The 127,167-nt window shown below is 46.2% G+C and overlaps 2 protein-coding genes across 2 annotated transcripts; both read left to right on the top strand.

The window, feature by feature from the left end:
* The first annotated feature begins 7,949 nt into the window (after positions 1-7,949).
* Positions 7,950-65,207, top strand: LPGAT1 (lysophosphatidylglycerol acyltransferase 1). Its single transcript, XM_075267165.1, has 8 exons — positions 7,950-8,041; positions 15,541-15,805; positions 44,916-45,034; positions 48,638-48,733; positions 51,724-51,997; positions 60,390-60,516; positions 60,820-60,926; positions 64,400-65,207. Exons 2-8 carry the CDS (start codon positions 15,568-15,570, stop codon positions 64,549-64,551), a joined length of 1,113 nt encoding a protein of 370 aa, XP_075123266.1. The 5' UTR covers positions 7,950-8,041; positions 15,541-15,567; the 3' UTR covers positions 64,552-65,207.
* Positions 65,208-87,822: 22,615 nt separating this feature from the next.
* On the top strand, positions 87,823-98,091 carry NEK2 (NIMA related kinase 2). Its single transcript, XM_075266489.1, has 9 exons — positions 87,823-87,919; positions 89,471-89,688; positions 89,878-90,118; positions 92,465-92,547; positions 92,859-92,985; positions 94,120-94,339; positions 94,677-94,731; positions 96,340-96,416; positions 97,860-98,091. Exons 1-9 carry the CDS (start codon positions 87,824-87,826, stop codon positions 98,075-98,077), a joined length of 1,335 nt encoding a protein of 444 aa, XP_075122590.1. The 5' UTR covers position 87,823; the 3' UTR covers positions 98,078-98,091.
* The last annotated feature ends 29,076 nt before the right edge of the window (positions 98,092-127,167 follow it).

Below are 127,167 nucleotides of genomic sequence, written 5' to 3'. Positions count from 1 at the left end.
CCGTACAGTTATACAGTAGACCGCCACTTATTGGATTATTCCAACAGGTAATGGCTTATATTTTACTCACTGATCCCGGTTCCTGTCCTGACCCGCCTCCCCTTTGGCTCCCTTGGCCGTGCTGCATACTACATGCTGAATAACCTCAGGGTGCTATGTCTGGACATTGTTCAGCATTGAGGCAGTATGTATTGTATTGCAGTCCTACAAGTCCCGGCACACTGAGACTTGTAGTTCTGCCACAGCTGGAGGGCCATAGATTGGACCCCGCCGCCCGATGTAACATAAGTGTTATTAGCAGGCGTCTTCATCAATAATTCAGCTCATGAATCCAGTGTTTTATGATTTGATGCCATTGTAAATGCAGTTTTTACGTTTCGCTCTTCCATTATACCCCCTGCAAAACCGCAGTAAATAACGGAATGTGTTCTTTCTATTCTTCTGTACATTTCTGCACGGTGTGTTATGTTAATAATGCATGCACATACAATCCGGCACAATGACATTACATCTCATAAAAGACTGGCAGCACATGGCATAGGAGGAGGACGCCATCCAAAGTATACAGCGCACGGCTAGATGACTTGTCACTTCACTGCCAGGGAGCAAAATGTAATATCATTACTGCCTGGAGAGGGTATAATAACAGCCAATAACTAAGAGAATACAGGCGGTAAGCTGGTGTGTTAACCCCTTATAGTCTGAGCCTATATTGCATTAAGGAGATATTTTTATATATTATTTTATAATTTTACAATTTTCCAACAGTTTGGAAGATTTCTGCTTTCTGTCAATCTCGCGTGCCCTGGCCCGTGTGATCCCATCTAGTACCAGGAATAACAATCCTGTACCGGGACTTTCTGCCCTGTGGTCGCCGCTCGCTGGCCGACGATGCGCTTAGTGAATCAGTGGCTGACCGCCATATCCAGGCAGAGAATGAATGGAGAAGTGGTCGCTCATGTGCACAGCTTTCTCCAGTCACTTCTAGGGGGTAATGGAAGCAGCCGAGTGCGCCTACACTTCTAGATCCCATAGAAGCACGTGGCCACCTCTACGTTTATTTCCTATCTAAATGCAACAGCAAGCAGCCTCCTGAGCTGTCAAGACAGGGTCAGGTGAACCCTGGAAATAGGTGTGGGTCTCAGAGGTAGGACCCATATGTCTGAGATATTCTTGGCATACCCTGTACAGGGGTGTAACTAGGAAAGATGGGACCTCATAGCAAGCTTTTTATTGGGGTCCCATGCATTATAACACCTTCACTGGCCCTCACACTGTATAATACTGCCTTTACTGATTTCCCCATACGGAATATTGTGACTTTATGGGCCCTCATACAATATATTGTCTACTTTATCACCATACAGTATACTGTCCCCCTTACAGGCCCCCATACAGTATACTGTCCCAGTTACAGGTCCCTATTCAGTATACTGTCCTCATTAAAGGCCCCCCATTCAGTGAGTGCCACCGTTACAGGCCCCCCTACAGTATACTGTTACCGTTACAGGCTCCCATATAATATATTGTCCCTGTTACAGGCCCCTAAAGAGAATACTGTCCTCCTTACAGTCCCCCAAACAGTATACTGTCCCCATTTCAGGCCCCCATACAGTATACTGTCCTCCTTACAGGCCCCCATACAGTATACTCTCTTCCTTACAGGCCACCATACAGTATACTGTCCCAGTTACAGGTCCCCATTCAGTATACTGTCCCCATTAAAGCCCCCAATTCAGTGAGTGCCACCGTTACAGGCCACCATACAATATACTGTCACAGTTACAGGTCCCATACAGTACACTCTCCTCCTTACAGGCCCCCATACAGTACACTCTCCTCCTTACAGGCCCCCATACAGTATACTGTCCCCATTACAGGCCCCCATACAGTATACTGTCCCCATTACAGGCCCCCATACAGTATACTGTCCCCATTACAGTATACTGTCCTCCTTACAGGCCCCCATACAGTATACTGTCCCCATTACAGGCCCCCATACAGTATACTGTCCCCATTACAGGCCCCCATACAGTATACTGTCCCCATTACAGGCCCCCATACATTATACTGTCCTTCTTACAGGGCCCCATACAGTATACTGTCCTCCTTACAGGCCCCCATACAGTATACTGTCCTTCTTACAGGCCCCCATACAGTATACTCTCTTCCTTACAGGCCACCATACAGTATACTGTCCCAGTTACAGGTCCCCCTTCAGTATACTGTCCCCATTAAAGCCCCCCATTCAGTGAGTGGCACCGTTACAGACCCCCATACAGTATACTGTCCCCGTTACAGGCCCCATCCAGTAAGTGCCCATGTTACAGCCCTCCATACAGTAAAGGATGTGTTCAATTTCATTAAAATGATGCGTTAAAAAAAAATAGATTCCCATTGTTCTTAAAACGGACATTAAATAAAACGTCCTTTACAGATCCATTTTCCAGGTTCATGCCATGCGGCCTAACACTCATGAGGTTAATTTCTCCGTAACAGGGTCCTTCCTACTGTCTTTAACTCTTCCTGGCAGCCAATTATTCCTACTTTAGACAGTGCCTGGTGTAAGGCTAGGACTACACACGGTGACTTTGGGCTACTCCTACTGTGCCACCAAAGATTGCCACGTCGCCCTGCAATTCCTTCACTAACCTAAGGACCCTGAGGATGCTGCGACTGTGACTTCTTGTACTCTAGTTGAGTCGTGCTCCATTTTTTTGCAACTAGAAAGTTGCATTTGTAGCGCCCATGGGGTGGCAATTCACATACATTAGAGAAGGAGATGACACCGAGAACTTCGGTCACAAGAAAGGAATTGCGGCCATAGTCACCACGTGGTCCTAGTCAGAAGGTTTGTCTTCTGACAATGTAAATCTCCAATCTCTGTGCAGACATGAATAAAGCAAAGTAAGTAACAACAGCTCTGAAGCTTGCGGAATTGTTAATGCAGCACTGAAGTAGAATACAGGCTGTAACACACGACCGGTACCAAAAAAAATACCGTAATGTACTTATAAGGTTACTCAACTTTTCAGATCCAAATGTCTAATTTTCTACATCTGGACATAAAATGTTATAGTCTGTAACGCCCAATCCCAAATCTATAACAGTGCTCCGCTTACAGAACCATGCAGCATTTATAATATCGGTCTTTTGTTCTTCTGGGCACTACGGCTATGTCTGCACCCCCGTACAGCTACGAGTATAGGCTTACCAATGAGAATTTACATTGTAATAAGAGGAACTCTGATTTTCCTGAATTATTTAACTAGACAAGATGATGTAAGCGACACCCCGCTCTGCTGTATTCAATGCTTAGATCTGCATTGATGGAAGGTAACACTATATAGTTCCTGGAAAAACTGGGTAACCTGACATGTCCAGGATCACCTGCTGTAAGTAATACTAGATAACCAGTGTAAAGTCCTCCTGCCGTGGAAAGTCTGAGCGGCGTAACACTATGCACAGTGATCAGGAGCATCACCTGCAAGATTAACATCTTTACATGTGTCCGACATCTCGGTTATAAGAAGGATGAAATAGTAAGACAGGTAACCCGTCATGTTGATAATGCAGGTGATACGTTATAGAGCAGGAGGAGCCGAGCAGATTGTGGTGCAACTTGTCATTCATTGATCTATTGCAGTTCTCATTTTGGGCTCAGGAGTCCAGTGGGCGGTCCTATCAGTGATCAAAGGGTACGTCCACACAGCGAAAAATGAAGAGGAATTCCTCTTCATTTTCCGCCACCAATATTTTCGCCGTTGCGGCATCCCGCTCCTGATTAGGCCTGTATGAATGGGCCTAATCAGGAAGGAGTCTCGAGCTTTAGCCCCCGTAGACAGAATCCCCAGCAAGACGCTTCTTTTTTCCGCTTTCTGCTGCGACCTCTGCCTCCGATTGTTTTCAATGGGAAATGGATTCCAGGAGGAATCTGCTCTAGATTCGGGGACGTAATCCACCCCCAAATCCACGGCAAATTCCTCCGAGTGAACACACCCTACGGGCCGGAAATGCAGCGGTAAAGCGCTGTGGGAATAACCGCAGCATGAATGCATCGCGGTTCTTCCCGCAGCGCTTTGAACAGAAAGTTCACAGAGTTTTCCTCCGCTGACTTTCTGTTTCAATTATATCTATGGGGAAGCCGCCGGCATCTCCGTAGATATAACTGACATGCTGTGATTTTCAAAACTGCGATGTTTTTGGAAATTGCAGCATGTTCGTGCTGCGATTTTTTCTACAAAGTGGAGATGGGATTTGCATGAATCCTATCCACTTTGCAAGTACTGTAAAAATGCTGCGATTTTTCCACCATGGGCAAATCGCTACGTTTCCGACCCGTGGGGCCACGGCCTAAAAGAGAAAGCTGCTCTGGAGTGGTCGCCCCTAGATGCAATATCCATTGCTAGGCATCAGTTCAGCAGAAGACAACAATATAATGTTTCTGAAATTCTACCTGCAGTTTTATTTGGATTGTCCATGTCAGAATCAGAACTTCTATTAATTTATACTGAGACCTCTTCAGAACCTAGAGTATAATGATCAGTGGCCCAGAAGAGGTGAGTAAATATGAAATACAGTGTTACTCACCTCTCCTGAGATCCAATGTGACTCCCTGTTGTCTTCAGATCTTCTGACAGGCCTCAGTGGATCATGTGGCGTCATGATGCACAGCCAAAAGCATCACAACACTACGTAACCTATGTGACCGCTGAGGCCTAATCACTGGCCACAGCGTTCCCTGATATCAGTCAGAAGACCCAAAGACAGTGGGGAGTCACGCCAGAGCACAGGAGAGGTGAGTAACATTATTTTTATGTTTGATGATCTCCCCTTGGCCTCCGATCATTATCATAATCGCCCAGCCCTACTTCTAGGCCTCGGGCAGAACCGACTGCGCATGCCCACGGCCACAAGAAAATGGCCGCTTACACAGCTTTCTAAGTAAGTGGCCATTTTTCTTGTGGCCGCGGGCAGTCTGCTCTGCCTGAGGCCTAGAAGATTGAAACCCAGCTCCAGAAGAAGACGCGCAGAGAGGCCGTTCCTGAAGAAGATGGAGGCGGCACTGGAGATTTATCTTGCAGCATTGGGGACGCCTCCAGTGCTGTTTGAGCGCTGAGGACCGCCCCCAGTGCTGCGAGAGAACCCGTTTGCATACCAAAGAAAACCTGGAGCGGCGCGGAGAAGACATCTAAAGGTAGGAGAAGAATAGCCTTTCTTAAGGCTATTCCTACGTGTGATCGAGAAAAAAAATGTGATTATAATGATAAGATCCCTTTAAGCAAAAGGGGGACATCTAAGAACTTCCTATATATTCCCCATTCCTTTTGTAGCCATTCTTGGCTTTGGCTCAAAAAAACGTAACAAAATCTGTAACAAAAAAAAGCTGCGTTTCTGCAACCGTGGGGCCTTAAAGGCAATCCAGAGTTAATGATGGTGTGTATATGTGTGTATGGGGATGTCAGCTGAGATCCTCATCTCATGGCCAAAGAGCATCTCCTTCTCAAGACTGTCCTGTCCTACATGACACAGATACCCTACTAGTGAAAATGTCCCTTGTGGTGGCGCTACAGTAACAATTCACACCCCTGTAATGTTTAGTAAAGGTGCAGTATTTGCACAATTACCGACATGAGTCAGATGTGCACATGTGGACATTGCAACCGTTTCTCCATTCTTCTTTGTGAAACTGTTCCGGCTCAGCCAAGATATACGGTATGGTGAATGAACTAATAGCCCCATGCTGCTTGGTGCTCGGATGCTGTAGATTAAGGCTACGGCGCCATGTTGCGGAAATGCGGAAGAAAAAGATGCGTCCATTCTACCTATGGAAACGCTTGCATGTCCCTATAGGTTTAATAAGGGGATAAAAAACGCAACAGAAACACAAATGGAAAACGTTGAGTATTCTTACTGCCACCCCATTCAGAATCAAAGATCACCGCTAAACTTAGGTTCCAGTGGTCGGACACCCATGAAAAGTCGTAACTGTGATCACTAGGGGCTGCCGCGGTCTTAGGATCCCTCCTGATCATGGAAACTGGGGTACACAAATTTTATGTGTATGCACCCCACACCATCAATAGAGATAGCCACAGTGCTCCGTCAGTCCCATCGTAGTAATTCCCGTTGCTCCCAGAGCTGTGGAGTAGCCCAAGCCACCAACTCAGACTCCTGTATTTTTCCACAGCCTGACTACGACTCCTTCATACATAGCAGACAGCCAGGGTCAGTCAGAAACTATAAAGACCCTCGAATTTATTAACAACTTACTGACTCCCTATGAAAGTAAATATGTAAAAAAATTATACAGTCAGTAACGATTATTCCCAACGGCAACCAACTGGCCGTGACTGATCCATTCACATTGGGGTGCCCAGTACTCACAGTGAGTGGGTGGCCCAAGCAGAAAGACCCTCACCACTCAGACAGTTACCCCCTATCCTATTGATCAGGGGTAGGGAACCTTCGGCTCTCCAGATGCTGTGAAACTACAACTCCCAACATGCTCCATTTACTTCCATGGGAGTGCCAAGAACAGAAGAACATGTATGCATGCTGGGAGTTGTAGTCTTGCAACAGCTGGAGAGCCGTACGTTCCCTACCCCTGCTATAGATCATTGATGGGAGAGCACTGGTCCTATCCTTGCATTGTTATCCTGAGCACTACTGGAACTATAGTTGCAGATCATGAAAGGGATCAGCCAATCATACAGAAGAACAGCCAGTGCTACATGGATGCCCCAAGCAGAACTTATGAGAGTGCACACTGGGAGTTGTAGTTTTGCATCCACTGGAGTGCTGCAGGTTACTGATCCCTGCCCTACAGGCTGCAGCATGCTGGGAGTTGTAGTTTTGCATCCGCTGGAGTGTTGCAGGTTACTGATCCCTGCCCTATAGGCTGCAGCACGCTGGGAGTTGTAGTTTTGCATCCGCCGAAGTGCTGCAGGTTACTGATCCCTACCCTATAGGCTGCAGCATGCTGGGAGTTGTAGTTTTGCATTTGCCGGAGTGCTGCAGGTTACTGATCCCTGCCCTATAGGCTGCAGCATGCTGGGAGTTGTAGTTTTGCATTTGCCGGAGTGCTGCAGGTTACTGATCCCTGCCCTATAGGCTGCAGCATGCTGGGAGTTGTAGTTTTGCATTTGCCGCAGTGCTGCAGGTTACTGATCCCTGCCCTATAGGCTGCAGCATGCTGGGAGTTGTAGTTTTGCATTTGCCGGAGTGCTGCAGGTTACTGATCCCTGCCCTATAGGCTGCAGCATGCTGGGAGTTGTAGTTTTGCATTCGTTGGAGTGTTGCAGGTTACTGATCCCTGACCTATAGGCTGCAGCATGCTGGGAGTTGTAGTTTTGCATCCGCCGAAGTGCTGCAGGTTACTGATCCCTGACCTATAGGCTGCAGCATGCTGGGAGTTGTAGTTTTGCATCTGCCGGAGTGCTGCAGGTTACTGATCCCTGCCCTACAGGCTGCAGCATGCTGGGAGTTGTAGTTTTCCAATAGCTGCAGAGCCACAGGTCTGGCCCTGACCCTGAAGAGCAGGCGCCCCCCCTGCAGAGCTGTCCATAGGCTCAGGGCTCGTGTGCCTAATGAAAAATGGAGACCAGCTAACACTGTACATCCTATAGTACAAGCCCTGAGCTCACCCTCCACACTGTGACACCCCTGAGGAGCCCCTCATACCCCGTGGCCCTATCCCCCAGGCCCCGTGGCCCTTCACTTAACCCCTTCCTCCCCTCCGCTCCTCCGCATCCCCGACCACCCCGCTCTTCTCGTAAGCCGCCATTGCCCCGCCCTTCCTCCCCTCTGACGTCAGAGGCGTGGCCTTCGGCGCGCGAAGCGATTGGTCGATCCCCCGTTGCTTTCGGCCAATCAGCGAGGCGGCCTGTGATAGTGCGAATAGCGCTGGAGGGGGATCTCAGTCAGTCAGTCAGTCAGTGCTGCTGGGAGGAGGAGGAGGAGGTGGAGGAGGAGGAAGGCTTCTCCCACCGCCAGCTCCTCCAACCGACACGGTCATACACCGGGCTCCGGGGCCCCGCAGGTGAGCTGGGCAGAGGATGCTTGGGCTAGGCGCTGGGGGCAGAACCGGGATGTAGTCTTTAGAGGAGCCGTTACATGGGGGAGCGATGTGCGCAAGCGCAGTAGTGCCAGCCTGTGTCCATCCATCCGTGTGTCTGTGTGTCCTGTGGCCATGTCCATCCACGTCACGTGACCCCCTGTGTCCCATGTGTCCCTGTCCTCTGTGTGTATCCTGGTGCCGTCCCCGCTCTGTAATCTCCATCTAATCTCTATAATCTATAGGACACTATGTATGTGGATGACATCGCCGTACGTTCTACCTCCATGACTATACACGTATACGTTTTCCACGTTCGCGGTGATTGTGGCGTCCGACTCGATCGGATTGGGATCACTAGGAACCCTTACGGTCATGGCGATGAGTTATCGGATTACCTGTAAGAATAATATTGGTAAACGTATTGGGTGATCCAGTGAGAATGGCGAACGATCCATCGCCGTGAACTTAGCGGTCGCGGATTTGGTCTAGATGACCATTCAAGTACGGTATTGGTCACGTGATTTGGAGATGAGATTTACATGTGATCTGTTCTTTGTATACTGTCATGTATCTATAGGGGATCTGCCATTAAAGGGGAGTAGATTGGTCATAGTCATGTGACATTGGTACGTCACCAGTGGTCCGGCGTCGTGTTGTCACATGACTATGACCAATGCCGTGTTGATTGGCCGTCCTAGTCCCGTGACTTCATTCTGGATGGTGCCATTGTGTTCAGATCTAAACAAAGGACCGGCCGGGGGCCAATTGAGACCGTAGTGGGGCCTGGAGCGGAACGTCAGCGGTAAGTATATTAGAAGAGTGGTCATTTTTATTTTTTCAATATGGATCTTTAAAGGAGTCTTCCATTTTTGATCACCTATTGATAGTTCAACTATTGGGACCCTCGTTGATCATTAAAACTTGGGTTTCCGACCCCCCTTTGCCTCCATTCACTCCTATGTTAAGCGCCATAGACACCGTTGCACCCCCTCCATATATAGCGGACCCCTGTTCTTGTGACCACCAGGTGTGCAGCATCAGCGATCACGTAGATGTGTCAGTTATGTTATGTGAAAACCCCTTTAAGAGGTTGTTTATTCTTGGAGACCCCTTTAACTAGAACCTTTCATCACATTCTCCATCTTTGGTTCTTTGCTGCCTCTAATCGGTGCTATTCTATTGAATCTGATGCAGTTGGAGTTTTTTCTCTAGCCCTGACCATTCCTGAGCAATCAATGCTGTTAGATTTAGCACCCAATATTCTAATTAGGCTCTCAACTGTCAGGTGGGAGGTCCTGGACTACAGCAGATAGACTGGGACTGCCCACCTGACAATAGAGGGCATCATTAGCGTATCGGGGGCTTAAAATTACAGAAGTAATTGTTCGGAAACAGTGAGGGGCTAGTGAAAAAATTCCAGAGTGTCTATACTGTCCTCTGCAGCTCCTCTTCCGGCCCCTGACTTCAGGATTTAGTGGTCGGGCTGTTTAATGCTACTTGTGATTGAACTAGTTATGAGTGACGTTTTGTGATGGGGTTGTTGCTTTTCTGAGAGTGGGTGTGGGTGGGATTTCCTTCTGCACCATATTTGTTTCCATTTATACCATAGAAGTTACATTAGAATCTACTGTAGGCCTTGGAGGTTACGGTTAGAATCTGCGGCACCGAGGGGGGAGCACCTCCATATTCATTGCCTTAAAGGGATTCTATCATTAAAATGCAATTTTTTTTTCTGGATACCACATCGGTATAGCCATAAGAAAGTCTATTCTTCTCGTACCTTTAGATGTCTTCTCCGCGCCGCCGTTCGGTAGAAATCTCTTTTTTTGCCGGTATGCAAATGAGTTTTCTCGCAGCACTGGGGGCGTCCCCAATGCTGTGAGAGAACTCTCCAGCGCCGCCTCCATCTTCTTCAGGAACGGCCTCTCTTCGCTTCTTCTTCCAGCACTGGCTTCAAACTTCTAGGCCTCTTGTGTCCGGCGGGTACTTTTCCCGAGGCCTAGAAGTTTGAAGCCGGCACCGGAAGAAGACGCGCAGAGAGGCCATTCCTGAAGAAGAAGGAGGCGGCGCTGGAGAGTTCTCTAGCAGCATTGGGGACGCCCCCAGTACTGTAAGAGAACTCATTTGCATACCGGCGAAAACCGGGATTTCTATCGTACGGCGGCGCGGAGAAGACATCTGAAGGTAGGAGACAAATAGACTTTCTTAAGGCTATTCCGACATGGTACCCAGAAAAAATTGCATCTTAATGATAGAATCCCTTTAAAGGACATCTCCACCTTTTGCCTGTGTTCCATCGTGTGTATTTAAAGAGAATCTATCTTTATTATTCCTTTTCTTACCAGTAGGGGGCATATCCCTGCACCCTCCGATACTGTTCTCACAGAGCTCCCAGGGTAAGGTAACACCCAGTTGTCGGTTTATTCCTACATTTCCAGGAGTAATAACAGAGGTGTGATGCAACACAGAGTTGTAAGAAAACGGGCTCCAGGATTGTCGTTTTACGGGGTCTTTCTTTAAATGGCTGCACCAGATGTCGTGCACCTGTCAGCGTTTCCCATGGCTTAGAGGACAGACCCCTAAACTCGGCTTCTGACATGCCGTATACTCTTGTCCTGAGGCTAAGATTAGACGTCCCGGGCCTGGGTGGAGAATCTGAATGAATGTCCTCAGCTGTGACAAGGACATGTGGTATCTCTGCTCTTGTATTCGGCAGAAGGGCATTCAGGCCTCACCGGCTCGGGCGACACAAGAAGATGACATTGGTAGGACCTGAAGGGTATGGCCAGTCCGGGCCCCTAACCCATCAGCAATGGTTAGGAATTCTCCAGTGCTAGGCCTAACAAAAGTGGACGTGTCCTTTAAGCAGCCCAGAGGATCTTAGGTTTCGGGCTCATGTTATACAGTAGATGGATCAGTTACCTGTACGAGACTTTCTTGCTGTCCGTCCAATTCACTTTACGCACGTGGCGACCCCTTACCCCGGCTGCTCTCCATCTATGGGTGTTGGGTAAGGCTCCATGTGCACCACTGCGGGTCAAGTATGGACTCATTCATTTCTATGGGCCTGTGCGCCTGGGCCGAAGTGAAAAGCAGATCCGATACCCGGCCATTTGTTATATAGGTCACACACTGGTACCAATCCGTGTGTCATCCAAGACGTATTTACTAACTCGCAGACTGCACATGATCGTGTGCATGAAAGGTAAAAGATAATCCAGAATATTTGGTAATCCAGCAGAGATTAGATCCCAATAATGGAGGATGAAGTGGATTTGGCTGTACTAGATCCGATGCCCTTTGGCCTGTCATAGTGATTCCCATCCGCGCCCTTAGGGTGTGTTCACATCTGCATCTTTTAGTCCGTTGTTCTGGTCTGTCAGATTAAACAGGCTGAGTTCACACGGAGTATTTTGGTCAGGATTTTGAGGCCGTATCCGCCCGTAAAAAAAAACGGACATGCTCTTTCTTCAGGCGGAGTCGCCTTGCGAATCCACCTGAAGACACTCCCTCCTCCGAACTAGGCCCATTCATTTGGGCCTAATCCGGAGCGGAGTGGGCGACTGGATCCTGGTGCAGTGCATCGGCATCCAGTCACGGATACGGCTACCCCGTGTGAACCCGGCCCAAAGACGTCTGTCTAATAACAGACAACTAATTTCCGAAGGACCCTGTTTTCTTTAAAGGAGTCCATCAGGTTTCTGTTATTTTATCACTGACCGGAGAAAGTCGGCCTTGCAGTTCTTTTTCTGCAAATTCAGATGGACAGACCTTAGGATAGATCATCAATGGGGTCCGACACCCGGCCCCCCTGCAGATCGCGATTCACAGACCATGTGACATTACATACATCAGTTGCATTGCTTGATTGCAGCTGAGTCCCATTCAAGTGAAAGGGACTGAGCTGTGGCACCAAGCACAGGCGCTGCACCAATGTATGGAGCTGTACTCAGTAGGTATGAAGAGGCTGCAGCCCTCGCCTAAAATCTGCCACCTCTACAAACAGCTGGTTGGCTCATCCTTAATCGACAACCTATCCTAGACCATCATCAAAAAAAGTCCAGCAAAAAAACGCTGCGGGAAAAACTGCGGCGGCAACGCATTACGATTTTTTTTTTGCAGCGCTTTTCCATTATACTTATAGGGTAACCATATCAGCGTTTCCATAGGCATAATTGTCATGCTGGGATTCCCAAAATTGTAATGGTTCTGCTGTGCGTATTTTTCCACAATGTGGGTATGGGATTCGCTAGAAACTCATCCATATTGCTGCGATTGTAGGCGTAGGCTAAGGTCCCGTGTAGCAAAATGCATAAAAAAAAACTGCTGAAAAAACGTGACGGAAACGTTACTCTACAGGTATAATTCACAAGCTGCGATCAGCTTTTTTGCAACGTGGGGCCCAGCCTTAAGGACTATACAGACCAGGTAATGGTTATAGGGTGCAGAGGCAGCAGTCGCCTGTGGTCCAGGTACCATGCAAGGGAAGAGGGTGCAGGTGTGGCACTGTTTTGGAAGAAAGTTACGTCCTACTATAAATATCCTGGCTAACTCAGATTTTCCAAGTGTCCAGTGGGCGGTCCTTGTCCGTTCTCAGTGCAGTCAGCATAGGACCGTCTACTGGACTCCCCAGCAAAGAGTCCACAGGCCAAACCTTCTGTGTTATATACCGTAACCATCTAATAACCCCGGAACGTTCCATTATCCCGCAGTGTATTTGTAGCCTGAGCTCTTCTCCTCGCTGATTCGCTGCTGACACTCTCGCAGTATTTGGTTTAGTCACTTGATGTTTCGCTCTTTGCAGATGGTCGTGGCATGTAAATCATTATGTACCAGGCTGTACGCTATTAATACCACAGGATGCCAAAGTCAAGTGCGATTTACATCATTTACATGGCAAGGCGACAGTCTGTGTCCTACATCATTTACAGGGGAAAGTTGGATTATCCGTGCCCCCACTTTAAGGCTGAGGTCACACATTGCAGAAACGCTGCCTTTTTTTTTTGCAGATTTTGCTGCAGTTTTTTGTTTTTTTTTTTGCTTTTTTTAGACCAAACCTAGGAGTGGATTGAGTAGAAGGCCGACCTTCTAGATAGATTTATCTTTCCTTTTGTAGACTCTACTGGGTTTTGCTTAGAAAAAAGCAGCAAAACAAAAAAAAAAGCAGCTTTTCTGCAATGTGGGCCTTAGCCTAAGTGGGTATTTACACCCTCCATGTTTTGCATGAAATCGGGGCATAACAAACAGCCAGGCTACACAACACTGTGACTGTGAAAGGCAGTACTATCTGTGCCTACATCATTCATAGAGAGGCAGTACTATCTGTGCCTACATCATTCATAGAGAGGCAGTACTATCTGTGCCTACATCATTCATAGAGAGGCAGTACTATCTGTGCCTACATCATTCATAGAGAGGCAGTACTATCTGTGCCTACATCATTCATAGAGAGGCAGTACTATCTGTGCCTACATCATTCATAGAGAGGCAGTACTATCTGTGCCTACATCATTCATAGAGAGAGGCAGTACTATCTGTGCCTACATCATTCATAGAGAGGCAGTACTATCTGTGCCTACATCATTCATAGAGAGAGGCAGTACTATCTGTGCCTACATCATTCATAGAGAGAGGCAGTACTATCTGTGCCTACATCATTCATAGAGAGAGGCAGTACTATCTGTGCCTACATCATTCATAGAGAGAGGCAGTACTATCTGTGTCTACATCATTCATAGAGAGGCAGTACTATCTGTGTCTACATCATTCATAGAGAGGCAGTACTATCTGTGTCTACATCATTCATAGAAAGGCAGTACTGTCTGTGCCTACATCATTCATTTACAGAGAGAGGCAGTACTATCTGTGCCTACATCATTGAGAGAGAGAGAGAGGCAGTACTGTCTGTGCCTACATCATTGAGAGGCAGTACTATCTGTGCCTACATCATTCATAGAGAGACAGTACTATCTGTGCCTACATCATTCATAGAGAAAGGCAGTACTATATGTGCCTACATCATTTATAGAGAGAGGCAGTACTGTCTGCCTACATCATTCATAGAGAGAGGCAGTACTATCTGTGCCTACATCATTCATTTACAGGGAGAGGCAGTACTATCTGTGCCTACATCATTCATAGAGAGACAGTACTATCTGTGCCTACATCATTCATAGAGAAAGGCAGTACTATATGTGCCTACATCATTTATAGAGAGAGGCAGTACTGTCTGCCTACATCATTCATAGAGAGAGGCAGTACTATCTGTGCCTACATCATTCATTTACAGGGAGAGGCAGTACTATCTGTGCCTACATCATTCATAGAGAGACAGTACTATCTGTGCCTACATCATTCATAGAGAAAGGCAGTACTATATGTGCCTACATCATTTATAGAGAGAGGCAGTACTGTCTGCCTACATCATTCATAGAGAGAGGCAGTACTATCTGTGCCTACATCATTCATAGAGAAAGGCAGTACTATATGTGCCTACATCATTTATAGAGAGAGGCAGTACTGTCTGCCTACATCATTCATAGAGAGAGGCAGTACTATCTGTGCCTACATCATTCATTTACAGGGAGAGGCAGTACTATCTGTGCCTACATCATTGTGGGGGAATAAATTGGTATTTCTAAGGTGATGAAATCTGCTGCCTAAAGTTTCCTATGTATCTGGATATATCTTAACCTGAAAGATTTTGGTAAAAACCTCAGCAGTCCTATGGAACGGTACGGATATTAAAGGGAGTGTCAGCGGACCCCCAAATGGTTAAAGCTGGTTACATTAGCTATGTCTTGTTCGCTTTTGGACCGCCGTCTAGGGGGAATGGGGGTCTCCCGACTACCCCGATTGCCGAAATTGAGAGAGTTACAGGCATTTGGGGTCCTGGCAGTGACTTTCTCCCCTCTCTCTGTTCTACGTACATTCATTGCTTGGCCAAGTCGAGTGTGCACGTGTGCGGGGTTGTGCCCGTCCCTTCCCCTGCTTGGGATTGACATGTCGTGTACACTGTGGTCTTGAGGCTCCTCCATACAGCCTGTATACATATGTATTATACTAGACATACATGTCGCACACACGCGCAGTAGCAATGTCACCCTGCTCTGTGATGTGACCTTGTTAGGAGGGGATGTCATTCTCACAGTGAGTTTTTCTCGGGGTTGTCTGTGGCGGCCGCAGGGAGGGGGGGGGGGGGGGGGGAGTGTTAGAAGATGGATGTCACAGCTCCGCGATACCACCAGCTCGTCCCTCTTAGCAAAGAGGAAGTTTTGGCAGCGAGGACGCGGCTATCTGACACGCGGTAACTCTTATCAAGATTTGCATGTCAACGCTGAGCTCACCTCTGTAACCAAGCGTGCACCCCCCCCTCCCCGAAACGTGACCTATAAGTCCTTGCGTTGTCCCCTTCTGCCACTATCCACTGCTTCTTTCTTTATATTCCCTCTTGTAACCTCACTTTTTGTCGTTTCTCTTAGGCACTGGTTCAGCTCTGCGTGGGCAAGATGGCCGTCACCCTGGAGACGATCAAGACGATGGGATTACTTATTTGCAGGATGGTTTTACGGTTCGCCTTCATGGTGGTCAACAACGCAGTCGCCATTCCGTCCTATGTATTATATTTAATAGCGCTGCAGCCGCTCAGACTTATAGACAGTAAACTCTTCTGGTATATAGAGGGGGTCATGTTTAAATGGCTCCTGGCTATGGTGGCGTCCTGGGGCTGGACAGCGGGGTACACAGGTAAGGTCACATGACCTGCTCTTCGCAGGAAGATATTTTTGGATTATGTGATTGCGGTTTTATTCATGGCTACTTTATCATGCATCGTTATACCGCCTGTTCTACATATTATGTAAATGTGCCGCCGTACGGATTCTGATTACTGGAGATGGGAGCGGCACGTTCGGAAATTTTACCCTTCAGGATACAGAATAAGTATTTATAGAGCGTTTACCTCCCCAGGACAGATTGGCGGGGTTTTAATCTGCTGTAGGATCCACGGTTGCATTCTGCTGTTACTGCTTTGCCAGTGTGTCAGTCTTTAATGCAGTTCTAGCATTCTATTCATGTATTCGGTTGAACACTGCTGGGGCTGCCTTGCATATAGCACTTGGACAAGGGAATGTCAATGGCGTGATGGATATGTTTTTTAATGGATATGTTTTTTGGAAAGGCATTTACCATCAGAAACAAAAGCTGCAGTTTTTGGGTCCTCCAGATTGGCCCAAAAGAGAAACTGAGTACACCCCCTGTCTATGGTTCTAGTTAGGACCTTCATATATCATAGATGGGGGGTCTCTATTTTAACAGAAGAGGGGGTTCTGGCTTTAGGGGAGACGTGACACAACCATACAGTACAATACTACACTGTGTGGACATGGCGCTTTAACCCCTTGATGGGTTTGCAGACTATGGATACCAGTTATCCTGGGTAGAGAGGCCCTTTAATGGGATCCTATCATTAGAATCCCTTTTTTTCTGACTAACACGTAGGAATAGCCTTAAGAAAGTCTATTCTTCTCCTACCTTTAGATGTCTTCTCCACGCCGCCGTTCGGTAGAAATCTGGGGGGTTTTTTCGGTATGCAAATGAGTTCTTTCGCAGCACTGGGGACGGTCCCAATGCTATGAGAGAACTCTCCAGCGCCCCATCCGTCTTCTTAAGGAACGGGCTCTCCCTGTGTCTTCTTCTGTCCTGGCTTTCAATGTTCTAGGCCTCAGGCAGAGCCGACTGTGCATGCTCGGGCCACAAGAAAATGGCTGCTTACACAGTAAGCTGGTGTAAGCGGCCATTTTCTTGTGGCCTGGACATGTGCAGTCTGCTCTCCCTGAGGCCTAGAAGATTGAAACCCTCAACGGAAGAAGACACAGAAAGAGGGCGTTCCAGAAGAAGATGGAGGCGGCGCTGGAGACTTCTCTCATAGCATTGGGACCGCCCCCAGTGCTGTGAGAGAACTCATTTGCATCTGTGTTTTCTTCGGTATTTCTACCGAACGGCAGTGCAGAGAAGACATCTAAAGGTAGGAGAAGAATAGACTTTCTCAAGACTATTCCTACGTGTTAGTCAGAAAAAAAGGGATTCTAATGATAGGATCCCTTTAAGGAGTACACATCCAGTTTATAATGTATATTTTGGCTAGTAGATGTGACCCTGGTATCCTTGTGGCTTGTACCGTCCCTCCTGATGATGATGATGATGATGATGTTCGCACCTCCATGTCATCCAGTCTCTATTGATTTTGCGCCAGCCCTTTGTTTTCCCGTCCATCGATTATTCCTGAAATCTGGTGTGACTGTGCAGCCCTGCGGTCAGAGCTGTTGTAGTGACCCGCTTGTCGTAAAGTGGTTCAGTTACACGAGCCGCCCCCGCCTGACAGCGAAGGTAGATCGTCGTCTTCTCCACTCACATCCAAAGCAGTGGCCGTAATCCTGCTGATCGCTGATAGGAGTAATCGTCTTCAGTCTCGTATATTCTGCAGCCGGAACTTGTAAATCTCCCGTCCTACACCGCACACCGCGCAGGAATCAGCGGAATAGTGAATGCAGCTTTGGGTGTGAATGGAGAAGTAATGGTGCCAGGTAAGTTACATAGGCTACATTTATGTACATTTCTGTTGTGTGACAGGTTGCAGGTTTTGCAGAGTTCTCCTATAAGTGTGAGAAGCCTGTGCTGCCCTGGATGTATACGGTATATACCCGGCTATACAGGTTTGGCTATTTTTGGTTTGGAGTTTTTTTCCTACCTCGTTGCGATGACAGATCAGATTTCTGTGTTGTTTGTCGGCATTTTTTTCAGCACTGAAAGCGTTCCTCGTAGCTAGGTTTGCTTAGACTGTGTGACTTTCCACTTGCTGTTCTCTTAAAGGCACAGTCACCTTTAAATATTATGTTTCAGCCTGTGTGCAGATAGCGTTCAGCTGTTTCCATAGACTTGAGTAAGTCACCTGCCAGGTCACAGCTGGCTTGGGAGACCCCTGACTTTCTGACAGATGGGACCACCTATGACATGTTATATTTGACTGTACATCATGTTTTATATATGGAAAAGGATCCCATCATTGGATCCCCTTTTTTTCTCACTAACACGTAGGAATAACCTTAAGAAAGGCTATTCTTCTCCTACCTTTAGATGTTTTCTCTGCGCCGCCGTTCGGCAGAAATCCTGGTTTTCTTCGGTATGCAAATGAGTTCTCTCGCAGCACTGGGGGCGGCCCCAGCGCTCAAACAGCACTAGGGGCGTCCCCAATACTGCGAGAGAATTCTCTAGCGCAGCCTTCATCTTCTTCAGCAACTGCCTCTTCATGTGTCTTCTTCTGGCGCAGGCGGTGAAACTTCTAGGCCTGGGGCAGAGCCGACTACGCATGCCCACAGGCCACAAGAAAATAGCCGCTTACTGAAGAGGCCGTTCCTGAAGAAGATGTAGGCGGCACTGGAGAGTTCTCTCGCAGCATTGGCGACGCCCCCGTTGCTTTTTGAGTGCTGGGGCCCGCCCCCAGTGCTGCGAGAGAACTCATTTGCATATAAACGGTAAAAGGAATTTTAACCGAATGGCGGGGCGAAGAAGACATCTAAAGGTAGCACAGGAATAGCCTTTCTTAAGGCTATTCCGACGTGTCAACGACAAAAAAAAGTTTGTAATGGTAGAATCCCTTTAAGGCTCTTCCTGCGCCCTCTTCCCATTTGGAGTTTTGCCTATGCAGGTTTTCTGCCTCTCCATCCATGCATGGACACCGATCCATTCAGGCAGGGGTACAAGGGTCTCCTTTCCTCGTGATCAGACCTAACCGCTTATCCCATACATAGAGGATGAGCGTTCTATACGGGGTAATCCTTTTCGCCGCATAAAACACTTGAGGATAAATTTACAGGATATATCATAAAGTGACTTGCTGGAAATTCTACCGCGTGTTTATGCTTTATGGGCCCAGGCCTGGAGGGGCTTTTGGTATGGCAGACGAGATTCATCTCTGTAGTATGTGGTTCATATAAAATAGTCATCTTGTAATACTCTCATTCTCCTGTAGTGGCCGCTGCAGGGAAAATGTGCTGCTGGGAAAACCTTCCTTGATGATTACTGATCGATTGGGGTTCCAAAAACTAATCCTCATGGCAACTTTTTTACAGCAGGCATTGCCTTGGTCTGACAACCCCTTTAACTTAATAAGGTTTCCAAAATAAACAATGCCGTCCCTTTAAAGGGGTTTTCCATGACCTATCCTAGAAATAGATAATCAACTGAAGGTCAGTGTGTGCCATACATTTGTATAGTGGCTGAGCTTGGTATTGCAGCTCAGCACATTCACGTGCGTTGCGAGCAGGCCATGTGACTAATGAATGTGACATTACCTGCTCTATGAATTGGAAGGGGCACCCAGGGTATAACTGGCATGCTGCATGTCCACTGTGTCTACTTTTGTGCAATGTGTGGATGGGATTCTCTTGAAATTGTAAAACGCTGCAACGTTTGTCACGTGGGGCCCCGGCCTTAGAGTAAGGCCCCACATTGTGGAAATGCAGAGCCTAAGTCAGGAATGGATTTAAAAGGATCCTATCAATCAGACACAATTTTTTTTTTTCTAGGTACCACGTCAGAATAGCCTTAAGAAAGGCTATTCATCTCCTACCTTTCGTCGTCTTCTCCGCGCCGCCGTTCACCTACAATCCCGGTTCTTGTCGGTATGCAAATTAACTCTCTTGCAGCACTGGGGGCGGGCCCAATGCTGCGAGAGAACTCTCTCCAGCGCAGCCTCCATCTTTGTTAGGAGTGTCCTCTTCAGCCTCTTCTTACGGCAGTAGCTTATAACTTCTAGGCCTCGGGCCTTGGGCAGAGCAGACTGCGCATGTGCACAGGCCACGAGAAAATGGCAGCTTACAATACTGTGCAAGTCGCCATTTTCTCGTGGCCTGTGGCACAGTCTGCCCGAGGCCTAGAAGTTACAAGCCACCGCCGGAAAAAGAGGCTGAAGAGGACGCTGCTGATGAAGATGGAGGCGGCGCTGGAGAGAGTTCTCTCACAGCATTGGGGACGCCTCCAGTGCTGTTTGAGCCCTGGGGACCGCCCCCAGTGCTGCGAGAGAGCTAATTTGCATACCGACAAGAACCAGGATTGTAGGCGAACAGTGACACTGAGAAAGATGACGAAAGGTAGGAGAAGAATAACCTTTCTTAAGGCTATTCCAACGTGATACCTAGAAAAAATTGTCTGACTGGTGGGATCCCTTTAACAGAAAGGAAATATCTTAAGTGTTCCCTTTTATATTTCCCATCCCTTTTGTCACTCCTAACTTTGGCTAAAAAAAACCTGCAGCAAAATCTGCAATAATTCTGCAATGTGGGGCCTCAACCTTAAAAAAGGAAACCTTGTAATGCTCAAAAAACTTGCAAAAAAACATGAAGCCAAAAAAATCCCTGTGGGTTTCGCACATGCCGCGGCCACACACATCCTTGCTCCACATTATACTTCTGATCCTTTCTTACACGATTCCTACTGAAGTCTGTAATTCAAGACAAGTAGTAATTACAGATTATAGTAAGCCCACAAATGCCATGGCGGTCCCTCGGGGGGCGCTGTGTTACCTCCCAGGGCTTGGGGAAAGAGCAGCGTGAAATGAATGCCTTCACACCAGCGCTGTACATAGGATTAGACTCTGGTAGTGCTTTTATATGTTCCGGCCCGCATCAAAACCTGCCAACTATACAGTCCCATTCATGTCAGTGGAAAGCGGTGCCATGTGTACGAATGGCGAGGTATTCTTGTGTCGAAGCGCGGAAACAAGTAGCGACTGCGCAGAAACCGCATCAAGAGGCCACATGAAGAGGAGTCCCACTCATTGAGGCTCGGTCTGCACGGCCGATAGTCAAACTCAGATCTATACCGGTGACTTAGAAAAGCAAAAATATAAAATACCGTAGTGTAATAAAATACAAACCATCCAGTGAGTTATAAGAAGACGTTAGAGGAACTCTGCACAAAAACAACCTCCCAAAAGAACTGGATTGTAACCTTTAATCCCTCTTTTTTATCTTCAAAGCGGCCGGAAGTTTAGAAGGCCTGAGGTCAGGGGCGCAGCGTCCCCTCCTAATACACAGAGGAGAAAGAACAGTCACAGCGGGGACCACAAACCCAACTTCTACAGCTTAGTTATACACTAGATTGGGTTTATTTTATTCTTTTATTTTTAGTTTTTTTTTCCTTCTCGATAAAACATATGGGGTTTTGTATTTTTTTTGTAATAAAATGTAACCGTTTTTATTTTATACATGTGATTTGTCTATCAATGTGTCATTATCTATCCACCTATCCTTCTATCTATCCTTCTATCTATCTATCCTTCTATCTATCTATCCTTCTATCTATCTATCTATCTATCTATCTATCCTTCTATCTATCTATCTATCTATCTATCTATCCTTCTATCTATCTATCTATCTATCATTCTATCTATCTATCTATCCTTCTATCTATCTATCCTTCTATCTATCTATCCTTCTATCTATCCTTCTATCTATCCTTCTATCTATCCTTCTATCTATCCTTCTATCTATCCTTCTATCTATCCTTCTATCTATCCTTCTATCTATCCTTCTATCTATCTATCCTTCTATCTATCTATCTATCTATCTATCTATCTATCTATCCTTCTATCTATCCTTCTATCTATCTATCTATCCTTCTATCTATCTATCTATCCTTCTATCTATCTATCTATCCTTCTATCTATCTATCTATCTATCCTTCTATCTATCTATCTATCCTTCTATCTATCTATCTATCTATCCTTCTATCTATCCTTCTATCCTTCTATCTATCTATCTATCCGTCTATCCTTCTATCCTTCTATCCGTCTATCCGTCTATCCGTCCGTCCTATCCGTCTATCCGTCCGTCCTATCCGTCTATCCGTCCTATCCGTCCGTCCTATCCGTCCGTCCTATCCGTCCGTCCTATCCGTCCGTCCTATCCGTCCGTCCTATCCGTCCGTCCTATCCATCCGTCCATCTCCAATCAGACACACACACTTTGATATTTCATTATCTATAATTTATTTGTGTGTGTATTATACGCACATAATATATAACATTTCGGTAAACCACAAGTTTTCCTTGCAGCCCCTACCACACATTTAATGGCACCCTAAGGGCATTATGTGTTTCCAAAAAATGGTTTAGTGCATCCTTCCAAATAATAATATATAAAATTTAAAGAGAATATTAAAATTATATATATTAGAAAAAAATATAATATATATGTAGAGATAAATTATATAATGAAATATGTGTGTATGTATGTGTGTGTGTGTGTGTATATATATATATAATATATATAACAATCCAGTCTGCCAGCCACTTGTATGGATAGAAAATTTCCTTTTATTGGAAAATCCGTCCTCAAGAAAAAAAACAAAACAAAACATTGTTGTGAAAGATATGTCGGAAACAAATAGCAGGGCTCAGAGACAATAGTTTGTACATAGTCGGCGACAAGTAGGCCTAATGTTCTAGAACCTAAAAGTTTTCCTCCTGTATTTCCGTCGCCTTCTCTCGGCCACACGCTCCCGTGCGCCCAGCTTGTATTTGTTGTATTTTAGGCCCGGTCTACACAAAGGTCACGTTTGCCGCGTTCTCCGTGTCGCTGAATCTGTCACCTTGAGGAGATCACAGGCCCGTACGCTACACTTGTTATCCGATCCTGTATTTAATCTTCGCGCGGAGTCTGTCTGGGATTTTAATAATAGAACAATTTTTTCCTAGTTTTCCGTACTTAAGCGAATCGGCTCCCTGCTAGGAAAAGCGTCGTCCGCAGGGCTCGGTGGGGATGTGGATGGAGGAATCGGATTTAAAGGGACGCGGCGGATAATATCCTGCACATCTGTGTGTTGTGCATATCTGTAGAGGGTCTCAGTACAGGGCACGACTTAAAGGGATAGTCCACAGGGTATGGGGAAACTTGCTGATCAGTTGGGCTCTATCCACTGGGAACCCGACCGATCACTAGAACAAGCAACCGAGCAAGTCGAGCATGCATCATTTCAGAATCCGGGTCCAGTATGATCACTTGATCGCCCCCGTTCTCACTCGGGACACTCCTGGCAATTGACTGATTTTGCTGGGGAGAGCCGTATACAATGGGTTCAGCCTACATCTATATACTAGGTATGGCCACCTTTTGGAGGAGTTCTGACCTCACATCTCTGCAAAATACATAAGCCCCCATATTATTCTTGTCTGTACAGCTCAGCCCCATTCAAGTGATTTACACTATGCTGTAATACCATGTACAGCCACACTCTTATGGGGCGCCATCTGTTATTAGGACCCTGCATTTACCTTTCACCCCGCCTATCCTCTCTGTACATAACATTTCCTTTGTCTATAAACCACCGGCCTAATGGCAACCAATTTAGCTTTCACAGATCTCATTGGCTGCCAGGAATGGCGCTGAGTACCAGACACTACCAAGTAGCAAAAATGGCTTTTAATCATTCACATTCCCTTTAAGGCCCAGCAAATAGTTATGAATGTATATATAGAAGCTTGTGAGCCTAGGCTTATACGGGCCTACTACATGACAGGGCCAGGAAGAGTTGTCTTAGGGACACAATCTATTATATAATGAATGAATACCTTTGCACAGTATAATAGATGTACGATTTGTAGATTCCGGGTTGGCGGAGATCGTCGTGTCTCATCCTGTGTGATTTCCCTTGTAGTGAAGCCCCTCGTGTATAAACATACGTGCCTGAATTCCCGGGGCGCGGCGCTTCCTCCAAGGCCAAATTAATTAGTGTCGCGTTGGCGTCAGATGGCGCCCGATCTCCAGTGTATTCTTCTGTGTGACGATAATGCCATGACGGGTCTCTGTGCTTGTGTTCTCTCATTACCTCTCTGTCCGTCACCAGGGTAGCGCCTCATCACTAATCCGGAGCAGTGCCAATGTCTGTGCCAGTCTGATGCCACCATTACAAGACTGTCAGAGGAGAAGTAGCACCACTTAGAAGCTCTATATTGCCCGCCGCTGGCACGGCCTACTGTATCTCAGACGGGCATCGATGTCCGAGCAACTCAGGAACAATAAAGTCATTGCCCGTATACAGTGCCACTGTAAGGGTATGTTCACACGGTAGGATCTGGCGCTGGTTTTGAGTCAAAATTCGCCTCAAAATCAATTCCAGATTCTGCACCCAGTCGCAGGTAGCGCACGGGCAGAAAACAAAGAGGAATTTTCTGTTCATTTTCAGGCTCGTTCACACGGGGCAAGAGGGGGCGGATTCTGACGCCGAATCCACCTCAGAATCCCCCCCTCATATTAGAGGTCTATATAGACCGCTAGCTTCCTTTTTTTTCCGTGAGTGGTATGTTCCGGCTCACGGAAAAAAGAAGCGATCTGCCCTTTCTTCAGGTGGATTCCGCAGCTGAGTCAGCTCCCGGCGTCCGCCCCGTGACAGCACTCTCCGGACTAGGTCCATTCATTTGGGCCTACTCCAGAGCGGGAAGCCGGGACTGTCGGAAGTCGCGGCAGGCGCATTTTGGTCCTATTCTGACGTGGCTTCCCGCATCAGAATCAGGACCAAAATACGCGGTCCCGTGTGAACGAGCCCTTAGTGTCTTGTTCGTCTAGTAGGCCACGAGTCCGGGGATCACTCATGATAAATTCTTATCGGTCCATGGACGGTATTGATGGCACAAGGATATCCTACATGTGCCGTAGTGTTTATCCCATACCTGTGCCTGCGCAGAAGAGCAGCTCTGAAGCACAAAATGCTGCTCCAACAGGTGAAACGCAAAGCGAGCCGGAACGTTTGTGAGCAGCGTTTCTGTATTTCGGCCAGCGAAGTGTATCATTGTCTAATCTGATGGATTGTGGGGGGATATTGGAGGCCTCGGAGCAGAACTGCGCCCGTCTGTCCTCCAGATTGAGGATCTGTATATGGACAGTCTGACATGTTGGATGTGTATACGGTCTCCTCTTGTTATGTCTCGGACACCTATATCCCGTCACGTGATCCTGGCTCTTATCAGGCGGCCATTTAACCAGCACTACAGCTCTGCGGTGTCTTCTAAATCAATCATTATAAAAGGCTTTTACCCGGACGGACGGACGGCCTTCTGCTTTATATTCCTTGTGTAGACAGAAAGGAGGAGCTGGAGGGTCTCCTGACCAGTCACATTCGGGTACTTTTCACCATGTTCCCGCCATGCCGCCTTATTATCTGCGGACGTGCTGAGCTTCTGTAATAGACAGGCAAGAGTGGAAATAATATTAGATTATGCGTTTATGCAATGTTGTGCAACTTCTGCATCTGTGTCTAGTGTGCCACATGACATACACAGCTCTGCTACATCACACACTCTGAGTCACAAGGCGGTGTATGTAGTGAAACATAACAGAACATTGACTCAACTCGGAGCACCCGCTCCTCTACCCCCCCATGTCCGCCATTATGCATCTATTCACTACTAGTTATCCCCCTGCACAGTATATCCATGGGGAAAGCCTTAGGTAAGGACGGTATGTGCAGCCCCCTCCAAACTCAGGGACTGCACCAGCAGAATAGTGAGCACAGCTCTGGAGTATAATACAGGATAAGTAATGTAATGTATGTACACAGTGACTGTACCAGCAGAATAGTGAGTGCAGCTCTGGAGTATAATACAGGATAAGTAATGTAATGTATGTACACAGTGACTGTACCAGCAGAATAGTGAGCGCAGCTCTGGAGTATAATACAGGATAAGTAATGTAATGTATGTACACAGTGACTGAACCAGCAGAATAGTGAGCGCAGCTCTGGAGTATAATACAGGATAAGTAATGTAATATATGTACACAGTGACTGTACCAGCAGAATAGTGAGTGCAGCTCTGGAGTATAATACAGGATAAGTAATGTAATGTATGTACACAGTGACTGCACCAGCAGAATAGTGAGTGCAGCTCTGGAGTATAATACAGGATAAGTAATGTAATGTATGTACACAGTGACTGTGCCAGCAGAATAGTGAGCGCAGCTCTGGAGTATAATACAGGATAAGTAATGTAATGTATGTACACAGTGACTGTACCAGCAGAATAGTGAGTGCAGCTCTGGAGTATAATACAGGATAAGTAATGTAATGTATGTACACAGTGACTGTACCAGCAGAATAGTGAGTGCAGCTCTGGAGTATAATACAGGATGTAACTTGATGGGGCGGTGCATGGCAGTGGGATTCGTAGAATATGAAAGAGAGAATCCCTGTGTCATGTTTCGCCCCCACCATCCTCAGGCCCTGCATGATGTAAGTTTTTCCTGGAGTGCTCCTTTAACTCTTCAGTCCCCTTCTCCGGGCTGTGTATATATGATATTCCTATAATTCCACTGTGGCGCCTCTTTGGATGTGGATATAAATTATCTGCGCTTGAAGGATAAATTCGCATTTCAGATTGCATTAGTAAAAGCCTTATTCATCACTCAAGAGGTTCAGGGAAGAAGCGGCTTTCTGGAACTAGTGGGCCGCTCAGCCGAAATAGAAAATGACAAACCCAGGGACATTCTTCAAGATGGCAAAAGATGAATCAGCATCTGGGAATGTGATGCGATGAGCGGAGAGCCTTGGTAATAAGCGGCATCAGACGTATCGAACAAATGATCTGCTCCTACTCATGTTACACAGACCAGGACGGCGATGCAAGAAGCGAGATGTTATAGGAATTGATCATTTCACTGGCCAGAGCTGCACTGCCTGGAAATGGCATCTTAGGAGCTGTCGAAATTCTGCCAAAAAAGATCCTTGATGTTCTTGGCGCTAAAATGGAAAATTTTTCACTTTTGTTGCTGCTGCAAGTATCTAAAGGGATTGTCCTGCTAAAGCAGGGGCTGCATACTTGGCCAGGTAAACGGCCTGCACATTGATAACGTTGGACCCTACAGTAAAACGGCCCTCACCAGTTCGCAGTACCTTGGGTGGTGGCAACAGAGGCCGGGCCCCATCTCTGCCCTCATATAGAAGTGAATGTTAGCGGAGTACTGACCTCGCTGTTTCCCTGCTGCGTGTACACTGCTGTCACCTAGGGGGGCCAGGGAGCCCGTGGCTTGTAGGCCGCAGTCCTAATGTGAGCTGCAACCTACCATTTGAAAAGTGGTAGAGCAGGAAGCCTGTGGCTTCTTGCTCTACCACTTTGATAACTAGAGCTGGGGAATCCGTGGCTGAATCCGACACTGCATTCGCGGCAAGATTGAGCTTCTTCTTTTCAGCGTCCTGTTGCAATCTCCACAATAGGTGGTAGATTCTGGGCGGAGTCTGCCACTTAGCCAGGGGCAGAATTTGTCCGAAATCTGTAGCGACTTCCTCTGTGTGAACTTTCCCTTAAGAATGGAATCCTATAATAGAAAAAGTAATACTCCCTTTACCCATCTCAACCATGATGCTGCCCAATACCCGGCTGGTCTCTGAATCCCTGGTGTCATGTGATCACTGCAACCAATCACTAGCAACTGTAGTGATGTGTCAGCACCAGTGAGATCAATTGATTGGCCATGTCAGTCACACGTCTGTGCTGGGACATCCTCTCTGGAGGCCAGGTTACAGAGACTAGCAGGGGGTCAGAATCCATTGTGGCGGTTATTAACATTTTATTACATTTTGTCTTATTTTTTTTTATTTTCCTCCAATATATTTGGGGATTTGGGCCCCTTCTCCCTCCTTAGAAAAACATGGAGGCCTCTTTCAAAGAACAGCTCCACCTTTTGCCATCAGGTTATGAGTGGTATTGCAGCTTATCCCCATTCACTGAAATGAAGCCTGTAATACCAGGCACACCCTGTGAACATTTCTGGTGCTGTGTCTGTAAGAGAGTAGCCACTGAACAATCTCTTAAAGTGCTACTAACCTTCAGTCACTCAGCTATGTAGGTGGACGTGCACATTGATGTACACTTTGAAAGCCAAGTGGCGCCATACTATGTAAATAAATGTCAGAACCCCACTGGATCATTTTAAGGCAAGCGTTGGATGTTTTTATGATCTGTATAATGAATATACATGAGGCGGGTCCTGACACATATACTCATTGCGGCTTCAATGGTGCACCAGACATGCACTGGCAGGAGCTAGATGTTTGTCCACAACTTGGAGAATCTTTCACCACCCCCGTCGACTCTTGTTCTTCTTCAGTAGCTGCTTTCTTGCTGATTTTGGCGCATTTGGAATTTTTTCTCTAGCCCCCACCATTCCTGAACAATCAGTGCAGTTAGTTTTGGGGCCTGATATGCTAAAGAGACGGCCCACCTGACACTAGATAGTCTCTTTATCATGTCAGGCCCCAAAACTAATTGCACTGATTGCTTAGGGGAGGGTACGGGCTAGAGAATAAATTCAGACTATGGCAGAATCAGTAGAGCGGCGCCTATTTAAGGATGGAAACTACTAGAATTGGTGAAGGTTTTCTTTACATCTCTGACACTGCTCCACGTTTGGTTATGAAGTGTGTGGGGCCCTAAACCATAGCAGCATAAGGATACATGGCTGGTGTAGGGGTCCCAAACCTGGATTATGATATCCTCAGGGTTTCCGGATCATCTCCTACCTGCCCTGCGGTGTCTTCAATGGGTCCCTCCATGCGAAAATGTAGGCGCCTTGACCATATCAGGACCCCCTTGTTCTGGTGGACTAGAGAGCTCTTACAAACTGTGGAGGACTGGACATGACCATCTATTACATGGTCAGTCACTTGTGTGCCACCATGCAGTACCACATATCTCCTGGAGTGGCCGCTGTTGGACAACTTTGGTTACTTTCACAGTATTTTTGGTGATCGTTAATCTTTTGGGATTTCAGTTGCCCCGTCCGTTACGATCAACAAGTCCATAAGAGAAACGATCACCAAGATGATGTGTGCGGGGCCACACCATATACATTTTTTCCAAAAAGAGACTAGATAAGGCCACCAATTTCAAGGTTGATCCTTACTAGTGGACGATCGGTAGTTACTACTCCTTTGTTCATTAGATCCCTGGTTCCAATGCACAGTCAGTCTGATCTATTGGTTTTTCAAATAGGAGAAAAAGTTTAGCCAAATATGCCAGCTGTCCATGGCCCTACCCCGGGGAGATGCCCCGCCCATTGTGTGGGAGGAAGAAAACTTCAAGTGACCCTTCGAATAACTTTGGAAGCGGTGACTAATGGCAGGATTATAGGATGAAGCTCCTCCAGGACTGTCCCACCCTGCTCCAACCAGAAGTTTTACAACCCTTAAGTTACTTTTTAATTTTGGGCACACACCCGCCCGGTCATCTGCCCCCACGTACGATTACTCTTGATCCCCTGTGTTAAGGTGCGGCTCAGAGTTTATGTACCTTTGCACTACTCTGTGTGATGTATTCGCTCGGACATGTGACCCTGCGACGTGTACACGGACGGGTTCTTGGGCCGATGCTCCAATGTAATAAATATCAGATGTTACTTGCTGAGGCTGCAGGCATGTTAACCCTTTCACTGCCAAGAGGATTCTGGATGTTTTTGCTACTAAAATTAAAAGAATAATAAAAAAAAATTAATATGATACTCCCCAACCCGTATCATTTCTCGCACCTATCCGGTTTCTGACACCTGGCACGTTGTTAAAATGTCATCCGGCACTTTACACTAATGGGCGTCTTCATGCAGTTTTGCTGCTGAAATATAAAAATGGATATGATACTTTCATACCCATATCATTTCTGACAAATGCAGTATATGGTTTCCGACACTTGGCACATTGCTAAAATTCCATCCAACACTTTACACTGATCGGCGCCTTCATACGATTTTGCTGCTAAAAATGAAAAAAAAAATTTTTTTGCTGCCCTCCTGTCAGTATAGTTTCTGGCAGATGGCGTGTATCTGGTTTTAAACACCTAGCTTGTTGTTAAAATGCTGTCCAGTGTATTAACCTGAAATGTGCCTTCATGCCATTTTGCCAATAAATAAAATAATGATGTCTTTATACCCACGTTATCTCTGGGACAAACCCTTATCGTTTCTCAAACCTGATGCGTTGTTAAAAAGGCATTCAGTATTTTAGCGTAAAAGACACCTTCATGCAATTTTGCTACTAAAATAAAAAAAAATATTATACCTTCATACCCGTCTCTTTTATGACACCTATCCATTTCTGATACCTGCAGATTGTAAAAAGTCAGCACTTTGCACCACTGGCGCCTTCATGCAATCTTACTACTAACCATGAAGAGAAAAATGAATGATGCCCTCCTCTCCATGTAGATTTGGACACCTAGCTTGTTAGTCCAGGGGTGGGAAATTTAAATTTCCCATGGGGCCGCATGAGAAATTTAAACTTTTCTAGAGGGCGATGCGTGCGGCTGCAAATTTAGCTCCACCCACTTCTATGTTGACTCTGCTCATTCTCAGTCACCCTAACATTGTACACCCCTACATTATAACATTTCCCACCAAATGTCCCACAGTATTAAGTCCCTCTCCTGGTGCCCCAGTTTAAATTAGCAGAAACTAGAGGGGACATTAAACTGGGGCAGCTGGAGCTTTTCCCTAGATTTGCATGAATTAAACGGTACTGGGATCAAATTTATATAAATATGACAATTGTATTTTTTATTTTTTTTTGTAATGCGTACCCCCCCATCCCACTTCAGAACTTAAATAAAAGCTAAACAAATATTATATTTACTCCAAAATCATGCAAACTAAAAATAAGCCCTCATATGACCATGTGGACGGAATATGCAAATAACTTTTCCGTGATGGAAAAGGAAAATTTGCTCTAGTGCCACCTTTTGGATGTCAGCTCCCTATCAATCAATGTATTGTTTTTTAAACTTGATGGCATAATCTGGGAATTAAGCCATGCCAGAATAAGTCCATCATCCAAAAGGAAGAGAGTCTCTTCTGCAGACAACTGTTCGAGGTTACTGACCCTCATCAGTGCACAGAAAGGTACCCCTTCTGACCCATGTCACGGGCCTCTCCCATAGCCGCCAGCACCCTCTTCCTTTTTGAAGGTGTTATTTTGGCTTGGCTGTATTCCCAGATCATGCTTATGGGGTTTTAAGAGAAATCCAGTATTGATCTATAGGGTGCTCCTTCCAAAAGGTGGCGTTAGAGCATATTTTCCTTTTCTACCAAGGAGGACTTTTCTCCCCCCAGAATTCATAGCACGTCTTACATGTTCTAAAGAGTACCCATACTGTCAATTCCTAATACGGTCACCCACGTCGACAGAAACTTTTTAAATTTTTTTTAAACATTGCTAAGCCTTGGGTGCCCAAACTGGACTCCGTCCTTAAAGGGTTAATATACAACTACAGCGTGTCAGCCTTGAAATCACGTCTTTGTTCCTGTGAAATATTCTTCTGTGTTAGACCGGATGTTGTTCCAAGGGCAGTCAGCCATCCCGGCCATATCAAAGGCCTTGTACAAACATAATTACGTTAGCTAATGACCTGTATAATCTTCATTTAGTAGATGTGGATGGGCGGGTTATCTCCACAGAGCGCACTCTATAAACGCCACTACTACTTTTTTAAGATGGATTAAAGGGGTTTTGCCCAGTCGCGATGGTTCCACTGATGGGGCAAACAGATATCGCATCAAAGTCTACGGGACGGATGAGGATGGCCAAGTGTATGGTGGATGTTGAGTGACAGCTTGCATACGTGACCGCTACATAAAGGGTTTTCCCATAGATTGTAGGATAACCTACAGATTATTAGGGTCCAGACACCCCCGAATACAGCGAACATTTGTCCCCCATTCTAAATCAGGTGGAGGTTGGACCACTCCCTTCATTTCAATGAGCGCTCCAGAGATTGCTGAGCGCAGTAGTTCAGCTATCTCTTACATGAAAGTCCCCTGTTCTCCTGATCAGTGGGAGTCTGACCAATAGGACCCCACTGATCTGCAGGTTGTCCCCAATCCTATGCATTGGGTATAACTTCATTTCATGGCAGTCTATCACCTTCCCCAACTGTATTCAATTGCCACCACTGTGTTACGGAGCCCATTACAGTGATAAACTTTATACCTCTATGTGTCACTTTTGTAGATTTGGAGAAATACAACTTGCAAATGAAGGAGTTGGTGCACTGGAGGCGGGGCTTCAGCCATAGGGGCACTGCTTGCTTTTCATATAGCAGTCATGGCGAACCTTTTAGAGACCGAGTGCCCAAACTGCAACCCATAACCCACTAATTTATCACAGAGTGCCAACATGGTAATTTAACCTTAATAATGTGCGGATCCACAATTGCACACAATTACAGACCTGCAAAATATGGTCATATGAATGGGGCTTTATAGAGCTTTCTGCTCCACTCTGACCCTTACACAGTCCAATTTGCTTCACAGTGACCTCCACACAGTACAATCTGCTCCACAGTGGCTCCCACACAGTACAATCTGCTCCACAGTGGCCCCCACACAGTACAATCTGCTCCACCGTGGCCCCCACACAGTACAATCTGCTCCACAGTGGCCCCTTACACAGTACAATCTGCTCCACAGTGGTCCCCATACAGTACAATCTGCTCCACAGTGGCCCTTACACAGTATAGTCTGTTCCAGGTATGGGTGCCCAAAGAAAAGGCTCTGAGTGCCACCTCTGGCACCCATGCCATAGGTTCGGCGTCACGGTCATATAGGATGTGTGAAGTCGTAGCAGTGGGAGGATCCATTCACTGTACGGGGTGGTGCAGGCAGGAAATGGTAGCGGCCAAGAGTAGTGGTCCAAGGGATCGGTGCACTGACTGCCTTATTTGCATAAGACTTCAAAGTGCATTAGATGGTCAGTTTCCCTGCAGCACCACCACAGGAGAACTGATGCATTACATTGTGTCCATTCATATCAATGGGTGATGTGTGTAATGTAGGACAGGACAAGTCCTCCAGCGTAAGAGACACAAGGTGGCAGATCTGTAACAGCGAACCCCATTCTATTAACCCTTTGAAAGGGGTTTTGTACACAGGACACCCTCTAGGACTAGATCACTCCTTAGAATCCCAGGCCTCAGGTTATGGTTCTGAAAAATCCTCAGTAACAAGTCATACGGCTTTGACGCCGACAGCTGCAGCTATGGAGCTATTCACACATCACCTCTCTTCCATTACCGTTCCATTGTTTGGGGGCGATCACCTCCATCATGAGCGCTACTCGAGTGTGCGAGCTCCCACTTGTAGCTGATTGTCTGCCGCACATCAGATGACACTTTTTGTTTTTCGAGTGATGCGCATTACCTTCTCTATAGAGGTACGGCGGCAGAGAAGCGGTGCGCTCCGCTCAGAATACGAATCCTGGAGCGCACTTGTTTCCAAGGCTTTTGATTTTAATGGAGGAAGGTTTTTCAGCTGCCACGTTCCTAATTATAACACATTGTGACGAAACATTCCTCCTATAAAGAGCTCATGGAAAATCTGCTAAATGTCACATTAGTATGCAGATGTGGCTACAGGCCCAGGTAGGAGGCCGCCCTGTATATGTTCTTGGCGTATATAGTAGCAGGGATTGAAAAGATGTTAAAAAAAAAATAATTTTACCCGATTCTATGCTCTTTTGTTAATTCAGGACCTCCCCTTTTAAAGGGGTCCTCAGATAGTAATGACCTAGGACTTCCATATCCGATCCGACAGGGCACCCCCCACTAATCGGCTGATTGAAGAGATCACAGCATTTAGGGAATACCAAACACAGCGCCATACATTGCCTAGTGGCTGTGCTTGGTATTGCAACTCAGCCCCATTCACTTGAATTGGAATGAACTTCAAACAGGCTGTGGCCAATGAACGCAAGCGGACGCTGTGCTCACCGGACCGCTGCTAACGCTTTGTACAGCTGATCTGTGGGGGTACCCGGGTGTTGGACTCCAGCCAGTCCAATATGGATGACCATTTCTTAAGGATAAGTAAAACCCCTTTAACTGTATGGGGGAGATTTGGAGCTCTCGATCAGAAAAATGGCGTCCTAACAGATTGAGAAGGTGGAATCCCTTTAAGACTAATTTAGCTAATCTTGACATTGGTCTTTTTAGACTTCCTTAAAGGGGTATTCCAGGATTTGTATATCGTTGGCCTGTTCTTGGGCTAGGCCATCCATATCGGGTTGGTGGGAGTCTGACACCCGGCATTCCAACTGATCGGTGCCAGAGTTCTTGGGCGAGCGCTGCGGTCTCTTTGTTGGGGTGTGGTCCGGTTGTCGAACCTCAAATGAAAGGATACTGATCACCTGCCCTGTGAATAGGGTGTCTGTATCTATTATCTACAGGTCCTGGACAACCCCTTTAATTCATGAGGGTGTTGGGTACGTCTCTACTCCCTCGTGTAAGGGGCTCAAGATGGGCATGGGAGACGCCAGTCTTGATAGAAATCTCCTTCATGGTGTTGCGGCTGTGCCCGGGTATAGCAGCTCAGTCCCATTTTAATTTAATCATCATGTGGATGATGTATATGGCCTTTCAGTCAGCTGATCTGTGGAGGTGCTTGGGCCCAAAACCCAACCAATCTGATGTTAATGGCCTATCCTAAGGATAGGCCATATCCAGAAATGCCCCTTTAAGGTGGGCATCCCTATTTAATGAATGTTAGTTAGTTGTGGAACCAACCCTCTTATCTGTATGGCGATGCAAATGTCTGGAGCAAGGGAGATCAGACATGTTGGATTTCAACATGTCCAATCCTTTTGTTCTTAAAAGGATCGTCCACGATTTTTTTTTCGGTGGCCTACCTACTATTCAGGGACCTGATGCAACGGCTTCTGGCTCTGTCTTGGGTATAGTACAGGTGTCGTAAGTGCCCCCGTACTGCTGATCCATGCGGAGCCTCCCTGTTGGCCCCCATACAGATCAGATATTCATGGCCTGGTTTGGTGTACGGCCGGCTCTAGTTTCATCAAAACTTTATAGGTAAAACTTCATAAAAGTTCCGTGTTCTTTTCAGGTAACGCCGCGTCCTCTAGCTATACGGAGGTTATATTTTGCACTTGGCGGTCTCTTTCACGTTTTTGAAGCGCTTCGGGCTGTAAGGTGTGTGATTTGCATCTTCCTATTTGATCCTCATGTCTTGCGTCTGATTTCCTGATCATGAAGGTCTCGCTTTCATTAGAATTTCATTAGCCCCCCCCCCCCCTTCTCCTTTTATCTCTACCTGTGCCCGTGTACACAAGGGGAGCCCCAATGGAGATCTGCACCTGTCCTGCATGAGTGATGAGCTACGGAAGAATGGACTGAATAAATGTATTGACGATGTCCTCGTAAAATATCGCTTCATGGTACTAACCGTCCTCCGTAGGGTGAGGCCCTTTAGGTTGGAGATTTCCAACTGCAAAGAGCTGTGTTTGGGGTGGCAAATGTTGGCCAAACCCAATGATTTCGTAGCGACCAGCTGACCATGCGATGTGTATGGGGGTCCTCCAACTCTAGTATTAAGACGATAGGTATCTCTTGTACCAACCCAAGGCCCCTTTGCTTTGATGAAGAACAAAATCTAGTGCTTATGGCTTGGTTGATCTCCCATGTCGTGGTCCAAGACCCTTGGATGGGTCTGATATTGACTTACAGGGTGGCTGCCACTAAAGAGAGTTTTCTTGCAAATTTTCTTACTTTCCCAGGGAACATTGCAAGACTCTCCACACTAGCTGGGTCTCCCAAAGGAGAATAGGACCTTCCAATAGATGGTTGACCCTCCTCACCATCCCCGTGCTTGTCATACTAGGGTACTGCCCCGTCCTAAGGTGTTTTAGGTTGGATCACGAAAGTAGAAAACCTTCCTCCAGGGCTCATTGTAGCCCCATTATGGCTGTGGCATCTTCTAGATGGCTTTTATGATCCTTCAGATGCAGAATTTCCGAATTCCGAGGGCTGTCCACTTTGGACCATTCTACAGTTTGTATAAAGTTGGAAAACCCGATTTGAAGGGCACATATCCTTTTACAAAAAGTTTTGATTGATGGGGTCGAGGTGCTGAGTCCCTCACCGATCCCTAAAATGAAGGGCGATGTCTGTGTTTACCCCTCTGTTTTTGACTGGCCCGGCTGTCCTCCGGTGCGGAGCTAGTCGGTATGGGCTCCTACAGAGTCTGTGGCCGATCAAATTTTAAGGGGCACAGATTTCAAGGTTTTGGGTTTTTTTTGATCGGTGGGGGGTATCTACACTTGGATCCGCACTAATCAAAACTTCTGGAGTTTTCTAGGCTATCCTTAAAGGGATCCTATCATTAAAACTGAATTTTTTTTTCTGCCTACCACATAGGAATAGCCTTAAGAAAGGCTACTCGTCTCCTACCTTTAGATGTCTTCTCCGCGCCGCCGTTCGGTATATAATCCGGTTTTCGTCGGTATGCAAATAAGTTCTCTCACAGCACTGGGGGTGGACCCCAGCAGTCAAACAGCACTGGGGGCGTCCCCAATGCTGCAAGAGGACTCTCCAGCGCCACCTCCATCTTCTTCAGAAACGGGTCTTCTTCCAGCGGTGGCTTCAAACTTCTAGTCCTCAGGCCTAGGACAAAGCCAACTGCGCATGCCTGCTGGCCACAAGAAAATGGCCGCTTTCACACTATTGTACGTGGCCATTTTGTTGTGGTCGGCAGGCACGCGTAGTCGGCTGCCCGAGGCCTAGAAGTTTGAAGCCAGCACCGGAAGAAGACGTGAAAAAGACCCGTTCCTGAAGAAGATGGAGGCGGTGCTGGTGATGTCTCTTGCAGTATTGGGGACGCCCCCAGTGCTGTAAGAGAACTCATTTGCAAAATGACGAAAAACGGGATTTCTACCGAACAGCGGCCCGGAGAGGAGACATCTAAAGGTAGGAGAAGAATAGACTTTCTTAAGGCTATTCCTACGCGGTACCCGGGAAAAATTGCATTTTAATGATAGAATTCCTTTAAGATGGGTCATCACTTGAACGGGAGAGGTCCCACACCAAGACCCCTGGCCAGTCAGGGGTTTGAGGAGACCACGGTGTTCAGGTGATCGCTGCAGCCGTACATTGTATTGTAGCTAGGCTCATCCCATTCACTTGACTGATAAACAACACGTCACATGGCCTCAGGGAGCTGATCCGCCTGGGCACCAGGTGTCGGACATAGAGATGGGTTATCGATTTATAAATCCCTTTATTTCTATTTTCCCCTGTACTAGTCTATAGACTTCAACACCAGCATAAACCTACTGTACAGCGCCCCCTAGGTGTAAGAATATGAGAACGGAACGTCATCTAGATTTTCTTTTCTAGCTGTATACTATTCATTGGTCTGTGATCAATGGCGCCCTCCAGGGGCGACGGACACATTCTATGGATTCCTCGCTACATAGCTAGGAAACCTCCGTGTCGTTACGCCCGACAACAAAGACTTCTTAGTCCCGGCATTGATAGGCCTCGTCTAGTTTACAGTTGTCTATGGCCTCGGGAGGATATAGGGAACGGCTGATATGGCAGTCCTGTCACGGATGAAAGGCTAATGGCGTCCAGTCAACTTACACACGTCCCATCTCGCCCCTTCCCAGGAGACTCTTCATCTCTGATATCTACGAATGTCAGATAGACAATCACATGGCAGCCATTCCCGGCGTGCCTTAAAGGGTTACGTAGACTAGTCGTGCATTGCAAGGATATGGCGACCCATCCTGATGCGATAGCGACGTGCAAGTGGTGGGAATTTATCTAATGATCGATCCCGGGAGGGATGGAAGTTACAGAAAATGTCATTTATTTTATTTTTTTCCCCTCCGTCTTTCATGCCATAATTGGAATATTTGATATAATTGAATGGACAGGAATGGTTACGATCGGACGGGAGATTACAGCTCCGGGGGACGGGCAAAAGCATCAGGGAACATGATTGGGCTTCCTATTTGGTCATTGTATCAAGTAGCAGATTCTCGGCACGTGTGGGTTTCCTATATCGCTGCTTCGTTCCCCTGATGGGGCCGCGTAATAACGAATATAATGTTAAAGGAGGTGTCGGAACGATTAAAAAAAAAAAAAAAATGACGTCATGGTCACCTTAGTAAAGATGTTCCAGTATTGTGATATCACAGGGAATACATTTACTTTCCGGAGGGATAACGGGACCTCCTTAAAGGGGTAGCCATGTGGTGGGGGCTTCCGGCACTCTATAGGTTGGGCAGTAGGATACACAGTTTATGCCTCGGGCCCAGCTCTCATGACATATGTTGTGTCTTAAAATAAAATACCCCCTAGTCATGCTGGCATCGCCGTCCTGCTAAGGGTAAGATGCCAAGTGTATTTATATAATGTCAGCATATTCCAAGTACTCGTCTGTGTCCCTGCCCCAGGGAGCTTACACTCTAACATTCCTCACTGCACGGCGGGAAACATCCAATACATTCCTGTAACCATTGAAGTCAATTGATAACATATGACAATGTTTCTGCAAAGAGGATTCCCCGCACCTCCCCCGACCACGGAATAACAATGCTAAAGGATCTCTACTTCTGCTTTGTGCTGTTCCTCTTTTATTCCTCCTGTAATGGAAAGACAATGTACAACCAGGTGTTACAGTTACCTTTGTCACTAGCCCATGTCCCTGCACTGCCTGATATTGTAAGCTTTGGTGGAGTCCGTGTGTGTGTATAATATATACTATCCTGTCCTGATCCTGAGTTACATCCTGTATTATACTCCAGAGCTGCGCTCACTATTCTGCTGGTACAGTCACTGTGTACATACATTACATTACTTATCCTGTATTATACTCCAGAGCTGCGCTCACTATTCTGCTGGTACAGTCACTGTGTACATACATTACATTACTTATCCTGTATTATACTCCAGAGCTGCGCTCACTATTCTGCTGGTACAGTCACTGTGTACATACATTACATTACTTATCCTGTATTATACTCCAGAGCTGCACTCACTATTCTGCTGGTACAGTCACTGTGTACATACAATACATTACTTCCTGTATTATACTCCAGAGCTGCGCTCACTATTCTGCTGGTGCAGTCACTGTGTACATACATTACATTACTTATCCTGTATTATACTCCAGAGCTGCGCTCACTATTCTGCTGGTGCAGTCACTGTGTACATACATTACATTACTTATCCTGTATTATACTCCAGAGCTGCGCTCACTATTCTGCTGGTGCAGTCACTGTGTACATACATTTCATTACTTATCCTGTATTATACTCCAGAGCTGCGCTCACTATTCTGCTGGTGCAGTCACTGTTTACATACATTTCATTACTTATCCTGTATTATACTCCAGAGCTGTGCTCACTATTCTGCTGGTACAGTCACTGTGTACAAACATTACATTACTTATCCTGTACGGATCCTGAGTTATATCTTGTATTCTATTCCAGAGCTGCGCTCACTATTCTGCTGGTGTAGTCACTGTGTACATACATTACATTACTTATCCTGTACCAGCAGAATAGTGAGCGCAGCTCTGGAGTAGAATACAGGATATAACTCAGGATCCGTACAGGATAAGTAATGTAATGTACACAGTGACTGTACCAGCAGAATAGTGAGCGCAGCTCTGGAGTATAATACAGGATAAGTAATGTATGTACACAGTGACTGCACCAGCAGAATAGTGAGCGCAGCTCTGGAGTATAATACAGGATAAGTAATGTATGTACACAGTGACTGTACCAGCAGAATAGTGAGCGCAGCTCTGGAGTATAATACAGGATAAGTAATGTAATGTATGTACACAGTGACTGTACCAGCAGAATAGTGAGCGCAGCTCTGGAGTATAATACAGGATAAGTAATGTAATGTATGTACACAGTGACTGTACCAGCAGAATAGTGAGCGCAGCTCTGGAGTATAATACAGGATAAGTAATGTAATGTATGTACACAGTGACTGCACCAGCAGAATAGTGAGCGCAGCTCTGGAGTATAATACAGGATAAGTAATGTAATGTATGTACACAGTGACTGTACCAGCAGAATAGTGAGCGCAGCTCTGGAGTATAATACAGGATAAGTAATGTAATGTATGTACACAGTGACTGTACCAGCAGAATAGTGAGCGCAGCTCTGGAGTATAATACAGGATAAGTAATGTAATGTATGTACACAGTGACTGTACCAGCAGAATACTGAGCGCAGCTCTGGAGTATAATACAGGATAAGTAATGTAATGTATGTACACAGTGACTGCACCAGCAGAATAGTGAGCGCAGCTCTGGAGTATAATGTATGTACACAATTACTTTCTATGTACTTTCTATGTAGAATGGATCTGTATATCTGTATATTCTCTGGTGTTCAGAGTTGATCCTTACTTTCCCTCTCCGCTTTTTGCACCTCCGCCCTCTCCTTTGTCACCCATGATTTTGTCCCCCGTGGTCATGTGACGCAGGCCTTACCTCTGTCACCGCTCTGCAGAGTTCTCTACCATAGCCAGTCCTTCCTGTGACCTCTTTAGCACATGTTGTCATACGTTGGTTGCTCAGACAGGATGTGTATTGGTTTCCTCACCACCTGCATTGCCGTCACACACACACACACACACACACACACACACACACACACACACACACACACACACACACACACTGTAGATTTCAGTATTGTCTTCCTTTATAGAACCAATATGTGCACAGTTACGGCACAGCATAGCATACATATTTGTGTTGGGTGCGGTTCTCCCTTAGGCTATATGACAACATGCCGGCAATGTCACACTACTCTATTGCACCTAATAATAGTCGACGTGGTCTTGTTGTGACCCAACATTCACCAGAATTGTCACCCTGCTGGTTTTCTGCACGACTGTGTTCACTATCATTGTTAGTGACAGGCTGAGACCTACGTGAGATTTATGACTTCCTTAGGATAGGTCACGGTATCCGTTTGGAAGGGATCCGACACCTCAGCCAATCAGAAGTAGACGGCTCTGTCCACTATGTAGTGGCTGGTCCAGAATGCTGCAGATCATGTGGCTTTGTAAGGCCGGGGCAAGGTCTGGACTGAAGCGGTTACCGCCGTAGACCCCAATTTACACTTTGTTTTGTGAAGATGAGAATGGACAGACGTGATTTGTAATACAATGTAGGAGACGATTGACTACGTAGTTTCTTGGCGTGTTATTAGATAACCTTCCGGATTGTTACTTTGTATCCGTGTTGCAAATCCCAAACTGGAAAGGGTTAACCTTCCCATACCCCACCATAAAACCGTGCAGGGATGGCTCATGTCACATACAGCCAATGTCCTGCCGAGCCCTTTAACCCTATTGTTGCTGACTTCAATTGCAACCTCAGTGGTTTTACGGAGTGAGGGTCGTCCCTCTGTAAGCCCTCCTGGACGTACCAGGGAGTGCAGCTGGGGGTCCCAACAAGAGGCCGAGCCTATAAAAGAAGATCTAAAGTAAAAATCACAAAAAAATGAACACAACTGAAACCTCTGTTTGTATATGACTGCACCCTGAGCAATATGGACGACTCCAACCAAGGGACTACAACCCTCATCCTGTATAAAGAAATGCAAGGCGCCTAGTAAACTTCCATGTAAGTGATCAGGCATTGTACTGCTTACATCGGCAATGTGGAGGCGGCCAGGCAGAACTGTCCTATGAATTTTAAGTGCGTTGAACTATTTGTACGCAGCCGCCAGACTGTGCACGTAAACTACTGCGTACTGTGTCCGCCGGCCTGCAGAGAGCGCAGAGCCGGGTCTGATCAGACCTCACCAATGGAGTGTAATGTCCTAATAGAGGAATTGTCTGCCCGTAAGCTTTACTGCCAGGAGTGTTTACAGAGTGAGCAGCGCTATGTAGTCTAGTGATGGAGCGGTATTATAGTACAGAAGTAGATGGTGGCTATAGCGGGGTTGGGGAAGGTAAATGTACAATCCAGAGGTGCAGCGTGAAGTTCTTGGGGCCCAATGTAAAATCTGTTCCAGGTCCCCCCACCCAAATATAATTTATAGTACTGGGACAAAGGCTCCAGGGCCCCGGTGTGACTGCACCCCCTCGAGTTATCCTGTGGATTTTTGGACAGTTCCTAGTGGTTTTACAGCACCAGTAAGGCCAATATGGAGTCTATATGGTTGTGGCTGCCGTATGGGGTGCCCTATTGATTGTACGACCCCATACAGAGATGGTACCAAGTGCATAAGGCATTGGACCTCTGGTCTCGGGTCTGTGCCCCTCCAGCTATGGCAGAACTACAACTCCCAGCATGCACGGACAGTCACATTTAGGTTCCCTCGCCCCTGTCTGCAGCATCCTATCAGTAGAAGGTTCCTGTGCACCGGCCTCTGTGTCACTTACTGTAGCAGCTGTTCCCAGAGGGGTCTCCGCTGCGCCCATTGTGCTTTGTACCCTTTTGACCCCGAATGCTTCACCCGTCCCGGTATCATCTTACTTTACTGTACATGTCATCACAAAGCCGCCTGTGAGCGCCGGGCCCCGAGCAGCTGCTGCTTCTCACACCACAAGCCTGGACCCAATGAGGAGGTCTGCATTTAGGTAATAGCCCCCAGATCGCCCCAATTGTACCAATCACTTGGTCAGGTAGATCTGTTTCTGGGAAGGACACAACAATATGGCTGCCGTCACATCACAGACAGAGAGACTTATGGATTTTCCAAAATCTTTTCAAGGGGTTTTCTGACCTCACATTGATTTGAGACCCGAAAACCCTTCTAAGTCTATGGCTAAATATGCAATTTTTAAAAAAATTTGAGGACAGAAGAGGCAGGGTCAGACTACACAGGGCTGGCTTGTCGTCTGCAGGGCTGGGGTGATATGCTGGTTCTTGTGACAGTAACCTATCTATCTGCAGGACTGGGGTGATATGCTGGTTCTGGTGACAGTAACCTATCTATCTGCAGGGCTGGGGTGATATGCTGGTTCTGGTGACAGTAACCTATCTATCTGCAGGGTTGGGGTGATATGCTGGTTCTGGTGACAGTAACCTATCTATCTGCAGGGCTGGGGTGATATGCTGGGTCTGGTGACAGTAACCTATCTATCTGCAGGGCTGGGGTGATATGCTGGGTCTGGTGACACTAACCTATCTATCTGCAGGGCTGGGGTGATATGCTGGGTTTGGTGACACTAACCTATCTATCTGCAGGGCTGGGGTGATATGCTGGTTCTGGTGACATTAACCTATCTATCTGCAGGGCTGGGGTGATATGCTGGGTCTGGTGACAGTAACCTATCTATCTGCAGGGCTGGGGTGATACGCTGGGTCTGGTGACACTAACCTATCTATCTGCAGGGCTGGGGTGATATGCTGGTTCTGGTGACATTAACCTATCTATCTGCAGGGCTGGGGTGATATGCTGGGTCTGGTGACAGTAACCTATCTATCTGCAGGGCTGGGGTGATACGCTGGTTCTGGTGACACTAACCTATCTATCTGCAGGGCTGGGGTGATATGCTGGTTCTGGTGACATTAACCTATCTATCTGCAGGGCTGGGGTGATATGCTGGGTCTGGTGACAGTAACCTATCTATCTGCAGGGCTGGGGTGATATGCTGGTTCTGGTGACAGTAACCTATCTATCTGCAGGGCTGGGGTGATATGCTGGTTCTGGTGACAGTAACCTATCTATCTGCAGGACTGGGGTGATATGCTGGTTCTGGTGACAGTAACCTATCTATCTGCAGGGCTGGGGTGATATGCTGGGTCTGGTGACAGTAACCTATGTATCTGCAGGGCTGGGGTGATATGCTGGGTCTGGTGACAGTAACCTATCTATCTGCAGGGCTGGGGTGATATGCTGGGTCTGGTGACAGTAACCTATGTATCTGCAGGGCTGGGGTGATATGCTGGTTCTGGTGACAGTAACCTATCTATCTGCAGGGCTGGGGTGATATGCTGGTTCTGGTGACACTAACCTATCTATCTGCAGGCTGTGTGATATACTGGCTCTGACAGAAGGGTGTATTTCTGCTCCCTCCATGGTGACGGTGCACATCTCTGCTATTTTCGGCAGTGTTATCTTCTCCGTATACTCGGCAGATCACTTATTCATGCTGAACAAAAATGACTGAATCTTCTTTCCCATGTTTGGCTTGTGTGAGCGCGATCCTTGCAGCTCATGCAGACGGCCATGGTGTGACTCTGCAGGGGTACGTGAGGACATCATGCTCAATCCCTTACGGTATTACAGAGGTAGTATGTCCTCATGGGGGCGCCATACAGCGGTGCCATAATACCTGTTCTTAGAGACCCCTGTTGGGGATTTCTTCTTGTTGTCCACTAATAACTCTACTATGGAGGTGCGTAATGTCGCCATCACCTCTCACCACCGTCACATGGCGGCCTCTGATGGTGTTATTACATATCTCCTACAGTTGTGTCTACAGCTCCCTTTCAGACCCATGTGTCTCCATGGTTACTTGCTATGTCACCGTTAAAGGGTTAAATCCATTTCGACAAATCCCTGACTCCTAAATATGTAAATAAGCCGTAAAATCCTCTATTGTGACTGGTGGATTATGTGCCTTACCTACACAGACATAATAGCTGCGATCATCAGAGTGCGGATAAGCAAAGAAATCTCCTACAGAAAACAGGAAGTCTCTGCATATTATTTGGCTTGGTGGTCAGAGTCAGAACTGCAGGAATTTTTTTTTTTTTTTTTTTTTTTTTTTATTAAGCATAGATATTAACATGGAGACACTGCCTTAAACCATTATGTATGACTAGATATTGCTAAGGATGTCCCCGTTACATCTGGAGGGCCTTTGCGTGCGTTTGGAGTCCTCCTGACAGTAAAGTGAAGTCTCCAGAATATTGGCGAGGCCGGGCTCTGTGTTCTGCTTTGTTCCACGGCTGTATAATCTGTACAGTAGCCGCTTGCGTTCTTTGTATGGCCGCTTCTCCATAGGAGCCCTGTGAAGTCTAACGTTGGGATTTTCTTGTCGTTGCAGTTCTTGAATGGGGCGACGACGTTCACACGATCACAGAAGACGAGGCCGTAATGTTGGTGAATCATCAAGCGACGGGGGACGTCTGCACATTAATGATGTGCTTGCAGGACAAAGGCCTGGTATGATGTCTCGCTATGGAAACTGGCTGTCGCTTCGAGAGGGGCTAAGTGGGGGCAAAGAGACGCTTTTGTTTTCCGGCGCTGAACACTCAGCACGCCCTGGCGTCTTATAATAAAGGCCCTCATACATTTACAGTACTTAGCTCCTTAGAGGGAGTCTTCCACCTCCTCCGAGTATATACTCCACTGCCAACACTGTATTACAGGGCGCATTACTGTGACAGACATCATACCGCTGTTGTGTGGGGCACTTGTAGATTTGGCGACAAACAGCTTTGACGTTTTATGTAAGTGAAGCAGTGGGTGCACTGGGGGCGGGGCTTCAGCTCCCTGGAGTGCGGCTCTTGGCATTCAGACCCCTACCATCTCCTGTCTGAGCCACCCCGTGCAAGGAGAGTGGATCATCCCACTGCTATGACCTCACCCATCCTACCTAAGCAGTAAGACCATTGCTCCAGGGAGCTGAAGGCCCGCCCCCAGTGCACCAGCTGATTTTCTGTAAAAGAGACATACACAACAGAAATATGTTGTATGTCACTGTATGTGTTCTGTAGTTTTCTGGCATACATGGCATGAAAAAGTTGAAAAATTTTGCAAAAGTCGTTTTGGTTTTTTTTGTGCAAAAAATTTGCTGGAAGGTAAAAAGTGGAAAACCAGTTTGTCCTCAAGGGCTTAAAGGGATCCGAACACGTAGGAATAGCCTTAAGAAAGTCTATTCTTCTCCCACCTTTAGATGTCTTCTCTGCGCCGCTGTTCTGTAGAAATCCAAGTTTTTGCAGGTATGCAAATGAGTTCTCTCGCAGCACTGGGGGCGGGCCCCAGCGCTCAAACAGCACTGGAGGCATCCCCAATGCTGTGAGAGAACTCTCCAGCGCCACCTCCGTCTTCTTCAGGAACAGGTCTTCTTCCAGCGGTAGCTTCAAACTTCTAGGCCTAGGGCAGCTGACTGCGCATGCCCGCCTGCCACAAGAAAATGGCCGCTTACAATACTGTGCAAACGGACATTTTTTTGTGGCCGCGGGAATACACAGGTGGCTCTGCCCGAGGCCTAGAAGTTTGACCCCCAGCGCCGGAAGAAGATGCGTGAAGAGCCCGTTCCTGAAGAAGATGGAGGCGTCACTGGAGATTTCGCTCGCAGCATTGAGGACGCCCCCAGTGCTGCGAGAAAACTCATTTGCATACCGATGAAAACCGGGATTTATACCGAATGGTGGCGCGGAGAAAACATCTTAAGTTAGGAGAAGAATAGCCTTTCTTAAGGCTATTCCTACGTGTTAGTCACAAAAAAGGGGTTGCCCCACTGCTGAGACCTCCATCATCACTATAATGGTGGGGTCCTGAGCCCCCCTGGACTCGAGACCCATGCTATAGTAATTCATTGAGGTCCTGGTGATTAGACATTTACCACCTATGTTGTGGATAGGTGACGCATACAGCACCACACCTGTCCACAGGCTGTATGTGGTATTGCAGCTCAGCTTTAGTAGGACTTTCCCATACATTGTCTCTTTACCAGGTACTGAATGAAGCCGGATAACCCGGAGTAAGAGGAGACGCTGCGTGCAGACCCTTTTAGAGCGTGATCTACACATCGTACATGGGATATACCAAATTGCTATGTAATTGAATTGACAGCAATCTTCTGACATGTCGGTGACCCCCCCTAATGCGAGCCTCAGTAGATACTCATCATGGCTTAGTAGGTTTAGGCTTTGATGGCCTTGCTTCTATTTTAGCCGTTCTTGTAAATGGGTAATGTCTCTGAGTCCTCGGCCGCCAATCACTGGCCATTCTGTCAATTATTGAGCAATATATAATGGCAGAGGACCGGCTGGTTACAAGGCCAGGTCATCGCTGCTGAGCCGGCCAGTCTGTCTACTGTCTGAGTACATTTTCCGACACGTGATACTTGTATTCTCCAAATGGACAATAAACATTGCAGGTTCCTGGGCAGAGTAATGGAGATGTCAGGGATCTGGCACCGCTTCTAGCTGGAAGGAACTGTACAGTAGATGTGTATTATACAGGGCGGAGGACTTCTATAGTGTCCTGCATTACTACAGATGGGTAGGACAGGTGGATGGACATTCATACAGTAGGTGTCTTACCTAACAACAGATGTTTGAATGGGAGCAGTTGGATTTAAGCATTCACAGTCTGGCCATCTGAAAATAAAGTTAGTTGAATCATTGGGTACATACATTACATTACTTATCCTGTATTATACTCCAGAGCTGCGCTCACTATTCTGCTGGTACAGTCACTGTGTACATACATTACATTACTTATCCTGTATTATACTCCAGAGCTGCGCTCACTATTCTGCTGGTACAGTCACTGTGTACATACATTACATTACTTATCCTGTATTATACTCCAGAGCTGCGCTCACTATTCTGATGGTACAGTCACTGTGTACATACATTACATTACTTATCCTGTATTATACTCCAGAGCTGCGCTCACTATTCTGCTGGTGCAGTCACTGTGTACATACATTACATTACTTATCCTGTATTATACTCCAGAGCTGCGCTCACTATTCTGCTGGTGCAGTCACTGTGTACATACATTACATTACTTATCCTGTATTATACTCCAGAGCTGCGCTCACTATTCTGCTGGTACAGTCACTGTGTACATACATTACATTACTTATCCTGTATTATACTCCAGAGCTGCGCTCACTATTCTGCTGGTGCAGTCACTGTGTACATACATTACATTACTTATCCTGTATTATACTCCAGAGCTGCGCTCACTATTCTGCTGGTGCTGTCACTGTGTACATACATTACATTACTTATCCTGTATTATACTCCAGAGCTGCGCTCACTATTCTGCTGGTACAGTCACTGTGTACATACATTACATTACTTATCCTGTATTATACTCCAGAGCTGCGCTCACTATTCTGCTGGTGCAGTCACTGTGTACATACATTACATTACTTATCCTGTATTATACTCCAGAGCTGCGCTCACTATTCTGCTGGTACAGTCACTGTGTGCATACATTACATTACTTATCCTGTATTATACTCCAGAGCTGCGCTCACTATTCTGCTGGTGCAGTCACTGTGTACATACATTACATTACTTATCCTGTATTATACTCCAGAGCTGCGCTCACTATTCTGCTGGTACAGTCACTGTGTACATACATTACATTACTTATCCTGTATTATACTCCAGAGCTGCGCTCACTATTCTGCTGGTACAGTCACTGTTTACATCACCCGGCTTGTGACTCTCATGTGATTTGCCTTCTGGGAGCCGCTGTACAGAATAAGGGAATGTCTGGCTGCTCGCTTACGGTTTCCTGGCATATATCTCTTCATAAATGCTCCTGATTATATTCCTGACCTACATGATGATCTGACGGCCATAATAAATATCGGAGTATAGAGAACCGCTTACCTCAGCTGTTTCCAGGGGCTCGGAGCTGCTGCGGGGACATGTGCTGCTCCGTAGTCTGAGGCGGCGGGGTCAGGACAGGACATGGTCTCTGCAGGCGACACTTCTTTATGTTTTAGGTCTAAGTTGGAATATTTTTGTGTTCTCTAATATTCAGTGTAATCTTTATTTTTTTCTCGTTTTGCAGGTTGTCCGGCAAATGATGTGGCTCATGGACCATATTTTCAAATACACCAATTTCGGGATCGTGTCCCTCGTTCACGGAGATTTTTTTATCCGACAGGTAAGCCGACGTGTTCTGGTTTTGGGCTTATTTTATTTCTTACTTTTTCTGGAGCATAGACGATACTTGTGAGATTTCCATCATTGGGATCCCACTGATCACAGGAATGAGGGGTCCTCTCTATCTATCTGAATGAGAGTGCTGGTCATGGATGTGCACTACTCCCTGCAAAGTCTGCAAGACTTAAAGGGGTTGTCCAGGATAAACGGATAATTAATCCCTAAACTAAACTCCCTCTTCCCCCACCCTAACTTCTAATTTACATCAATTAAAAAAAAATAAATCTCTAATTAGTCCTATACCTGGAGAGGTCATGTGACACTTTCTGATAATGCGGTGACGTTCCGTTTCCACTTCTGAAACGGAACGTCACCATTTCTCTTCCCTCTCTCCATGAACACTTACCAAGCCTTCATGTGTCCAGGGAACAGGTCCTCATCTTCCTATCTTCTAGTAGTGAGTGGAATAGCTTATCTAGGGAGATGGGGAGAGTGGGAGGAGCTTGTAGTGGGTGGGATCACTACTCAATGAGTTGGAGGGGCTAGTAATGGGTGGGATTACTAATTAGTGAGAGTGGGAGGTGCTAGTAATGGGCGGGATCACTAGTGAGTGGGAGGTGCTAGTAATGGGCGGGATCACTAGTGAGAGTGGGAGGTGCTAGTAATGGGCGGGATCACCAGTGAGTGGGAGGTGCTAGTAATGGGCGGGATCACTAGTGAGAGTGGGAGGTGCTAGTAATGGGCGGGATCACTAGTGAGTGGGAGGGGCTAGTAATGGGCGAGAGAGTCAGTGAGAGTGGGAGGGGCTAAGCTCAGTGAGACAGGAATGGTGGGATGGGCTAGGCTAGTGAGACAGAGTGAAAGAGGATTGGGATTCTGAGTGAGAGGGAGTTAGTGGAGCAGGTACACAGGAAGCTTACAGCATGTAAACAAACACAGAGGATGCAGCAGCACCCAGAGACACCCAGAAATCACTCCAAACACTGCTAAAGGTATATGGGTGTACTTACTAACCCATCACTAGCCCTAGCACACCTTTCTTAAAAAAATTTTAAAAAAATTCTGCCTGGAAAACCCCTTTAATAGTGGAGTAATGGTCCCATAGAGACTGACATCAGCGGAGGACACTGGACCACCATTCCCGTGATCGGTAGGGGTCCCTCCAACAACTAGATATGTATCACAGAATTTTAGAGTCAAGGACCGCCCCTATAAATATACCAGGCATTGCCATTCTTCAGCACTTAAAGGGGTTGACCAGTAAGGACACTTATTCCCTATTCAGAGTCCAGTTACTTGGGGTCCGGTTGCCAAGTCCCTTAGCAGTTTGCAGAACGGCAGTCCTAAAGTCCATGATGAATGGAGCACCGGTGAGTTTTTGTGACTGGCAGAGATTAGTCCGCGCAGCCTCATAGAGGTGACTGGAGCGCTGGTCACACAAGCTCACAATGAAGTATGGAGGGGTTTTGGGGTCCCCTGTTTTCCTGATCGCTGCAGGACCTGGTGGTCAGACCCTTAGTATTTGGACATTTATTCCCTGGGTGTGCCTCGGACTACCTTACACTCCCTGTAGTCACCTATCACAGTTCTGTTCTAATGGACCCAAAGAGCGCCAAGGAAAATAAATAGCGGGTCCCCTGTAAGTGCCAACTAAGGACCTGTCACTAAGGCAACATCAGATCGGCACTGTCATCCTGAGCAATTTGTTGCTTGCTTTATCCAAATCTGTTCAGCCATTCGTAAGATATAAGCCCTTCTAGTGTTGTTGTAGGTTAGGGTCTACTAGCCATGTGGCCGGTAACAATGTTATATCTTTTTCTCTGTGGGCGGGGTCTCTGTGCTATATGACATGCCCTAATTTACACAAACCAGGCTTATAACTTTGGAATAACTGAACAGATCTGGATAATCTAAGCACCTGAGCTGATGGCTGCCATTGGGCTTTTCAGGCCAGGTCCGCTTTAATCTAGTGGCCATACTTGGTTACCCACAAGTCACTGTAAAATGACAGCACATTTCCTACAAGATCTTTCCTATAGGTTTTCCTGGTAGTGGTTGTGCCCGTGTTGGGACAACGCTGCACATTTGGGTCCCTGCAGGGGTTTCCGTTCACTGACAGCAAACAGAGATTTTATTTGTATAAATCCGTTACCCCTTACAAGGGTTAATGGTGATCGTTGCGGGGGGAACGTTCTGTCCTTTGATCTGCTCCTTGAGACGCTCACCAGGCTCGGGATGTTGGAGCGTCTCGGGTGGGGGTGGGGGGTACATTCTTTCTCTGGACTGTATATCTTCGGGTTAGTCATTGTTAAGCTATTACCAAATGAGGACAAATCTGGCTACGGTAACGGTGACCCGATCCAGAGGAGGAAATTCAGCGTCGGAAGGAATTTTTAGGACAAACCTTCCCTTGTTTTCTGTGCGGGGCAAATGTTAAGCAGTGAAGGGGTTAATGGTCCTATACTTGGTGCACTAGGGCAGTAAAGAGGTTACAATGGGTTTTTCTTACCAATCTGATATTGGTGCAGGAGCGGTCGGTCATGAGTATTAAAATTTGCAGAAACCCCTTTGATGTGCGTCTCCTCGGTGGTCTAGGGCATTAACCCCTTCCTGCTACAGAACGGGCAAGAGACCATTCATGCTCCGTGACCAATTGACGACGCGCACAGCCGGACTCTGCCGCGAGTGTCAGGGGAGGTTAACTCGGATCCCAGGCGGGTTAACCCTTTACATGCTGCAGCCATGTGACCAAAGTGGCTAGACAGAGGGAACGGGTACCATAAACAGAGCGTGTGTTCTGCTGACAGTTCTACAGGTTATTATTATGGGAAGTATAGGATAAGATTTTGGGAATTGCCTAATAAAATGGCCCCACACTGCACCCGTTTGATTCATCCAACCGTTTCCGATCTAGGGGGGTGCAGCGTACTATATATTTCTCAGTCATCAGTGACCAGTCAGCAGACAATGATCCATCTGCTCTCTTCCCAGGGCAAAGCTTACCGGGATCAGCAGCTGGTCCTCCTGAAGGTGCACCTAGAGAAATACTACAGGAGTCGAGATCGAAAGTGGATCATCTTATTCCCAGAGGGCGGCTTTCTCAGGAAAAGAAGGGAAACAAGCCAGTTATATGCCAAAAAAAATAACTTGCCATTTCTCACTCACGTCACCCTCCCGAGACTGGGGGCTACACAAGTTATCCTGAAGACACTGCTGGCACAACAAGAGAATGGGACTCCGGCGGGGAGCGACACCTCTCAAGTGGGTAAGTCCTTAAATAAAGTCCTTATTCTTTTGGAGAGCACTGGCGGCCATATTGGATGTGACTATACCAGTCATCCAGGTGATGTGAAGAACATTGAGAATGGCGCCGGTCAGTGGAAAGGGTAAACTAGACGGCGAACAGCAGATTCCGGAAGTTAGTGTCGGAAACGGAAGAGTGTAAGGGTCTGATGGACTTGACAAAGTCCAAATTGGGATCCCTGGGCCAGAGCATCTCCAAAATGGCAGGTCTTGGGCTGTTCCCAGTATGTAATGGTCAGTACCTATCAAAAGTGGTCCAAGGAACCGGGGACAGGGTCATGGTACCCAAGGCTCATTGATGTTCTTGGGAAGCAAAGTCTTGTTCATGTGGTCCAGTCCCACAGAAAAGCAACCGTAGAGCAAATTGCTGCAAAAGTTAACAATGTCTACGACCAAAAGTTGTCAGCACACACCAGGCATTGTAGCTTAATATGTATAGAGCTTTGTAGCTCTTGACTTGGTCTCCAAATTCCCCAAATTTTAGTCCAATCGAGCATCTGTGGGATATTCTGCAAATCCAATCCATGGAGATGGAGTAGATAAGCTGTGACTTCACCTGATGGATTCTGCGTCTTATCTATGTAGACGTGATCGCTGTGATCATCACTGTGCTGTAAGTGAGGTGACTGCTGCAAAGAAATCTACAGAAAAAAGGGAGTCTCAGCCTAGTATTTGGTTTAGTGGCCAGAATTTTTAGGAATCTTTTTTTTTTTTTTTTTTTCCTTTACAATATTGATAATAACACGGAATAGGTTTATAAACCTCACCAAAAATTATTTAAAAATATGTTTAACATAAAACTTGATTCCAAAAATAGATAATTTTCTGGCAACACTTTCCCTTTGAAGGATCTCCTGCTAACGTCTTGGTCTCAACGCCACAGGACACTCACTTTCAGAGGCCTTGTGGAGACCGAGTCTTGGTGGGTCAGAGAGGTTTATGAGATATATAGATAGATAGATAGATAGATAGATACAGTCCTATGAAAAAGTTTGGGCACCCCTATTAATCTTAATCATTTTTAGTTCTAAATATTTTGGTGTTTATAACAGCCATTTCAGTTTGATATATCTAATAACTGATGGACACAGTAATATTTCAGGATTGAAATGAGGTTTATTGTACTAACAGAAAATGTGCAATATGCATTAAACCAAAATTTGACCGGTGCAAAAGTATGGGCACCTCAACAGAAAAGTGACATTAATATTTAGTAGATCCTCCTTTTGCAAAGATAACAGCCTCTAGTCGCTTCCTGTAGCTTTTAATCAGTTCCTGGATCCTGGATGAAGGGATTTTGGACAAACAATTCAAGTTCAGTTAAGTTAGATGGTCGCCGAGCATGGACAGCCCGCTTCAAATCATCCCACAGATGTTCAATGATATTCAAGTCTGGGGACTGGGATGGCCATTCCAGAACATTGTAATTGTTCCTCTGCATGAATGCCTGAGGATTTGGAGCGGTGTTTTGGATCATTGTCTTGCTGAAATATCCATCCCCGGCGTAACTTCAACTTCGTCACTGATTCTTGAACATTATTCTCAAGAATCTGCTGATACTGAGTGGAATCCATGCGACTCTCAACTTTAACAAGATTCCCAATGCCGGCATTGGCCACACAGCCCCAAAGCATGATGGAACCTCCACCAAATTTTACAGTGGGTAGCATGTGTTTTTCTTGGAATGCTGTCTCTTTTTGGACGCCATGCATAACGCCTTTTTTTATAACCAAACAACTCAATTTTTGTTTCCAAAATGAAGCTGCCTTGTCCAAATGTGCTTTTTCATACCTCAGGCAACTCTATTTGTGGCGTACGTGCAGAAACGGCTTCTTTCTCATCACTCTCCCATACAGCTTCTATTTGTGCAAAGTGCGCTGTATAGTTGACCGATGCACAGTGACACCATCTGCAGCAAGATGATGCTGCAGCTCTTTGGAGGTGGTCTGTGGATTGTCCTTGACTGTTCTCACCATTCTTCTTCTCTGTCTTTCTGATATTTTTCTTGGCCTGCCACTTCTGGGCTTAACAAGAACTGTCCCTGTGGTCTTCCATTTCCTTACTATGTTCCTCACAGTGGAAACTGACAGGTTAAATCTCTGAGACAACGTTTTGTATCCTTCCCCTGAACAACTATGTTGAACAATCTTTGTTTTCAGATCATTTGAGAGCGGGCTGTCCATGTTCGGCGACCATCAAACTTAACTGAACTTGAATTGTTTTGTAGAAAGAAATGGTCCAAAATACCTTCATCCAGGATCCAGGAACTGATTAAAAGCTACAGGAAGCGACTAGAGGCTGTTATCTTTGCAAAAGGAGGATGTACTAAATATTAATGTCACTTTTCTGTTGAGGTGCCCATATTTTTGCACCGGTCAAATTTTGGTTTAATGCATATTGCACATTTTCTGTTAGTACAATAAACCTCATTTCAATCTTGAAATATTACTGTGTCCATCAGTTATTAGATATATCAAACTGAAATGGCTGCTGCAAACACCAAAATATTTAGAACTAAAAATGATTAAGATTAATAGGGGTGCCCAAACTTTTTCATAGGACTGTAGATAGATAGGAGATAGATAGATAGAATTTATGTGGCCTTGTAGTCTGTTCATCTGCAGAGCCTTGTCGGTGAAGGACGTCCAGGTCACATACAGGCCGCCCTCCAGAATACCTGAGCAGTACACCCAGCGTGTCTTTATAAGATTACCACATGATCACAAACAGCTGCTTAGGCTTGGCCAGGAATTTATATCCTAATGCTATTGCCTCAGTAATAGGTTGTGTTGCATTAGCGCAGGGTTTCCATAATCTGAGACACACAGCATGTCTCCTTCCCAAAGTGATAGACTATTTAGTTCTTGCTGAAACCATCACATCTTCCATTAAATTGTTTGTGCACCTGTGGCCAGATCCTTGGTGCCTACTGCAGATGTTTGGTTACAAGGCGTATATGATCATTTGTGGATAGTATAGTGTACGCTTTTGTGAAAAGGGAAAGCATGTACCCTTAAAGGATCTGTCTACTATACTATACTATACTAATACTGCCCCCTGTCTACAATACAGTGTCTGCTATCATTCTGGCCTGTGTACAAGAATAAAACTACTATAATACTGCTCATATGTACAAGAATATAACTACTATAATACTACTCCTATGTACAAGAATATAACTACTATAATACTGCTCCTATGTACAAGAATATAACTACTATAATACTGCTCCTATGTACAAGAATATAACTACTATAATACTACTCCTATGTACAGGAATATAACTACTATAATACTACTCCTATGTACAAGAATATAACTACTATAATACTACTCCTATGTACAGGAATATAACTACTATAATACTACTCCTATGTACAAGAATATAACTGCTATAATACTGCTCCTATGTACAAGAATATAACTACTATAATACTACTCCTATACACAAGAATATAACTACTATAATACTGCTCCTATGTACAAGAATATAACTACTATAATACTGCTCCTATGTACAAGAATATAACTACTATAATACTACTCCTATACACAAGAATATAACTACTATAATACTACTCCTATGTACAAGAATATAACTACTATAATACTGCTCCTATGTACAAGAATATAACTACTATAATACTACTCCTATATACAGGAATATAACTACTATAATACTGCCCCCTATATACAAGAATATAACTACTATAATACTACTCCTATATACAAGAATATAACTACTATAATACTACTCCTATGTACAAGAATAGAACTACTATAATACTACCTCCTATGTACAAGAATAGAACTACTATAATACGCCTCCTCGAAGACAACAGTATGGAAATAGAATTTGCCAGTAATGTCAGTACACTGCTGCTACCCTGTGAATATTGATGATACGAGGCTCGGAGCTGCTCATCTCCTCCTGCTTGTAAACACCACCCAGATTGTGTTCAATTAAGAAATCAATAAATTACATTAATGAAAGCTTAAAGTTAGTGAACTGCGTCCAGTGTATCACATGGATTTATAGTCATCGCTTTGCTCCGTTTCGCCTTGGATATATGGCCATCATGCACTTGACCGCTCTTGTGTTTTCCACCCCCGCTTCTATGCACATTACTGTTCATTGAAAGGTTAGAACTAGAAATAACTCTCACACATAGATCTGCATATTTTTGGGAGTGCCCCCGTTGTCCTGTAATTATGGCATTAGAATTCGGATTTTGTGAATGGCTGGTTGTGCTCGAGTTTGGACGGCCTTTGCTTAGATTGCGATTTCCCTTCAATATTCGGTTATATGTAGAACATCTCCCACTCTGGAGGACCCAACATATTCGTGCACTACAAGGACAGCTGATACATTGTGATTGAGATCTGTGTAATTCTTCATTTTGCCTGGGGTGGTGCTGTTGGAGAACTTAACACCTGGTTCTTGCAAAGCCGACCACTGACCGCCAGGGATTTCACTTCCATGTAGAACATTTATTGATATCTATACGTATGCCTAAGAGGGGGATGTATCAGAACTGGTGCCCATGGGCAAGCGGATATAGTCTACATTTTTAGAGGGCTGAACTCCATACTAATACCTATGGAATAAATTTGATTTGCATAAATCAATAGCACAAATGTAAGAAACTTGGCTTATATATTTTGTCACTCAAAAAAATTCTTCTTTCTTGAGTTATTGGGGTCCTTTCCAAATGCCTGTACCAGTAGAAGTCTATGGAGAGGAAGGCCTAGAGGCTGCTGCTGCTAATAGTGAGTTTTCTATCTCGCCCCAAGTACTTTATAGACATCTGTACTGCTCAGTACTGCTGTCTAATGTCCACCATGCTGCTACTGAGTAAGATACTAAGGATATGTTCACGTAGCAGAATTTGATGCTGATTTCGGGGTAGATGATTTTCACTTGGAGGTAGAGATTGACGAATGTCGGCTTGAATTTCTCTCCATTTTCCGCCATGTGAGCATGCCCTTACGGAGCAGAATCTCCATGTGCTGGCTTTGGGAGACATTGTAGCAGCGAGTCGCCATCCACCAGCTCAGGGACAACTGAGAATTTGAGACACTTGTGTCAGGGGAGCATTGCAGCCTTGGCGATTCTGGCAGTCTATGAAAATTGGACCTGCATTAAATATTTAGGCTGCTGGGAGTTACATGACCCCCGGGAATTCGTTAGCCTGAAATACGACATAAACCAGAGCCCATCAGCCATTGCTGGTGGTAAATCCAAAATGAAACCGATAAAAGCTGCGACACGATAACGAATTCCAAGGTTTCGAGACTTTGTTTTCTGTTTGCACCAGAATAAAGAGACGTGATCCAGTTATACAACCTGTAGCCGAGGTGATAAGAAGTGCGGAGCCTCGGGAATACGTCTCAGGCTTCGCTGCAGGCTAGTGCGAGTACTACTGTAGTCCAGGTTGTCCGAGATTGCATCAAAAATCTATGACCATTTTTTTTGTAACCCCTCTGGGTGGTGGATGTGTTAAAGAGCAGACCGTAGTGAGTAAGATGAAGTCGACTCTCTGACCCCAATAGTTCCTGATCATTACTGTAGTCATAAGGTGCCGATCGATTGTTACAGTAGCCGTGTGCCTTGTGAAGGTTCCCATGCCGTGGTAGTAAGGTATATTAAAATTAAAGGGATCCTATCATGGTATACCCTTTTTTTTTTTTCTCCCTTGGGCTCCGTTCCCACGGAGTAACACGCCGCTCATTCTGACACGTAAACACGTGTCGGAGCGAGGCCCTTCAAAACAGATCCCATTGACTTCAAAGGGTGCCGGCTTACGCACGCTACACATTGAAATCAATGGGTTAAAAATCCTCCCATTGATTTCAATATGTAGCGCGCGTAACTCGGCACCCATTGAAATTTATGGGATTCTGTTTTGAAGCACCTCACTCTGACACATGTTTACGTGTCTGAAGGAGCGGCGCGTTACTCCGTGGGTACAGGGCCTAACACATAGGAATAGCCTTAAGAAAGGCTATTCTTCTCCTACTTTTAGATGTCTTCTCCACGCCGCTGTTTTGTAGACATCCCAGTTTTCTTCTGTATGCAAATGAGTTCTCTCGCAGCACTGGGGGTGTCCCCAATGCTGTGAGAGAACTCTCCAGCTCCGCCTCCATCTTCTTCTGGAATGGCCTCTCCCTGTGTTTTCTTCCGTCTTTGGTTTCAATCCTCTAGGCCTCTGGCAGAGACGACTGCACATGCCCGGGCCACAAGAAAATGGCCGCTTAGACAGTAACCTGGTGTAATTGGCCATTTTCTTGTAGCCACTTACACAGTAACCTGGTGTAAGCAGCCATTTTCTTGTGGCCCGGGCACGCGCAATATGGTGGTCACCCAAATAATAAATCCTATGGTAACTTGGCAACCTTCGGAATAGACAGAAAGCAAAGTCTTCCCGGGTGACTGTACCTGAAATGCTTTGGCTGTACCAGTCTTTTTGCACGTGAGCAGTTCGTTCTGGTCCTCGCCATCAGATATACAGCGTGCATAGCGAATACCGAGAAGACGTGAAGACTACACGTGCTATAAATGCTTAGGCCTCATTGTTGTTTTACTATAGATGTGAGAGCCAGAACTCCAGATGTCCCTCCTCAATGAAATATTCATGACCTGGGAAGAAGGTTTTTAGATTTAGACACAGACGGAGCCGGGAAATGACTCCAATCCAGGCGGTCTGGGTGGGGGTGGGGGGTTGGCGTTGTTCCTGGTGCAGACCTCTGTCGCTGACCCCGCCCTAACACATCAATAAATCCTACACCATAGAGGATCGCCAGATGTGCGCGAAGCATCGCCAGTGCTGAGCAGAGCCTCGAAATCTGGTCCTATGTATCCGTGGACGTATCTAATCTCTAGATCTCCCTCCGATCTAGAACTGGCCCCAGTAGAATGCTTGTTGGGTTTGCATCCAATCTTGGGTGATATCTGCGTGTTCTTTGTATGTTCTTCCAGTGTTTATCTGGCTTGTTCTCTAGAGATTACAGCTGGGCGTGACAATTAATCGAAAAATTACCAAATCCAAGCGTCAACCCGGATAACCGACAGGAGTTTGTGCACGTTGGTTATTCCGGCTGGAATATTATAATATCAGTGAGGTTCTAGCTGCAGTTTCATTCAGTCCGAACACATCTCTCCTGCACATACTCACCTCTCCTGCACATACTCACCTCTCCTGCACATACTCACCTCTCCTGCACATACTCGCCTCTCCTGCATATACTTGCCTCTCCTGCATATACTCGCCTCTCCTGCTCACCTCTCCTGCATATACTCGCCTCACCTGCATATACTCGCCTCACCTGCATATACTCTCTTCTCCTGCATATACTCTCCTGGATATACTCACGTCTTCTGCACATTTTTACCTCTCCTGCACATACTCACCTCTCCTGCACATACTCACCTCTCCTGCACATACTCGCCTCTCCTGCATATACTCGCCTCTCCTGCTCACCTCTCCTGCATATACTCACCTCTCCTGCACATACTCACCTCTCCTGCACATACTCGCCTCTCCTGCATATACTCGCCTCTCCTGCTCACCTCTCCTGCATATACTCACCTCTCCTGCATATACTCGCCTCACCTGCATATACTCGCCTCACCTGCATATACTCGCTTCTCCTGCATATACTCTCCTGGATATACTCACGTCTTCTGCACATTTTTACCTCTCCTGCACATACTCACCTCTCCTGCACATACTCACCTCTCCTGGATGTACTAGCTTTTCCTGCATATACTCGCTTCTCCTGGATGTACTCACCTCTCCTGCGCGCATATACTCTCCTCTCCTGCGCGCATATACTCTCCTCTCCTGCGCGCATATACTCTCCTCTCCTGCGCGCATATACTCTCCTCTCCTGCGCGCATATACTCTCCTCTCCTGCGCGCATATACTCTCCTCTCCTGCGCGCATATACTCTCCTCTCCTGCGCGCATATACTCTCCTCTCCTGCGCGCATATACTCTCCTCTCCTGCATATACTCACCTCTCCTGCGCATACTCGCCTCTCCTGCGCATACTCGCCTCTCCTGTGCATACTCGCCTCTCCTGTGCATACTCGCCTCTCCTGCGCATACTCGCCTCTCCTGCGCATACTCTCCTCTCCTGCGTATACTCACCTCCACTCTTTATTATAATCTCCCCATGTAGGTGTGGCCTTGAAAAGGGGCCTGACCTAATGATGGCAGAAACTGCACAACCCTTTGTAATATAGAAATAGTTTCTTATATTTTACAGATTTTCCTAAATGGCTCATAATAACCTACCGTATATTCGGTGTATTTTACCATGACCTTATTTTATTTTTTCTTCCCTTCACAGAGCGGAAACCTAAAGGCTTACAGTGGGTGATAGACACCACCATTGGATACCCAGAGGCAAATCCCATGGACATTCAGACCTGGATTTTGGGCTACCGGCCACCTACTGTCACACACGTGTACTACAGGTAGGATTGTTCCCGCTTACTAGAGTGACACGGATTAAGCGCTGTTTTCATCCATGAACGTGATGTCATATTACAGTGGAGAACCCCTTTAAGTCTTTGGTATAACCCACCTTCTGTTTGTCTTTGGAGACGTAATGACTAAATTGGGCAAACCCTACAGAATAACGGGAGCGCACGTCTTCGTGGTTGTGGCGTGATCGTAGACGTCTATTTCCATCTCACTACATACTAATCCCCCCCGGTAATTACACCGATCGTTCCCTCTGATAATGATATCATATTTGTTGTTCTTCTCTTGAACAGAATCTATCCCATCAAAGATGTTCCCATGGAAACAGAAGCGTTAACAGATTGGTTATATCAGCGCTTTGTCGAAAAAGAAGAGCTTTTGTCACATTTTTATAAAACAGGTAAAGTATAAATGACTGTAGGACGTCACCGTGTCTGGGAACAGCCCTGCGGCTCTAGGAAAGGTGTGCTATGTATTTACCGCCTGTACGTGTGACTGTGCCCGACCCCAGACAGAAGGGGAACCCGGCACTCCAACAGCTTCTTCAGTCTCAGGACTGGCGGGGGGACCGGTCCTATAAGTTCTATTAGAGAAATCTTATGAGCTGGCTTCTGAGAGGATGATGTTATAGCTGGAGAGAAGCTGAACCATATGCTATAGGGTTATATGCTAGAGGAGAGAAGCTGAGCTCTGTGATATAGGATAGAGGAGAGAAGCTGAGCTGTGTGATATATAGGGTTATATGATAAAGGAGAGAAACTGAGCTCTGTGATATATATAGGGGTATATGATAGAGGAGAGAAGCTGAGCTCTGTGATATATAGGGTTATAGGATAGAGGAGAGAAGCTGAGCTGTGTGATATATAGGGTTATATGATAAAGGAGAGAAACTGAGCTCTGTGATATATAGGGTTATAGTATAGAGGAGAGAAGCTGAGCTCTGTGATATATAGGGGTATATGATAGAGGAGAGAAGCTGAGCTGTGTGATATATAGGTTATAGGATAGAGGAGAGAAGCTGAGCTCTGTGATATATAGGTTATAGGATAGAGGAGAGAAGCTGAGCTGTGTGATATATAGGGTTATATGATAGAGGAGAGAAGCTGAGCTCTGTGATATATAGGGTTATATGATAGAGGAGAAAAGCTAAGCTCTGTGATATATAGGGTTATATGATAGAGGAGAGAAGCTGAGCTGTGTGATATATAGGGTTATATGATAGACGAGAGGAGCTGAGCTGTGTGATATACAGGGTTATAGGATAGAGGAGAGAAGCTGAGCACTGTGATATATAGGGTTATATGATAGAGGAGAGAAGCTGAGCTGTGTGATATACAGGGTTATAGGATAGAGGAGAGAAGCTGAGCTCTGTGATGTATAGGGTTATATGATAGCGGAGAGGAGCTGAGCTCTGTGATATATAGGTTATATGATAGAGGGAGAGAAGCTGAGCTGTGTGATATATAGGGTTGTATGATAGAGGAGAGAAGCTGAGCTGTGTGATATATAGGGTTATAGGATAGAGGAGAGAAGCTGAGCTCTGTGATATATAGGGTTATAGGATAGAGGAGAGAAGCTGAGCTCTGTGATATATAGGGTTATATGATAGAGGAGAGAAGCTGTGCTGTGTGATATATAGGGTTATAGGATAGAGGAGAGAAGCTGAGCTGTGTGATATATAGGGTTATAGGATAGAGGAGAGAAGCTGAGCTGTGTGATATATAGGGTTATAGGATAGAGGAGAGAAGCTGAGCTGTGTGATATATAGGGTTATAGGATAGAGGAGAGAAGCTGAGCTCTGTGATATATAGGGTTATATGATAGAGGAGAGAAGCTGAGCTGTGTGATATATAGGGTTATAGGATAGAGGAGAGAAGCTGAGCTGTGTGATATATAGGGTTATATGATAGAGGAGAGAAGCTGAGCTGTGTGATATATAGGGTTATAGGATAGAGGAGAGAAGCTGAGCTGTGTGATATATAGGGTTATAGGATAGAGGAGAGAAGCTGAGCTCTGTGATATATAGGGTTATAGGATAGAGGAGAGAAGCTGAGCTCTGATATATAGGGTTATAGGATAGAGGAGAGAAGCTGAGCTCTGTGATATATAGGGTTATAGGATAAAGGAGAGACGCTGAGCTGTGTGATATATAGGGTTATATGAGAGGAGAGAAGCTGAGCTCTGTGATATATAGGGTTATATGATAGAAGACAGAAGCTGAGCTCTGTGATATATAGGGTTATAGGATAGAGGAGAGAAGCTGAGCTGTGTGATATATAGGGTTATATGATAGAGGAGAGAAGCTGAGCTCTGTGATATATAGGGTTATAGGATAGAGGAGAGAAGCTGAGCTCTGTGATATATAGGGTTATAGGATAGAGGAGAGAAGCTGAGCTCTGTGATATATAGCGTTATATGATAGAGGAGAGAAGCTGAGCTCTGTGATATATAGGGTTATATAAGAGGAGAGAAGCTGAGCTGTGTGATATATAGGGTTATATGATAGAGGAGAGAAGCTGAGCTCTGTGATATATAGGGTTATAGGATAGAGGAGAGAAGCTAAGCTCTGTGATATATAGGGTTATATAAGAGGAGAGAAGCTGAGCTGTGTGATATATAGGATTATATGATAGAGGAGAGAAGCTGAGCTCTGTGATATATAGGGTTATATAAGAGGAGAGAAGCTGAGCTGTGTGATATATAGGGTTATATGATAGAGGAGAGAAGCTGAGCTGTGTGATATATAGGGTTATAGGATACAGGAGAGAAGCTGAGCTGTGTGATATATAGGGTTATAGGATAGAGGAGAGAAGCTGAGCTCTGATATATAGGGTTATATGATAGAGGAGAGAAGCTGAGCTCTGTGATATATAGGTTATAGGATAGAGGAGAGAAGCTGAGCTCTGTGATATATAGGGTTATAGGATAGAGGAGAGACGCTGAGCTGTGTAATATATAGGGTTATGTGATAGAGGAGAGAAGCTGAGCTGTGTGATATATAGGGTTATATGAGAGGAGAGAAGCTGAGCTCTGTGATATATAGGGTTATAGGATAGAGGAGAGACGCTGAGCTGTGTGATATATAGGGTTATAGGATAGAGGAGAGAAGCTGAGCTCTGTGATATATAGGGTTATAGGATAGAGGAGAGAAGCTGAGCTCTGTGATATATAGGGTTATAGGATAGAGGAGAGAAGCTGAGCTGTGTGATATATAGGGTTATATGATAGAAGACAGAAGCTGAGCTCTGTGATATATAGGGTTATATGATAGAGGAGAGAAGCTGAGCTCTGTGATATATAGGTTATAGGATAGAGGAGAGAAGCTGAGCTCTGTGATATATAGGGTTATAGGATAGAGGAGAGAAGATGAGCTGTGTGATATATAGGGTTATATGATAGAGGAGAGAAGCTGAGCTGTGTGATATATAGGGTTATAGGATAGAGGAGAGAAGCTGAGCTGTGTGATGTATAGGGTTATAGGATAGAGGAGAGAAGCTGAGCTCTGTGATATATAGGGTTATATGATAGAGGAGAGAAGCTGAGCTGTGTGATATATAGGGTTATAGGATAGAGGAGAGAAGCTGAGCTCTGTGATATATAGGGTTATATGATAGAGGAGAGAAGCTGAGCTGTGTGATATATAGGGTTATAGGATAGAGGAGAGAAGCTGAGCTGTGTGATATATAGGGTTATAGGATAGAGGAGAGAAGCTGAGCTGTGTGATGTATAGGGTTATAGGATAGAGGAGAGAAGCTGAGCTCTGTAATATATAGGGTTATATTATAGTGTAGCAGCTTCTCTCCTATAACCCCATATACATGGCTGAGCTCCTCTCACATATACAGACTCCCACACCTCTCTCTCCTTTTCCAGGTGCTTTCCCCCCCTTGCCGGGACAGAAGAAAGCCGCGCCGAGAGAGATGACCCTAAACAACATCTGGCTCTTCCTCGTACAGTCGCTGGCGTTTTTGTCAGGGTACATGTGGTACTGCGTTCTTCACTATTTTTATCAATGCCTATTTTAAATTCTCATTGGGACCTGAGGACTTTAAATGTAGGAAATTTCAAGCTCTTACGTAAGAGCCTCATGTTATCTGTGTGAATGTGAATAACACCACAGTCAAGAAAATCGCTGACTTGTTTTCTTTTTATTTTTTATAATTTGATTTTTTTTTTTTTTTTTCTTTTTCTTTTTTTTTCATTTTTCGCTCCACTTGGGGCCGTTTTAAACTCATGATAGAACGGATCCGTGTCGGTGACCCGCTAAGGTATTTTTTTTAGCAAACGGACAGGAGTCCTCGGTGGAAAGGTTGTTCATGGCCGGACGCAACGAAGTGGAACCATGTTGGAAAAATAAACAAAAAGACCCAAAGCTGGCGCGCGCTTGGTCTCGGAATACAAAGCCTTCGGGCGAAAAGGTTTTCCCCCCCTCCATTTAACCTACAAAAAGACTGTGAAACGCGTTGTCCTGTTTTTGGTTTTTGGCCCCAAGGGACGCGTCGTGACGAACGGTCTGGCGAGACGCCATAAACTTGTCCTCGCTCTCGTCTTGTCCTTCATGACATTTCACGCATCCAACCCGATGAAGATGGAGGCGCCCGTCTCTACGTTTACTCGTACAATCGGCATTTCGGAGCAGTGTCTATTGACTTGTTTTTTTTTTGGGTGGTTTTTGTTAGTAGGCGCCATTTTTTTTGTATGTGGATTTTATCAATGTAGTCTATTTTTTTTTTCCTTTCCTTTAATTGCACTTTTTACACAGTTATAAAAAAAGAAAAAATTCTGTGGACTGTTTTTTTTTTTGTTTTCCTGGAAAAAAAAATGTTCACAGGCGCATCCGATCATCTGTCAAGGGAGTCTGTTGGCCCAAGTGTCGTCTCTCATTAGCGTCCTCGTCCTGGTTCCACGCCGCGGCCTCTCTCGATGACATGCAGGGGAAGTGGCCGGGAGAGTTGTATTGTATTTGCCAATCCAGGGGTGACTCTGACCGTATGTGACCAATATTCTTTCCTTCAATCCCCCCCGAATCTGAGGGGACAACGTGTCAGCTCGATTTGTACACTGGGCTGATCGCTTTCATGTTGTAGGGCAGCGTCGCCGCGTGATGTCCAGATGTCGCTTACTCTACACAATAGTCAACGAAACGGTTAAACGGAGGCTAATAAAGCTGAGTGACTGGGGGTTCTTACGCCCGTCCTTGTACCCCAAGGATTACCCAAATCTCACTATTGTACTTGGCCCATGGAGTGTATTCGAGCATCCGATTTTCCTATTGGTGCCACCCTACTCACTTGGCGAGGTTACCCGTTCGCTGCCTATGGAGACATAAAGGTATTATTGTTTTTTTGACAACGACGATGAGTAGCTCTCGTAAATTTTTAACGTCTCGTTTACCACCGGCCATCCATATATTTAGAAGTCCGCCATTGTTGACGGCCGTTCCGGAGGCCCCAAAACCCCCTACAGAATATGGTTCTTCCAGATTGGAGAGGGTTGGCGGCCAGTGATGAGCGTCTGTCCCTGACGATGGACATGTGGGCTTTTCAGTGTGGGTTCACATGAGGGTGCGCCCGTGAGTGTTGGCCGTCCATGTGCCCACAGACTTGCCTATAATGTCAAGGATGAAGGGGTGGAGTTGAAGCCATACCATGTACCCGTTCTTTAATGCGTTTGCCCGTTTTGCTTGGTATTTTACGAATTCGGTTGTCCTGTCTAAGGTTGGATTTGGTCACGTTGAACCTGTGGCTCTTAAAGGGATTGTGTCACTAGAACCCTGCGGGTAGATAGGTTAGGGTCATCTGCCTATTTTGCCGAGAGATCGCGGTTTCTGTCAATACGTAAATGAGCTCTTTGGGGCAAAGCGGGCGATACCACTTTCCTCTTTGGAGCAATGACCATGCCCATGTTGCTCCAAACAGCTCATTTACGTATTGATATCTCTGCAATGTAAGATTCGGAAGGAGAAAGCTCTGTTGGATTCAGGTGACCCTAATATGCTGGGTTCCGGTGACACATTCCCTTTAAGCGGTTGCAAGAGTCCATCTCCTACCTTGCTATGTGTTAGAGGATACTGATATACAGTATGATTACCAGGATTTACAGGAGAGAAAGAAAACAATGGCTGCTTTCTTCCAAAAACAGCGCCACAGCTGTGCGCAGGTTATGTGTGGTATTGCAGCTCGGCAACATTCACTTCAAGCTGCAGTACCAACTCATAATCAAGTACCGTATATACCGGTACATGTCGACAGTGAAAAAGGTGGGCTTAGGCAAACCCTACCTGAAGTGGGCGCGCTCTGGTGGTTTGGAGGGTGGTCCAAGGGTGGAGCTTAAATGTCCCAATTTTGGTTATTTAGATGTTGGCAATTATTCAGCTATGGCGGTAAAGCTGCCTTGTTGTTCTTATCCTGTAAAACCCACTTAAAAGGGAAGTATTTTACATTGCTTTGTGTTATTACTGGAATTTACCAGTAGGAGGGGTCGGGGTTCGGGGTGCACTTTACATTTCACTTATGTTGTCCTCCTTTGTACGTTATCACTGTGATGTCATCAGTATAAAATCGGTCAGTATACATCTGAAATTATTCATTATATCTAAAAACTTTTTTAAGGGCACCTCTTACCTCCTTCACCTGTTGCATCCATCAATAGGCGCGGCTCCGCTGATTCAGGTGTACTTGGAATTTTTCCTCTAGCCCCCACCATTCCCGAGCAATTGGTGCTAATACTTTCAGCACACAAGAAGTGCCTCTGCTGTCTGGTAGGCAGTTCCTGGGATGGAGTAGTCTGGGACCGCCCATCTGAAAGCCTAATTAGCATATTGTGTGCTGAAACTAACTGAACTGATTGCTCGGGAGCAGTGGGGGCTAGAGAAAAAATTCCAACTGCGTCGGAATCAGCAGAGCAGCGACTACTTAAAGGAGGCAAAGAGGTGGGCCTGGCGATAGGTGCCCTTTAATTTTAACGTTGACATGCCCATGGAAAATCTTCCATTAACATAACGCCAAACAATGCAGGAAAGGATAAAATAGACTCATTATTAGACCTGACCCAGATTTTTCTAAAATGGAAAAAAAAAAATCTCTTTTATCTCATTTTATGGTTTTACAGGTTAAGCATTTTAGTCGTTTAACAGCCGGAAAAAAAAAAAAAAAATTATTCACAGAATTTCTTTGCAAATCTGAGATTTCATGTGACTGTCTGCTCCTTGCAGTATTTGTGATGGCGCTGCACATTATTGCGCTTGGTTCAGCAATCTTGTCAGGCAGGGTAGGATGGGTAGCGCTTGTACATTGCTTGTGTAGCGGGAGTATTGTCTATTATTAGAGGAACGGAGTCGAATGCCCAAATGTCTGGGTCACTACTGAGATTGCTATTGCACTGGTATCTGAGGAAGGGGGGGTTCATTTTTATAGTCCTCTTTATGGCAAGGGTCCCTGAAAAGCCGATTGGCTGAATAGTGTAACCTAACAGGAAGTGTTTTGTTTCCCTGCAGCACTCCCACAGGGGAAACTAAGTATTACACGATGCCTATCACAACCGTTAAGCTTCAGATCTTCAAACATTTGTGTCCCCATTCAACGAATAGATATCCCCCCACCCCAGCAAAGGCCACTTTTGTGCATATTTGCATAAGCCCCTCTAAGACTCCTCTAAAAATCTATCAGTCTGCCCTTACTGTTCAAATGAGGCCCAAGGACACCTCTAGGGACTCTGCATTGAAAGCCCTTGACATGTCCTCCATCTCCAGTCCAAGACCGTGTGTAGTGATCAGCATGGAGAGGGGCGGGCTGTCCGTAGTCACATTGCATTCATTTGATTTATCCCCTGTCTTAAAAATTTGGGGATTAACTGCCGGGACACAGCCGATCACCCTAGCCCTGCAGATAGATTAGGGTCACCTGAATCGTACAGGGTTTTCCCCTGGTGAATCGCTGGCTCCGTTGCAGAGAGGTCGCTGTTTGTGTCATTATGCAAATGAGTTCTAGGATCTCCAAGGATCCCCAATGATCAACTGCCATCTGTATGGAAACCCAGCAGAATATACAATTTCTGTATAGCACCTCCGCAGGAGAAAATAAGTAATACATGCTGTTGTGTAATCTATGTATGTGCTCAGTCCTCCAGACGCCCTGGCTATGGAGTTTCTGAACAAGGGAACCTCATGTCTTGACCGGCTACAAAAATCCGAAGGACTTGTCCTGTCCAACCAATCTATGTGTAATACTTCATTTCCCCTGCGGGGGTGCTGCAGGGAATCTCAACACTCATTGCCAGGTTATCCTACAGAGTACAGCTGTTCGTGGGGGGGCAACGGTAGCTTATTGTCAAGGGACCTTTCTAAAAAAAATACAGATTATCCAATGCCACGGCTTCATGGAGTCCAACATTTGATTTTCCATTTCGCCAATACGTTGCTATATTTTGGCAACACGTATAATCCCTGGAACCTTCTATAGGTGGCTTTAATATTGACTCTTTATTTGCCACCACTTTAATACGAGTGTTCCATCTACACATATGTATCCGTATACATGTTAGAATTTTAGGGTTGCAACTGCTTGCCCCCCCCCCCCCCCCCCCCCAGTTTGTATAGGGCAGCGATCACGCCGGTGTTACGGGAGCCATAGACAGGGCTGCAACTAGAGAAGTCACCAAAAGTGCAGTCGCTCCTCGACCTTTCCGCAGACGGCGATACAATAAATGTATCCCTCTATAAATAGTATTGACATGGACTTCGCCTCCTCTTAGGTTCAGGGATCGAATGTCCGGATTTATCGACGGGGCGCCCATCTCCGCTCGCCGTCAGCTTTCCTCCTTCCGTCGCTTTGCCGCAGGTGTAATTTCAGGAGCGGCTTTCCTCTAGATAAACCCATTGATTTGTGTTGGCTGCAGGTTTATAGACATCAGTCAAGTATTCTGATCCGAACGTGTTCAAGCCTCGCATGCCAAACCTCGCCAAATCGTATCCCGAACGATCAGTCTAATATCCGAACAGCCGAGGCTGCTGATACAATGTAACGGGGCCGCGGACTTCGTTTTCGCTATTTTTCCTGTTTTTATTATGGGTAAAACCATAATATGATAAAAACAGAAAATATCCCAAAAGTGTTACATCATATCTACGACTTAGAGGGAATTTACGGTTTTAATTAAGCGGTAATAAAGTCGCCAGTCTCAGCGAGGGGGAGGAAATGAGAGGACTAAGACAATCCTCACCAGACGTCTTGCTGCTCCTTTAGGGCTGGAGACACGTGACTGACTCTGCTGGGTGTAGCCCCCAGCGGCAGAATCCCTCTGGTAACACTAGTGGGTAACAGAGCGGCCGCAGCACCGGGGTCGTGTCTTGACTTGTCCCGGATTCAGATGTTGCTTGAAGATTTGGCGAGTCTCGTCCTACCCCTCTGCCTTTAGGGATGCAAGCGGCAAAGTCATGTTGTTGTCGCCGGCTCCTATTATTTCTGATACAGAGCTCCAAATCTGCTGCCTAGACAGAACTGTACGTTGCATAGTGGCTGTGCTTGGTATTGCAGCTCAGCCTTATTTATTTGAATGGGACTGAGCTGCAAAGAAGATCACCTGCTGCCGCTTCAAGCAGTTAATCTGTGTCTGACCCCGCTGATCAGATAGTGACCTATCCTAGGGATAGGTTAGCATTCTAGAAAGCATACCCGTCGTTTTATTGGGCTGCTGTGTGCGTGTACATGAGGAGTCTGCTCATGATCCGGTCTGTTGATTTCGTTCGCGGGTAGAGACTAGCTGCCATATACTGCACACAGTAAGTAGAGGAGAATCTGCACCAGAACGGTCTTTCTCACGCAGAATAAGCCCCAGACTGTGCAGGACATGTAGAGAGAAGTACTGACTTATTCTGTGTGCTTTGGTTGTGATTGAAAGCTTCAATTCAGCATCTTTATTCTCTTCTCTTCTGCACTTTCTGCCCAGTCCTCCCCCCTCATCTCTCCATAGACTTCTGTAGACTTGAGTCATGTGACCTGTCTAAAAATTTATTTACACCAATCAGACGCATCCAGGTTCCTCCCTGGTCTTTACTGCAGAAGGAAGTAGAGATTGGTGGGGTAATGGGCCGGGCAGGTATTAGGTTACACCAGAGATCAGGATAGATTACAAGCTGTGGGTCAGAGGGACATACTGGGGGTGTAAGTAGGGTATAACTTTTGGGACCAGCTGTACCTAACACAGCGCCATATGTGTGCGTGCTGTCAAGTCCGGTACTACAGTGTGACCCCATTAAAGGGTTCTGTAAGGTTATTGTTCTTATATGAACTTTGGGCCGCAGCATGGGGGCTCTCCGCTTTACAATGGCATACTCGCCTCTACTATACTGGAATAAGGTCCTTAGTACTGCTGGGCCTCTATAGCTGCCACTTGGAGCCGTGTGTTTACAGTGTAGCTTAGGGTCCTGTATGTCCCAACATGCTATAAGAAGGTCTCCGCCCAACAATCCCGTCCAGTGTATGTCGGTATTATGAAATACAGTGAGGCTGTATGTAAGTTGAGCAATAAGAAAGGTATCATTTGATGTAAACCTGCACCGTGTCATTACAGGTGAGGCGAAATGTAATCCATCGTATTTCGGTATCCCAGATTGCTGCACATGTCGGCCGTGCCAGTAACCAAAGCGGGGAGGAAGAGGTGCAGAGTAAATCTGGCCATACACATACACTAATATGTATGGCCGCTTCACTTGTCCCCTATGGCAGATCTCAGGTTTGCCAACGTTTGGGTTGTTCTTAGTGGAGTCAGGAAGTGGCTGATTCGTATCGACTCTTTTAACAGACATGCACACTTGGCTGAACTGAATGTGCATGTATAGGGGGTGTAGATGGTGTATGGTCCGTCTTGGTTTCCCAGTCCACCTGTAGGGAGGACAGAATTCTTCTTCCTTATCTCACCTGCAGCCGCTCTGATTTTCAATTATGTCAGAGACTCCCCCTCTACTCAAACCACCGGTCCGTGGAGCGAGTCATGTGACCGAGGGTCAGAGTGTCACAGCAGAGTAGGCAAACAAAGCAGAGTTCTGGCCTCCCCCGCTGCCCTCCACACAAGGCTCTGGGGGAATTGGGGCACATATTAGTAACAAAGCTTAACCAGTGCAGGGAATGCATCGGTGACCTTTATTACTTCCTGGATAACCCCTTTAATAAAATGATTCAGAAAATCACCCCACACACACCAGCGAAAAAAAGTATTTCTTTAGAATATACCTCTGTGTGATCTCTGCAGCAGAAACTTAACTCTGTGTCCTGACAGTCAATGAAGCAGCTCTATCAGCCTCTCTCACAGCAGGAATCCGCAGCACAAACCCCATCAGCTGGTTTCACCACGTTTTCTCAGTGCTAGTCTTCGCCATGCTCGGTAGGGTATGCCAGTCGTTTTAAAGGGAAGTTGTACTTTAGCTGAAGGGTGGAAGACAAATGGTCACAGTGCACAAAAATGTAAGATTTCTTTTTGGATTGCTAATATTCTATAGTTCTCAATTATTACATGCTGGACGTTTAATAAGTGGTACTATATACGGAAATGTCTGTCAGGGTCACCTAGGTCTGGCGGGACGTTTCGGCACATATTATCACGGCCGTGTTACATAAGGTAACAGGGTCACGTTGTTTAGCGCATGTCAGATACGTACTTGAAGTAATGCTCTGATTCTAGGTAGTGTAACATTCAGTGGTTACAGCTAAATCTTAAAGGGGTTGTCCAGGACTTTGACCTATCCTTAGGATTAAAAATTGGCAAGAGTCCGACAACTGGAACCCCACTGATCGACAATTTGAAGAGACTGCACCGTTCCTGTAAGTGCAGAAGCCTCTTCAGTACTTACCAAGCACAGCATCATACACTTATACAGTGGTATCACAGCTCATTCTAGTCACTTGGATGGGACTGAGCTGCTATCTGGCCATGTGACCGATGAACATGACATCACATGGCCACAGAATCTGATCTGCAAGGGTCCCAGATGTCGAACCACCATGGATCTTCAATGGATGACCTATTCTAAGGATAAAAAGTCCTGGAAGTCCCCTTTAAATAACGTCCCTTTTATAGGGTCAGCCACGTTGTGACGTTATACTAAATTTAACAAGGGGCGCTCATGGTCCTCTGTATTTTGCTCCCTAAAGAAAAAAAAAAACTTCCAAAAATCAATTTGTAAGTGCTCCTGCCCTGTTGTAGAGGCGCGTTGTGTCACGTACTCCGTTACAGTATGGTTTCTACGTTGCGGAAGCTAGTGGCTGTTCTTTCTATGACTCGTTTCTTTTTACGTATCACGTTATACAATTGTTAAACCAGATTATCATTGCTATTCCACAAGGGTGGCTTCGTTTCTGCGTTACCCAATGACAGGACTGCGATAATCTCATTCTCAGTAAGCCCCGCCCATGAGGAACCTGGGACTCTCTATGAGATTGATTTGTGCTGCTCCGCAAGGTGTCAATATTACATAATTGTTTACACTTCAGTTTCCCAAGTGGTCCATCTGACATTTCAACAAATACAAAGTTGTTGTGTGGGGTTTTTTGTTTTTTTTTCTGTTTTTTAATCAAAATTTAATGTAAGTTTCCCAAACTGACTTGTTATAGAGAGAACTATATACTGTACGTTTATATATGGAAGTGTGCACTGAATGAGTGTCAATGTCATGGCCATCATGAACTTTTGTCTAATATTTTTTTTTTTTTTTTATAGTTCTTGGAGAAAAAAAAATTATTTTTTTTTAATATTTCTTTGCCATGCTTTGTTTGCACTGATTAGGATTAATATAGGAATATCTAATTTCTTCCAGACGTCAAAACTGAGCTATTTATTGCTATTTTTTATCGTTTGTGTTGAATTTTGCTTCTAAATAAAGCACTGTTGGTGTAAAACATGAAACACATGGGACCAAAGCTGCATTAATCGATGTGTACATTGCAAAGAAAATCTTATTCACTGTTGCAAAATGTGTGTCATGTGACAGTTTAAAGGGAGACTTCACCTGATTTATGGAAAAAAAAAAAATGTGGAGTTTATTTTATTTTTGGTTTTTTTTTTTCCTTTCCATTGCTTGGAATCCCTTTGGTCCATGGGCCATGTCTGGTATTACAGTTTAGCCTCATTCATTTGAATGCTACAGTAACAGATTACAGCTCATGGATAGAATGGGGAGGAAAAAAAATCGTTTTATTTTTAAAAAAATTTTTTGTATTTTGGTTAACCCCTTTCAATAAAAGAAAAAAATCTGCTACCATTACCACAGTTTCCTTCTTATGAATTCTGTTGTGTCCTGATTATCAGTACAGAGTGTGAAGACTAATATTTTTAATTTTTTTTTATGTTTTCTAGGAGATTTTTTTTTTTTTTTTGTTCCTCCTCTTCCTTGGCTTGAGCAAAAAAGTTGGGATGCCACTGCTAAGTCTGCAGTGAAGACCAGGCAAGATTAGACTGGCCGTACACATTAGATAGCTCTTGGCCAAACAATTTTGTTTTGCTGACTGCTTCCGCCATACACATGCACACTTGGCTCCAGCAATTAGGCATATGCCCTTCTTCTCATTCAGGACATAAGTGACTGCCAGACCCCACCCCAGCAGCTATTTATCTCTCTCATCATTGGTATCCCACTGGGGTGTTTACGGTTTTCAGTCTACTGTTATCTAGTCACAAACTCCTCCCCATTTTCAGTAAGTCCCACCCTAGAGGAGACTGGGATTTATCAGATTTATTTGTGCTGCTTGGCAACTTGCAAATATTGCGTAGAGAAGTAAGTCAACGCCAAATATAGCTAACACCAGCAAATATCTCTGATTATTGGTATCCCAGTGAGGTGTTTTTAATCTACCAAATTTCAGTAAGCCCCGCCCTAGAGGATACTGGGATGTGAGAGTTTAATATGCTGCTTTGCAATTTGTGAATACTACATAGGCAAGAGGAGTAATCCAATGCCGGACACTTCAGCAGTGACGTATCTCCCTTATTATTGGTAGTCTACTGCGTGTTTTCAGTTTACTGTTACCCAGTGACAGACAAGTCCAAATCTCAGTAAGCCCCGCCCTAGAGGATATTGGGATTTATTGAATTTATTTGTGCTGCTTACCAATTTTGTGAATACAGCATAATGTGGCAAGAGAGGTAAGCCAATGACAAGCGCTTCTAATAGCAGCCTATAGAGATGAGCGAATAGTGTTCAAAACTATAGTTTCGAATACCTCGCTCCATAAAAATGAATGGAAGCAGCCGGCGCTTAACCCCTTGCTGTTCGTCCACTTCCATTCATTCCTATGAGATCAAAGTACTCCAAACTATGTTTCGAATACTATTCGAATCAACTCTAGCAGCCTACCTATTGTATCATTGGTATCACACCGGGGCGTTTTCAGCCCGTGTAAGTCCCGCCCTAGAGGATACTGAGATTGATCAGATTTATTTGTTCTACTTATCAACCTGCCAACGTTGCATAACTGAGCAAGTGGAGTAAACCAATGTCAGACACTTCTAGAAGTGGCTTACCTCCTTTATCATTGGTATCCCAATGGCAAACCACTCCAAGGCTTAGTAAGCCCCGCCCTAGAGGATCCCATGATTCATCAGATTTATTTTTGTCTATTACATACTGCAGCTAGACACCCCTAATGCCCCCCATACATATTAGATGGTCAGACGGTCCTGCAAAATTGTACAGTTTGGCCAACATACATCTAATGCGGATGGCTAATTTAAATCATACGGACCCCACTGGAAGATGGAAGGGGAACAAGTAGCAGATTAGCAATTTTTTCTAATTTTTGAATTTTTTTGCCAGTTTGTTTAGGTATAAACTGAATATTTTTATGAACATAAGGTGTTTTGGTTTTTTTTTTAAGGTTTAGTATCCCTTTAAATTGTTAACATGAATCTTTTTACGTTTTACCTTTCATCTCCGCACAGTGGAGGCCATTTTGTTGGTGAAACATTGAAATACATTGGAGTTCTGACCTGGTCAAGGTCCTTTCTGAAGGGAAAAAATTAATGGACGTCCGCATCTGTGTTGACAATGATTTCTTTGGTGTATAGGAAATGATTATCTGTACTCCTGAAGCTAATAAAATGTCTGCCACTGCTATGTTTAAAGTGAAGCTCCGCTCGCCAACTAATTTTTTTATTTTTTTTTTAGTTTTTCAGCTTGTTTTTATATGTGCTTTTTATGTCATTTTTTAATATTTCTCAATAAAACCTGAATATTCCTATAAACTACAGTGCAACTGCAGTGGTTATTCATGGCATAATGGCTAATAATTAATATTCAATGGTTATTAAAGGGGGTTGTTTAATATTTGGGGACCCTTCACTCAAAAAGGGATAGTCAAAAAAAAGCTAAGCCAGAGTAATGATGAGCTGTAAGGTACAATTAAACCTGGCAGCAAGCATTTGAATCCCCTACAGCTCCCCCGCAGGGCAAGTTGAGAATTACAATTTTCTTATCTGTTGGGTCCTCCAGATTCTAATATATTCTGTGGGATAATTGTATCAAATCGGGACACAATTCTAATATCTGTCGGCAGTAGCCAAACTGCTTGTTAACAGTCTCCTAGTAGTAACAGATTTTATTTATTTTTTTAATGTGCTGAAAACAAGCTGAAAAATATATGTAATCAGTATATAAAAAAAAAAATACAAAAATAACACAATTTTCTTGTTCCTGACTACCCAAGAGCGGAGCTTCACTTTCAGCAGCAATAGCATTTCAGGTTACAATCTGCCAAATGGAAAGCCTGCCAAATATTTGTAATTTTTCTTCAAACCTCCCCAATACTATTTCTATCATTAAAGAAGTCAATAAACGACAACGGCTTTACTTCGTGTGTATGTTTTGTTTTTTAATTTTTGTTTTTTTTTCCCTTGTCCTTTAGGTGATGAATCACATTCAGTGTAGGAAAAAAAAATATTTAAGTTTTTTTAAATGTTTAGAAAATTTCAAATTCTAATCGGTTTTGTATGACTATAATGCCATGGTGACTTATATTTTATAATTTTATTTTATTTTTTGTTTGTACCTGCATATCGTGTGATGAATGTAGTGACTAGAAGGATTCTGTAAAGGGCTGCTCACAATCGCATCGCATTGTGCGTTGTGACAGAAAATACAAGTAGTTTTATATAAAATATATAAATCAACCTCAAAGTCATATGTTTTAATATTTGCTCCGTTTTTTGGGGGGGTTTTTTGTTTTGTTTTTTTAATGCTACACTTTTAGGAGTTTGCAGGTCTGCTATTGAGGTCAGGACTCTTTTACACATTTTTCCAATATATATATATATATATATATATATATATATTTTAGCGATTATTATTTTATTTATTTATTTTTGATTTTTTTTTTTTTTGAATTTTTTTTATTTTATTTTTTTTTGCTATTATAATCATTATTTATTTATTTAAGATTTCTGCAGGAGAAAGTTCCATAGTAGATAAGGTCGGATAAAGACATCAGTCCATCAAGTCCAACCTATAACCCTACAGTCCCCTACAGTGTTGATCCAGGGGAAGGCAAAAACCCCATGAGGCTCATGCCAATTGCTCCATTTCAGGGGAAAAATTTCTTCCCGTCTCTAATCTGGCAGTCTGTATAAAAACCCTGGAGAAAGTAAAGTGAATTATTTAACATCTATATCAGGGTAAGATCCAGTTTGGTCCTTGGTTAAAAAAATAAAATGTAAGAAAGTGTCGAAAGTTCAAAATCTTAGGCGGAAATATAACCACTCCACCTGCACAGCCGCCGCCATTGACACACCATACACAATGCCCCACTGTATTATCTGACATAGGTGTTATTTATTCACTCCCCCTTCCCCTATAGCTTAGTATGTACTATCTGTATACAGTCTGTATGGTATCCATAGGCTGCAATAATAGTAATACCGGTAGTATATCTAGCAGAATACCATTTCAGTTATGGTAGTAAACCTGTGCGGAAACATCTGCAGCAGAAGCCTATAGTTTTCATTATTGAATAAAGATCTGCAGTACCAGACACAACCTGTAGACAAGAGGGGCACTGTAAAATAAGATATCAGATTGTTGGGGGGTATTCTGATTCCAGGCACCTCCACTGATCAGCTCCAAAAGCAGACACGGCTCCATACGTTGGGGGAAACCTGGCTCCCACCTCTTAATAATTCTTCTCCTGACTCTTTCCTAATGTCAAATTCGGGAAGAAGGGGCAGGAATGTTAGATATTACTTTCCCAATCCTTCATTCTCAAGAGAGATAAGTTGCCGCTAGAGGTGTCTGTCAGCAGATTCTTTTGCGCTTCCTGTTTAGGACACATGCACATTCAGCCGTACCTAGTGTACATGTGTATGGGAGAGGTGAGGGGGAATAGTGGTCAGCAGAATTACTATATAGAATGCATGTCCAGACTGACTTGCTGGGTTTAGGATATCCTTTTTTCCCTCCCTAACACGTAGGAATAGCCTTAAGAAAGGCTATTCTTCTCCTACCTTTCGTTGTCTTCTCCGCACTGCATTTCAGTAGAAATCCCGGTTTTCTTCAGTATGCAAATGAGTTCTCTCACAGCACTGGGGGCGGTCCTCAGTGCTCAAACAGCACTGGGGGCGGTCCTCAGTGCTCAAACAGCACTGGGGGCGTGCCCAATGCTGCGAGAGAACTCTCCAGCACTGCTTCCATCTTCTTCTGGTATGCCCTCTCCCTGTGTCTTCTTCCATCTTGGGTTTCAATCTTCTAGGCCTCGGGCAGAGCCGACTGTGTAAGCTGCCATTTTCTTGTTGCCCGGGCATGCGCGGACGGCTCTGCCCGAGGCCTAGGAGATTGAAACCCAGGACGGAAGAAGACGCGTGAAGAGGCCGTTCCAGAAGAGGATGGAGGCAGTGCTGGAGAGTTCTCTCGCAGCATTGGGGACACCCCCAGTGCTGCTTGAGTGCTGAGGACCGCCCCCAGTGCTGTGAGAGAACTCATTTGCATACTGAAGAAAACCGGGATTTCTACTGAACGGCGGCGCGGAGAAGACATCTAAAGGTAGGAGAAGAATAGACTTTCTTAGGCTAAGGCCCAACGTTACAGAAACACAGCTTTTTTTTTTTGTTGTTGCAGAATTTGCAGATTTTGCTGCGTTTTTTGAGCCAAAGCCAAGTATAGATGCAAAAGGAATGGGAAATATCTAGGAAGTTCTTACACTTCTTCCTTCTGCTCAATCCACTCCTGGCTTTGACTCAAAAAACCGCAACAAAAAAAAAAAGCTGCATTTCCACAATGTGGGGCCTCGGCCTTAAGGTTATCCAATGATAGGATCACTTTAAAGGAGTTGACCAGGATTTAGAGCAAACTCAGGGGTGACCGGGAGTTCTGTCGTGTAGTTTGTTTCCTCCCACGCCGGAACCTTCCGCGCTGGATATGGAGAAGATCACATGATCGCGGTAACCAATCCAAAGTGGTCGCTGGTAAGGAACCAGTGATGTCATCGGTCCATCTCCATTGATCACTAAGGCGAGTGATTGATAAGGGACTGGACAGCGGGTGCTGGGGAGAGGTAAGTGCTATTTTGGTTTGTTTTATACCTACTCTGGCCACCCCTGAGTTTGCTCTAATTCCTGGACATCACCTTTAAGTGCCCCAATGTCTGATCTCTCCCTGCGGCTCCTGCAGTTACACTTCCATATAAGCTGATGTCCCAGGATATGCCATGGATGTCTAATGGAACGCACCCCTACATGGAGACCGGCCGTCCCTGTGACCCACCTGGTCACTGCTCCGAGTCTGACTCTTCTCTATGAGCCATCTGATTCTGTAAGTACCATAGACATGAGTGGGGGGAGCACCACGCCAAGCAAGGTAGGGGACCCCCATCTATCAGACTTTTATAGCCCGGTCTGAGAAACAGCACCCCTCTTACCCACTGGCTGTGGCAGGAATTGCAGCTTATCACCTATACCACACAGGCCACGCATGTATATGACCGTGTGCGGTGTACAGGTCAGTAAGATAAGCACAGATGCCATACAGATTGGTATCATGTGTCAGCTATGATTTTCATTGACCCATACATTGAAATGAATGGAGCGAGATGCAAATATGGACAGGTACAGGATGGTCGTGAGGCCTAAGCCTAATACGTTTCTCTGACCCCATAGGGCGCTCTAGCAGGTCACCATCTCCTATAATAGGTAAGTACAATAGCTGTGTTCCCGTATTATAGAATAGTACACAATAGCCTGTCTGGATAGATCTTACCCAGCCCCCACTTTTTAGCACAACATTAGCTCTTGATAGATGGGAGTGCGGTTTGCCCGCTGTCATCGCCGTCTCCACGTTACCGGCCAAAGTTCTTTGGGATGACGGCAGTGTAATGATTAACCTGGAGATGATGACAATGACCATATGGGCACAGCGTGTATACGAGGAGGCGGCCCCTTATCTGGTACTTTGGCCGGGGGCCCGTGTGTGTAATGGTCCTGATTGTGATTTCTCGCCGCTCCTCGTATTTACACAATGTGATTCTGCTTTTATTTTATATTTTTAGCTAAAAGCTGAGCCTTGACGCTATCTATCAGCCTGACCGGCCGTGGGACTGAATAAAGGGGTATTCCAGTAGTTACAAGACGGGATAATAGATCGATGGGGTTCTGACTGGGATTGAGATTTCAGAGTCGTTTTTACAAACTGATTTTCGATCGTTTTCCAGCCGATCCCGATCGTGAAATTTTCCCGATCGCTGATTGGGATCCGATCTTTCCTGATTGCTCAACCCTAGTTCTGACCACTGGGATCCTAAGTGGGGTGGGCAGGCCTGTGGCCCTGTATAAATGGAGTGCTGGGTCAATATTATGGGACTATCAGAGATCATGCACGACTTCTGTTAAGCAGTCTCAGAGATAAATGTTCACACGGGGGCAGGGGTGAACCTACCCCTTTCGCCGCCCGAGGCGAACTACAGAAAGCCCCCCCCCCCCCCGGGAGGAGGGGGCGGGGCGTGGTGGAGCGAAGGGGGCGTGGCTTAGCGCCGTTCACAGGCAGAGAGCAGGCACGGAGAAGACCTGCTCTCTGCCTGAGCATGAGGGGAGGCTGCTGGAGCAGTGCTGCTCCAGTGGCCTCCCCAAACCACCGCTCGGTGCTAAGCTAGTCCAGGACAGCTTGTCAGATCAGATCAGTGGGGATCCCGATGGTCAGACATCCGCCAATGAGTCATCCCTTACCCAGTGAATAATGATGAGAATACTACTTTAGGTTGTGGGACCCACGTGGTGTAAAGACCGCAGCAAAAAACACGGCATCTTACAGTCCCTCCAAAGTGTGGGACACTACATGGGGCCTTAGCCATAAATGCAACCTGGCAGGGTTATTGGGGGGGACTAAACCACCCGCAGGTCCTTTATGAATTGAGGGTTTAGTGTCCCAAATCGCTATGTTCACTGATCAACCGTGCAGGCGCCGGGAGCACCAGAGAGGAGACTGACAGACTTCTCTCTAAGTAAGGATAAAAGTGTGTTATATTGAAGGCACGGATGGTTTTACATCAGGGCGATTTGGAACACTAACAACCCCCCGGTCTATACGTTACTGTGGATGATTTAGTGTCCCATATTGACTGGATAGGTTTCCTTTAAAGAGACCCTAAGGATTGTTATAGGGTTAGCTTGTTTAGAACCAATGGAATTATTATTATTTTTTATGTAGATTGTGAGCCCCACATAGAGATCACAATGTACATTTCCCTATCAGTATGTCTTTGGAGTATGGGAGGAAATCCACAAAAACACGGGGAGAACATACAAACTCCTTGCAGATGTTGTCCTTGGCAGGATTCGAACCCAGGACTCCAGTACTGCAAGGCTGCCGTGCTAACCACTGAGCCACAGTCTTGCCCCAATGTGATAATTATTGTTACATCCAAGAAACAGTTAACCATGGGGACGATACATCTGTCCAAATGAGGACTCAAGGGAGATTTTAGGAATTTTCTCTGAGCTGGACTTGGTATAGAATGATCCCATGACCCCTGGGCCCGGCACACTGACTTCTTGTAGGTTACTGATTGATTTTAGCTACTGATTGACGGCTGCCACTAACTTAAAGGGGTTTTCCTATAAAGCTACTCCCTATCCATAAGATGCAGATAAGAGGGGGTCTGACTGCACAGACCCCACTGATCAGGGAATGGGGGGGGGATTTCTTATACCTTGTATGCCAGTACAAAGTATAAATAATGTTGCAAATGTTTGCACAAGTCTTATTGTTTCACTCCTGGTTGTGGTTCGAACCTGCAACAAAAAAACCCGCCATTCCTCAATGTGGTGCCAATGTTGCCCCATAAACATAGTGAACAGATCGGGGTGTATTCACACACCATATGGCATATTTTTGCAATGAATTCTGCAAAAACGGTTGTAAACGGCCGCAGATTTGCAAACTCTTCTGCGGTTAGAAAAGGGGAAGGATGAAGACTGTGACCACAATACTCAACCCAGAGGCCAGAGACCGTACTCAGAAGCCAACGTGGGCCACTGCTGCCACCTACAGGATACTTCAAGTGACTGCAATGAACCATCTCAGAGCTATGGAGCCCCCTGATATGAGTTGGGCTGGATTCACACTTGTATTGAAGTCTCTGTAGGAGACTCGGTCTTAAAATCGGCAGAGAGAAGTCTTGCAAGGACAATTGTTCTCTTTGCTGGTTTCAGTATAAAACCACCGGACCTCATTAAGGTCTATGGGGTCTGCAGGTTTCCACGTGGGCCTGTATGCCTTCATCAAAATGTGCACTAAGATGAAACAAAATTTCGAAATTTGCAATATTTGATGATATTACAGCCCTGTACTTATGGACAATTTGCAGCCTGCTGCACTACGACCCCATCGATGTCACACGAGTACAGATAAACCGCACACCGCTTACAATAGAATTTTTGTTCATTCACTTTGGGTGTGAATAGAGACGAAAATTTCCTATATCTGATTCCCAGCACTAGATAAGCAAGGCTGCGTTCACACGGAGTAACGCGCCGCTCATTCTGACACGTAAACACGTGTCGGAGTGAGCGCTGTAAAACAGAATCCCATTGACTTCAATGGGTGCCATCTTACGCGTGCTACACATTGAAATCAATGGGAGTTTTTTTTTTAACCCAATGTGTAGCACGCGTAAGTCGGCACCCATTGAAGTCAATGGGATTCTGTTTTACAGCGCTCACTCTGACACGTGTTTACGTGTCAGAATGAGCGGCGCGTTACTCCTTGTGAACGCAGCCTAAGGGTGTACTGACATCTCCGGTGCAGAGTCTGTCTAAGGCTGGATTCACACTTGTATTGGAGTCTCTGTAGGAGACTCGGCCTTAAAATCGGCAGAGAGAAGTCTTGCAAGGACAATTGTTCTCTTTGCTGGTTTCAGTATAAAACCACTGGACCTCATTATGGTCTATGGGGTCTGCAGGTTTCTACGTGTAACTGCTTTTAAGAGGATAAGGTCTCTTTGTCTGTCAGGTGCCCATGTAGACCCGATCGCCAGAAACCCAAATGCTAGTGTGAACCTTGTGTAAAATTGTAGATGAAAGTCCTGCAAGCTTGACATTGCATCTAGTGAAGTGATCGTGAAACTACAGATCCCCAACTGATCCCGTTATAGTCCGCCAGGGCTCTCGGTATCCATTGTTATTCAGCATTTGCTGGATCCGTATTCATGTTTATTCTGTTCTTCGATCCTACAAAGTTCCAGAAGAACAGATGGAAATGCGACGTTTGAAAGAATCCTAAAGGAATATATACATATTTTCACAACTTTTTAGGTAGATTTTAATGCCCTTTGGATTCCATTTCCAAGTCTTTGGGAGTCTTTTTGTCCCCTAGGATGTACCTAAGCTGATAGCCCCCCCCCCCCCCCTTCCCATTGGGGTTAACTCAAGGCTGCAAAGGTGTAAGGTACCCGAAGGTCACCCATAGGTCACTGCACCCTGAAAATCCCATACACTGGATGGAGACATGCGGCTGTAGATAACACTCCCTCTGAGTCCAGACAGAGCTGCTCAGTATTTGCATGCCAGAGGGAACGAAGGAATACAATGCAAATCCCTGTAATGTGACAACCTGCCCAGTGTAGTCCTGAATCCTGATATAGGCTCCGATACAACAATGAGGTCCAGGGAACAGGTTTCTCTTTGTGGCCCTCTGGCTCATTCTCTGCCCCTCATTGTTTACAAAGCTGAAAAGGTGTCTGTATACTACAAAGCCAGGTATATACTGATAGGAGGGGCGGGGGGTGGCCAGGCATTCTTATACCTGAGGATCCCGCCCCTACAAAGTAAAATCCTTCATACAAAGGCCTGTACACTTGATCTGTGTGTGTTTGTGTGTATATATATATATATATATATATATATACGGTATATATATATATATATATATATATATATATATATACACATGCCATACACAAACACACAGATCAAGTGTACATATACGTGTGTTTACACACATATATACACACACACACAAACTGTGTGGGCCCCCTGCTTTACGGGTGGCAGCCATATGTAACAGCTGACACTGTCCTCTAACAACCCGGTCGGAGTCAAGCTCCAATTGCGGGTGTTAACCCTAGGGGTTTTATTATATATTGGGGTCCAGATCAGCTCCTTCCATGATCTATTCGGGGGTGCCGCTGCCCCTATTCGTCAGCCCGGGGTCTGACCAGTGACCCCAGGTCTGCCCCATCGCTGTCCCTCCGCATACCTGGTTGATCCTGCCTTGAATGGAGATTGTTATCCTGCACGGGCTGTCAGCCTCCTATACGTTGCAATACACATGTATTGCAATGTATACCTATTGAAGCAGTAATCAGGATATCGCTGCTTCAGTCCTCTATGGGGACAAAAAAAAAAAAAGATGCAAAGAAAAATGTAGTGGCCCCTGCGCAGTATTATCTGCTCCCAAGACCCCCTCCTAGAGTTGGTGCTATTATTATACTCTGGGGTCTCCTAAGAGCCAGGGCTGGTTTTTGACAAAGTGAGGCCCCAAATGTTGAAATATTGTACCTACTACATAATCAGACACTGTTACTTCGATGTGCTGCACTGACTACTGTCATTTACAGGGTTATTCCTAAGGTCTTTAAGGCTGGGGCCCAAGTTGTGAAAACACACAGTGGCAAAAAACGCCACGGTTTACAGTACTTTAAGCAGAAGTACTCTCCGCATGATTTGTGCGGACACCACACGGAAAACACATGAACCCCATTATAATCTATGGGGTCCATGTGGTTTCTCTACTAACCACATTTTTAATGCGTTCTGTATTCCGCTTGGCGGGTTCCCAAGTGGACTCCCCGAACAGAATACCGAATGCAGATGTGAACCAGGCCTGACATCGCAGCAGACTTCCTCCTTCACACTCCGATCTGCTGGATGAGTCACTACATAGGAGGGGGGAGGGGTAGCACAGGAAGCTGCTAAATGCCAAGAATGTGCAATCAGAAATCTGCTAATGGTGTCATTCCCTCTCGATCATTGCTCCAAACAGTAGGGAAAGTATGGGGTCCCCTATGGATGTGGGGGCCCTGGGCAATTTCCCAGTCTGCCCCCCCCCCTTCAACGCCGGCACTGCTCAGACCCCAGAGTATAATAATCAGAGGTCTGCGGGAAGTGATTAAAAAATGCCAAACACTTACACTCACCTTACCTCACCGCTTCTGGGTATCCGGCAGTCTGCAGCGACTCCTCCCCAGCCGTCACTGCCGGGCCTGTGATTGGGCCTCAGTGGTCACATGGGGCGTGATGATGTCATTACGCTAGCTCGCTCTACGTGATCGCTAGGGCCCAATCACAGGAGCAGGACCTCAGTTGAGTATCTGTATTTCTTTATTTTTAATCACTTTAATCTTTTCCGCCGTGTGAACATTCCACGCCGCTTGCCGAGACGGAATACCAATACAGCATCGGCGTTCCATCACGGCATCCCGCTCCTGTGTAGGCCCAAATGAGTGGGCCTACACTGGAGCATGTTTCGAGCCATGCACGCCGTGGCTGATTTATTCCACGGCAAGATAGGGTATGTCGCTTCTTTTTTCTGCTACTAGCTAGGGGGTAAAAAAAGCGAGCAGCTCCCACTGAAGTTAATGGGAGCTGTTTTTGGCAGCGGATTTTGAGCCGGATTCTCAGTGTGAACTAGTCCTAAGACTGCAGTTTCTTTGCACACTGGAAGAGTAGGGGGCGACAGCAGTGGCGTAACTACCGCCATTGCAACAGAGGCAGCTGCCACAGGGCCCCGGACATCAGGGGCCCGGTGACAGCCACTACTGCTGCTATCATTATACTTGGGGGTCTTTTCGGACCCCCGAGTATAATGATTGGCGGACCGGGAGAGGTAAGAAACATAAAAAACACTGTTACTTACCTCTCCATGATCCTGCCAGGCCTCCGTCCTTGTTGTCTGACGTCTCTGACGTCACATGAACCCGGCCTGTGTCCCGGGTCATCCGACATCATTGAAGAAGGACAAGAGCGGCAGCCGAAAGCATAGGAGCCAGGGGACAGGTAAGAAACAGTAGTTTTTTATGTTTTTCTTCCCCCGGGTCTCCGATTATTATACTCTGGTCTCTATACAACAGACCAGATGAATAAATGAAACAACAAAGTGTGAATGCAGACTTAGTCCAGGCATGACGGATAAATCCTGACAGATTTTGAGCACACAGTCAATCTACATGGTATATACAGTATAAACCGTATTTTTCGGACTATAAGACACACTTTTTTTCCCCAAAATTTTTGGGGAAAAGAAGGGTGCGTCTTATAGTCTGAAGGTGGCGCCTGGCATCCGCTGTAATAGAGAGGCGGAAGCCGGCAAGTGATAGACGCCATTACAGGTGCCGGGGCCTGCGACATCGCTGCGCTCCTCTGCCCCGCATGAAGCCAGCAGCGGGAGGAGTGATGGCTATTCCGCTCCTCCGTCCCCCCGCCGCTGGCTTCATGCAGGGGAGAGGATCGTAGCGATGTCTCAGGCCCCGGCGTCTATCCCTCCCCGGCATCCGCCTCTCTAGTACAGCGGATGCCGGGACAGTATCGGTGGCCCCTTCTCCCTCGGGGCCGGTCCCCACCGGCCCCATACCTGTAAAGTTGCAGGCCGGCTCCTGCGCGGCGATATCGCAGGAGCCGACCTGTTCGGGTGACAGCCGGGAGCCTAATGAGGCTCCCCGGCCTGTCACGGCTATATTAGTATTGCGGCTGGTCTCTATGACCAGCCGTAATACTAATAGACAGAATGTCCCATAGACGGCAATACACTTGTATTGCCGTCTATGGGACTTGCGATCAAGCGACCGCAGGTTCAAGCCCCCGGGGGGGAATAAAATAGTAATAAAAAAAAAAAGCTTTAAAAATATGAAATAAAAGTTCTAAATCATCTCCTGTTTTTTTTTCAATACAAGGTGATCTAAGCAATAGATATTCCCCAAAATGGTATAACTAAAAAATACAGCTGGCCCCGCAAAAAAAACGCTCTATGCATCCCCGTACAGCTGCAGGGTCACCTGTCAATGTGGCCTTGCAGCTGTTGCAAAACTACAACTCCCATATATTAAATATTTTATCATTTTTTTGCTTCAAAATTTTTTTTCCCTATTTTCCTCCTCTAAAACCTAGGTGCGTCTTATAGTCCGAAAAATACGGTATCTCATTGCCCAGCCATCATCATCCTCATGCCCACAGACTTTCGATGGACCACCAGTGCCGATCCATTTAAATAGGGGCCACGGGACCCTCATTCTGACAACTGGTGGGGTCCCAGTAAATGGACCCCCAGTAATCAGATACCTGTCACCTATCCCGTGATAAAAATGGAACACCCCTTTAAGGAGCTCTGAGGGCCGCCATATTGGTTACTACTCAACTTTTTAACAAGAATAAATCCGATTTTTGACCACGTGTTTGGCTTTTTACCGTCACCCGCTTCACACCTAGGAACACGTCAGCCGCCAATCTCTCCACTAGCAGCAGTTCCCGTTCTGAGCTCTAGGTGGCGCCGTGACGGGGTCATGTGACCTAAACACAACTTCCCTTCAAAACACCCGCTCTGTACTCGCGCCGCGTCTATCGCTTAGCAACCGGCAGTCGGCCCCGCCCCCTCCTCCGTCGCATTCTGTGTTGATCGCAACAGCCAATCAGCGATTGAAGTGTCAGGAGACGTTAGCCAATCAGCGGGCGAGAAGGGTAAAGGCTGCAGCCAATGGGCAGGCAGGACTCTGGCAAAGCTCTACGTTTAAACGGTTTCTGGGACTCGGCTGCCCGGTCGGGGATTGTCCGGTTATTGGAGTCATGCCGTCCCGGGTGGAGGACTACGAGGTCCTGTTCACTATCGGCTCCGGCTCCTATGGGAAGTGTCAGAAGATCCGGAGGAAAGCGGATGGGAAGGTAAGGGGCTGCGGTACCGCTGCGGTTAGTGACTGTTCACATCACTGACCATAGGTGGCGCTGTGCGGTGACGCGCATGTGGATCACGTGCGGCTCCTGGGCACTTAGCAAAACTGGTGAAGTCGACATAGCAACCAAGTCTCACTTTTTAAAGGGGCTTTGCAGTATGACAGGTGTCAGGCGCTGAGGTGACAGCTGATAGTCAGGAGCTGCCAGGCGGTGCTGACATGGTGTGTGCAAGACTGCCCCCAACTGGAGGTCTGTGGCCTGGGGTACTGCGGGGCCTCCACCGCGTAAGGATGTCTCCCTGCCTATGATTGTGTTCACATGTGTCAGAGGCTTTTCCATCCGCTGATCTTTGCGAGATGACAGACGTGTCCCTTGTCTGTTATTAGATGGACCAATGCTGGTGTGAACGCTGCCTTAGCTGTCACTGAGAAGCCCATGGGGAACTTGTACAAACACCCCCTACTGTCTATAAGTTTCCAAGATGGCAGCCATGGCGTCCTCTGCTGCAGATACAGGATCTGTCACCTGTGCAGTAAACCAAGTATTTGCCGCCAACATACTGCTGTTATGGTGCGTCACCCAAAGGGGGAGCCACATCTCGTATCACATGACCGGCCTGACCTGTCTGTTCTTCATCCAGACTTTGTCATTCGGCAAAACAAAGTGTAAAATCTAAGGATGACCTAAAGGGCGGACAAACTCCTTGCGGATGTTGTTCCTGCAGGATTCGAACCCAGGACTCCAGTCCTGCAAGGCTGCACTGCTAACCACTGAGCCACCATGTTGCCCCATTGTGAATAGACGCTGTACTATTCACAATGGGACAACACGGTGGCTCAGTGGTTAGCAGTGCAGCCTTGCAGTGCTGGAGTCCTGGGTTCGAATCCTGCAGGAACAACATCCGCAAGGAGTTTGTATGTTCTCCTCGTGTTTGCAGGGATTTCCTCCCATTCTACAAAGACAAACTGATAGGAGAAAAAAAATCTATAGCGTCTATTGCCTTCTATGGCGGGAACAAGCGTCTGTTCATTATATGGAGCCGGTGTTGGATTGCACAGATGTTCTGTCAGCTGTCACAGGCGGCAAATGCAGCGACAGCCCTGACATGTGTCCGTGTATGTCAGCCGGCTGGTCAGTCTACACCTCTACCGCTGCACAATCTCTTCTGCCTACTTACCCCACCTCGTGCAGTGAGGCCAGCAGGAAAATCTCACAGATAATGGCCGCACTTACCCAATACCGGATAATACTGTACATGGCGGTGCAGGACGCTAACAGGCCCCACTGCAAGATATGACCGAAAAAGCTCAGGTGCAAAATGCTAAAAAAACCGCACTTGCACCCCCACAATACGTGAGAGGGGGATGCACACAGATAAAACTTATACATGGCGCTGTCACGTGATAATGAAGCCGGCAGGGCATCGTATTCTCGTGGCCGTGCATGTCGTGCGACCAGATCTAACGGCGGACGGCTCACGTTTAGAGAATGCCGCCAATCAATATATTCTCTAATTAAAGCAATAAATCCCTTATTTTGTAGGTTCTTGTGTGGAAAGAGCTGGACTACGGCACCATGAGCGAGTCCGAGAAGCAGATGCTGGTGTCTGAAGTGAACCTGTTACGGGAACTTAAACACCCCAATATCGTGCGCTACTACGACCGCATAATAGACCGCACCAACACCACGCTGTACATAGTGATGGAGTACTGTGAGGGCGGAGACCTGGCCAGCCTGATCTCTAAGTGCACCAAGGACAGGTAGGTGCCCATTCACTTCCATAATCCTGTCTACTGTACCCCTGGCTGAGGAATCCAGATGGATTGGGGGGGGGGAGGGGTGTCAGCTCACGTATCAGACCTTTATGGTGCGTCCTGTGGATCTGCCGTTAATATCTCACCTGGAAATCACATTCACTTTCTTACGTTCATCTCTCTTGTTCCCCTCAGGCAGTATTTAGAAGAGGACTTCATACTGCGGGTCTTCGTCCAACTTGCTTTAGCCCTGAAGGATTGCCACAAAAGGAGCGACGGCGGTCATACCGTTCTCCACCGGGACCTAAAACCTGCCAACATATTCCTCGATGCCAAGAAGAATGTGAAACTTGGCGACTTTGGTTTGGCCAGGATCCTGCACCATGACACTAGTTTTGCCAAGACGTTTGTTGGCACTCCCTATTACATGTCTCCGGTAAGTACCTGCAGCGGCTTTATCTACATCAGATGTATCGCCGTGCTCAGAAATGACTCGTTATATGATAACGTGCAACTGGGGTTACAGTTACTAGTTCACACAGAGTTTTTTGCAAGCATATTTCGACGCGAAATTTGCCTGCAAAAATGGCTGCCACTGATTTCAATGGGAGCTGCTCGCTTTTTTAAAAAAAATTTCCGCTAGCTAGTAGCGGAAAAAAGAAGCGACACGCCCTATCTTACCACCGATTCTGCGGCTGTGGTGTCTGCAGCTCATGCACTCTCCTGTTTAGGCCCATTCACTCGGGATGCTGCAAACGAATGCCCATACACTGCATCAGCATCCCGTCGCGGCTAGCCGCGTGGAAGTTTGCACGGCAGAAACCACTTTCCGACGTGTGAACATATTGTTACTGATTTTAAGGGGTTTTCACCCACGAATATAATATAATCCTATATAAATTTGTAGACAAAAGTTTAACTTTTTTTGTAATTATAAATGTAAAAATTTTTAGTTTTTTTTTTTTTTTTTTTTAAAGATTTTTCCCTAACCATCTTAGTGGGGACTTCTGTTGTCTTGATTTGCTGCCAATGGACGTGACCATAAATGCAGGAACTTTCTATAGTCTGATACTTGTCCAAAACCCAGCCATGGGTCTTTATTGTGGACAGGTTATCAGGAGGACACTACATGTATGAGAAGAGAACCCGACCACAATAAGGACATCATGGCTGGTTATCAGGAGGACACTACATGTATGAGAAGATAACCTGACCACAATAAGGACATCATGGCTGGTTATAAGGAGGACACTACATGTATGAGAAGATAACCCGACCACAATAAGGACATCATGGCTGGTTATCAGGAGGACACTACATGTATGAGAAGATAACCTGACCACAATAAGGACATCATGGTTGTGTTTCTGACTAGTCCCAGTCCATATAAAGTTTCTGTATACATGATCGTTTCCATTGGCAACAGGGGAATAACTAAGCTTTTCACTGGAGCCCCCCCTTTCCCCACATAGTGTAACGCCTCCTATACTGATACACATGGTATATTGCCCCCCCATATAATATACTGTCCCAGACCATAGAAAGTTCCTGCATTTGTTATCACTAGAGATGAGCGAACGCTATTCCAAACAGCTGTTTCGAATAGCACGCTCCCATAGAAATGAATGGAAGCAGCCGGCACACAGACTTTGCCGGCGGCCAGCCGCTTAACCCCCCCCCCCCCCCCCCCCCCATGTGCCGGCTACGTCCATTCATTTCTATGGGAGCGTGCTATTCGAAACAGCTGTTTGGAATAGCGTTCGCTCCTCTCTAGTTATCACATCTATTGGCCACCAATCAAGACAGATGTCACCACTAAGATGGTTACAGAATCTTTAAAACTTTGCAAATTTGTAGCTGAAAAAAAAAGTTTAACTTTTAATAGTCTACCATATGGTCGTGTTCATGGGGGAAACCCCTTTAAATTTCACTGCAGCGCAGAAAGCAAAGTTATAGATTGAATGTTCTGGCAGAATTTGGGATCTTTGCGCTTTCAGCGCTCCTATCCTGTGGTTCCCTCATCGTCTGCTACACTCGTATTATGTGAGTTCTGATTCACCAGTCATCAGGTCTGGTCTAGGGATCCGTGTCCTGGCTCTGGTCTAGGGATCCGTGTCCTGGCTCTGGTCTAGGGGTCCGTGTCCTGGCTCTGGTCTAGGGGTCCGTGTCCTGGCTCTGGTCTAGGGGTCCGTGTCCTGGCTCTGGTCTAGGGGTCCGTGTCCTGGCTCTGGTCTAGGGGTCCGTGTCCTGGCTCTGGTCTAGGGGTCCGTGTCCTGGCTCTGGTCTAGGGATCCGTGTCCTGGCTCTGGTCTAGGGATCCGTGTCCTGGCTCTGGTCTAGGGATCCGTGTCCTGGCTCTGGTCTAGGGATCCGTGTCCTGGCTCTGGTCTAGGGATCCGTGTCCTGGCTCTGGTCTAGGGATCCGTGTCCTGGCTCTGGTCTAGGGATCCGTGTCCTGGCTCTGGTCTAGGGATCCGTGTCCTGGCTCTGGTCTAGGGATCCGTGTCCTGGCTCTGGTCTAGGGATCCGTGTCCTGGCTCTGGTCTAGGGATCCGTGTCCTGGCTCTGGTCTAGGGATCCGTGTCCTGGCTCTGGTCTAGGGATCCGTGTCCTGGCTCTGGTCTAGGGATCCGTGTCCTGGCTCTGGTCTAGGGATCCGTGTCCTGGCTCTGGTCTAGGGATCCGTGTCCTGGCTCCTTGTAAAGCAGGAGGACGTTCCTCGGGGTGTATGTAGAGTCGGGGTTCGGCTGCTGATGGATCTTCTTGCACCTTTGTTGTCTAGGAGCAGATGAACAGAATGTCCTACAATGAGAAGTCTGATATCTGGTCCCTGGGCTGCCTTCTGTATGAACTGTGCGCTCTCTCGTAAGTACTGCAGCCTCTGCTTTTTGGGAACTGTGTCCATTTTACTGCATATCAATACATGGGTTGTTCCACAGGTAAAGGATCTGATCTCAGTGAGAACCCCCCTCCCCCTTAGGCCCTTAGAATAGGTCCTCCATATTAGATTAGTGAGGGTCTACTCCTGGCACCTCCCCTGATCAGCCAATTGAGGCCTTCAGCCTCTCCCATGTCTACTTTATAGCAGATTTGAGTTGCCGTAGCTCAGTCCCATCGATGTCAGTCTGTGTCTGGATGATCCCGACACGTTTTCTTCTTTCTCTCTCTCTCTCCAGGCCGCCATTTACTGCTTATAACCAAAAGGAATTGGCTGAAAAGATTAGGATAGGAAAATTTCGGCAAATCCCCTATCGATATTCCGAGGACCTGAACCTGATCCTTACAAAAATGCTAAATCTTAAGGTAAGTGTCTGCCATATTGTGATGTGAAGACGATTCCGTAATAAACTTCTTTGTATACACAGTAAATGGGCAATTCCTATGTGGAGGTCCGTGTCCTGGGGGTCTAGTCACCTCTGAAGGGGAAGCGATTTCTGCTGAGACATGGACAGCTGTTCAGCTATAGACATCCCGACTAATGTGGCCGTGTAGGGGAATCCATAAAGCAGTGGTGGGCTCCTGTACTTGGCTATGTACGCTTGAATTATTGGGGTTTCTTCCATTCTAGAGGGGTCATAACTAATCCAGCCAGTAGGTGGCAGTGTCAGACATGGAATGACTTCTTGCTGATTTGGCAGTAGTACCCGGGCACCCGTGCGGAGTACTGTAGGGGAGAACATGTGGCTGAGCTGTCTATGAGCAGCGCCATTACTGGTCTTCATGTGGCGGCAACTTTAAAGGGATTGTCCATGTTTTTCTTTCTTTATACATGGCCTATCCTTGGGCTGTAAATATTTGATCGTAGAGGGACCCATAGGTGGCCCTGCGTGTTTGGAGGTGCCCTGGATAGTGGCCGAGTAGTTATTACAGCTACAATAGAAGTCACTATTAAAGGGATCCTATCATTGGATACCCTTTTTTTTGTCCCTAACACATAGGAATAGGTTGTCCCTAACACAAAAGCTATTCTTCTCCTACCTTTAGATGTCTTCTCTGCGCCGCCGTACCGTAGAAATCCGGGTTTTCTTCTGTATGCAAATTAGTTCTCTCGCAGCACTGGGGGCGTCCCCAATGCTGCGAGAGAACTCTCCAGCGCCACCTCCATCTTCTTCTGTAACGCTTTCTCCCTGTGTCTTCTTCCGTCCTGGGTTTCAATCTTCTAGCTGACTGTGCATGCCCAGGCCACAAGAAAATGGCCGCTTACACAGTAAGCTGGTGTAAGCGGCCATTTTCTTGTGGCCCGAGCATGCTCAGTCAGCTCTGCCACTCCATTAATTTCAGTGGGAACCAAAGTCAGAGTTTATTCTCTCCAGTATCTTGTAGTGCAGCCGCGTTCACCTCTGACCAGCGCTCCTTTCAAACTGGGGTCCAAAACTCCCCAATTTCTGTGATGACCGGATGGTTGTGTGTCTTGTTAGATATTCATTCTTCTTAAAGGATTACTTGCGACCCTCCATTGAGGAGATATTGCAGCACTCCCTACTAGCGGATTGGGTTGTAGAAGAACAAAACCGGATCTCTGAGAGGCGCGTTCGTCGATCTGCAGAACAAGAACGGCTTCCCCAGCCAGATCCGGTCCAGACTGAGCTACGGCTGAAGGAACAGCAGCTGCTGGCCCGGGAGAAGGCCTTAAAGGAGCGGGAGGAACGGCTAGAGCGTAAGTTCATTCTGCCATATTGTGGTCTGGATACCGCCCCCTCCTGTAGGTCTGTCCTTGGCTAGAAAACGCACGGCTCAAAAACCGGACCGGATCCTTTACTGGGCTTCACTGCAGACCTCGTATGTGTGCAAATGTCTATCCAGAACACGGATTGCAAACAGTTAAACCAGTTTGGCATCATTTGGGTTACGGGGAATTGTTTTTAGCGCCCTTCCCCCCCCCCCCCCCCCCCCTCACATGTGTAAATACTCCAGTTATAAGCTCGTATTGGGAGCAGTGTTTGCTCTTGTTTTATTAACCCTTTCTAATTGTTTTTCTTTTTAATTAAATTTAGAACGAGAAAGGGAACTTTGTGTACGGGAGAGACTGGCAGAAGACAAGCTGTCCAGGTAAGACTGTCTCTGTAGTTAGGGCGGATTCACACCTGCGCTCGGTCTCCGCTTTGTGGGTTTCCGTCTTCTGCCCGAGATACCCTGACAGGAGATGGAAACCTGGCAGTCAGTGTCCGCCCGTGAGCATCTTCTGGTCTCCGTGGCAAAACAGTTTTATATTTTTTTTAACCAGAGAAAAAGTCCTGCATGTCCGACTTTGTGTCCGGTTAAAAAAAAAAAAAAAGTTTTGCCGCAGAGACCAGAAGACGCTCACGGGCGGACACTTTGCAAATTCATTCAAATGAATGGGTTTGAAAACTGACCGCCAGGTTTCCGTCTCCTGTCCAGTTTCTCGGGCAGAAGATGGAAACCTGCAAGCGGTTATGCAGGGAGTAGTCAGAGTGGTCGCTGCACCAGATCTGTAAACTTACTGCACCCAGGCCCCCCATTGCACCAGTTTTTACATTTCGAAGGTCCCTATTGAGGGGCAGAAGTCTTCTCCTAGGGTGGCTCGCTGACTCTGGGTCACATGACTGACCCCATTCTGCTACTTGTATGCTGAGTAGATTGGAGTTAGTCATGTGATCTAGAGTCGGAGTGTCACCCATGGAGGCAGAGTGAGACCTTTGGCACCCTGCAGTATGTTGCGCTTACTGATGTGGTGCATTGAGTACACTGACTGATGTTATTCCCCCCATAACCCTGTTAATATCTAAATGAGAAGGGCTCCTGTATATGGATTAAACAAGGATGAGGAAGGGGTGCAGTGTTAACCTTCTTAAAGGAGTTGTCTGACCCAAATAGAAGTTTCATATTAATGATCTAGGTCTGACACCCGGTCCTTGCACAGATCTCCCTTCTAGCAGTCCCGATGTTGATAGTGGACAGGCGGTAAGTGCAATGCTGCAGTTTACCAGAACCCCTGTTATACAGTGAAGAGGCTGCAATGCCGCTTCTATTACTTGTATAGGATTGGTTCTGCACGTGTCTTCCAGGGAAGCTGCTAGAACAACTGATCTGTGTGGGTGCAGGTGTCTGACGCTGATAGATCATACTCGTGGCCTCTTGTATTGTGACCTGCTGCACCAGTCCTTGGGTCCCCCTTGTTCTTGCTGCCTACTCTGGGCATTGAAATGTTACCGCCATAGCGAGTATGTTGTGACATAATTGCTGGAGAACTAAGGGGAGACCCTTGGAGGACCCTACTGAACTGAGCGCTACTACATGTAAGCCTGGGGATAGTGAAGGCCATGGGTGGATGCTGCAGTCTGTGGGGGTAAGAGACCCTTGTACTTCACACATGGGGGACAATCCTGCTGGGCCTTGTCATCAACTGTCAGTATTGCTTCCCCGTTCTAACTGCTACATGCTTCAGTGCTCTGAGATACCACTAGGGGGCGCTTGTTACATTCTGTATATGCACTTGTATAGTTCTTGTGAGCTGCGTAGTGTTTGCTTTGCGCTCCTTGCTGCTGCAGTGACTATACTATGGGTGTCTGAGGCGTTTTGTGCACTGCAACAAATTTGCAAACCAGTATTGCCGAAACTACCCATGTTGTGTACGTCACAGAATTACATATGGGCGATTTGGTTTTTTTACCTGCCGCTCCTTTTTTATCTTTTCAGGGCCGAGAACTTAATGAGAAACGTCAATCTCCTTAAGGAGCAGCGGTTCTACGGCAACGGTCTGGAGACTGGGCTAGGTATGAGAGCCAACAGGAGGCCCCTAGAAGCGTTGGTAGACTGGCAGAACTGCCCGCTGTAGGCTCTCCTTTTTAATCTTGTATATTATGTGCGCTCCGGCGGCCATGTCTTATGTGTATACTGTTCAATAAATTATTTTTGTAGAATGGGGGAGGAATAAAAGGCAGTTGCAGAATTTTACGTTCATTGCTTCTGATCTCCGGTGTGACATGACTTAGTGCTATTAATAATGAGGCTGGAAAAACCTGTAATCCCACTAATGTGGATCCAGACGAGGCCGAATACCCCATTTACGGGGGAAAAATATTCCATCCTGGCTCCAAATCTAGCAATCTATATAGTACACCTCCATCTCTAGTAATCTAGTACACCCACGTTATAGGTATAGGGATGATCGGTACTACAGCGGTTAAGAAGCCTATAGACCTATTGGTGTAATGCAGGGGTAGCGAACCTTCGGCTCTCCAGCTGCTGTGAAACTACAACTCCCAGCATGCTCCATTCACTTCCATGGGAGTTCCCAGAACAGCAGAGCCAGTATGCATGCTGGGAGTTGTAGTTTTGTAACAGCTGGAGAGCCGGACGTTTCCTACCCCTGGTGTAATGTGTGCCCGATAAAGAAGTCTAGCGTGTCTTGTGCCATACTTACACGTCATTACATGATCCTGGTGTGTACAAATACTTGCCGAAGTAGCAATAAAGCACAAAAAAACTAAGATGTGTAAAGTGATACAGGCTAAGGACACACTGGATGTAGGACGCCACCTTACGCTGTGATAGATCTAGTGGTGGTTTAAGGGGTTACGTGGGGGGAAATAAAGTCGATTAAGCCTATTTGTCAATACATACCCTGGTTATTGCCCCTCTCCCCCACCATTGTCCCAGTAGGGGTCTACAAGGTGTTCTAGTGCCGGCGCCCTGGTGGTCCCTACTGGTATGACTATAGAGAGGACGTCTCCATCTACCATGTGACCACTATGGCCACGTACACGCCCGCTATGGGTAATGACTGTAGATGGAGATATCATCTCTGTAGTCAAGTAACCCAAGATGGGTGAGAGCAGCATTGTTGGTGCGGGACAGGGGTATATGGTAAGCAATAGGTATTCTATTAGTGTATGGACATCAGTTGGGGCAGTGCTTAAGGGCCCCTTCACACGGCGTAGTGTGCCACTCCTGTAGACACGTATACATGTGTCCAAGCGCGGTGCTACAAAACAGAGCCCATTGATTTCAATGGGAAGCGCGCGTATATGCCGATATCCGTGCGCTTCCCATTGAAATCAATGGGCTCTGTTTTGAAGCGCCACGCTCGGATGCGTGTCTAAAGGAGCAGCACGCTTACGCCATGTAAAGGGGCCCTAAAGGAGCGGGTGTTTCTTAGCCCATACCAGGCCAGAATGTCTTGACCTTGACACTCACCTCCTCCCTCCTTTCCACAGATCCTTTGGACCGATCGTCTTCTATACATAGCAAGAAGAACGTCCACTTTGGTAGCGAAAGCAAAGAGAACCGTAATGGCAGCAAATATCCCCCCGCCCAAGAAAAGTGCACAGAGCTGAAGCAGCGGCTGCAGGCGGCCAACGTGCGAGCGCAGGCGCTGTGCGAACTGGAGAAGAACTTCCAACTGAAAAGCCGCCAACTGCTGGGAATGCGCTGATGACATCACGGCACGCCGGCACTAATGGCTGGTTACGGGACCATCTCACACACATGCGATGCCTAAGTTATTTTAGAGATTTAATATATACAGTAGCCAGTCTGTACTGCGGTCTGCAGGGCGGGTGTATGGTTTGCAGTGGGGGCGCTTTCTGTAGTGGATACAGAATTTCTCTGCTTTTTATAATATTTGTTTTCTAAGTTCCCCAAATTCCAGTTTTCTTACGAGTTGCCGCCTTAAGTGGCTCTTACCACATTGGTAATGATTCCTGGAGACCCTGAAACACGCGAGTGCCTTATGGATACGGTTTTATGAATGGGGCGTTCGTCTTGTGTGTCATTGTTGTCACTAGATTTGTGTATGTTGTTAAGGTTGGTCCTTTTACTGTGAAAGAATATTGGTTTAACCCCTTTTTCACCAGAGTCCGTTTTCTTCCAGCGTCGTCTAGTTACACGTGGGGGAGGGGGTGGGATATACACAAACGTCACTGGGGGCAGTGGCGGTGTCAAAAAACAACTGATACTCTCCTATACTATGAATTCAGCGCACTGTCAGCGGTATATAAAGCCGCATGTGCCCGAGGTCCTCTTTAAGTGATGGCGTATCCTAGTCATAGACCTTATTCTGAGATCAAATGCCTTTAAGGGGGCGTCTATGTATTGCCGCAATAGTGTGGACTCCCGCAAGTTTAATACTGCGCCACTGCTGCCGTCACCATCATTGGGAGACCATAATCTTATCACCGAGTATTCTGCTGACGGGATCCAGGGATCATTGTAACCTGTCTGGATATGGCAGCGCCACCACAGGGGTAAGTGTGAATTACATGCTACCTAGTGAGTCCTATACAAGGGCCGCAAGTTATGAAGCGTGTCCAAGTTTTGCCCGTATTTGCAGCACATACAAGTGTAAGGGAGATCCGTGCAAAAGATGAGAGAATTAGGATTCGCCCAGGCACCGTTCAGCGTCTGTCGTCAAAACTGCGCAGTGTTGATTGTGTTTATTTGGAGGTCATTAGAATCTCAGTAGTGCAGCCTCAGGCTTTGGGTCTGTATCACAGTCTGCTGGCTGGGTGACATTTCAGGACACGGTGACACAACGCTTATCTTTACTGCCTGAAGGGACATTGATCGGTTCTTCTTGTATCACACCGTACGAGGTCGGCGCCCTGGTCATGTCCGAGATTAGATAGAATTTATTATCGCAGATACAAGGCCTCATCCTGCAGAGTGTCAAGATTTACAGAAGCCTCAATCTTACATAAATGCCCCTTTACTGGCAACAGGATTGGAATTTTGGAAAGCCCCTTTAAGACCTGATAAAGGTGAGATTGAGGCATTTTTTGGCTCCAAGGGGAGGACGAGCAAACCTTTATTATAGTCCATGGCCGAATTGTCAGGTGTAAAGCACGGGATGATACTGATGATTTACACCACATTTTTATGTTAATATATTTTTCAAGAATTTTATTTTTCATTTTTCTGGTCATTGTTCTAAATCCTTCAATTGGTATTCTGGCCACTAAGCCTAAGAACAGACAGACACTTTTCTTCGCAGCATTCACCTCAATTACATCACAGTAGGATTACAATAGAAGATAACGCCTCTATAGCTAACACCACTGAGCTATCACTACTGAGTATAGATGATGTCACAGCTTAGCTCCTCCCCCTCCCTGCACTGAGCATGTCTAGAAAGCTCTCCCATAGACCTCAATGAGTTGACTACAGTCTATTGCTGCCTATGGCCATGACTATGCTGTAAAGCAGATTAAGGGTGAATTCACACTGAGTAAACGCTAGCTTATTCTGAACGTAAAACACGTTCAGAATAAGCGGCGTCTAAAGCAGCTCCATTCATTTCTATGGGAGCGGGGATACGAGCGCTCCCCATAGAAATGAATGGGCTGCTTCTTTCACTCCGTGCAGTCCCATTGAAGTGAATGGGGAGTGCCGGCGTGTACGCTCCGGCATGAGCAGAGCTTGCCGTATACGCCGGCACTCCCCATTCACTTCAATGGGACTGCACGGAGTGAAAGAAGCAGCCCATTCATTTCTATGGGGAGCGCTCGTATCCCCGCTCCCATAGAAATGAATGGAGCTGCTTTAGACGCCGCTTATTCTGAACGTGTTTTACGTTCAGAATAAGCTAGCGTTTACTCAGTGTGAATGCACCCTAACAGGGCAGAGGAGAAGCTCAGGTAAGATGGCCGCCCCATAATCATGGACAGAAAATAGAATAAAAAAAATCAAGACGTGACAGATTTTACCACCTGGTTTCAATAAATAAAATCATTTCTGGCGATCCGTCCCCTTTAAGCCTACCTGCCACCCTGTCTCGCTGACTGCTAATTGATTTCTCTTGCAGTTTTCGGGCAGGGGGGTAATTACGCCCTAAGGGGACACATGTTGGTAAATGCAGCGGCTGTCAGGGCAGATTTCGGTATATCATTGATTCACCCAGGCTTATGAAATTAAAGATGACGTCTTACTAGATTTACACAATACATCACGAGGAGCCGGGATATTGGACATGGCAGGTAGCAGGGACGTGTCATTATCCAGATACAGCCCAGTGTCATAGGCGCCATAGGAGGGGCCCCGACCCGGGACACGAGGTTAGGCCTGGGAGTGATCAGCAGGTGGGGGCTTAGAGAGACCCCCGGGGGTGACTTATTGTGACTTGGACTATGATACAGGAAGAAATACCAAGCTGGAGGTTGGCAGATGTGGCCCGTCTGACCACATGTCTGGAGCCGTAGTAGCGCCATCTACTGCATCCACATCACGGTGGTCACAACCGAACAGAAAGTGAAGGTTTACCACTGGCCTCAGAGAGGAGGGAGAAGTCTGTCCAGCAGAAGGGTAGCATTGTGGTATCTGGTAGTCTAGGATGGATTTGGTGGTGCTCTATATTAGGCCGGGTTCACACGGGGTTGTTTGGTCCGGTGGCTTCCACCTCAGGTTCCGGACCAAAATATGGGTAGCTGCAACTGGATGCCGGTGCAGTGCACACTCCGCTCCGGGTTAGGCCTAGTCTGGAGGGAGTGTCTTCAGCCTGAATCGGGAGGCGAATCCGCCTGAATGAATAAGCAAGTGTCAAATCCTTTTGGCTAATTCACACATGTAAAATCTCTCATAAAAATCAATAGTAAACTATAAAGGAGTAAGATATAAGGTGTATAATCACAGGCGGCGCCGCTCAACCTCCGGTCATATGTCGCATCCACCCCATACCCTGGGATTACCATGAAACTCACTCCACGTACAGGACTTGTCCCTCTATGTGATAGTAATCCGGACTCCGTCCTCCATGTTTCTATAGCAATGATGCGTTATGTTCCTACAGGCCTTGCTTCAATATTAGTGAAGGCCATGGAGGTGAGATTGGGGAGGGGTCCGATCCCTGAGACTAGAGGCGTAACGTAAATCTCCTGGGCCCAGTGCAAAATCCGAACCAGGCCCCCCAACTATAACACTGGTCTCATACTGGGAAGACTCCTTATGTGCCCCCTTAAGACTCCTGGGCCCAGGTATGACTGCACTCCCTCAAATTATACCCTGCCTGGGACCCCGACTATCAGCAGACTGAGGTGTGCTGCAAGACCCAACCCATGTACAGAAGTGTCTGGAACAACAGGGACAACCATGGCTGTCTCCATTCACTGCGGTCCCGGTGATAGATAGGCCTTTACACAGCTTACATGCCAACAGAATTTTAGGACCTGGACTGAACAGGGGTAAAATTGGAGATTCTGGGGGTTATTTCCACCATTACCCAGGCAGATTTATGGGACCCGGCTGTTATTACATTGCACGACCACTATGAATGAGTGTGATGTAAACAGGGAAGGGGTCACGGTCCTTGCACGAGTGCCATGGCCTCTTCATACAGCTGATCAGCGGGGGTGCCGGGTTATTGCTTATTGCAGACCTATCCTAATGGTAGGTTGTCAGTAAAAATGAACTGGACAACTCCTTTAAATATGGGCAAGTATAATCTATCCAGGTCAGCCAAGACCCCGACATGACCCCCCCCCCCCCCATTGTGGGCCCAGCCATAGTTTCGTACATGTATGGTCTGTGACGGCCGGGCCTGTTCATAGTGATGTCTCCATCTAACCCATCTCTATGTACAATGACACATTTTTGGGTTTTCTATTCTCTGTTTTTAGATTTTTTTCTCCATTCATTGTTTCACCCAGCGATCTTACAGACGGGAGACTTGTCCGCGGGGGTATGATGAAGGGGGGTTGGTGTTTGGTGGGCTCACAGTTGTCAGTAATGAGGCGGCAGATAATGGCCCAGTTGTTGCTGGGGGTCGAGGGTCAGCAGGTGTGGAGGGGGCTCAGCGTTTCGGGTGCGCACAGACTGGCCGGGATATTACAGCTGTGGACATTGGGAGTATTAGTCATCCTAATGTCTTACTAGGAAGCCGCACTCACAGATTACTGAGCCTTTACCGGCAGCTTACTGACGCATTACATTACAATATGCCGTGTAATTACATAGGAGGGTTTCCTTACATTCGGCTGCGGTTTCCATTGCTGTCGATGATCAATTTCTATTGATTCTATTATCTCCTCCTTGAGGCTAAGGTCCCACTAGGTGGAAACGCAGCAAAAAAATGCAACGTAAAAAAAAAACCGCAGAGAAAACGTGGAAAAAAACACGTTTTCATCGTGTTTTTGCTCAAGTCTCTCATGTGCAATAAAGGTAATTCAAAGGCTATGTTGAAAATCCTAAGGAATTACAGTCCTCTGCTATTTAGGCCGGGGCCCCATGGGCCGCAAACGCCACAATTTGGCTGTGGCAGAAAAGCCGCGGGGAAAATCACTGTACTTGCAAAGTGGTGATGGGATTCATGCAAATCCCATTCCTACTTTGCGGAAAATATCGCAGCGCGGACATGATGTGATTTCCAAAACCGTTGCGGTTTTGAAAATCGCAGCATGTCGATTATATCTACAGAAACACCAGCGACTTTCCCGTAGATATAACGGTAAGAGAAAGTCCGCAGAGGAAAACTCTGATGAGTTCACGCTGGGATTGTTCCAGCAGCGCTTTAGCGTGCCGTTTCCAGCCCGTAGGGCCCCGGGGTAAGGCAGTGAGGCGCTCCAGGCGCGGCTTCCTCCAGGTAACATGGACAGAACAGATATCTCACTATCCTGTACAATCCTACTAATATTACACATGTGAAAGTTTGTGTATTTGAATGTTTGTCCCTCAATCCCTCAACGGCTGAAAGGATTTGGATGAAATTCGGCACATAGATAGTTTGTAACCTCGATTAACACGGGCTACTTTTTATCCCGGTAAATCACATGGCTTCATGACTGTTATGAATTTATGTTCACATACTATATTACTCTGCTCTTATCTTTACTTCTGAGAAAGCCAGCTCTGTTATCTCTCTGTGTAAATACACACTAACCTCCAGTGTGTATACACATTTGCATATTATCTGATCTGCTCCAGTGCTGACAAACTCACATGGGCAAACACCTTTAATCCAAATTGGCAGTTTGCCAATTTTCAACATGCCGGGAAAAAGAAAATATAATTTGTCGCAAACAACGAGAGCTATGAAGGAAGCCAGAAGTCACAGAGGTCTCCTCAATCGGAGCTGAGGGGGATCATCAGTGCCAACAACACGCTCATTATATGGTGTCCCAGTGAGCTGCTGAGATACTGCAACAATCACAGGCGCAGCGTGAGGAACGAGTTCAGCAGCAGGCCAGCTTGACAGCTGTCGAAACGCCGGAACAGGTGGATCATGAACACCAGCAGCACGCTCATTATGTGGCGTCCCAGCAAGCTGCTGAGATGCCGGAACAATCACAGGCACGGTGTGAGGAACAAGGTCAGCAGCAGGACAGCTTAAGATCTGCTGAAAAGCCGGACCAGGCAAACCATCGCTGAATATAGGCAGATCATCGACGCCAACAACCTGCAGACGAAGTCGTGGGCAGAGATTAGTATCCTATACACCAGCAGCGTTTAATACATATACATGATATACAAGAATAAACCACTAGGGGGCACTAAGACACGTCCTATTGTGATGGTTCAGTCTCAGGGTACACAGGCAGGGGCTGATACAAAACAAACATAGAAGGGATTTTTCACTTTTGTGCTTAGTCATTGTCTCATAAGAAGTCGTGTAACTTTGTAACACACAGTAATAATCCGGTAATCCGCTATCTCCAAGACCTTCAAGGTGCCGGAATATCCAACGTGCCGGGTTATTGGAATTCCATAGAGAGAGCTTGCAGGTGGACTACTTGGGGTCTTATAGGGCGCTGAGATGTTCATTCTTGGGCTCCAGATTGATGACGTCATGACGTGGACTTGGATCTGTTAATCTTCGGCCCTGTCTATATACATCATGTATAGAATTCTATTCATTTTACACGTTGCCGATCCTCTATTATCACAACTATTAGGATTACTGGGATCTCTTTGTCAAGTTATTCGGATTTCTGAAGTGCTACTTTTCTTTGTGTTTCTTCCCCATCTATAAGATCTCAGCTGAGACTTTGCTACAATTGTATCCAGGCTACACAATCCTCTCAATGCTAAAGTGTCAGGACTGATACATTGTAACAAACTATTAGACATAGTCAGCTCGCAATGGACTGGATTACCCTTATACCTCCTGCCGTGTGAACATACCCTTAGAATAAATCATCCCGGACAGTTATTTGCCATTTCTGACCTTTTAATCCCGCGACACTTTTCTCCGTTTGTCGATCTATTGATTTTTACTATTCCAGCTTTCACCTACGCAAATACAATAAAGGCTCAGCTACGAATCTGCACAAAGAGGGTGAGGTAAGGTGCAGATAAGGGGCTACACCCAAATATCTCCCCTAAAGGAGCCCCAGATAAGGCGCAGCCTCCAATATCTCAATAACTGCGCGGCGATAAGAACATACAGAGAGGACCATGACATAGTATATACTCCTCACCTAGTATTCGCTTACCTGGGTTGTTAGGACATATACCACTATGTAGGTATATACTGTATAGATGACCTATTGACCCCTGTATAGGTGACTCCAGAAATTCTGCTTTTCGTATGGGCAAAGGTAACTTGGCGCCCAATTGCCTTCAATCCCAAATTTTCTACCGCAAACGACTGTTGTATGTGTAAACCTCATCTGTATACTGTATTACCTCCTTGTAGTGTATACTTTGCCAGAGATTACACCTCCCCCCTCCCATCTTCTAGAAGGTTACCCTCCCCCTCCCATCTTCTAGTGGGTTACACATCCCCCTCTTAACCTCAAGACTAATTGCACAACCCCCCCCCCCCATCCTACAAGGAGGTGGCGATTTACTTACGGACTATTGATCTCCTCACATCTGCCTCCTCATCTATTTGTAATTGTGCGACGCCCTCCCCTCCAGAGACCGCCATTGCCATCCTGGTCCTGATACTAGCGCTGCCATCATGGAGTCTCTTCTCCGTCCTTGGTATTGACGTCGGCTATAGCTAGACTAGATCATGGTGGGTTAGTCTATAAGAGAAGGCTCTGGGGTTATCTCAGGCTTGTGCCCACGTGGGACCCCATTGTGCCAGAATGGAGAGCGGCCACCACCCGCTGTGCCCATGACATCGTGTAACCAGAACCATCTGAACGGTTTGTTCTTCATCTTCTGACCTTGTGTTGACCTGCTGATGTCCCATGTTGGACATGGTACGCAGGATGTTCCCTCAAACTGATGTAATGTTACGGCAGATGAGGCCCCGCCTTCAGTGCACTTGCAGGCTGATTTGCATATCCATAAAAAGATACACAGCACTATAATTGGTTTGGGAGACATTTTGGATCCAATAGACTCTGTTTTGGGTTAGAACAATCAGCTATGATGTGTGGGAGAATCTGACAGTAAGCATTCAATTTCTCTGCAGCACCTCTACAGGGGAATTAGAGTATTACACGGTTCCTATTGTAATCAATAGGCAGTTCCTGTAATGTATGGACATGCTGGGTCCTCCACAGGTAGAATCAGACGATTCCCATATTATTGCCCCTGACAGTCTCTCAGTAGATTTTATAGCATTTCTGGAAGAGCAGGACTCGATGGGGAGGTTTATGGAGACCGAGTCCCTTGTCTTTTGAGGATTTTACATGGACAGTTTTTTCCAATGTACTTCTATATATTATACAGGTTTATCATATTTCCCCTCTTCCCCAGACTAAACAGAGTTAATCTTTCAGTCTCCCCTCCTAACTGAGCTCCTCGGGGCCCCTTATCAGTTTTGTGGCCCTCCGTTGTCCCTTTTCCAACTCTTTCTATATTCTGGTGCCCAGAACTGAGCTGCATAATCCAGATGAGGCCGCACCAATGACTTATATAGAGGTATTATTACATGGCTGTCTGGTGAGTCCATACCCGCTTAGTACATGACAATACCCTGCTGGCCTTAGACGCAGCTGGCTGACATTGTGCTGTTATAAGATCTACAAGTGCCCCTAGGTCCTTCCCTACCAGCATTACGCCCCCTAGGACATACGTCATATGTGGATTATTTTTACCCAGATACATAACTTTACATTTATCCACATTGACTCTCATCTGCCATGTGGATGCCCCGACAATCTGTCTGTCCACGTCTGCTTGTGACCTATGTGTAGTCTCTATGGACTCTACTGTACTACATAGCTTGGTGTCATCTGTACATATACAGTACTATTACTGCCATCCTATATGGACTGCACTGTGCTGTATAACTTGTGTCATCTATATATACAGTACTACTACTCCCATCCTCTATGGACTATGCTGCATAGCTTGGTGTCATCTATATATACAGTACTAATACACCACATCCTATATGGACTGTACTGTACTACATAGCTTGATGTCAGCTGTATATATTCAGTACTACTACTCTCATCCTATATACACTGTACTGTACTACATAGCTTGGTGTCAGCTGTATATATACAGTACTACTACTCTCATCCTATATACACTGTACTGTACTACATAGCTTGGTGTCAGCTGTATATATTCAGTACTACTACTCTCATCCTATATACACTGTACTGTACTACATAGCTTGGTGTCAGCTGTATATACACAGTACTACTACTCCCATCCTATATACACTGTACTGTACTACATAGCTTGGTGTCAGCTGTATATATTCAGTACTACTACTCCCATCCTATATACACTGTACTGTACTGCCTCGCTTAGTGTCAGCTGTATATATACAGTACTACTACTACTCCCATCCTATATACACTGTACTGTACTACATAGCTTGATGTCAGCTGTATATATTCAGTACTACTACTCTCATCCTATATACACTGTACTGTACTGCCTCGCTTAGTGTCAGCTGTATATATACAGTACTACTACTCCCATCCTATATACACTGTACTGTACTACATAGCTTGGTGTCAGCTGTATATACACAGTACTACTACTCCCATCCTATATACACTGTACTGCACTGCCTCGCTTAGTGTCAGCTGTATATACACAGTACTACTACTCCCATCCTCTATATCATTAATAAATAAGTATTAAGGTTACGTATTAGACACCCGGTATACGGGGTAGCGGGTTGTTAGTATTCCTGTCCTGACACCTGATATAATGTCATGACAAGAGCCCGGACTTGTTTGTCTGTATATAAGGGGGAGGGGTGGTGGCCAGTCAGTGGGGTGTACAGACATGGCGTCCCTCACTCACATTACACATTGTACACCCGGGGCTACCCGCTGACTTATGTCCTGTCTGTCAGGGCGACCCGCTATATAATTACAGGGAAGGACATTGGGTTGGAGCTGTATCAGTTTCTAGGCCCTTGTTGCACCACAGAGGCCATTGTTGGGTCGGCTGCTATGGTTTAGTAACTCCCTCCATAGACTGTGAACCCCTCGCCTTCAGGCAAGCAGAAGATAACACAAGATAACAGGTGGTGATATGGCGTCACGTAAATACACACATATAGCCTAGTGCAGTATATAGATATTCACAGAAACGTACAGACTGGATTGGGCACAATGGAAGAAGCCATCACTTATGGTATGGGATTGCACAATGATGTCACCATCTAAGAAACAATAATCATGTATACACAAAGCTTATTGAGCTGTGTATACAACCAGCAGGTAATAAACCATCTCTGCCCTCTCTGTGGGGGTCCCTGGCTCCCCTCCTCTACAATACTGCAATAGGAACACTATTGGCTGGAGGCCTATGGAGAAGTAAACCAAGCGTTACACTAGGCTCACACTAGGGGTACATCAGGAGACCCAAAGGACAGAGAGCTGGACCACTACAACAGAAGTTACACATGAAAACCAATAGACCCCATTGACTATAATGCAATCCAACGGGTGTCCATCGTTCCAGAACTGAAAGTGGTGGAGATAAAAGTCTTCCATTCAGGACTTTTTTCTCTGATATTTTGGTGCTTTCTGTCATGGAGTCATGTGAACCTGATCCTGTACCAGTGAAGTCTATGCAAAAGAGTCAGAAACTCCCATCGTATCCTCCAACGAAAAGTCTTTGGACGATCCCTTCATGTCATCTGATAAGATGGCTACAGGGAGACCCATGGCCACCAGATTTAGTGCACAAGGGAACCTATCTATAAGTGTTCAATGGCATGCGTAGACACGTTGGTGCCATAACAAGGAGAAATCCCGTTGCAAGTAGGAGAACCAAGAATAAAAAACCCTCGCATGCACCATGGCAGGCGGGAGAGCCGTGAGGACTGAGCCTGCGTGAAGGGACCACATCCGCGCAGGCGCACTGGAGGCAAGCGAGATAACAACAACTGGGCCTGTGCAGGCTGGAGCAATCCGTGGCAACAGGCACTAGCAGCCGCGCAGCTCCACAAAAGGCCTCGGACGAGCAGTCTCTGTAGATAAAGTCCAAGCTCAAGCGGAGAACCTAAGAATTAGCGGAGGAGGGCCTATAGAGAAGGCAAAGAATTTACTATGCCAATCAGATGACTAAACCCCGTACGCTGAAAACATACATTGTACTAAAGATAGTGACTATAGACAACAGGGTGCTGTGCTAGTACAGAGGTTTAAGGAGAAACATTATCCTCAAAAACGGACATGCGGCATCGGAAGTATCTACAACTGCTACAGATGTGACAAGAAAAGGTGCAGATGTTGCCATTGTATCTCTCATAATGTCACACACGTGATGAGTCGGTCAGTGGGGCAGAGCTGCCTTGGACTGTTCATCCTCCTTTGTTATTTATCTGTTAGAGTGCCCTTGCGGGTACATAGATCGTACGAATTTGTGCTTGAGGGAAAGGAACAAGCGCAGATCCAATATTAGCAACGGCTTTCTTAAGCATAGTGTATTGAGGCATGCTGCCAAGGTACACAGTAGTAATTATACTGGATTCCAAGTCACTCCCATAGACTTGATACACCCGGGGACTGGGGCGTAACTTCAGGGGGTGCAGAGGGTGCCATCGCACCTGAGCCCAGGAGCCTTAGGGGGCCCATAAGCACTGGCATCAGTATTGAGATTGCGGCTTCCATCTGGCCCATAAGCCAAGGAAACCCACAGATTACCCCGACCACACTAAGGTGGATTACACTCCTTAGGACCCATAATCATCACTATTAAGAATTCACCGTAGGGATTAGGATGGGGGCACCAGACAAAAGATTGCAGCGGGGCCCACAAGACTTTAGTTACACCACTTCCCAGGGACGTTTAATAGGTTTAATACACTGAAGAAAAGAGAATTGTATTGGCTCTTCAGGTTTGACTCATTAATTCCAAGGGGTCTGAGTGAGGCGTTGGAGGACGTTACACATTGACGCTCTTGTATTTACATATATGGGGTTTTTTTGCAATTTATTTTGTACTATTTATTATTAATACAGTTTTATGTCTTTAGGATTTATGTGTTTTTTTTAATTAATAATTTATGACGCTGACTATCATTAGCTCGGCCTCCGACCTCCCACCTTCTTTATAATGCACTTTTAGATATATTTTTGATATTGTTGTTTGTGGGTCATATGGGACTTTGTTGGATGGTTCCAGCAGAACCAGCTCAGGATTAATGCTGGGAAGACCAAGGAGATGGTGGTGGACTTTAGTAAATGGAGAGGTGCTCCGACCCCGGTGGAGATCCAAGGAACATGTATTGAGATAGTCAGGACCTATAAGTATCTGGGTGAGCTCCTCAATAATAAACTAGACTGGGCTGATCACCTGGAGGCGCTGCACAGAAAGGGCCACAGCAGACTCTACCTGCTCAGGAGGCTGAGGGCCTTCGGAGTCCAGGGGCCACTTCATAGGGCCTTTTTCAACTCTGTGGTTGCTTCAGCCATCTTTTTCGGTGTGGCCTGCTGGGGGGCAGCATATCAACCAGGGACAGAAATAGACTTGACAGGCTGATCAGAAGGGCCAGCTCTGTCCTGGGGAGCCCCTTGGACCCAGTACAGGTGGTGGGTGACAGAAGGATACTGTCCGTGGTGACCTCCATGCAGGAGAACAAACCTCACCCCATGTATGGGACCTTGATGGGACTTGGCAGCACTGTAAGTGACCGTCTGCTTCACCCCAAGTGTGAGAAGGAGCTATCGCAGGTCCTTCCTTCCAACCGTGACCCGGCTGTATAATCTACATCAGACCAAGCGAAGACACTCCGAACAGAGAACTAATGATTATGACCATGAAGTCTTCCTTCTTTCTCTTCTGTTCCTTAGCTGCTATGGACTCCTAGTATATCTTCTCTTCTCAGCATATGTGTGTCCTGTATTATATTACTGTGTATTATCCTGTATCTGTATTACTATGCTGCTGTAACATACTGAATATCCCCACTGTGGGACTATTAAAGGATTATCTTATCTTATATCTGTAAATACTTTGTGTACCTTTTGGCTTTAGCTTGTTCCACTGTACAGATGTTTGCACGCGCTCAGTGGGTTGGATCTTCATCCTCAGGAGTCTTTTTAAAGTTGTATGCGTTTTTGTTCGGTTTGATGTCCTTTTTACACATGATAAAGAGGCTTGAGCGCCTCGAAACGCCTGTGCCTGACTTATCAATAAAGAAGAATTTTATTTCAGCATATTGGATAAGCCCTGATCACTTCTCCAGTTCCGTTGGATTTTGTGGGTCCATTTGCATCCCATGAACAGACGTCTAGGAAACGGAGATCTGGCTGCTGTCCTATCATCGGATTGTCTTTTACATGCACTTTGGATGTTGTGACTGTATCACAATTTATTGCTTTTACTCTCTTACTTATCCATACGGTATCACACGAGGTCGGACGCGGTGCTTTCCCTTCGCACAGGCTCAGTCCTCGTCTATGCCCAGTGCTGTAAGGCTCGCCCTTCTGACAGTGGAGGGATATCTCTGGCACTGGAGACTTCAGTGCACTGTCGGCTTTCTAGCAGTATATAATACCGCCAATGTCAGAGGACATGAAAGGTCCGTCCTCCTTAACTCTCTGCTCACAATTAATAGTCCTCTCAATCACTAGCCCAACAAGAGCTACCTTCGGCCACTCCCAGTGCAGGCTCTCCTTGTTCTCTATTCAGAGATGGCGACCTGTGCTGCATCCATACCAGGTCCCATTCTGTCTAAACGTTTGATGTGGTTGTTGTCCCCTCCATCTGTAATACTCCGATGTCTGCTCACTGAAGCCTACTTGATTCTCGGGGAGCTTGGCATCTCCAGCTACTCCCTTCCTCTTTTGGTGCCAGAATGAAGTCCACACCTTCGGACCTTCTACATTTAGGAGACTGACTCTGCTCAGTGGTCCGGGGGAGCCTGTGTGCTAAAAGTATCGGAAGATTACCCATTGACTTCTATGGGAAAATGTTGTGGGCATGCTTTGTGACTTGTGCGGGGGTAGGATAGGCGATTTGTCTGGATTCTCTATCTAAGCGGGTTCATTGTATTCTTGCCTGTGATAACAATGAGATGGCTACTGATCATACCCCCGGTGTACACAGCACAAGCTGAAAAGTGACAAGGTGTAGTCTTATTGTGAGTGCTCTGTGGAAAGTGTTAATACTGCAGTATTTTAGGATTTTATCTCTAAGCATGGGAAATGAAGGTTCTCCCAGGACTAATGTCAGGCGTTACCAGTCATTATGTAAATCCCATAATAAAGCATACAATCCTGCAGATCTCTTGTGGTTAGTAAATGACAGACTACACCGAGGCCGCTCTGCAATATGTCTGCATTGGGTGCACATTATATATCTGCTTTATCCTCTGCGGGGTGTGAGCCAGGATGTGGCTAATAAACTTGTATAATGCGCACACCACAGAGGATTGCAAAATGTCAGATTTCTCAGCTACATGTAATGAGGCAGCAAATAGACCTCTATAGATCAGGACATGCTCAATCCCAGGGATTTTTCCAATACTTGTACAGGTGACAGAATTGAAGGGGTCTTCTGGGCACTGACTGATCATTAGGATAGATCATATATATTAGATCAGTGGGGGTCTGATACCTGGCACCCCCACCGATCAGGGGATCTGGGCAGCTGCAGCTTCCGGATCTTCCAATCTCTTCTCTTTAAACCCCTAATCTTATATTTCAGTTGTTCTTCTTTTAGGAAATGGATCGTCACCTAACCGAACCCCCGCCATTGTTGTCCCAACACTTCTTAGGTCCCCTGCTGGTCAGCCAGTGATTACCAGTGACATCATTTCCAGTGTGTTGAGTGGGGCCAGGAAGAAGAGACCAGTGGAGGCCCTGGCATATTGGGATGGGAGCAGTTGAGGTGCCCAATAGACAATGAGGACCTTTCACATCCTCATAGATGTATCCTATCCTACTAATATCCTATTAATATTATAAATGTGAAAGTTTGTGAGTTTGTGGGTTTGGATGTTTGCATGTTCGGATGTTTGTTCCTCAATCACGGAAAAACCGCTCGACCGATTTGGCTGAAATTTTCCACAAACATAGTTATTACACTCGATTAAACAATAGGCTACTTTTCGTCACAATAGCGCACATACGTTTGTGCCAGGACCCCCACAAAACCCAATCTCACACCACCATCTCTGCAATCTCACACACTTTAGACCATAGCAAGCCACAAAATTCCTATTGCCCTCTGCAGCCTCGCCCCTAACCCCACACAATCTCATATACATAGACTTTACCACTTTCACCCTCACCTTAGCGATACTCCAGGAGGCGCTCTTTAACACTCCGGAGCAGCCATGTTTGCCAACCCCCACTGCTCTGACAATCCGCGACACCGCCCACCCATGTCAATACCCCTAGGCGGTCTAATAAATGCAAAAAAAAAAGTTTAACAAATGTAAAAAAAATATTAATAATAAAATAAAAAGGATTAAAAATTCAAATCACCCCCCTTTCCCTAGAACACATATAAAAGTAGTTAAAAACTGTGAAACATATACATGTTAGGTATCCCCATGTCCAAAATCGCCCGTTCTACTAAGCTATACAAATATTTTTCCTGTTCGGTAAACACCGTAGCGGGAAAAATGGTCAAAAGTGCCAAACCGCCATTTTTTCACTGTTTTGATTCTGATAAAAATTTGAATAAAAAGTGATGAAAGCAATAACATTTCCCGAAAATGGTAGAACTACACAGTACACCCGGTCCCGCAAAAAAAGACGCCCTATACATCCCCGTACACGCACGTATAAAAAAGTTACGGCTGTCAGAATATGGCGACTTTTCAAAAAATAATTTTTTAACACAGTTTTGGATTTTTTTTAAGGGGTCAAAATGTACATAAAACCATATAAATTTGGTATCCCCAGCATCGTAACGAAACACAGAATACAGGGGACATGTCATTTTGGTTGCACAGTGAACGCCGTAAAACCAAAGCCCGTAAGAAAGTCGCAGAAATGCATTTTTTTCTTCAAATCCACCCCATTCTGAATTTTTTCCCTGCTTCCCAGTACATTATATAGAATAATTAATGGTGGCATCATGAAGAAAAATCTGTCCCGCAAAAATTAAGTCCTCATATGGCTCTGAGAGCGGAGAAATAAAAAAGTTATGGGGTTTAGAAGGAGGGGAGTCAAAAACGAAAATCAAAAAATGCCATTGGCGGGAAAGGGTTAACTTCAAATACTTCTGTCCCAAAGTCACTATGTAAAGTTTCTCACAACACCGTATATATAGCAGCGCAAATACAAAGTAACTTCAACACAAAAGTCTCTCGTATTCTCTGAATTACAGCAAAAACAAGATACAAACTTACATTTCATATCCCATACCTTATACACAGTACGAAAACCTTACCCGCGCCTGTATATACCCACTTCTACAATCACCGCAGACGAAGTCGCGAGTACCAGCTAGTTATATTATAAATGTGAAAATTTGTGTGTTTGTTCCTCAATCACGCAAAAATGGCTCAACGGATTTGAATGACATTTGGCACATAGATAGTTTGTAACCTCGATTAACACATCGGCTACTTTGTATTCCGATAAATGACATGGCTTCACAACTATTATGAATTCATGTTCACATACTATATTACACTGCTCTTGCAGCAGCCTTATCTCAGCCAGGTCTGTCATCTCTCTGTGTAAACACTCAGCTAACCCTCAGTCCATTGTGTACATGCATTTGCATATTATTTTATTAGCTCCAGGCAGTGCTGACACACTGGATGGGAAACTGCCTTTAATCCAAATTCGCAGTTTGCTACTTTTAAACATGCCGGGAAAAAGAAAATCTAATTTGTAGCAAAATTCAAAAACAACGACAGCTATGAAGGTATCCAGAGTTCTCCTCAAGCGGAGCTCAGGGGGATCATCGGTGCCAACAACACGCTCATTATATGGTGTCCCAGCGAGCTGCTTAGATGCCGGAACAATCACAGGCACGGCGTGGGGAACAAGTTCAGCAGCAGGACAGCTTAAGAGCTGCTGAAATGTTGGAGCAGGAAAACTATTGACGGCAGCAATTTGCTGAATATAGGCGGATCATCAATGCCAACAACCCGTACACAAAGTCGTGGGCAGAGGCTAGTGGTATTATATACAGCTAGATTTTAGTATACTGTCAGCTTTCCCGGTATGTGCCTGGCTGCCGGAGATATTGGTGCTGTTAGTTTCGGCACCGATATCTCCCCACTGTCTAGCCTTACAGTCTAGAGTCATCGCTGGGCTCTGAGGAACACCCCCTGACTGTACCTTTCATAGACTTGCACTGTCAGGGGGAGCGTTCCTCAGAGCCCAGTAATGACACTACACTGTAAGATCCGGCCTTCTGACAGTGGGGAGATATCGGTGCTGAGATATACGAAGAAAGTGCGCTGAATTCATTGCACTGTCAGCTTTCTAGCAGTATATAATACCGCACATGTATGAGGATGTGAAAGGTCCTTGTTAAGTATCAGCTTTTAAGTCTCATACTGTGATTTCCAAAGCCGCAACAGTTTTGGAAATCGCAGCGTTTCTGCTGCGCATATTTTTATGCAATGTGTGGATGGGATTTGCCACGCCATTTGCACCAGGCGGGGCCCTGGCCTAAAGGGGTTTTCCAGCCCCAAATTGATTTTCCATACTGTTGACCTATCCACAGGATAGGACACTGGTATGTAATCCGTGAGGGTCTGACCATTAGACCCCATACTGGCCCTCTGCATGTTCAAGTATTCAGGAGCGGCGCAGCAGCCCTGTCCATGTATAACAGGACATCAGTATGAAATATCCATTTTGATATATATTTTTTTTTTTCAATCAATGTTGCTTCTTTTTGCAAAATTTTTGGTACATCCCAGACACCGCCTTTAAACGATAAATCCTATTCTGGTGACACCTCCCCTTTAACAGTTACTCCTAATTAAACATGTTGCGTTACCGCCTGCATTTGCTCATTTAGTAACTCGTTTCTTTGCATTTCCTCGTTCGGCCTCCATGGAAACCAGGCTCCTTGTAGTTAATGAAATAAGATGAGTCACGTCCATGTGAGTCAGACACGTTCGGCGATAGTTGGAGCATTGTTTCAGGCTTGGAGGCCTCTCTGTGTTGTAGTGAATAATATTTCGGATGGCTTAGCCTTGTTGGATTTGGCCCCGGACCATCTGTACGTGCTGATATCATTGATGCCAGCTGCCCGGCTCCATTCCTGCGATTAGACATCTCATTATGTAGATGACAGCAAAGTGGATTGTAATGTCAACCTCGAGGACAGATCCCTTACACTGATTCAATGCAAATCTACTATACATCGGGATGATGTGTTTACTGCATAATCTTATTTGTATGGAAGTTTAGAATTCCTTGTGAATGAATCCGTGCGTGGAATTTACCGGAAATGGTGACACATGATGTTCGGCATTAGATCTGTATGAGTAGAACCAGTTGGACGGGTGACAACGTATCTTATTATGGAAGTCATACATGTGGCAAGGAAGGCAATGGCGGTATATACCGTAATGCCGGCCAAAACACCGACTCTGGCCTCTCCGTTTTACCACTGCCTGACTCTGATGCCTTCATATATGGCTGACAGTCATGGTCAGACAGAAGCAGTAGTAGATGAAGATGGAGGAAGATGTAGGTCCATCAAGTCCAACCTATAACCCTACAGTGTTGTTCCAAAGGAAGTAAAAAAAAAACGATGAGGCTGATGCCAATGGGCAAAAGTTCCTTCCCGATTCCAAATTCTGCAATCACTATAAAACCTTGGATCAACTTGTCTATACCAAAATCTAGAATCCAGACCCGTAATATTTGTCCATTCAAGAAGATGATCCAGGCCTTTGAACTTGCACAATGAATCTACCGTCACTATAATAATAATAATAATAATACATTTTATTTATATAGCGCCAACATATTCCGCAGCGCTGTACAATTTATAGGGTTCAGATACAGACATACATAACAAAGAACGTCATTTCACACAATGGGACTGAGGGCCCTGCTCAAAAGAGCTTACAATCTATGAGGTAGAGGGGGTGACACAAGAGGTAGCAGGGGCGGCATTGCTTATACAGTGTTCAGACAATTTTGTGCATTAGGAATTGTGATAGGCCTGTCTGAAAAGATGCGTCTTTAGTTTGCGTTTGAAACTGTAGAAGTTGGGAGTTAATCTTATTGTTCGGGGTAGAGCATTCCAGAGAAGTGGTGCAGCTCGTCCTAGGGCAGTGAGTTCCATAGTCTCACTGCTCTTACCGTAAAGAAGCCCCTGGTGAAATATTCTCTCCACTAGACGTAAACGAAGTCTTCTTTTCACTGGCCTAGGTGTAGAGGATGTATCTTTGTAACTGTTACTGTCCTAGGCGTAGAGGATGTCCCCTTGTCACTGTCCTAGATGTAGACCCATGTCCATAACAACAGAAGCGGCAAAATATTTGCCTGCTTCGTGGACTTTAAGAAGGTGTTCGGCAGTATGGCACCCAGGCCTACTCCTGAAACTCTTGGAGAGCGGAATAGGAGGGAGAACATATGATGTCATCAAGAGCTCCTACACCAGAAACCAATGCAGCGTGAAGGTGAATGAGAAGAGAACAAGATATTTCCAGCAGGCTCGAGGGGTTAGGCAGGGCTACAGCCTGAGCCCAACACTCTTCATTAATAAACTGGCTGCAGCCCTGGAGGCCTCACCAACACCAGGCCCTGCATCATCGCAAGGTGAAGTTTCTGCTGTACGCCAATGGCCTCCTGCTTCTGTCCCCCACCAAGAGAGGTCTCCAAGACAACCTGGCAATACTGGAAAAATTCAGCACCACATGGGCCCTACCCATCAACCAAAAGAAGACCAAAGTCATGGTACTTCAGAAGAAGGGCCACAATAAAGCCTCCATCACCACCTCACATTAAATGGCTCCACACTTGAGAAAACCAGCAGCTACACCTACCTGGGGCTGGAGCTCAACCGATCAGGGAGCTTCAAAGCAGAAATAGAAACCCTGAAAGGGAAAGCCATCAGAAGACAACTGTACCACCTCAAACCACCGGTGAGGGTCTGGCTGAAGATATTTGATGCAGTCATCGCCCCGATCCTTCTCTATGGCAGCGAGGTTTGGGGCCCGGCCACCTACCCAGACCAGTCAAAGTGGGATTCCAGCTCAACAGAGAACTTCCACCTGGAGTTCTGCAAATACCTCCTCCATGTCCACCGCAGCACCTCCAAAATGGTCTGCAGGGCAGAGCTAGGCAGACTCCCCCTATGGCTCACCATGCAGAAGAGGGCGCTATCATTCTGGGCGCACATTCAGGGCAGCAGCCCTGGCTCTTACCACCACCAAGCCTGGCTAAGCAACAGAGCCCAGAGCAAACTCGATGCCCCCCAACCGAGCGTCAGACACCTACCAAGCCAAAACCCCCAACATTCCCTGAATAAAGTTCAACTTTTTGGTCCAGTGCTTTTAGTGACAAAAATAGGACACCCAACAGACCCGATTATGATCATTGGGTTCCATTGATTCCATTTTAGAGGTCCATTTGTCTGCTGTCTTGGTCCTCCGGTGAACCAGAACATCGGACACCTTGACCCCTAGAGTAAGAAACTACCAAACGTCTCTGAGGGCAACTTATCTCATGCATCAGGTATAATGAAATCCAACAAATCCTTCTTTTCCCAGTGTTTTTTGTCAGAGGAGAGTCGCCATAGCCCCAACATGTACCTATAGGCTCTTGAGTAATAAATCCAGTACGGTTGCTCATATATTGACATAGTTCAGTATAGAAAATTGTGAAAAACATTGTAAAACCGGCCAAGAAAACCTCCAACCAATGGGCCGAGTATTCACTGGTCATAAACCACTATACTGTCACCATAGGTGCCCGGTTTATTGGCGTTAGCGCTCATTACAGGTCACATTGGTGGAATTATCTGCGCGTCTAAGGACCATTTTATGAGACATTCCTTTGAAGCTTTAAGAACTTTCTTGCTTGTCATGCATGTTGCTTGCTGAGTTTTGATAAAGAAAAAAACTTGCCAGAGAGTGAAAACTGCTTATGTGACATTATGTACAACCAAAGCCCGTCATCGCAGCAGAAAGCCTCCCGAAAAGGAACAAACACAAAGTCAGCATCGGAGAAGTGAACTTTGTCTTTATCTCTGGTGACAGAATGAAATGTGGCCGTGACTTTAAGATTTGGCCTCCTACAGATAACAGGGTGAGGTGTAAGACATCGCTATGTACAAGGAGGCTATTGGACAAATTCTGTGACAAGGCCCTAAATTGGCAGACATGATCCAAAATACTGGTGTCCTTGTTTGGGGTTAAAGTGGAGATTTTGGGTCCCCTCAAGCTCCAGGACTTGGGTGTCATCTCAATGTTTGCATCCCCTATAAAGGGAACTTGTGAGGACAATTTGGATTGAGGACCTGCACATGCGCAGGACCTCAGGCGCATGTACAGTGAAGCCATGGTGTATGTCCCGGGGTTCACAACAGAGCACCAGAGATGGGTTTTATGAGATGGATGGTGTTGCTACAGATCTATTTGGAGCACTAAACCCCCGATCCATAAGGACCTCTGGGTAGTTTAGAGTCCTGTATTGACCTAACAGGTTCCCTTTAAAGAGGACCTTTCACCACTTTTGGGCACATGCAGTGTTATATACTGCCGGAAAGCTGACAGTGCGCTGAGTTCAGCGCACTGTCGGCTTTCCCGATCTGTGCCTGGTGTAAAGAGCTCACACAGCTCGTCCATAGACGAGTATTATCAGGGAGGGGAGGGGGCGTTCCTCCCGACTCCACAGTACAGCGCGATAGGCGCCGCGAGGCAGAAGGACGTTCCTGGCTAATGGTCAGAAACGCTCTTCTGACCATAGAGCACTACGGTACCGGCACCGATAGCGCTTTACACCGGGCACAGATCGGGAAAGCCGACAGTGCGCTGAACTCAGCGCACTGTCAGCTTTCCGGCAGTATATAACACTGCATGTGCCCAAAAGTGGTGAAAGGTCCTCTTTAACTCTACAATATAGAAGAATGGTCACAGGAAATGATAGCTGGCCTTCTGACAAGTCCCAGTCCATAGAAAGTCCCTGCATTCATGGTCGTATCCATTGGCAACCAATAAAGACAAAAAAGATGGTTACAGGCAGTGGTGTAACTAGGAATGGTGGGGCCCCGTAGCGAACTTTTGACCCGTGCCCCTGACCAATGCCAAAGACCTCAACCAACCGACCCCCTTCCTGCATTTCTGTGCACACTATTATGCCCCATAGTGGCCCCTGCACACAGTATTATGTCCCATAGTGGTCCCTGCACACAGTATTATGTCCCATAGTGGTCCCTGCACACAGTATTATGCCCCATAGTGGCCCCTGCACACAGTATTATGCCCCATAGTGGCCCCTGCACACAGTATTATCCCCCATAGTGGCCCCTGCAAACAGTATTATGCCCCATAGTGGCCCCTGCACACAGTATTATGCCCCATAGTGGCCCCTGCACACAGTATTATCCCCCATAGTGGCCCCTGCAAACAGTATTATCCCCCATAGTGGCCCCTGCACACAGTATTATCCCCCATAGTGGCCCCTGCAAACAGTATTATCCCCCATAGTGGCCCCTGCACACAGTATTATGCCCCATAGAGGCCCCTGCACACAGTATAATGCCCCATAGTGGCCTCTGCACACAGTATTATGCCCCATAGTGGCCCCTGTACATAGTATTATGCCCCATAGTGGCCTCTGCACACAGTATTATCCCCCATAGTGGCCCCTGCACACAGTATTATGCCCCATAGTGGCCCCTGTACATAGTATTATGCCCCATAGTGGCCTCTGCACACAGTATTATCCCCCATAGTGGTCCCTGCACACAGTATTATCCCCCATAGTGGCCCCTGCACACAGTATTATGCCCCATAGTGGCCCCTGTACACAGTATTATGTCCCATAGTGGCCCTTGCACACAGTATTATGCCCCATAGTGGCCCCTGCACACAGTATTATGCCCCATATTGGCCCCTGCACACAGTATTATGCCTCATAGAGGCCCCTGCACACAGTATTATGTCCCATAGTGGCCCCTGCACACAGTATTATGTCCCATAGTGGCCTCTGCACAGTATTATGCCCCATAGTGGCCTCTGCACACAGTATTATCCCCCATAGTGACCCCTGCACACAGTATTATGCCCCATAGTGGCCCCTGTACACAGTATAATGTCCCATAGTGGCCCCTGCACACAGTATTATGTCCCATAGTGGCCCCTGCACACAGTATTATCCCCCATAGTGGCCCCTGCACACAGTATTATGCCCCATAGTGGCCCCTGCACACAGTATTATGCCCCATAGTGGCCTCTGCACACAGTATTATGCCCTTAGTGGCCCCTGTACACAGTATTATGCCCCATAGTGGCCCCTGTACACAGTATTATGCCCCATAGTGACCCCTGCACACAGTATTATGCCCCATAGTGGCCCCTGTACACAGTATTATGTCCCATAGTGGCCCCTGCACACAGTATTATGTCCCATTGTGGACACCCATGAATAATTATTATACTCCAGAGTATAATAATCAGAGACCCAGGGGGAATAAAAACATTAAAAAAAGTTACTTCCCTATCTCTGGCTCCGCTACACCCTCCGCTGCTGTCAGCCATCTTCAATGACATCCGGGACGTCATGTGACCGGGGGGCCTGCGGCGCAATGCATATGTACGCAGGTCCTGGTCATGTGACATCAGGGACGTCACGCAAGTAGGCCCGAAGCCTGCGTGGAACACGGAGAGGTAAGTAACACTGTTTTTTATGTTCTCTTACCTCTCCTGGGCCTTTGATCGTTATACTCGGGGGTCCGAAAAGACCCACGAGTATACTAGTGCTTGTGGGGCCAGGATCTGGGCTCTGCCAGGATCGGTAAGTAAGTAGAGCCCGTTACTCCAGCCGATAACAGCCTATTAGAAATAAAACGCAGCGGTAGCGGCTGTTGCCAAGCCCCTTATGTCCCGGGCCCTGTGACAGCCGCTACCGCCCCTGGTTACAGGTAATCTATAAAATTCTGCATAATCCTCTGCTTTAGGACGTGTAGCCATATATGTTGCCCCAATGTGATGACTTGTGAAATCTCTATACAGAGTTATTAGGACGTCCTTATTACTTTGGGTGCCCGATGGAACCCATTGAAGCTCTACTGGTGTATTGGTGAACTCTTCTGGACATTTTTGGCTCATTCTGGACAACTAGGCGGCCACTTCTCTGGGACATTGAGATGCTTAAGGCCACGGTCTATATATATTGTAAATTCCCATATAGCTATATTCTCCCCAGCTAATATATAAAATCTCTAGTAGAAATTGACGTTGAGTATTTCCACTCCGGAGCACAGGCGGGGGCGACATTCCTGGCTTTAAATTCATTTTCTGGGTGAAAGGTTATCATTATAATTGTGTAGTAAATGTGGGGGAGGGGTACGTTGAGATTAGTTACTGTGAATTATTAGGAGTCGGCTCTATACATTCCGCCACTTGTCTTAAGCTACTTTAAGATTTCTGTGGTTTCTATTATAGTCAGTGTAAATTTCCTCCACTGCAAAGAGCGCTATTGAATGAACCGCAACGTAGGCATAAAAGTAGGACTTGTAGTAGTGTCCCGTACTCCGGGGTTTGGGAAACTTTTTGTGTCTGCAAATTCAGATAGGATAGGTCACCTAGGACCAATAATATCTGATCTATGGGGGGATTCCGATACCCAGCTCATAGCAGCACAGCGTTGAGCGCCACTTCTACACCACAGGTCTGTAATGGTACATTCATGCGTCATGGGGTGCAATACCAGGCACAGCCACTATATAATGTACAGCGCTGTGCTTGGTATGCAGTAAAGAGGCCGCAGCACTCACCTGAACGTTGTGGCCCTTCAAACAGATGATCGTGGAGGTACCAAGTGTCACGAAAAGAATCTTTTGGCGCGGGGGTGAGTTAGGAAGGGCTAGTAGTGGACGGGCTAGCTAGGGAAACAGGGAGGGGGTGTGAATGAGAGAGGGAGGGGGAGGGAGGGAGTAAGAGGGAGGGAGTCAGCTCTGAGTGAAGCACAAGGCATCATGGTAGTTGTAGGGAAACAGAACAGGAAGCTACCCATGTAAACAAATGCAGAAGATGCCAGGAGCTCCCAGAGAAACCCAAAAATCACTCACAACACTTCTAAAGGTATTTGGTTGAACGTATTAACCTATTAAGAGCAATAACCGAATTTTATGAAAAATTATTTTTTTGCCCAGAAAACCCATTTTACAAATTGAAGAAGTATAAGAGCTTTTTTTTTATATTTCCCAATCCTTCTTAGGCTAAGTTCATACGGAGTTTTTTGGACCAGAACCTGAAGCGGAGGCCGCCTCAGGTTCCGATCCAAAAGCCGGGTAGCCGCGACTGAAAGCCGATGTACTGCACCGGCATCCAGTTGCACACTCCCCTCTGGATTATGCCCCAATGAATGGGCCTAGTCCAGAGAAGGGAGTGTCTTCAGGCCGAATCGCGAGACCTGAAGAATAAGCATGTCGCTTCTTTTTTTCCGGCAGCCGGAAGAAACAGCTCCTGGAAAAAACTCCTGAGCGGCTCCCATTGATTTCAATGGGAGCTGTCTTTTTGGTCAGGATTTTTAGGCGGATATGGCCTCAAATTCCTGACCAAAAAACTCCATATTAACTTAACCTAAGGGTGTGTTCACACGATGTAACGTATAGCGTGATCTGGCACGTATACAGCGTGTCAGAGTTTGAGCGCTCAAAAAGATCCCATTGATTTCAATGTGAGTTACGAGCGTATACGCCGCGTTATTTTGCGCCCACTTTGGCTTTGGCTCAAAAAAGCGCAGCAAAACCTGCAACATGAGCCTTAACCCATGGGTAGATGAGCACAACCGTATGCATGTATCTGGATGGGCTGCTCGAGCTGAAAAATAGACGGGTAGAAGACCTGTCCTGGGTTTTGCCCCAAGCTTATTGCCCCATGCCTGTTATAATACTCAGTCATGTGTAGGCAGCCATAGAAATAAATGGGTTGTGAAAAACACACACGGGCAAAGCACACGGTAATGTGCATGGAGCCTTGACCAGGAAACAGACATGGCAATGCAAATCTACTACATAGATGTATACAGTAGCCGATGTTAGCTAAAGGTGGAGCGTCACTTTAAAAATGAGAAGGAACCCTACAGCCGGCTGCACTCATTCCTGTTTATTACAGAAATAGGGGAGAGGCTGATGTGCGGCCCGCTCATTGTGTTCAGGGCTCTGGGCCGCTGAGTCATTCCAGAAGGGCAGCACGGAAAATGCAGAAAGTGTTTTGTGCCGCTTGCATAAAAGTGGTGCCTAATGCAAAACTGTAGCATGAATGGGAAGGAAGCCGAGCGCAAAGCACACATTAGGTCATGGAGACGAGGTTTTAATAGTATGCTGACAAGGGTAATCTATAGGAAAGCTGAGCGACAATGCAAGGCACTCCTCTTACTAGGAAGGGGTTAATAATTAAGTATATCCCTATGAAGGGCATTGTAAGGACCTGGGGCGATATTTTACATTAGGCAGAGGAAGGCGTCTCCTCTGTGCATCAGCTTCATCGAATCCAAGGATATCTGCTTTTAGGAAGACGGTGCGGTGAAAAAGGGAAGACTTTCTCCGAGCTTCATGACCCCGAACAAGGCCAAGTACTCTCTATAGACCAAGATATTAGAGAAATCATGGCTGCACATCCCAGGGTTATATATTGGTCTGGGCTTCTCAGGATAAGTATATATATTGACGTTGGTGTATAAGCCTACTAGACACTTCACAGCAGCCTCTGTATAGTGGACCCCAACTCTACTGGGTGCGGCATGGCAACCACCACCACAACAAAGCACCTATAGGGGCTTAAACTCAGTAGTCCAACAGAACCCCTGCTTGCCTGGCTAAGCCGCCAGGCTTTGTGGACAGATCTTAAAAACTTTACGTTACCCGTATGATGGCATAACCACAGTGAAAGTGGATGGTCATCCAACCTCCGTTCTGGTGGACTCAGGTGTCCCAAATATTACGGCTGGTTGTGGATCCCATTAGGAAAGACAACTGTTTGCTGGAGCCTCGGCTGTGGTGGCTCGGCGCAGAGTTGACCAACCATTTGTGGAGGTAAACAAAATGGAATATATCCTGCTCCCCCAGTTTCCTGTTGCCTCTTCATGTTCCACATGGAAACGGAAATCACCAACTTAGCGCCAACTCCATCCACTTACATGGCCAGCAATATCAGATCAGAGGGGTCGGACTAGGAGATTGGTGGAGGTGATGGATGGTGAGATCACAAACCCATCAACTGTTCTAGGCAGCCTCAGGTGCTGAATTCGGGTGCAGAAGACTTGGCTCTCTAAATAGAAGCCGAATAGGAGTACTGCAGCAATGCTCATATTCACTTGAATGGGAACAGACCTGCAGCATGAGAGCAGACCAGCAGCATAGGAGCAGACCAGCAGCGTGAGCACAGACCTGCAGCATGAGAGCAGACCAGCAGCATAAGAGCAGACCTGCAGCACGAGCACAGACCTGCAGCATGAGAGCAAACCTGCAGCATGAGAGCAGACCTGTAGCACAAGAGCAGACTTGTAGCACAAGAGCTGACCTGCAGCATGAGAGAAGACCTGCAATACAAGAGAAGACCTGCAGCATGAGAGCAGACCTGCAGCATGAGAGAAGACCTGCAGCATAAGAGCAGACCTGCAATACAAGAGAAGACCTGCGGCACGAGAGCAGACCTGCAGCATGAAAGAAGACCTGCAATACAAGAGAAGACCTGCAGCATGAGAGCAGACCTGCAGCATGAGAGCAGACCTGCAGCATGAGAGAAGACCTGCAGCACGAGAGAAGACCTGCGGCATGAGAGCAGACCTGCAGCACAAGAGAAGACCTGCAGCATAAGAGCAGACCTGCAATACAAGAGAAGACCTGCGGCACGAGAGCAGACCTGCAGCACAAGAGAAGACCTGCAGCATGAGAGAAGACCTACAGCATGAGAGCAGACATGCAGCATGAGAGCAGACTTGCAACACAAGAGAAGACCTGCAGCACTAGAGAAGACCTGCAGCATAAGAGCAGACCTGCAACACTAGAGAAGACCTGCAGTATGAGAGCAGACCTGCAGCACGAGAGAAGACCTGCAGCAATATGGCACGGCCACTATACAGGGATTGGAGACTCCTGCTTCTGTCTCTGTTCGCTGTATAGGTTCCAGTGCCTGAGGATTCCAGGAACAGTTAGTTGGTGATGGTCCAGACCAATTTTAAACTGATTCCTCAAGATATAGTATAGTATTAATATCAACCCCCCTCCCCCCACAGACCAGACTTTACTGGTAGGATATCAGGTTGTAAATAGCTTTTTAGCCCTGACATCATATGCAAAGTTGTTGTCACATCCAGGGCAGTCGGTTTAATAACAGGCTAATGCAAATTTTTCTATTATCACAGAGTTATCAGGGAAATGTACTAAATCATAGTCTCCGCTTAGGGTGTATTCCAACGTAGCAGCAGAATGTGGTCACCAATGATCTTATAATTAAACTGTATAATCATGTAATAATTGGCAGTCGCCTATGGGTGGGGTTTCCGGCATATGGGAGGGACTCCTAGCATTATAGTTATCTATGGTGCCTCCCAATGACATACCGTACAGTAGTGACTATAGTATGGCACAGTATGTGGCTAGGAGGCAAGGACTACGAGCAGTATACATAACCCCTCTCCCTGCACACTGCTCAGGCCACTGTTCAGATACACGGTCATATGAATCTAGGCTTAGGCTTCTGGTAAAGTCAGGCTATGTTCACATTTGCACTGGAGTGCATCGCAATGTCCGACTAAAAACTGTCAGAGGAAGAAGTCTTGCAAGGAGGCCATTTTCCTCAGTTTTAAAATGACAGACACCCAACAGATCCCGTTACATTCAATAGGGTCCATCGGACCATACGTTCCATCCATACGTTATTGGTATCTTAGTGGTCTACCCCCCCCTCATTGTTCTGTTCCTAGCAATGCTAGTGTTAACCTGGTGTTAGCTCTAGTTCTGCACATAAATCAAATGGTTTCTCATCCATCCAAGGTGCAGGCTCAGCCTATGAAGCTTCATTTACACCTTCAGGTTTCTGCATGCAGTTTTTGGAGC

The sequence above is a fragment of the Leptodactylus fuscus genome, chromosome 3 (genome assembly GCF_031893055.1).
Source record: "Leptodactylus fuscus isolate aLepFus1 chromosome 3, aLepFus1.hap2, whole genome shotgun sequence".
Lineage (NCBI taxonomy): Eukaryota > Metazoa > Chordata > Amphibia > Anura > Leptodactylidae > Leptodactylus > Leptodactylus fuscus.
This window is presented reverse-complemented; position numbering and strand designations above follow the sequence as displayed.

Bases quoted from the DNA above. Each gene is read 5' to 3' on its own strand.
- LPGAT1 (XM_075267165.1), top strand. From the start codon at position 15,568: ATGGCCGTCACCCTGGAGACGATCAAGACGATGGGATTACTTATTTGC. The intron at 48,734-51,723 runs GTAAGCCGACGT...CTCTCTTCCCAG, and splicing joins GAGATTTTTTTATCCGACAG to GGCAAAGCTTACCGGGATCA. The intron at 60,927-64,399 runs GTAAAGTATAAA...CTCCTTTTCCAG, and splicing joins GTCACATTTTTATAAAACAG to GTGCTTTCCCCCCCTTGCCG.
- NEK2 (XM_075266489.1), top strand. From the start codon at position 87,824: ATGCCGTCCCGGGTGGAGGACTACGAGGTCCTGTTCACTATCGGCTCC. The intron at 92,986-94,119 runs GTAAGTGTCTGC...TTCTTCTTAAAG, and splicing joins CAAAAATGCTAAATCTTAAG to GATTACTTGCGACCCTCCAT. The intron at 96,417-97,859 runs GTATGAGAGCCA...TCCTTTCCACAG, and splicing joins CGGTCTGGAGACTGGGCTAG to ATCCTTTGGACCGATCGTCT.